Source organism: Papio anubis, chromosome 4 (genome assembly GCF_008728515.1).
Source record: "Papio anubis isolate 15944 chromosome 4, Panubis1.0, whole genome shotgun sequence".
In the NCBI taxonomy this organism is placed as follows: domain Eukaryota; kingdom Metazoa; phylum Chordata; class Mammalia; order Primates; family Cercopithecidae; genus Papio; species Papio anubis.
The window spans coordinates 139,856,665-139,993,567 of NC_044979.1; the positions used below are offsets into that span (position 1 = coordinate 139,856,665).

The 136,903-nt window shown below is 49.3% G+C and overlaps 9 protein-coding genes across 22 annotated transcripts; 3 read left to right on the forward strand and 6 right to left on the reverse strand.

Moving 5' to 3' along the window:
• Nucleotides 1-681: 681 nt before the first annotated feature.
• Nucleotides 682-2,462, reverse strand: MBLAC1 (metallo-beta-lactamase domain containing 1). The gene is made up of 2 exons (XM_003895779.5): nt 2,103-2,462; nt 682-1,803 (listed from the first exon to the last, which is right to left on the reverse strand). The coding sequence occupies exon 2, from the start codon at nt 1,773-1,775 to the stop codon at nt 939-941; it is 837 nt and encodes a 278-aa protein (XP_003895828.1). The 5' UTR covers nt 1,776-1,803; nt 2,103-2,462; the 3' UTR covers nt 682-938.
• A 902-nt stretch (nt 2,463-3,364) lies between these two features.
• CNPY4 (canopy FGF signaling regulator 4) lies at nt 3,365-8,949 on the reverse strand. The gene is made up of 6 exons (XM_003895778.4): nt 8,696-8,949; nt 6,485-6,611; nt 6,293-6,389; nt 5,959-6,081; nt 4,248-4,365; nt 3,365-4,154 (listed from the first exon to the last, which is right to left on the reverse strand). The coding sequence occupies exons 1-6, from the start codon at nt 8,808-8,810 to the stop codon at nt 3,991-3,993; spliced, it is 744 nt and encodes a 247-aa protein (XP_003895827.2). The 5' UTR covers nt 8,811-8,949; the 3' UTR covers nt 3,365-3,990.
• A 251-nt stretch (nt 8,950-9,200) lies between these two features.
• On the forward strand, nt 9,201-21,674 carry TAF6 (TATA-box binding protein associated factor 6). Its single transcript, XM_003895772.5, has 15 exons — nt 9,201-9,680; nt 14,509-14,720; nt 14,823-14,909; nt 15,036-15,189; nt 15,391-15,447; nt 15,872-15,991; nt 16,536-16,681; nt 16,790-16,867; nt 16,960-17,061; nt 17,468-17,650; nt 18,513-18,587; nt 18,714-18,839; nt 20,225-20,398; nt 20,628-20,825; nt 21,131-21,674. The coding sequence occupies exons 2-15, from the start codon at nt 14,565-14,567 to the stop codon at nt 21,509-21,511; spliced, it is 2,037 nt and encodes a 678-aa protein (XP_003895821.1). The 5' UTR covers nt 9,201-9,680; nt 14,509-14,564; the 3' UTR covers nt 21,512-21,674.
• AP4M1 (adaptor related protein complex 4 subunit mu 1) lies at nt 21,567-27,460 on the reverse strand. 4 transcript variants are annotated; one of them, XM_021935188.2, is made up of 15 exons: nt 27,233-27,460; nt 27,037-27,125; nt 26,235-26,341; nt 26,056-26,152; nt 25,509-25,619; nt 25,336-25,416; nt 24,591-24,653; nt 23,812-23,878; nt 23,653-23,706; nt 23,403-23,509; nt 23,209-23,303; nt 22,743-22,787; nt 22,453-22,503; nt 22,230-22,341; nt 21,567-22,089 (listed from the first exon to the last, which is right to left on the reverse strand). In XM_021935188.2, the coding sequence occupies exons 1-15, from the start codon at nt 27,288-27,290 to the stop codon at nt 21,865-21,867; spliced, it is 1,362 nt and encodes a 453-aa protein (XP_021790880.1). In that variant the 5' UTR covers nt 27,291-27,460; the 3' UTR covers nt 21,567-21,864. The 4 variants fall into 4 exon arrangements, with proteins under 4 accessions (XP_021790880.1, XP_021790879.1, XP_021790881.1 ...); XM_021935187.2 differs by having other exon boundaries at nt 21,591-22,089; nt 27,016-27,125; nt 27,233-27,355; XM_021935189.1 differs by lacking the exon at nt 22,453-22,503 and having other exon boundaries at nt 21,595-22,089; nt 27,016-27,125; nt 27,233-27,355.
• Nucleotides 27,461-27,574: 114 nt separating this feature from the next.
• On the forward strand, nt 27,575-35,930 carry MCM7 (minichromosome maintenance complex component 7). 2 transcript variants are annotated; one of them, XM_003895770.3, is made up of 15 exons: nt 27,575-27,741; nt 28,932-29,011; nt 29,273-29,437; nt 29,627-29,751; nt 29,827-30,007; nt 30,320-30,457; nt 30,738-30,887; nt 31,072-31,186; nt 31,272-31,403; nt 31,634-31,717; nt 32,518-32,911; nt 33,210-33,293; nt 34,381-34,549; nt 35,310-35,419; nt 35,578-35,930. In XM_003895770.3, the coding sequence occupies exons 1-15, from the start codon at nt 27,711-27,713 to the stop codon at nt 35,777-35,779; spliced, it is 2,160 nt and encodes a 719-aa protein (XP_003895819.1). In that variant the 5' UTR covers nt 27,575-27,710; the 3' UTR covers nt 35,780-35,930. The 2 variants fall into 2 exon arrangements, with proteins under 2 accessions (XP_003895819.1, XP_009200945.1); XM_009202681.3 differs by lacking the exon at nt 27,575-27,741 and adding an exon at nt 28,220-28,543.
• Nucleotides 35,931-37,105: 1,175 nt separating this feature from the next.
• Nucleotides 37,106-40,379, reverse strand: COPS6 (COP9 signalosome subunit 6). Its single transcript, XM_003895769.5, has 10 exons — nt 40,252-40,379; nt 39,903-40,028; nt 39,573-39,704; nt 38,551-38,639; nt 38,385-38,447; nt 38,084-38,131; nt 37,881-37,995; nt 37,703-37,795; nt 37,501-37,601; nt 37,106-37,370 (listed from the first exon to the last, which is right to left on the reverse strand). Exons 1-10 carry the CDS (start codon nt 40,319-40,321, stop codon nt 37,230-37,232), a joined length of 978 nt encoding a protein of 325 aa, XP_003895818.1. The 5' UTR covers nt 40,322-40,379; the 3' UTR covers nt 37,106-37,229.
• A 7,902-nt stretch (nt 40,380-48,281) lies between these two features.
• Nucleotides 48,282-59,665, forward strand: ZNF3 (zinc finger protein 3). Of its 9 annotated transcripts, none has more exons than XM_009202674.3 (6): nt 48,285-48,412; nt 50,410-50,530; nt 52,253-52,460; nt 54,050-54,138; nt 54,419-54,545; nt 57,489-59,665. In XM_009202674.3, the coding sequence occupies exons 4-6, from the start codon at nt 54,103-54,105 to the stop codon at nt 58,556-58,558; spliced, it is 1,233 nt and encodes a 410-aa protein (XP_009200938.1). In that variant the 5' UTR covers nt 48,285-48,412; nt 50,410-50,530; nt 52,253-52,460; nt 54,050-54,102; the 3' UTR covers nt 58,559-59,665. The 9 variants fall into 9 exon arrangements, with proteins under 9 accessions (XP_009200935.2, XP_009200938.1, XP_003895813.1 ...); XM_003895764.4 differs by having other exon boundaries at nt 52,253-52,383; XM_009202675.3 differs by having other exon boundaries at nt 50,410-50,526.
• A 5,597-nt stretch (nt 59,666-65,262) lies between these two features.
• ZSCAN21 (zinc finger and SCAN domain containing 21) lies at nt 65,263-81,591 on the reverse strand. The gene is made up of 4 exons (XM_017956211.3): nt 81,501-81,591; nt 73,647-74,141; nt 73,163-73,355; nt 65,263-66,512 (listed from the first exon to the last, which is right to left on the reverse strand). The coding sequence occupies exons 2-4, from the start codon at nt 74,043-74,045 to the stop codon at nt 65,683-65,685; spliced, it is 1,422 nt and encodes a 473-aa protein (XP_017811700.1). The 5' UTR covers nt 74,046-74,141; nt 81,501-81,591; the 3' UTR covers nt 65,263-65,682.
• Nucleotides 81,592-85,728: 4,137 nt separating this feature from the next.
• ZKSCAN1 (zinc finger with KRAB and SCAN domains 1) lies at nt 85,729-115,445 on the reverse strand. 2 transcript variants are annotated; one of them, XM_021935166.2, is made up of 6 exons: nt 115,291-115,445; nt 106,737-107,250; nt 106,365-106,518; nt 100,592-100,683; nt 100,169-100,295; nt 85,729-86,121 (listed from the first exon to the last, which is right to left on the reverse strand). In XM_021935166.2, exons 2-6 carry the CDS (start codon nt 107,160-107,162, stop codon nt 85,955-85,957), a joined length of 966 nt encoding a protein of 321 aa, XP_021790858.1. In that variant the 5' UTR covers nt 107,163-107,250; nt 115,291-115,445; the 3' UTR covers nt 85,729-85,954. The 2 variants fall into 2 exon arrangements, with proteins under 2 accessions (XP_021790858.1, XP_017811698.1); XM_017956209.3 differs by lacking the exon at nt 85,729-86,121 and adding an exon at nt 92,126-96,941.
• Between the last annotated feature and the right edge of the window lie 21,458 nt (nt 115,446-136,903).

Below are 136,903 nucleotides of genomic sequence, written 5' to 3' on the forward strand. Positions count from 1 at the left end.
CTAACATGGTGAAACCCCATCTCTACTAAAAATACAAAAAATTAGCTGGGCGTGGTGGCAGGCGCCTGTAGTCCCAGTGAGCCGAGATTGCGCCACTGCACTCCAGCCTGGGCGACAGAGCGAGACTCTGCCTCAAAAGAAAAAAAAGAAAGAAAGAAAGAAAAAAACAAAAAACAAAAAAATTAGCCAGGTATGGTGGCGGCCACCTGTAGTCCCAGCTACTCGGGAGGCTGAAGCAGGAGAATGGCGTGAACCCGGGAGGCGGGAGTGAGCCGAGATCTCAGAGTGAGCTGAGATCACACCACTGCACTCCAGCCTGGGCGACAGAGTGAGACTCCACCTCAAAAAAAAAAAAAAAAAAAAAAAAGTAGCAGGGCATAGTGGCACTTGCCTGTAGTCCCAGCCACTTGGGAGTCTGAGGCAGAAGGATGGCTTGAGCTGGAGGCTGCAGTGAGCTATGATTGTACCACTGCACTCCAGCCTGTGTGACAAAAAAATATGAACAGATACATTAAGTCAGGTGACTAAAGAGTCATCTCTGTGCCCTGCACCTTCTCTCAGCAACCTCCATCCTATAAGAAAGGGGCAACTGGCCAAAGTATGCCCCTGCTGCAGTTGCAGATTACCATGTTTGCACGATTATCACCGTCAATGCTTCACATTTACATTAGGGCACTATGATTTTCAATGCAGTTTCCATTTTTATTTTGGAGACCTCTCCCAGGAACCTTCCCCCATTTTACTGAGGCCTAGGGAGAATGCACAGGGAGCTGAGCCCGTCCTTTGATCTTAGTTTGGTGGCAGAGATAGGCAGTGATACTGACGATGTGATGGCAGTGTCAGGTGCACTCTGTCCTCACTGGAAAAGTAGCCTCCTGGAAGGGCTGGAAGCTCTCACCCTTGACTGCTCTGACTTTGTCTCCAGCAACTCCTGGCTGTTAGGGCTTACAAGAGTCCAGTCCCTCTCTGGGCTGATCAGTGCGGGGCGGGCTCCTCTCTCCGACCACCGGCTCCTGCTCGCTGTTCCCTCCACCCTCCGTCTCGGTCTGCGCGGCTTCCCTGAGCACTCGAAAGGGGGGCCCGTGACCAGGTACGACCACGTCGGCAACGACCAGGACTCTCTTCCGGCTCCGCTCCTGGGCTGCGGGGTCTTCACTCAGCGCCTGCCACGAATCCTCGTCCCCATCTCGCTCAAACACATCTCCCGCCACCACTACGGTACCCAGAGCCGTGCCGGCCACCACCACGCTCACGTCGCGCTGGCCCCCGTGGCCCGGCGTGGCCCACACCTCGAGCCCCGGGCCCAGGCGCAGGGGCTGCCCCTCACCCAGCCCGTGGGGCAGGTAGCGGCCTCCGGGGAGGCAGAAGTCGTGCGAGACCAGCAGAGCCGCGCCTGGGAACAGCCCCAAGTTCCCGATGTGATCTGAGTGCCCATGGGTCCCCACAACCAGCGTCACGTCTCCCGGGGCCACGCCCTGCCCCGCCAGCGCCCTCAGCAGCGCCTCCCGAGCCCAGGGGCCCCCGGTGTCCACCAGGATGGGGCCACAGGCCGCCTCCTCCAGGGCGGCCTCTGCGCCGCCACTCCCGCGCTGGGACTTTCGGTGGCTGGAGGCCGGGCCCCGGGTCTGGGGTAGGACCAGGGTTACGGAGCCGTCGGCGCGCACGGCGTCGCCCACCCCCTCGGGCTCCGCGTAGCCCTGCAGCAGAACCACCACGGAGTAGGGGTCGCCGGGCACCAGCAGAGGGGACGCCCCGCGCAATGGCTCGGTCCGCATGAGGCTGCTCCTGGCAGGGAGGGACGGGCTGGGGAGAAAGGGAATGGAGGAGTGGGCGACCGTCCTATCCCTCTGCGATCCCCCACCCGAGCCCGGCCCCGCCACTGCCCCTAAGCCTCGGTTCTCTGCCACCCGCCTCCCATTAAGTTGGTATCACCCTCCCTGCCCAAGATGGTATCGCCCAGCCTCCCCTCACACTTGGGCCCGCCCCTCCCTCGGCATCTTCGGCCCCCGCCCCGTTCCTGTAGCGGTACGTACGTCCTTGCCCGTCACCCTCCTAAGGCTATCCTTTGTATTCCCCTCTATCGAATCCTAGCCGCGCTCTACCTTGGGCCTCTGCTAAGTCTTGCCTCACTCGAGAAAAGCGCAGAAATCGAAAACGCGCGTGGGAGTTTGTCCTCTGCGAGTTCCCGTGCACCCAGATATGGCGGCCGAAACGGCGCCGCGGAGGTAGCTGTAGTTCCGGCGCCTTTACCGTCTGCCACAGGAGGCCGTTTGGACTCCAGCCTCCTGGCGGTTCTCCGCCTCGCGACCCCAGAAGCTTCCTTGGACTGCAGAATTATGAAGCGCCATTAGCTCTGAGGAAGGGTCATGCTCAGTTGTCCAGGCTGGAGTGCAGTGGCGCGATCAGACCTCACTGCAGCCTTGACCTCCTGGGCTCATGTGATCCTCCCGCCTCAGCCCCCCGAGTATTTGGACCACAGGCGCGCACCACCAGGCCCAGCTAAGATTTCTATTTTTTCTTTTTTTTTGTAGAGACAGGGTCTAGTTCTGTTGCCAGGACTGGTCTGGAACTCCTGGGCTCCAGCGATCCTCCAGGCTTGGTCTCCTAAAGTGCTAGGATTACAGGTGTGAGCCACCGCGCCTGATCTTTTTCTCTTTTGAGACAAAATCTCTCCCTGTCGCCCAGGCTAGAGTATAGGGACACCATCATAGCTCTCCCCAGCCTTGAACCCCTGGGTTCTAGCGATCCTCCTGCTTCGGCCTCCCGAAGTGCTGGGAATACAGGCGTGCACGCCCCTCTAAATTTTTTTTTTTTTTTTTTTTTTTTGAGACGGAGTCTTACCCTGTCACCCAGGCTGGAGTGCAGTGGCACGATCTCAGCTCACCACAACCTCCACCTCCTGGGTTCAAGCGATTCTCCTGTCTCAGCCTCCCGAGTAACTGGGATTACAGGCGCCCACCACCATGACCGGCCAATTTTTGTATTTTTAGTAGAGACGAGGTTTCTCTATTGTTGGCCAGGCTGCTCTCGAACTCCTAACCTCAGGTGATCCGCTTGCCTCGGCCTCCCAAAGTGCTGGGATTACAGGTGTGAATCACCTCGACCAGCCTCCAGGCTGGTCTTGGATCTTTTGGACTCAACTGATCCATCTCCACCTCTGTAGTAACTGGGACTACAGGCGCTGCACCACCAGCCTTGCAGTCTTCTTAATTTGTGTGTGTGTGTGTGTGTGTGTGTATAGAGGTGGGGTTTCACTATGTTGCTCAGCCTGCAGCTTCAGCTTAACAAGACAGCGGCCATTCTGCCTCATTGACCAGCTAGCTATGTGTGCCCTGCTGTTGTTTGAAACTTTGGGCCCAACTAGTTTTTAGAAAAAAAGAAAAAAGTTTAATAGCAATATAGAAAATTTAGCACCTATGAAACTATATGGTGGGCTCTCGGTGACACTGATCTGAAGTAGACCAAGTATCTACCCCACCGAATTTATCAGCAGCTCCAGGCCATGACCCAGTGTCCCATTCTCCTTCACGGTTTGCTGGTGTGTAGCCTTCTGGATGCAGGCAGTGTATATAGATCGCAGAGAATGTCCGTTCTGGCCTCTTCCTTGGAAGGGTCTAAAAGCACTTTAGCACTTAAAGAGCTAAGTGACTTTCCCAAAGCCCACAGCTCCAGTGCCACTGCTGACCTCTAGGTGGGGGTGGGGATCAGTTAAAGAGGAAAGCTTTCAGTACTGTCAGCACATACACCTGCCAATTAAGGAGCTGGATGGAGTTCATCTGTAGGAGCGGGACCTCCACCCCCACCCTCCACCCTGCAAGCCATGCCATGCTGTTTCACCAGGATCTTGCTTGAGGTTAGATGGGAGAGAACAGCTACAAGCTTGGGTGGAGTCACTCACAAACACACCCGGAAAGCTGTGGAGCAGGGAGAGTGCAGACTTCAGAGGGCTCTCTATGATCCCTTCCCCTCTTGGGGGCTCAAAGGCAAGGGTCAAAGATCTTCTCGGTCAAGTTTGGGGTGGCCCCCTGTCTTGGTCATCTTGTCTCCTCCCTCCTCTTCCTCCTCTTCCTCCTCCTCCTCCTGCTCTTCCTCCCCTTCTGTTTTCTCTTCCCCATCTGTGATCTCCTTTCCAGTCCAAGTTTCCTGTAGACATGCTAGATTGGATGACAGAAAACAATTCATATATTAGTCCTGGAAGCAGGGGAGGCTATGGCTTGGCAGGAGAGGAGTTCAGTCCCCAGGCTTACCAGTTTCAGCAGCTGGGAGCACATGACCTTCACAGAGAAAATTTTGTAGGGGCTGCTCCTGATGGTGGAAGTACCAGTCTCCCACAACGTCTTCAAACTCCTCCAGCATGGTCTCACACTGGTCAAGTAGAAGGGCCAGAAGAGTATCTGCTCTGGAGGAATTTGAGATCCCTCCTGTCTTCTCTCCCTCCTCAACCTGACTGATTTTGGAGAGGCAGGTAGCCAGGAAGCTAAGCTTGGTCTACTAGATGTGCGATCCTCATTCATTCAACAAACATTTACCAGCACCTACTCTGCCAAGTAGGTTATTAAACTCTTGAGTTTTAGCTCCTTGGCTGTAAAATATGTACGGTAATTGCACCTACCACATCAGGTTGTTGAGGGTAAAATGAGGCTGCAGATGCAAAGTATGTGATCCAGAGTCTGGGACACAGTAGGTGCTTGATAAGTGATGGTGGATATCATTAGCAACCTTTTTTTTTTTTTTTTTTTTTTTGAGATGGAGTCTTGCTCTGTCGTCCAGGCTGGACTGCAGTGGTGGGATCTCAGCTCACTGCAACCTCCACCTCCCAGGTTCAAGCGATTCTCCTGCCTCAGCCTCCAGAGTAGCTGGCACTACAGATGCACGCCACCACGCCCGGCTGATTTTTGTATTTTCAGTAGAGATGGGGTTTCACTACGTTGGCCCAGATGGTCTTCAACCCATGATGTTGTGATCCGCCTGCCTCGGCCTCCCAAAGTGCTGGAATTACGTATGTGAGCCATCGCACGCGGCCCATTATTACTTTTTAAAAATTTTCCTTAAGGCAGGGCCCAATGGCTCACGCCTGTAATCCCAGCACTTTGGGAGGCCAAGGCAGGCGAATCACCAGAGATCAGGAGTTCGAGACCAGCCTGGCCAACATGATGAAACCTCGTCTCTACTAAAATTACAAAAAATTAGCCGCGTGTAGTGGCAGGCGCCTGTAATCCCAGCTACTCAGGAGGCTGAAGCAGGAAAATTGCTTGAACCCGGGAGGCGGAAGTTGCGGTGAGCTGAGATGGTGCCATTGCACTCCAGCCTGGGCAATAAGAGCGAAACTCCGTCTCGGAAAAAAAAAAATTCTTTAAAATTATTATTATTTGTAGTGAAGGGTCTGTTATGTTGCACAAGCTGGTCTTGAACTCTGACCTGAAGCACTCCTTCTCCCTTGGACTCGCAAAGTGCTAGCATTACAGTTGTGAGCCACTTCACCCAGCTCATTATGATTTCTTCTTTTGTTTGTTTGTTTGTTTGTTTTGAGATGGAGTCTTGCTCCATCGCCCAGGCTGGAGTGCAATGGTGTGATCTCGGCTCACTGCAACCTCCACCTCCTGGGTTCAAGTAATTCTCCTGCTTCAGCCTCCCGAGTAGCTGGGATCACACCACCACATCCGGCTAATTTTTGTGTTTTTATTAAAAACGGGGTTTCAACACATTGGCCAGGCTGGTCTTGAACTTCTGATATCAGGTGATCCACCTGCCTCAGCCTCCTAAATTGCTGGGATTACAGGTGTGAGCCGAGCCACCGTGCCCCACTGGTCCTGGCCCTACTTTAATCAATGGCACAGTCCTCACTCTGCCCCATTCCCCATGCTTGGGGTAGACGCCCCCTACAGTCGAACCCTAGAACCTAGCTCCCCTCTCAGGTTCCCTTCTCACCTCCCTGGATGGTGCAGTATCTGATCCTACCTGCTTCTTGAGGTATGTGACCTCCACGCTGGGCTCATCCCACAGCTCCAGAGGGATCCCCAGATCCACCTTCACCCCCTTCTGCACTAGGCCTTTCAGTGTTGCCATGGTCTGACTCTGACCCTGAGAGATTAAGAATTTGGCATCAGCCCAGCCCACCACCCCACCCCTCCCCTCCCTTCCCCTTTCTGCCATTTCAGTTTTGTCAACTGCTGGAGATTCACAGGTGAGTCCCATGATGGTGAAATGATGGGCAGATAACCTCTGGAGGACCTCAGGGGATACAGATCTTTGTTTCTGAGAAGTGGGGTCCTGCCCTGGGGAAGGGTCTGACCTTGGCATATCTCAGTGAGCCCTTGCGCTCAGCGTGAACACTGTAGTCCAGGATCCGCTCACATAAATTCTCTAAGGCCTCTTCCAGCCTTGTCTCTCTGTGGAAAGAGAGGAAACACAGATTCCCTGGATGCTGTAGGAACTCCCAGAGCTCCCTTGGGGGTTGGAAAGGGGAGGAGCATGAAGGACTCACGAAACACTGTAAGGCACGTGTCTCTTCCTCTTGCCTGTGTCCAGCACCTGCCCCAGCTCCAGCACCTCTCGAGATCGACCGGTGCGACTCAGCTCCCCCTGTAGCTCTGTGCTCAGCAGCTTACACACTGGTGGGGAGGAGAAATGTCCAGGGGAGGTGAAAGACAGACAAACACACCAGTCATTCATTCTGCAGATGACCTGAGGCAGCAGAGCATACAAGTGCAGACTCTGGAGCCAGACTGGCTGGGTTGGAATCCTGGCTCAGCCATTTAGCAGCTGTGTGGCAATCTTCCTGCTTGCTGTGCCTCGGTTTCTTCATCTTTAAAATGGGATAATAGGCCAGGAGCGGTGGCTCACGCCTGTAATCCCAGCACTTTGGGAGGCTGAGATGGGCGGATCACTTGAGGAGTTTGAGACCAGCCTGGCCAACATGGTGAAACCCCATCTCTACTAAAACTACAAAAACTAGCCAGGTGTGGTGGTGCACACCTGTAATAGCTAGTCGGGAGGTTGAGGCAGGAGAATCACTTGAACCCAGGAGGTGGAGGTTGCAGTGAGCTGAGATCTCACCACTGCACTCCAGCCCAGGCAACAAAGGAAGACTCCATCTCAAAAAAAGTAAAATATATTAAAAAGAAATAGGCCAGTGCGGTGACTCATGCCTGTAATTCCAACACTTTGGGAGGCCGAGGCAGGTGGATCACGAGGCCAAGAGATTGAGACCATCCTGGCCAACATGGTGAAACCCTGTCTCTACTAAAACTACAAAAATTAGCTGGGCATGGTGGTGGGCGCCTGTAATCCCAGCTACTTGGGAGGCTGAGGCAGGAGAATCGCTTAAACCCAGGACGCGGAGGTTGCAGTGAGCTGAGATTGCACCACTGCACTCCAGCCTGGGTAACAGCATGAGACTCTGTCTCAAAAGAAAAAAAAAATATATATATATATGTGTGTGTGTGTGTGTGTGTGTGTGTGTGTGTGTGTATAATAAATACAATGGGATAATAGTATGTCCCTCATAGGAGTGTGATGAGGATTAAATCAACATATATAAAGGCTGGCACATAGTGAGTACTGTATAAGTATTCACTGTTATCCTGCAGTTATTTATTGAGCTCCTTCTGTATGCATACTAACAATATAATAGACAGCAATAAAACCTATTATCTTTATCTACAGGTCTCTGTCAGTGTAGTTGGGACAGATAAACCAAGGATGACAAGATATGGTGAAGCTGGGCCTGAACTCATGGGCTCAAGTGATCCTCCCACCTTGGCCTTCCCAAGTGCTGGGTTTACAGATGTGAGCCACTGTGCCCAGGCCTGTTGGCTGTATTCCGATAGAAGGCCTGCAGAGGTGTTAAAGCAAGGACTGATACAATTAGGTGATTAAGTCTGTTTAAAAAGATTGACAAGTCAGGGGAGAAGAGCGGGACACGGAGGTGAAAGGAGACAGAGATGAGGACTAAGTCATGAGACTATCATGACTGCCTCTCATGATACTGAAATACAGTTTTGTGGGGGTGAAGAGAAGAGAAAAAGAATCCAGGGAAGAAACGTAAAGTCAGGAGGGCAGCAAACTAGGGCATCAGGGCCAGTCCCCTTTCTCAAATGGGCCCCACACTAGTGCAGCTGTGGAAGGTGCTGCTTACTGAAAAATCCATATAGTACGCACCGTCTGCAAAGTCTCACCGGATGGGGAACCTCTCCTACTTGTACGGCCTCCTTTTGTTTATGAGCTTCAAAGGCTGAGTTACTCACCCTCAAACCCCCTCAGGGGGGCGTGGGGCCTGTAATTTGGGAGCGTCTATGCTAGGGTAGGGCAGCGGATGTCCACAAGGCCTGAGCCTCACACCCGGCTCCTGCAGTCTCTGCAGATTAAGGTCTGGTGACATGAGGGAAACACGCACTGAAGATGCTCTAAAAGTTGGCAGTCCAGGGCCGATGGTCCCTGAACTACAATTCCCACAATCCATTGGCGGGGGTGTCCAAGCCAGCCAAAAAAATGCAGGCTTCTCTCTGGATGCAGCTTTGAGGTGGCACTACACGTTCGCTTCCTTGACCCCATCCAAATTCAGCCAAGCTCCACCAGAACCTCCCTCAAGCCTTCAAGGAGGTCGGGTGACCCACCCAATACAGTCCAGGATGTCCGGCCTAGAAGAAGGAGGTGTGGCCGGGCGATGCCCACAGGGGCTACCCCCTTCAAATACCTTCGCATTTGCTGGGCAAGCGTTCTGCGTCATCGTCGTCCTCCTTCGGCATCCCAGCCCAAGCCCCGTGCACGGCCAAAAGGAAAACCAATATTCCCAGTCGCACAGGTCCCATGACAAAGCGCCGTCCACAACCAACCACCGCTTGCCTTCAAACCAACTTCGGAGAGGCAGTGTGGGTCCTTTAAATTCCCAGCGGCTGGCGGCAACCTTAAATCCAGCCTGGCAAGGTCGGCGCATGCGCAAGATCAGCCCAACAGGGGTGCGGCCTCGTTGCTCCGGGTTTCCCTGCCTCCGTTTTGTGGCGCCTCTTGAAGGTCCTGGCAGCCGGGTAGTGAAGGAATAAATTACACTAATTACATCAAGAGGGAGTGGTCCTTATATGTAGATGTAGAAACAAATTTTTAAAATATAATTTCATTCTGTAAGCCTAGAGGACTTATTCTGGCACGGGGAAGGGGCAGTGACTTGCTCTTCGGCTCTGCCAGGACCTGCTTCCAGGAGGGGGCGGGGCCAAGATGGCGCCGAGCGCCGGGTGAGCGGCGTCTCGGCTGCGGCTAGAGTTTTCTTGCTGCCCGTGCTCGGCTGGCCGGGGCGGGTCTGAGTGGTACCCGGGAGGAGACCCTTTGAAAGTCCCTTGTGGGGACTGGAAAGAGGACGGTTGGTTGTGTGTCTGTGCTCGTGGGGACCCCGTGTGTGTGCCTGCATAGGAGAGATGTTGCAGGAGATGGGGTGGACTCTCTGAGCCTCATTTCGCGCTGCCCGGGGATCTTCGACCTGCTTCTCTGCTGGGATCTCGCTCAAGTTAACCCTCCCCTGGGACGCCTTCCTGCCGCCTCCACTTGATCTGAGGAGATCCTGTGACTGTAGCGTGTTTTATGAGCCTTTACTGGCAGAGGGTACCGCCGGGTATTGAAGGATTCGTAGGAGTTCGCCAGGGAAGTGGGACACGACCGCCTCTTGTAAACCCGGCGCCAGGCACAGAGTATGTCTCGAATAATTGTGTTCCCTATAGATAAGACTTATAAAAGTGGGGAAGGAGATTAGGGATGGTTTGAAAAGAACTAATTTCTTTTTCGGCCTCCCTCTTCCCATCCTTCCAGCACGGCCCCACCCTACTTGTACTACTCCTGAACAGTATTGATGTTAATCTTCCTAATGTCCAGCTCCAAGTGTGCCACTTATTTTATTTATTTATTTATTTTTGAGGCAGGATTTCCGTCTGTTGCCCAGGCTGTTGTGCAGTGGCACCATCTTGGCTCACTGCAGCCTCCAACTCCTCAGTAGTTCAAGCGATCCTCCCGCCTCAGCCGCCTAAGTAGCTGGGATGACCGGTTCACCCCACCACGCCCGTCTAATTTTTTAATTTTTGCAGAAATGGGGGTCTCACATGTTGACCAGTCTGTCTCAAACTTCTGGCCTCAAACGATCCTCCCACCTCTGCCTCCCAAAGTGCTGGGATTACTGGGGTGAGCTACCTCTCTTGGCTCCAATTTGCTTTTTTTTTTTTTTTGAGACGGAATCTCCCTCTATCGCCCAGGCTGGAGTGCAGTGGCACGATCTCGGTTCACTGCAACCTCCACCTCCTGGGTTCAAGCGATTCTCCCACCTCAGCCTCTCAAGTAGCTGGAGTAGCTGGGACTACAGGCGCCCGCCACCATGTCTGGTTAATTTTTGTGTTTTTACAAAAAGACAAGGTTTCACCATGTTGGCCAGGGTGGTCTTGAACTCCTGACCCCAGGTGATCTTCCTGCCTTGGTCTCCCAAATTACAGGCGTGAGCCACTGCACCTGGCTCCACTTTGCTTTTAACTACAGTGTAGGCTCAAAGCTTGGGCCTATGACCTATTAATAACAGTGATACCAAGTATTTACTGAGCACCAACATCTCTAAGCCTTACAACTAATTCATTTACTTCACAAATATTTATGATGTCCCAGGGCTCCTGGAATACATCAGTGAACATAATAAAGAGCTCTGTTGGCCGGGCACAGTGACTCACGCCTGTAATCCCAGCACTTTGGGAGGCCAAGGTGGGCGGATCACCTGAGGTCAGGAGTTCAAGACCAGCCTGAGCAACATGGTGAAACCCTGTCTCTACTAAAAATACAAAAATTAGCCAGGTGTGGTGGTGCATGCCTGTAATCCCAGCTACTCGGGAGGCGGAGACAGGAGAATTGCTTGAACCTGGGAGGCGGAGGTTACAGCGAGCGAAGATCGCACCATTGCACTCCAGCCTGGACAACAAGAGTGAAATTCTATTTCCAAAAAAAAAAAAAGAAGAGCCCTGTTTACATGGTGGACAGAGACGTAGGCTCGCTCTGTTGCCAGGCTGGAGTGCAGTGGTGCAACCTCTGCTCACTGCAACCTCCGCCTCCCGGGTTCAAGCGGTTCTCCTGCCTCAGCCTCCCGAGTGTCTGGGACTACAGGCGCATGCCACCATGCCCGGCTAATTTTTGTATTTTCACTAGAGACAGGGTTTAACCATGTTGGCCAGGATGGTCTTGATCTCTTGATCTCATGATCTGCCTACCTCGGCCTCCCAAAGTGTTGGGATTACAGGCGTGAGCCACCGCGCCAGGCTCAGAAGATGTTAAATGCTACGGAAAAGAAGAAGTGGGCTGCCCCCACTCTGAGGGCAGAGTGCAGAGTTAAATAGGGTGGTCAGAGTAGGCAGCCAATTAGACATTTGGGAAGAACATTCCAGGCAGAGGGAATGGAGCAAAAGCTATTAAGCAAGTGCATGCCTGGCAAGTTTAAGGAGCAGCCAGAAGACATATGTGTCTGGATCAAAGTGGAAGAAGGAAGGAAGAGTGATCAGAGATATAATGGGGAGAAGGCAAATTTTGAAGGGCTTTGTGGGACATTATAAGGATTTTGTCTTTTTTTTTTTTTTGAGAAGGAGTCTTGCTTTGTCGCCCAGGCTGAAGTGCAGTGACACATATCTTTGCTCACTTCAACCTCCGCCTCCTGGGTTCGAGTGATTCTCCTGCCTCAGCCTCCTGACTAGCTGCAATTACAGGTGCCCGCCCATCTAATTTTTGTATTTTTAGTAGAGATAGGGTTTCACCAGGTTGGCCAGGCTGGTCTTGAACTCCTGACCTCAAGTGGTCCGCCTGCCTTGGTCTCCCAAAATGCTAGGATTACAGGCGTGAGCCACTGTGCCCGGCCTGAGACAGGGTTTTGTTATGTTGCCCAGGCTGGTCAGGAATTTCTAAGCCTAAGCAGTCTTCCCACCTCACCCTCCCAAAGTGCAGAGATTACAGGCATCAGCTGAACCACTGCACCTGGCCATGATAAGGATTTCGGATTTTACTCTATGGCAAGTGGAGCGCCACTGTGAGGGTTTGAGCAAAGAAATGACAATCTGCTTTACAGTTTGACGGAAGCATTTTGGCTGCAACATTAGGAACAGATGTAGAGAGAGGCAAGGATAGACACCGGGAGACATTGTTAGGAGGCTTTTTTTACCCAGTGGATAGATGGTGGTGACCTGGGCCAAGCAGTGGGAGCAGGGGAGTCAGGTTGGACTACCTGGTGGATTGATTGATTGATTGATTTTTTTTTTTTTTTTTTTTTTGAGACGGAGTCTCGCTCTGTCGCCCAGGCTGGAGTGCAGTGGCGCCATCTCCGCTCACTGCAAGCTCCGCCTCCCGGGTTCACAGCATTCTCCTGCCTCAGCCTCCCGAGTAACTGGGACTACAGGCGCCGCCACCACGCCCGGCTAATTTTTTGTGTTTTCGGTAGAGACGGGGTTTCACCGTGTTAGCCAGCATGGTCTCGATCTCCTGACCTTGTGATCTGCCCACGTCGGCCTCCCAAAGTGCTGGGATTACAAGCGTGAGTCACCGCGCCCAGCCTGACTGATTGATTTTTGAGACAGAGTCTCACTCTGTCGCCAGGCTGGAGTGCAGTGGCACCATCTTGGCTCACTGCAACCTCCGCTTCCTAGGTTCAAGCGATTCTCCTGCCTCAGCCTCCCGAGTAGCTGGTACTACAGGCGCGTGCCACCATGCCCCACTAATTTTTTGTATTTTTAGTAGAGATAGGATTTCACCATGTTGGCCAGGATGGTCTCGATCTCTTAACCTCATGATCCACCCACCTTGGCCTCTCAAAGTGCTGGGATTACAGGCGTGAGCCACCGTGCCCAGTTGGATTTATTTTTTTATCTTTTTTTTTTTTTTGAGATGGAGTCTCTCTGTCGCCAAGGCTGGAGTGCAGCTGCACAATCTCAACTCACTGCAACCTCTACCCTCCAGGTTCAAGTGATTCTCCTGCCTCAACCTCCCAAGTAGCTGGGATTACAGGCACGCGCCACCATGCCCAGCTAATTTTTGTATTTTTAGTAGAGACAGGGTTTTACCATGTTGCTCAGGCTGGTCTCGAACTCTTGACCTCAAGTGGTCCAGCCATCTTGGCCTCCCAAAGTGCTGGGATTACAGGCGTGAGCCACCACGCCTGGCCTACCTGGTGGATTTGTTGTGAAGGCTCAGATAAAGAACAAGTGTCTGGACGGATGGCATTACTGTGAAGATAAGGAAAGCTGAGCCTGGGCCAGGCAGTTCGACTCACGCCTTTAATTCCAACACTTTGGGAGGCCAACGCTGGAGGATTGCTTGAGCCCAAGACTTCAAAGTGCTGGGATTGAAGCCCTGAGGTGTAACAGAAAAAGACAGAAATCTGGGCTGGGCCTGCTGGCTCAGGCCTGTAATTCCAACACTTTGGGAGGGCGAAGCAGGAGGATTGCGTGAACCCAGCAATTCAAGACCAGACTGGGCAACATAGTGAGACTCTGTCTCTGCCCCCCCCCCCGAAAAATTGGCTGTGCACAGTGGTACACACCTATAGTCACAGCTACTTGGGAGGCTGAGGTGTGAGGATTGCTTGAGCCTGGGAGTTCCTGGGCTCTATCAGTCTTCCTACCTCTGCCTCCTAAGTAGCTAGAACTATAGCCGTGTGCCTGTATACCCAACTAATTTTTGTATTTTTTGTACAGATGGGGTCTCGCTGTGTTGTCCAGGCTGGTTGTGAACTACTGGGCTCAAGTGATCCTTCTACCTCGGGCTCCCAAAGTGTTGGAATTACAGGCATGAGCCACTAGGCCTAGTCCAGAGTTGTTTTTTTTTTTGAGACGGAGTCACCCTGGCTGGAGTGCAGTGGCATGATCTTGGTTCACTGCAACCTCTGCCCTCTGGGTTCAAGTGATTCTCCTGCCTTAGCCTCTCTAGCAGCTAGGATTACAGGTGTGCACTACCACGCCCTGCTAATTTTTGTATTTTTAGTAGCGATGGGGTTTCTCCATGTTGGCCAGGCTGGTCTTGAATTCCTGATCTCAAGTGATCCGCCCGCCTTGGCCTCCCAAAGTGCTGGTGGGATTACAGGTGTGAGCCACGGCACCTGGCACCAGCCCAGATTTCTATCTTTCTCTGTTACACCTCAGGGCTAACTCATGTGGGGATGGACAGAAGGCACCCCGAGTTCCTCCCCTCTCCCCACTGTCCTCCCTTTATTGGCCCCGTCCCCGTGTCTCACATTTCTTTTTTTTTTTTTTTTGAGACGGAGTCTCGCTCTGTCACCCAGGCTGGAGTGCAGTGGCCGGATCTGGGACTACAGGTGCCCGCCACCACACTTGGCTAATTTTTTATTATTTTTAGTAGTGACGGGGTTTCACCATGTTAGCTGGATGGTCTTGATCTCCTGACCTCGTGATCCGCCCATCTTGGCCTCCCAGAGTGCTGGGATTACAGGCTTGAGCCACCGCGCCTGGCCTCACATTTCTTTTTCTTCTGCCTGCCCCATTCCTCTGCCAGGGTCTCCATCTCTCCACCGGGGGCTTCATCCTTCCAGGGAGAAGAGGGACTCCAGAATGGCTGAGGAGAAGAAGCTGAAGCTTAGCAACACCGTGCTGCCCTCGGAGTCCATGAAGGTGGTGGCTGAATCCATGGGCATCGCCCAGATTCAGGAGGAGACCTGCCAGCTGCTGACGGATGAGGTCAGCTACCGCATCAAAGAGATTGCACAGGTGACCCAGCCCTTCTGTCCAGCTCCACGTTGGGTCCAGGATGTCGCCCGGGGCCCCGTCCTTAGGATTTTGGGCTGATGTCTATTCTGTCACCCACCCCAGGATGCCTTGAAGTTCATGCACATGGGGAAGCGGCAGAAGCTCACCACCAGTGACATTGACTATGCCTTGAAGCTAAAGAATGTCGAGGTGATTTGGGGAGACAGGCAGGGGGTGGGTGATGGGGACAGGGCGATGGGGTTGGGGTGAGGCGCCATCCTTCAGCCAGGTCTCCTCCGGCTCCCTTCTCACCTGTGCCCCTCTCTCCTGCCACAGCCACTCTATGGCTTCCACGCCCAGGAGTTCATTCCTTTCCGCTTCGCCTCTGGTGGGGGCCGGGAGCTTTACTTCTACGAGGAGAAGGAGGTTGATCTGAGCGACATCATCAATACCCCTCTGCCCCGGGTGCCCCTGGACGTCTGCCTCAAAGGTTGGGGGAGGGGAGAGCAGGGTGGCAGGGAGGAGGGAAAAGAGGACAGATGCGTGTGGGTGTGAGTAGCCTCACAATAGAAGAAAAGCTCAGCGTGAGATCCCTGGTGAGTTGCAAGGGGAGCAGGAGTGGAAACATGCATGGAACAACTCCCCAGTGTCCATGCGCGGCAATTCACCTTGACACCTGCCTTCCTTGCAGCTCATTGGCTGAGTATCGAGGGCTGCCAGCCAGCTATCCCCGAGAACCCACCCCCAGGTAACCTCTATGCCCCACCCTCTGGGTCTCTGGGTCCCTTTCCCCCTCCTTCCACCTTTTTTTTTGATGGAGTCTCACTCTGTTGCCTGTGCTGGAGTACAGGAGTGCTGGACTGCAGTGGCACAATCTCGGCTCACTGCAACCTCTGCCTCCTGGGTTCACGCGATTGTTGTGCTTCAGCCTCCTGAGTAGCTGGAGCTACAGGCACACACCACCACGCCCAGCTAATTTTTTGTAATTTTAGTAGAGATGAGGTTTCACCATGTTGGCCAGGCTGGTCTCGAACTTCTGACCTGAGGTGATCCACCCGCCCTGGCCTCCCAAAGTGCTGGGATTACAGGCGTGAGCCACCGCATCCAGCCTCCTCCCTTTACTTTTCCTGCTACTCTCGTCACGCCTCCCACTGTGCCTGCTTTCCCACCAGCTCCCAAAGAGCAACAGAAGGCCGAAGCCACAGAACCCCTGAAGTCAGCCAAGCCAGGCCAAGAGGAAGATGGACCCCTGAAGGGCAAAGGTCAAGGGGCCACCGCAGCCGACGGCAAAGGTCAGTCCTCCTAGGCCAGGCCTCTCTGGACTCTTGCCCAAAGCCACGTGGCCATTTGTTTTGTATCCTTTTTTTGTTTTTGAGACAGAGTTTCACTCTGTCACCCAGGCCAGAGTGTAGTGGCACAATCTCAGCTCACTGCAGCCTCCACCTCCTGGGTTCAAGTGATTCTCCTGCCTCAGCCTCCTGAGTAGCTGGGATTACAGGTGCCCACCACCACGCCCAGCTAATTTTTGTAGTTTTTTTTAGTAGAGATAGGGTTTTGCTATGTAGGCCAGGCTGGTCTCAAACTCACCCTCATGTGATCCACCTGCCTTGGACTCCCAAAGTGCTGGGATTACAGGTGTGAGCCACCATGCCAAGCCTCCATGTGGCCATTGGTGAAGTGGCTGAGGTCAGGGCCAGAGAGCCCCAGAAAGGATGGGGAAGCCTAAGAAGAAGCCGGGTCTCCTGAGTCTCAGGGGAAGTGGAGGGTTAAGGTTCTTCTGTTACTGAGGTTTCTTCTGGAGCTTTCTTTGTCAGACCCACCTCTCCAATCACACAGGGAAAGAGAAGAAGGCACCGCCCTTGCTGGAGGGGGCCCCCTTGCGACTGAAGCCCCGGAGCATCCATGAGTTGTCTGTGGAGCAGCAGCTCTACTACAAGGAGATCACCGAGGCCTGTGTGGGCTCCTGCGAGGCCAAGAGGGCGGTGAGGGCCCCACCAGCCTGCCCTGGCCCTGAGACTCCTCCTCCTGGGGGTCCTATGAATTGCTCCCCACATCCTACCCCCACCTGACTGGCTTCCCTCCTCCCACAGGAAGCCCTGCAAAGCATTGCCACGGACCCCGGGCTGTATCAGATGCTGCCACGGTTCAGTACCTTCATCTCGGAGGGGGTGAGAGCATGAGGTTCCACTGTGCAGGGACGGCAGCGGAAGCTCCTGTGAGGGTCTCCCTGCCCCATACCCAGCACTCCTCCCTCCCGCAGGTCCGTGTGAATGTGGTTCAGAACAACCTGGCCCTACTCATCTACCTGATGCGTATGGTGAAGGCGCTGATGGACAACCCCACGCTCTATCTAGAAAAATACGTGAGTGGTCCTGCCCACCTTCCCTTCCAGGGACCAGGGACCCTGCTGCCACCAACAGGAAGTCAGTGGTCAGCGGTGGCTCACACTTGAAATCCCAGCAACTTTGGGAGGCCGAGGTGGGAGGATCGCTTGAGCTCAGCAGTTTGAGGACAACCTGAGGATAGTAGTAGGACTACTGTCTCTACAAAAAAAGATAACAAAAACAAAATTAGCCAGGCATGGTGGTGCACGCCTGTGGTCCCAGCTACCTGGGAAGCTGAGATGGGAGGATTGCTTGAGCCTGGATGATTGAGGTTGCAGCGAGCCATGATTGTGCCCCTGCACACCAGCCTGGGTGACAGAGTGAGACTTTGTTTCAAACAAACAAACAAAACCAGAATCAGCTGCCCCGCCCTTTCTCCCTTAGGTCCATGAGCTGATTCCGGCTGTGATGACCTGCATCGTGAGCAGACAGCTGTGCCTGCGACCAGATGTGGACAATCACTGGGCACTCCGAGACTTTGCTGCCCGCCTGGTGGCCCAGATCTGCAAGCATTTTAGCACAACCACTAACAACATCCAGTCCCGAATCACCAAGACCTTCACCAAGGTGAGCCAGGGAAACTTGAGCACCATTGGTTTCATCACTGGCCACCTCTGGTTGGGGGAAGTCACACTGGAAACAAGGGCAGAGGGAAGAGGGACTGGAACTTTTGGGGGTCTAAGAGCCTTGAGGCTTGTCTGTAATGCCTTTTTTTTTTTTTTTGAGATGGAGTCTCACTCTTGCCCAGGCTGAAGTGCAGTGGTGCGATCTCTGCTCACTGCACCCTCTGCCTCCTGGGTTCAAGCAATTCTCCTGCCTCAGCCTCCTGAGTACTTGGGATTACAGGTGCCTGCAGCCATAACTGGCTAATTTATTTATTTATTTATTTTTTGAGACGGAGTTTTGCTCTTGTTGTCCAGGCTGGAGTGCAATGATGCGATCTCGGCCCACTGCAACCTCCGCCTCCTGGGTTCCAACGATTCTCTTGCCTCAGCCTCCTGAGTAGCTGGGATTACAGGCATGTGCCACCACACCCAGCTAATTTTGTATTTTTAGTAGAGACGGGGTTTCTCCATGTTGGTCAGGCTGGTCTAGAACTCCCGACCTCAGGTGATCTGCCTGCCTCGGCCTCCCAAAGTGCCAGGATTACAGGTGTGAGCCACTGTGCCTGGCCACAACTGGCTAATTTTTGTGTTTTTAGTAGAGACAGGGTTTCACCATGTTAACTAGGCTGGTCTCGAACTCCTGACCTCAGGTGATCTGCCTGCCTCAGCTTCCCAAAGTGCTGGGATTACAGGCATGAGCCACCGCGCCTGGCCTCACTGTCATGTCTTAATGATTTACAAGGAAAGTGTCTATGAAAGACGTGGGTCCCTATCAATCATCCTTTCAGACCCCTTCATCTTAGTTTATTTCCTTCCCCTTACAGAGCTGGGTGGACGAGAAGACGCCCTGGACGACTCGTTATGGCTCCATCGCAGGCTTGGCTGAGCTGGGACACGATGTTAGGCCTCTGGGAGGAAGAAATGGGGGAGGGGACGCAGTCATGAGGTTATAGAGGGCACTGTGCCCCCACCTGGGAGACCCTGGTGACCCTCCGGCTTTGGTTTCTTCCTTTCCCTTCCAACAGGTTATCAAGACTCTGATTCTGCCCCGGCTACAGCAGGAAGGGGAGCGGATCCGCAGTGTGCTGGACGGCCCTGTGTTGAGCAACATTGACCGGATTGGAGCAGACCATGTGCAGAGCCTTCTGCTGGTAACCAAAGCCCCTGTCCCTGCACCTGCGCCCCCGACCCCCCGAGAGACAGCCGGCGTTTAGCAAGCATATGGCGTATTTTATTCACCTACTCCCATCTTTGCCTCCTGTTTTCAGAACGTACTGCAAAGTCTGATACTATTTTACAGATGGAAAGACTGAGACTCAAGCTGAGTAAAAAATAAGGGGGCTGGCTGGGCGCGGTGGCTCACGCCTGTAATCCCAGCACTCTGGGAGCCTAGGAGGCCAGCCTGGGCAATGTAGCGAGACCTCGCCTACGAAAAACAAAAAGCTGGGAGTGGTGACATGTGCCTGTGGTCCCAGCTGCTAGGGAGGCCAAGGTGGGAAGACTGCTTGAACCTAGGAGTTCAAGGCTGCAGTGAGCTATCATTGTGCCACTGCACTCCAGCCTGGGTTACAGAGGGAGACCACCACTCCTCCAAAAAGAAAGAAGGGCTCACATGCTCAGCCTTTGGCATTTGGACCATCCTTCCCCAATGCTCCTGTGTTACTGTGTGGTCTCTGTACAAAGAAAATGCCCTCTTAACTGTCCTGCCACAGTATTTAGCAAGTTCATTCACATGTTAGTGCCCATGTTTTCATTTTTTTTCTCTCTCTCTTTTTTGAGATGGGAGTCTCACCCTGTAACCCAGGCTGGAGTGCAGTGGCATGATCTCAGGCTCACTGCAACCTCTGCCTCTCAGGTTCAAGCGATTCTTGTGCCTCAGCCTCCCGAGTAGCTGGCACCACAGGCATGTGCCACCATGCCTGGCTAATTTTTTGTATTTTTAGTAGAGACAGGGTTTCACCATGTTGGCCAGGCTGGTCTCGAACTCCTGACTTCAGGTGGTCTGCCAGCCTCAGCCTCCCAAAGTGCTGGAATTACAGGCATGAACTACCACGCCCAGCCATTCTTTTTTTTTTTTTTCTGAGTCTCACTCCGTCACCCAAGCTGGAGTGCAGTGATGCAACCTCTGCTCACTTCAACCTCCACCACCTGGGTTCAAGCATTCTAGTACCTCAGCCTCCCTGGTAGCTAGGACTATAGGTACGTGCCACCATGCCTGGCTAGTTTTTGTATTTTTAGTGGAGACAAGGTTTCTCCATTTGGGCCAGGCTAGTCTCACACTCTTGACCGCAAGTGATCTGCCCGCCTCAGCCTCCCAAGTGCTGGGATACAGGCGTGAGATGCCGCACCTGGCCCCGTGCCCATCTTTTGTTTTGAGCAAGCCCGCAGTGTTCTGTACACACACTAACAGCTCAGCATGGTTTGGCCTCCATCAGGGTCACTGAGATGATAAGGAATGTCCTTTTTTATTGCATCCCCAAGGCTCTTCTCAGAGTGTCACCAGCCCTCCCTCTACCTGGCTTTTTTTTGTCTGCAGAAACACTGTGCCCCTGTTCTGGCAAAGCTGCGCCCACCGCCTGACAATCAGGATGCCTACCGGGCAGAATTTGGGTCCCTTGGGCCCCTCCTCTGCTCCCATGTGGTCAAGGCTCGGGCCCAGGCTGCTCTGCAGGCTCAGCAGGTCAACAGGACCACTCTGACCATCACGCAGGTCCGTGGCCGGGTGGGAAGGAGGAATAGGAAGTGGAGGAGGACCCCAGTGTGGGACGGGCATTCACACAGCCACGTGGGCCCCAAGTCAGCAGTCTCAGGGCAACCAGGCCCTGAGTGAGGATGCCCAGCCCCAGTGAGAGCCACTAAGAGCAAGGGGAGCCCAGGCCTCTCCCTTCAGACTCTTCTTAGTAGATGCTGCCACGTCCCCTTTCCTCTTCTCCCCACAGCCCCGGCCCACGCTGACCCTCTCGCAGGCCCCGCAGCCTGGCCCTCGCACCCCTGGCTTGCTGAAGGTTCCTGGCTCCATCGCACTTCCTGTCCAGACACTGGTGTCTGCGCGAGCAGCTGCCCCACCACAGCCTTCCCCTCCTCCAACCAAGTTTATTGTAATGTCGTCGTCCTCCAGCGCCCCATCCACCCAGCAGGTATGCAGAGCTGTGTGGGACAGGGAGCATCTGGAGGGCCCAGGTTGCCTCAGAGCACCCTGGGGAGGCACAGGAGTAGAGCACAGTCCCCTCTGGGCCCAAAGTCAGGAGCTGAAAGAGGCACCCACCATGGTCCTGCAGGGCCGTAGCTGCCCTGCATGAGCAAGGTCTCCAGCCACAGCTGTCTATGGGGTCAACTACAGGAATAACTTGTTCAGGCAGGGAGCAAGTGAAGTGTCCCCGCCAGGCCTCTGAGGGGCAGGGAGGGCACAGGGCAAGCGGACCCACTTTTCCTTTCTATCCAGGTCCTGTCCCTCAGCACCTCGGCCCCTGGCTCAGGTTCCACCACCACCTCACCTGTCACCACCACCGTCCCCAGCGTGCAGCCCATCGTCAAGCTGGTCTCCACCGCCACCACCGCACCCCCCAGCACTGCTCCCTCTGGTCCCGGGAGTGTCCAGAAGTATATTGTGGTCTCACTTCCCCCAACAGGGGAGGGCAAAGGAGGCCCCGTTTCCCATCCTTCTCCAGTTCCTCCACCGGCATCGTCCCCCTCTCCACTCAGCAGCAGTGCCCTCTGCGGGGGGAAGCAGGAAGCTGGGGACAGTCCCCCTCCAGCTCCAGGGACTCCAAAAGCGAATGGCTCCCAGCCCCCCAACTCTGGCTCCCCTCAGCCTGCTTCATGATGCTCCACCTGCCAGCCCCCGGATTCCCACACATGCAGACATGTACACACGTGCATGCATACTAAGCGGAAGGAAGTTGTAGATTGCTTCCTTTCATGTCACTTTCTTTTTAGATATTGTACAGTCAGTTCCTCAGAATAAAAGTTTGGTTTGTAAGTTCCGATCCACTGCAGTCCTTCCTGCATCAGATACCACAGAGAGGCTGGGCCCATTGCCCCCTCCTGGTCTCTCGGGACTGAGGACTCTTCCTGCCCAGATTGAGAGTCCCAAGACCAGGAGGCTGGAAAAGAAAAAGACTGTCCTTCCGTGGGACAAACTGCCGCCTTGGCTGCCGTGTCCTCATTTGGGGAGCCTCAGATCCGAATGACGTAGGCATCGCTGTGGCTTAGGTGTCGCACCCACTTGTGGGGGTTGGCATTGCCGCACGGCCTGAAGGCCAGCCTGAGGAATCGAACCTGGAGGCCGGAGCACGTGTGCCGGGGAAGCTCAAAGGAGAGACTGGCCGGGCCCAGACCCAGAGGAGGGGCCGAGGTGGAGAGCCCATGGCTGGGAGGTCCTGGGGACCCTGGGACGTCCATCTGTGAGGGGCAGAGGCAGGGGGAGGAAAGAGGGCAGGAAGCTGACCACGCTGGGGGGACCAGGCAGCACTGCTTCGGGAGGGTAGGGGGGCTGTTAAGTGATGGTGGGAGGAGAGGGGCCGGGGGTCCACAGCGAATACCTGGAAAAGGCCCGAGAGTTGAGAGCCTCCTTGCACCCGAGGCAGGTCCCAGCGAAGGGCTCCCTCCGCCAGCTCGGCCTTCTGCTCTGGGCTGCTCAGCTCCTGAGACAGGCTGGAGTTTGGAAAGGGAAGGTGCTGGGCTTGGCGCCTTCTTGGGGCAGGCCCGTCGTGCTGAGCTCACTCTCTCCCCAGGAATCTCCCCGTGGTGGGTGCACACACTCACCTGACCACCCCTCGAGGCAGGGGAAGGTGCAGCCTGACATTGAGGGCTTGGCTACAGAGGAGACAGGAACAAAGTCAGCCCCAGGAAGGCACGGTCCCTTGTCCTGTTCCTCTTCAATGTCACAACAGGATTTCAGCACAGGTGTCCCCCACCTTCCCAAATGCTACAGCCTCTACCTTAACTGGATTCTGAGGCTGGCAGCTGCATCTGAAGGGAGAAGTAGCAGGTGCCCTGGCCCTGTCTCCTGTCCCACAGAGCTGAACTCGGCCAGGCGCCGGCCTCACTCTTACCTCTTCGAGGGCAGGTCGCATCGCAACTTCAGATAAACCTGGAGCCTGGATGAGAGGGTAAAACACCATGACTCAGGCCATCTCTTACTGGCATCTCACCATTCCTCACCAGGGGCCTCCATGCGGGGCTGTGTGGGTATGGGCTGTACCCCCAAGAGAGAAAAGGGCTGAAGTCCAGCCCAACTCCATTAGCCAAAGCTTTTTCCTTTTTTTTTTTTTTTCAGAGTGACAAGGTCTCGCTATGTTGCCCAGGCTGGTCTGGAACTCCTGGGCTCAAGTGATCCTCCCATCTCAGCCTCCCAAAGTGCTAGGATTACAGGTGTGAGCCACCACGCCCAGCCCAAGCCTTTTTCCAATTTGCACTTCATCACCACTACCACCACCCCTACTCTGCAGTGAGTCTTGGGAACATACAGGTCTCGGCTTGGGTTCCAAGGTAGTTCTAGAACCCAGGAAATGGTCTCACCGGCCTGAGCCTCGGTCCCACTGCACAGAGGGGAAGAGTCGGAAGGGAAGCAGTGACGGGAGGTCATCGGAGAGTTGGTACCGCATCACAGTCAGCTGAGAGACCAGAGAGCAACAAGGTTAGTTTGGTCTCATGCCCCCACTGCCCCCCTTCCCCATGGTGGATGGAATTTATGAGGCCACCCCAACCCTGACCTCGCCCTGAGGTGGTTGCAAGCGGAGGATTCGATGAGACTCAAACTCATCCAGATTCACAGAGCTGTGAAACGAGACTTCATCGACCCGGATTCCTGGCCCATAACCTGGAAAGAGAGAGAGAGACTTCTCTCCTGACCCATGTTTTGGGAGAGGAGCAAGAAGTGGGGAGGCTCCATCTCTGACTTCCCTCCATGAACTCTCCAGCAATGACCTACTCCAAGGGGAGAAAAACCCACTTTTTCCTCACCTCTTAGTTCTGACTTTCCCACACAAAACTCTTCCGTCAAGCCAATGCGCATCTCTGTTGGAGGAGAGAACATCAGGGGAGCTCAGCAAACTCCACGGTTTAACACACCAAGGAACCTGCCCTAACCCCAACCCTGGGTCCCGCCTGCAGAGGCCTCACCAGAGCCGCTGGGAAGGAAACTCTTGAGCCGAATCTCTCCCTGCACATCCACCTTCAGCAGGGAGCCCTGAGAGGCAGGAGGATCAAGGTTAGAGTCTTTTTTTTTTTTTTTTTTTTAAAGACAGTCTCGCTCTGTCGCCCAGGCTGGCAGCGGCGTGATCTCGGCTCACTGCAAGCTCCACCTCCCAGGGTCAAGAGAGTCTCCTGCCTCAGCCTCACAAGTAGCTGGGATTACAGATGTCTGCCACCATGCGTGGCTAATTTTTATATTTTTAGTAGAGATAGAGTTTCACCGTGTTGGCCAGGCTGGTCTCAAACTCCTAACCTTAAGTGATCCACCCACCTCGGCCTCCCAAAGTGCTGGGATTACAGGTATGAGCCACCGTGCCCCGCCTTTTTTTTTTTTTTTTAAGAGATAGGGTCTTGCTCTGTCACCCAGACTAGAGTGCAGTGGCTCAATCTCGGCTCACTGCAGCCTCAACCTCCTAGGCTGAAATGATCCTCCTGCCTCAGCCTCCCAAGTAGCTGGGACAGCAGGTGTACACCACCATGCCTGGGTAACTTGTTTATTTGTATTTTTTGTAGAGACGGGGTCTGGCTATGTTGCCCAGGCTGGTTTCAAACTCCTGGCCCCAAATAATTCTTCTACTTTGGCCTCCGAAAGCACTGGGATTACAAGCATGAGCCACTGTGTGGCCATTGCTGGGAGTCTTAACCACCCCACCATGTTTCTCAAGTCCCATTTGTCCTCAGCTCCAGGTTTGGGAGCTCAGACTTACATTAGATGCTATCAGTACAGACAATCTCTCGACCACATCCAAAAAAACTTCATTCTTTTGGCTCTGAGAAAGAGAGAGGGTTTGGATGGTTGGAAGCAGAATAGCCTATGTTCTGAAATGGACAGACAGGGAGAAAGGACAGGACAGTCAAAGCTACAGCTCTAGGGTGGGGACATGGGTGATGGAAGGGATACCCACATCTAGGGGAGGTGGGAGAGGTGTCAAGATCTTTTTTTTTTTTTGAGATGGAGTCTCGCTCTGTCGCCCGGGCTGGAGTGCAGTGGCCCGATCTCAGCTCACTGCAAGTTCCGCCTCCCGGGTTTACGCCATTCTCCTGCCTCACCCTCCTGAGTAGCTAGGACTACAGGTGCCCGCCACCTCGCCCGGCTAGCTTTTTGTATTTTTTAGTAGAGATGGGGTTTCACCGTGTTAGCCAGGATGGTCTCGATCTCCTGACCTCATGATCCGCCCGTCTCGGCCTCCCAAATTGCTGGGATTACAGGCTTGAGCCACCGCGCCTGGCCAATCTTTTCCTTTTTCTTTTTTTTTGCATTTTTAGTAGAGACGGGGTTTTACCATGTTGGCCAGGCTGCTCTCGAACTCCTGGCATCAGGTGATCCGCCCACCTCGACCTCCTAAAGTGCTGGGATTACAGGCATGAACCACTGCGCCCCAACGTAAGATCTTGGACTCTGCAGTCCCAGAGCAAAACCAGAGGGTCTGACCCCATGGATTCCTCCCTCACCTGGTCAGAGCGACTGGACAGGACAGGGCGGCTGGCTGCACTGCTGGGAGCCACTTTGCTCTGTTGTGTCTCAGCCCCAAACTGTAAAGCATCCAAAGCAATCAATCATCAGGTCTGACAACCCCAGCCAACCCCTCTTCTCCTTCCTCACCCTCCTCTTTCCCTCTGCTGACCAAGCCAACGCTGCTGAGGTCAAAGAGGCTGAAGGGCTTGCTGACCACAGCTTCCGTCTGGATGAAATTCCTCAGCATCTCTGTGGATGTGGTCTGTACATAGCCATAGTCCTAGTGGTAAAGGAAGGACAGTCCAAGTGGTCAGTGGAGGGAAGGGGTAAAAAGGGGGAGTGGGGCCAGGCATGGTGGCTCACTCTTGTACTCCCAGGTCTTTGGAAGGCCGAGACATAGGAGAATGGTTTGAGACCACAAGTTCAAGACCAGCCTGGGCAACAGAGCGAGACTCCCGTCTCTACAAAAAATAAACAATGAGCTGGACACAGGGGAGGAGGCTGAGGCAGGAGGATAGCTTGAGCCCAGGAGTTCCAGGCTGCAGTGAGCTATAATTGCACCACTGCACTCCAGCCTGGGCAACAGAGCAAGACCCTCTCTAAAAGGAAAAAAAAAAAAGACTTGGCCTCCTAACCACAGCATCCCACAGTAGAAGAGCAGATGTATCTCCAGGGGAATTAGGTGGGGGCCACAGAAGGGGATCATTGATTCTCACCAGCACTTCATCCAGGAGTTCGTAGACCAGAGCCACATTGCGGGAGATGGTCCCCTCGCCCAGGGAGCCACAGTAATCGCCCAGAAGAGTGGCCAACCTGAGGAAACACTTGGAGCGTGTATTTCCTCCTCCTCTCAGACCCCTGCCAGCTAGCAGGTGCCCAGCCCAACCCTCCTCACCTGGAGAGCAGTTCTAGGAGGCTGAAGGGAGAAACGTTTTCTGAAGTTGTGACCACCAAATACAGGCTGCTGTGTCTGATGTGAATGAAATGACGGCCATCGTGATGCTGAAACACAGGCAGGGAGAAGAGGGGTTAGGAAAAGGGAGGTGGAGTGATCAGAACCCAGGAGACCTGAGCTGGGATCCCGATGCCTCTTACTAGTCACAACAGCAGTGACTTTGGGAGATACATGACAGATCCCTGAGCCCAGCTTCCCATGTGGAAACGGGGTTAATTATAGTAACTACCCCAAGTTGCTGATAATGGAGTCACGCAGGGAGCTGGGCCTGGTGTGTTGCTGGCGCCCAATGGACGTTTTTTTTTTTCCCCCATCCCCATTACCCCGAGACGGAGTCTCGCTCTGTCACCCAGGCTGGGTGCGGTGTCCGGATCTCGGCTCACTGCAACCTCCGCCTCCTCGGTTCAAGCGATTCTCCTGCCTCAGCTTCCCGAGTAGATGGGATTACAGGCGCCCGCCACCACGCCCAGCTAATTTTTTTTTCGTATTTTTAGAAGATGCGGAGTTTCAGCATGTTGGTCAGAATGGTTTCGAACTCCTGACCTCAGGTGATCCGCCCTCCTCGGCCTCCCAAAGTGCTGGGATTACAGGCGTGAGCCACCGCGCCGGGCCTCTTGTTAGTTTTACTTGGAGAAATACAACCCCCAAGTGGAAGCTACCATGGAACCAGTCCTGGGAGGGAGACGGCGCCCACCCGGCCCGCCCGGGCCCAGCTCCTCACCCGCCTCCCGCCAGTGGTTACCATGACAACCGGGGACTCGTCTCCTGGCAGTCCCATCAGCTTCCGGTAGAAGAGCTCGGCCACATCCCGGCCGCCACTGTCCCCGCGGACTGGCCGGTGGAAGGACTCAGTGAAGGATCCTGCGACACGGGCTGGCCCTGGGCGCCCCTCCCGCCCGGTCCCTCCGTCCCTTCCCAGCCCCGAGGGTCTAGGATACAGTCTTTGTAGATGAGCGGGTCCCCCTTGGAGGACAGAATGAAGAACTGGGAAATCATGGCCGTCCTGGAGAGCAGACAAGAAGACGGCGAAAGTTGGGCCTGCCCCGCCCTGAGGCCCCGGAACAAAAGAACGCGCGTGCGCTGGCCCTTTAAGAGCGATTCTCCTCCGCCCGCGCCAGCTTGGACCGCGGGAAACCCGGCGCCCGCCCCACCCCGCCCGGAGATTCCCTTCCGACTCCTGCACCGCCTCCCCGTCACTCATTCGAGGCCCGCCCGGCGATTGGCTTGCGGCTAGCGGGAGGGAGAAAGGGCCGGCTTTTCCGATTGGCCAGCACGCAGTGGCGCTCGTCACGTGGGGGGCGACGTTTCGCGCCAATTTCGGTTGGCCGGCCACAGTCCACCGCGCGGACGTTCTCAGCTTCCCCAGAAGCAAGACCTCTGAGCCCGCCAAGAGCTGCCGCACGGGCCTCGGCAGCGATGGCACTGAAGGACTACGCGCTAGAGAAAGGTACGGGTCTACAAGCCTGGGAGGGCGTCCTGCGCGGGGAGCCTCCCGGGGAACACCTGTTGATGTGAGCTGGGGTCTTCGAGGACCGGGGTCAGCGGGTTCTGGGGCGCGCGACGCCAGAGGCAGGGTCGGGTTGCGGCCTGGCTTAGGCCCACGGGGCCTGGAAGGCGCGCGAGGGGCATCGACGTTGAAGAAAAGGTAGTAATCCCACTTGGGAAAGGTGTTACAGAGTCGTGGGGTTGGGGGGCTTGGGGGGCGCTACCCGGCTGGGGGCTGCACAAGGAAGAGTCGCGCCGAGGACCTCAGGAGACTCTTTAAGGGCTCTGGACCCCGGACCCGCTTCCCTCCGCGCTTTTGGGCATTCCCAGGTTCCCGCCGCCTCCCCGAGGCGCGCGGAGGCCCCGGGGGCGGGCAAGCCGGGGCCGCTGCGTGCCGGGATTGGCCGTTTGAGGCCGCCCTCCGAGCGGAAGTGGAGCCGGGCGGAAGTGGCGCGACGCGGTGGAGGGAGTGTCGTGTAAACAGTGTCCTTCCGCGCGGCGGCCTCGGAGAGAGCTGCGACCCGGGGGGGCGTGCCTGGGATCCGGGAGCTTCGCTCGGGCCCGGGAAAGGCGGCAGTGGGCTGGGATCGCAGTGGCCCTGGGCGTGCTGGCCAATGGCTGAACTGGCTCCCGCCTCGGGCGGAGGAATCCCGGGCTGTGAAGCGGCTGGAATCCGGGCCCATGTGCTTCTTTGTTTACTAAGAGCGGAAGCGCTGGCGGGAGCGGTGGTGGGGTGCGGGACCTGCCTGGTGGCGGAGGTCCCGGTGAGATAAGGGGCTCGGGGGACCCAAAGAAGGCAGGGGATCATGGGGGTGGAAAGAAAGCTGAGAACCTTGAGGCCGGAGTGTGGGAGGCCAATGGGGAACGGCGCTAGGATTTTAAACTAAAGTAGGGACAGGAATTCCCCTGGGGAATAGATGTTGGATCGCCCTGTGCACTGCCCCGGGCTCTTTATTCTTCGCTGGTTAAAACAGACTGTGCAAAAGAGTTATGCCCACTTTGGGGAGAATTCGGTAGTTTATTTAAATGTTCATATTATTAGTTCATAGGCTGTGTTTTAAGCGAAAATAGGTATCTTAGATTTCTATCAGAGGGATGGGCAGTGATGTGTCTTAAAGTTTATGTTTTATGATTTTACATTTCACGTTACAGAAAAGGTTAAGAAGTTTTTACAAGAGTTCTACCAGGATGATGAACTTGGGAAGAAGCAGTTCAAGTATGGGAACCAGTTGGTAAGTATAAGATTGGGTAAAGGGAATGGGGAAGTGGGGTGCATAAGGAGCCATAAGCAGTAGCTTGGCTGGTTTTATTAAAGAGGTAATAATTAGAGGGTTTGGGGGCTGAGAAGCGAGTATCTCTCTAAGTGGTGCTGTGTTCTCCCCTGTGGATGCCCAGAGCCTGTGCTGAGTTCTCAGTAATGTATCTTCACATATGAACACTGGTGCACAAGGTGAATGTGGCTCTGAGGTGTTTCTGTCTCTTCCTCACCTGAGGTTCGGCTGGCTCATCGGGAACAAGTGGCTCTGTATGTGGACCTGGACGACGTAGCCGAGGATGACCCCGAGTTGGTGGACTCAATTTGTGAGAATGCCAGGCGCTACGCAAAGCTCTTTGCCGATTCCGTACAAGAGCTGCTGCCTCAGTACAAGGAGAGGGAAGTGAGTGGCTAGAGAACAATGGCAAACAAAGGGGAAGGCATTTAGGCTTCTGTAGAGAGGCTGCTCAGATACTGATGTTTTCTGAGCAGGCAGAAAGAAGGGGCACTTCAGTCTGGTGTTCTCTGCGCTCTCCTTTCCCCATCCTGTTGCTCGTTTATTTATTTATTTGTTTATTTTGTCCTCCTTTAGGTGGTAAATAAGGATGTCCTGGACGTTTACATTGAGCATCGGCTGATGATGGAGCAGCGGAGTCGGGACCCTGGAACAGCCCGAAGCCCCCAGAACCAGTACCCTGCTGAACTCATGCGCAGATTGTGAGTGGTCTCTGTTGGGAAGTATGTAGGGATTGGTTCTCCAGGATCTTGTTTGTGACTGTTTTCTCCCCTCAGTGAGCTGTATTTTCAAGGCCCAAGTAGCAACAAGCCTCGTGTGATCCGGGAAGTGCGGGCTGACTCTGTGGGGAAATTGGTGACTGTGCGTGGAATTGTCACTCGTGTCTCTGAAGTCAAACCCAAGATGGTGGTGGCCACTTACACTTGTGACCAGTGTGGGGCAGAGACCTACCAGCCGGTACGTGTGGAGCAAGGAGCAGGAAAGCCCTTACCCATTAGTCGTTTTGTAGAGATTAATTTGATTCCGTGATGCCTATCATTTTCTTTGCTTGTAAAAGTTGCCTGTGTGTTTGCCTTTCATTGTTGGGTATGTAATGGTCTTTCTACCTATTTCTTGGGTGTTTGTTGTTGACCCAGAGTTAAGTTCAAAGGGTTCTTGACACTTCCAAGATGTCTGCCATGAAGAGAAATGTGATTCAAGGAACCGACCGACCCAATGGGGCTCTTTTGCTTCTGACTTCCTTTTGGTGCTTCTGTTCTCACATCCTAGATCCAGTCTCCAACTTTCATGCCTCTGATCATGTGCCCAAGCCAGGAGTGCCAAACCAACCGCTCAGGAGGGCGGCTGTATCTGCAGACACGGGGCTCCAAATTCATCAAATTCCAGGAGATGAAGATGCAAGAACATGTGAGTTTGGGGTACGTGGCCCTGGGCAGGTGGATTGGGAGTCCACTTGAATCCTGTAGTCACTTGTGGAGTGGCAGGAAGAAAGAAGAACGAAAGAGGGAAGTGCAGGAGGGAGGTGGAACTAGAATTTCTGAGAGCCTTGGGAAGGGGAAACTCAGTAGCCCTCCTGTGGGCTTGTCTGTGACTAGGCAGCCTGGGAGCCTTTGAGTGGGATGCCTAGGGAGGGAAGGTTGGGTCCTCGTCCATTTCTCCTGGCCTTATGTGCCTTTCCCTCCCCTAGAGTGATCAAGTGCCCGTGGGAAACATCCCTCGTAGTATCACGGTGCTGGTAGAAGGAGAGAACACGAGAATTGCCCAGCCTGGAGACCACGTCAGCGTCACTGGTATCTTCTTGCCAATCCTGCGCACTGGGTTCCGACAGGTGGTACAGGTAAGGAAGAGTTTGACATGAGGATCGTCCCCTTTTCTCTCACCTACTCATTCTACTCGCACAGAGAAAAGTGGGCAGCAGAACCCCAAACAGAACCCAGGGATTTGTCAAGAAATCGTTAGGGAATCCAGTGATGGGCAAGTTGAAGGGATTGCATCTGTATCCTGGCGTTTTCCTGCCCAAGGGTTTACTCTCAGAAACCTACCTGGAAGCCCATCGGATTGTGAAGATGAACAAGAGTGAGGATGATGAGTCTGGGGCTGGAGAGCTCAGCAGGGAGGAGCTGAGGCAGATTGCAGGTGAGGGGCAGGGGAGATAGAGGAAATTCCATTTACATCCTAGCCCCCTTTTCCCCCAAAAAATACAACCTTAACTTCTCTACAGAAGAGGATTTCTACGAAAAGCTGGCAGCTTCAATCGCCCCAGAAATATATGGGCACGAAGATGTGAAGAAGGCACTGCTGCTTCTGCTAGTGGGGGGTGTGGACCAGTCTCCTCGAGGCATGAAGATCCGGGGTAAGAAGGAAAAAGGGAGAGGCTCGGGGGGATGAAGTCATTTAGGAGGAAAAAAGGATGACAAGTGTCTCTGTAGGTCAGAGTATAAGAGTGGACATCTTGCCTTCGTGGACACAGGGAGGGCTTAGAAGGAATGCTGGGTGTTAGAGGGAGGCAGAACTCAAAATTGCTCTGTTGTTGTCTAAGCATTGGGAGAAGAGTCATTCCAGGGCTGCCTTCCCTTTCTCCAGGCAACATAAACATCTGTCTGATGGGGGATCCTGGTGTGGCCAAGTCTCAACTCCTGTCGTACATTGATCGGCTGGCCCCCCGCAGTAAGTAGTTGGGCCTTGGGAGAGGTGAACATAGTGACAGATAGGGCCACAGTGTTTATTCAAAAAATGGGGGTGCATGGTGGCTCACACTTGTAACCCCAATGCTCTGAGAGGCTGAGGCGGAAGAATCGTTTGAGACCAGGCTGGTCTACTAAAAAGTTTGTTTGTTTGGGTATTTTTTTTGTTTGTTTCCTTTTTTTGAGACGGAGTCTCAGTCACCCAGGCTGGAGTGCAATGGCGTGGTTTCGGCTCACTGCAACCTCTGCCTCCCAGGTTCAAGCGATTCTCCCTTCTCAGCCTCCTGAGTAGCTGGGACTACAGACACGTGCCACCACACTTGGCTAATTTTTGTACTTTTAGTAGAGATGGGGCTTTACTATGTTGGGCAGGCTGGTCTCGAACTCCTGACCTCATGATCTGCCTGCCTTGGCCTCTACCAAAGTGCTGGGATTACAGGTGTGAGCCACTGCGCCTGGCCTCTACTAAAAAGTTTTAAAAATTAGTTGGGTGTGGTAGTGAGTGCCTATAGTCTCAGCTACTTGGGAGGCTGAGGTTGGAGGATGGCTTGAGCCCAGGAGCCAAGGTGTCAGTGAGCCACAGTTGTGCTCTGAAGAGAACCGGTGGGAGGGGAAGGGGAACGTTGCCAGCGCCCCACAGATCCTCAGGCGTCTCAAGAAGGCCTGGGGGAGGCAGTGGAATGATCCCAGCACAGGCCTTGCCTCCCTGGCCCATTTATTGTCCTTTGTTTGTTCCCCTTCTTGTTCTTTCTCCCTTATGGTTCCTTATTTCTTCTCTTCCAGGCCAGTACACAACAGGCCGGGGCTCCTCGGGAGTGGGGCTTACGGCAGCTGTGCTGAGAGACTCCGTGAGTGGAGAACTGACTTTAGAGGGTGGGGCTCTGGTGCTGGCTGACCAGGGCGTGTGCTGCATTGATGAGTTCGACAAAATGGCCGAGGCCGACCGCACAGCCATCCACGAGGTCATGGAGCAGCAGACCATCTCCATTGCCAAGGCCGGCATCCTCACTACACTCAATGCCCGCTGCTCCATCCTGGCTGCCGCCAACCCTGCCTATGGGCGCTACAACCCCCGCCGCAGCCTGGAGCAGAACATACAGCTGCCTGCCGCGCTGCTCTCCCGGTTTGACCTCCTCTGGCTGATTCAGGACCGGCCTGACCGAGACAATGACCTACGGTGAATGGAGCTCAACACCCAAAGAGAGGTCCCCTGTAATGATCTATAGGGAGGAGGGGAGGTGAATCAAAACAAATTCCGCGCTCCTGGAAACCCCAGAGCCTCCCCCTTGCATCAGGGGCTGGTCCACGGTTCTCGGGGAAATGGTGGGTTGGGGCTGAAATGCTGATGAGGATTTTCAGGAAAGCGTGTCCCTTCTATACTGTAAGGAAGTGGTGGAGTCAAGGGAGGGACACCTAAGAGGACATGGGTGTGTAGCCCTAAAAAGGATGTTCCTCCTGGCCTCCCCTCTATCCAGGTTGGCCCAGCACATCACCTATGTGCACCAGCACAGCCGGCAGCCCCCCTCCCAGTTCGAACCTCTGGACATGAAGCTCATGAGGTAGGAGAGCTGGGTGCAGACGGGCAAACGTTGAGTGGGCCATGCGAGCCTCCTGAAAAAGTGCTTAATCTTAGCATGTGTTTTTCACACCACCACTTCCCGCTTCGGACATGACCAAAGCCTGAGATCAGCTTTTAAGTGGAAAATTCCACACTTTATACAATAGGGACATGGGAAACTTTCCTACACAATTTTTTTTTTTTTTTTTTTTGAGACAAAGTCTTGTTCTGTCGCCAGGCTGGAGTGTAGTGGCGCGATCTCAGCTCACTGCAACCTCTCCCTCCCAGGTTCAAGCGATTCCCCTGCCTCAGCCTCCTGAATAGCTGGGATTACAGGCGCGCGCCATCACGCCCAGCTAATTTTTTGTGTTTTAGTAGAGAGCGGTTTCACCATGTTGGCCAGGATGGTCTTAATCTCCTGACCTAGTGATCTGCCCGCCTCTGCCTCCCAAAGTGCTGGGATTACAGGTATGAGCCACTGTGCCTGGCCTACAAAAATGTTTTTAATAAAATTGTCTTCAGGTTATATGTGTCGGTTGTATATGAAATACAGGTGAATTCCATGTTTAGACTGGAGTCCTATCCCCAAGCTATCCCATTATGTATGTGCAAATACTCCAAAATCTGAAGTCTAAAACACCTGCTCCCAGGCATTCTGGATACTCAACCTCTATCGCTATTTTTCCACGAGCCTCCAGTGTTCCCTCAGGTTTTTACTCCCTTTTAAATATTCTGTAAACTATTCTCTTTAAATATATCTGTTTTGCCATGTCATGCGCTCAGAGGAGGGGTCTGGATCATCTATTAATGACAGATGGATTTGTCTTACCCTTACAAAGGCCATTTCCCCCCGCCCCCCCCCCCAAAAAAAGGAAATACCTTGGGAGGGTCCTCGGGGGCTATATGTTTGGTGAAATCCATCAGTGATATTCAAGCCAAGCAAATACCCACTAATTTGTTTTTTCCACTTAAAGTTCCTGGAGGGGACCATGTTAAATGGGGAGCCCTGGTGCAGAAAACAACATGGGCTCATATTCACTCCCTTCCCCATCTCCCTCTTCTGCTTCCCCATGAACCTTCCCCCACAGGCGTTACATAGCCATGTGCCGCGAGAAGCAGCCCACAGTGCCAGAGTCTCTGGCTGACTACATCACGGCAGCGTATGTGGAGATGAGGCGAGAGGCTTGGGCTAGTAAGGATGCCACCTACACTTCCGCTCGGACCCTGCTGGCTATCCTGCGCCTTTCCACTGCTCTGGTAAGTGCCCAAACTGCTGGAGGACCATCTGTTTTGACCCTTAAAGTGGCAGCTCCTTACCATGCTCTCATCGCCGAGTCCCTCCCGCTCCAGCCCTGCCGGGGCTAAAGTGCTGACAGTGCAGATAGTGGTCCTCTCCGTGCTACCGCACTGTGGGTACTTGCTGCTCCAGCAGGGCACGCACAGCGTCCGTGGAGGGAAAGGCCTTTTCCCCACTTGTTAACCTTCACTGAGCGGGTGGTTGGGATCTGTTTCACTCCGTGTCCTAGATCCTGTGCTACAGACCTTCCTTTCTGTCCTCCCGTCTTGGACCTCAGTCCTGGGGGCTCCAAAGTGCTGTTCGTGCAGGTAGTGTGATTAACCGACCTACTGCTGAGCTAGCACTTCCCGAGCCCCCAGGACACGTTCTCTCTGCCAGTTGTCTTGGCTGAGCTCCCCAAGCTCCATCTGTCATGCTGGGGAGCCCAGTGGAGTTCAAAAGGGTCTGGTCTCCCTCACAGGACAGCTGAACTCCGGGACTGGCCAGTGTTGAGAGGCGGAGACTTGGGCAATTGCTGGACGCTGCCCTGGGCATTGCACTTGTCTCGGTCTGACAGTGCCGGCCCAACACTGCGGATGCTGGGGGGGTGGGGGGCTCCTCTCCTGTTTTGTGAGTAGGCGACCCATGGGCTGCCCAACCTTAAAGCCAGAACAAGGGTGTTCCCTGACCTTGTTCCACTGCCCTCCTCCCGTTCCCATCTGTCCCCTACCTTCCCCTTAGGCGCGTCTGCGAATGGTGGACGTGGTGGAGAAGGAAGATGTGAATGAAGCCATCAGGCTAATGGAGATGTCAAAGGACTCTCTTCTGGGAGACAAGGGGCAGACAGCTAGGTGAGTGGTTTAGTGAAGGACAAAGCTGAGTCACTTTGGCTTTTGTGTCTATGTGTCTGAGGCTGGCCTCAATTCTAACACTGACCATCATTGTTCTCTGTTGATGTCGAGCATTCCTGTTTGTCCCCTGACCTTACACACCTACTCATTTCCTTCAGGACTCAGAGACCAGCAGATGTGGTATTTGCCACCATCCGTGAACTGGTCTCAGGGGGCCGAAGCGTCCGGTTCTCTGAGGCAGAGCAGCGCTGCATATCTCGCGGCTTTACACCCGCCCAGTTCCAGGTGGCTCTGGATGAATATGAGGAGCTCAACGTCTGGCAGGTCAATGCTTCCCGGACACGGATCACTTTTGTCTGATTCCAGCGTGCTTGCAAGCCTGGGGTCCTCTTGTTCCCTGCTGGCCCGCCCCTTGGGAAGGGGCAGTGATGCCCTTGAGGGGAAGGAGGAGGCCTTCTTTCTCCTATGCTGCACTTATTCCTTCTGCTAATAAAGTGTTTGTAGATTGCCACCTTCTAGCCTGGGCCTTTCATTAAAACAGGGTATTGTGTGTTTTTTAGATTCCTACCTGTTCCTTTTTTATGCTATTTCATCCACTCAGTAAATTGTCTGAGTAAGCTGCATCTCCCTGCCAGGCCCCAGTGTAGATGCTGGAGATGTGGCAAAGACTAAGTGGTCCCTGCTGTTTGGAGATACTTGAGCTGGGGCTCCACTTTTTGCGCCCCCCGACTCCCTTATTTAGTCTTACACTGCCTGTGTGCCAGTCAGGCTCTGGGGATACGGCGCCAGTATGAAATGCAGGGTCTCTTGGTTTTTCCCCTTTTCTAGCAGACAGGTCATTACTTAACCACTTAGTTCCCAACTCCCACTCTAAAGCTCTGGTTAGCGGGTGATGAAAATCGGCACAAGTGATCACATACAGCAATCCTGACCTTTAGACCACTTCCTAGCTGCCTCTCCAAAATATGTAGTAAACGGTCATTGAGAAACTCCCTCCTGGTAATTCACAATGCCCACAGGATCAAGGCTTGGACTTGTTTCTTTTTTTTTTTTTTTTTGAGACGGAGTCTCGCGCTGTGTCACCCAGGCTGGAGTGCAGTGGCGTGATCTCGGCTCACTGCAAGCTCCGCCTCCCAGGTTCAGGCCATTCTCCTGCCTCAGCCTCCGAGTAGCTGGGACTACAGGCGCCCGCCACCACGCCCGGCTAGTTTTTTGTATTTTTAGTAGAGACGGGGTTTCACCATGTTAGCCAGGATGGTCTCGATCTCCTGACCTCGTGATCCGCCCGCCTCGGCCTCCCAAAGTGCTGGGATTACAGGCTTGAGCCACCGCGCCCGGCCGGACTTGTTTCTAATAAAAATCTGCTTACTATCTCTTGTTTTTTGTGTGTGTGAAAAGTTAATTTCGCTCGGGAAAGTAGTCAATTGTCACGTTTATAGGGCTGGGCTATGTAAGATGTCGTCAAGGGTGACATTAAAGTGTAGAACAGAGACCGCTTAGGTGGAAGCAGGCAGCCTTGAATGCTAACGACAGTCCATGTGACTGACACGGGGTCACTTGAAATGGCAGTGCCTCCCTCATGGAAAAGCATCAGAAGGGCTTGTGAGCAAGGCTCACGATGAACCTCGATGAACATCCAAGTTGACAAACCAGTGTGGTGCCTAACAGAGAGGACAGAGCCACCAGCAGGGGTGCTCAGGGGCTGCTCCCCTTTATTATTAATGACAGCGGTTTCTCTCAATGAAGTGTAGCCCACTCCCCTTTGGGACAGTTGCCTGACCCCTGTCCATCAGCCCTTCAAGTACCCTCCTCAGAAGAAGAGCCCGCGCATTCGCCTGCCGATGCCTTGTCGATCATAGAGGACGTTGAACTTGTTCACAAACTGGTTCATGGTGTTGCACGTTTTCGTGATGGTGCCGAGGTAGGCCATGAGCCCCACGTCGTTGCATTGCTGGGAGGGAACAGAAAGGACAAGTTCCTCAGGGGATCCCTCGTAGCATGCCCAGGGAACAACAGTCCCCGGTCCTCCACGTGAAAGTGACAGCATGAGCCCCACCTCCCCATCCAGGTTTTAAACTCACATCATAAAAATCTGTCTTGAACTTGTCTGTGCTGAGCACTGGGAGGCAGTGACACAAAGCATAGGCCTCCCGCAGGATCTCATGATTAAAGGGGACCTCTCCTAAAGGCACAAAAAGAGGCTGCATTAGTTTGGATGCTGTCACTTCCCCAGGAGGGAGAGGAAGAATGCCAGGGAAGTGCCCAAGGAAGCCCCTGTCCTACCCGCTTCAGAGGCCTTGACGTACTCCAAGATGAGCTTGACGCGGCTGTGCAGCATCTTGATGGCGCTGTGCTGTGCTATCAGGTGTTCAGCCACTGCAAAGGGACGAGGACAGGAGGAGGTTGAGACGGGATGTGGCCACACCTTCCAACCCCACTTCCAAGTCATCCCCTCCATTACCAGTGGAGTTCTCTCCACTGCCTGTTGCTGTCATTCGGGCTACGTGGTCTACACCAATGCGTTCCGCTTCCTCTGTGGCCAGAGTGTAGGTCAGCTCAGCAAACAGCATTGTGGCCTACAAGGCAAGGTAACCCACAAAGGGAGAATCAAAAGCAGGAAAGAGGCCAAGAGCAGGATCTGAGGGTTGAAGGGTAGGGTATTACCTCTCCATTGATTATATCGATGACAGACTCAAAAACGCTGACAGGAAGCTGTGAAGGAGATGGAGAAACCTGAACACTATATGCCAACATTTGGACGAGCTGCTTTCACCCATTTCCTCTCATCTCACCTTCCCAAGAAACCAGTGAAGTAGGGATTACCTCCCTTCACAGTTTGGAGATGAAATGACTAAGACAGAGTTACAGCTGGTAAGTGGCACCTGGCATTCCCCAATAGAAGAGTATCACACAGTAAAAGGCAACAGTGACAATCACGACAGAGTAGGCATGGGGTATTACTCACATCTGTGTGCTTGGTCATAGGGTTCAACTTCAGAAAGAGGGGGCTCTCAATGATCTCACACACCTGGAAGAGAGGGACAATGCACAGAAGTCAGTGACCCCCACCTTTCTCCTTCCCCTCATTCTCCATTCTCTGCCCCAGCATGCACAGGTGTGAGCATGTATACCTGCTTATGGACGTGGATGTCCGAGGGGTCAGGTGGCCCCCCTGTGGTATACCAACCCAGAAACTCCAGCTCCTTGAACACCTGTTTAACTGGAGGGGAAGGGGCCAGAACACACAGTAATTCTTTTTTTTTTTTTTTTTGAGACGGAGTCTTGCTCTGTTGCCTAGGCTAGAGTGCAGTGGCACGATCTTGGCTCACCACAACCTCTGCCTCCCAGGTTCAAGCAATTCTTTTTTTTTTTTTTTTTTGAGACGGAGTCTTGCTCTGTCGCCCAGGCTGGAGTGCAGTGGCCGGATCTCAGCTCACTACAAGCTCCGCCTCCCGGGTTGACGCCATTCTCCTGCCTCAGCCTCTCGAGTAGCTGGGACTACAGGCGCCGCCACCTCGCCCGGCTAGTTTTTTGTATTTTTAGTAGAGACGGGGTTTCACTGTGTTAGCCAGGATGGTCTTGATCTCCTGACCTCGTGATCCGCCCGTCTCGGCCTCCCAAAGTGCTGAGATTACAGGCTTGAGCCACCGCGCCCGGCCAGGTTCAAGCAATTCTGCCTCAGCCTCCCAAGTAGCTGGGACTTCAGGCACGCACCACCATGCCACGCTAATTTTTGTATTTTCAGTAGAGATGGGGTTTCACTATGTTTGCCAGGCTGGTCTGTAACTCCTGACCTCATGATCCACCCGCCTCGGCCTCCCAAAGTGCTGGGATTATAGGCCTGATTCACTGCGTCCGGCCTAACATAGTAACTCTTTAAACCATCCTTCCTCAATGTGAAACTCCTGGTGTATTTTCACCAGCTTCTCCTCCCTCCTCAAATCCTGGCTCAGTTTAGAATAATTACTCCCTTCTATCCTGTCTTCTCTCATCCTTTACTTTCTTTTTCTGAGATCTCTCCAGCTACTCTCTTCACTTTTTCTCCTCTGTTCTTGGCGTCCTCTCGGGTTTCTTTCCAACCCTCTCCATCTTCCCCACCTTGCACATTTTTTTTAACTCCCACTCCTCTTCCCCACATCTATTCCACTCTCACACTGCTCCTCCTTGGTGTAATAATATTCCTTGTCAATTATAATCTTCTCTTCCACGGTGTGGGACAGCAGCTCAAAGGAGTTCATCACCTCGATATTTCGGCCCTCCTGCTTGCCAATCAAAGCCCCAATCACTGGGAAAGAGAATGACATGGAAAAGGTGACGTTAAAGAGACTTCTATGACCTGAGGGTCTGAGATGAGTGGGAACCAATTATTGGGGAAACGATGATTTGGGGGAGGGGAATTGGATCCAGTAAAGGAAGGGGAAAAGACCACTGTCTGGGGGAGGTGAGCAAGGAGAGGAGACTGGAGTCTATGCCCAACACTCACCCTGTACAGGCCGCCCCTCCTGGGAGCGCATGCGGATCCAGTGGTCGGAGATGTTGAGAATGACAAGGGGATGGAGAGCGACGGAAACACTCCCAGTCACTCCGGAGGCCATCACGCTGGGAACTACTAAGGGTGGAGGGAAAGAGAGAGGGTGAGAGTCCGGGCCCCACGTTCTTCCCTGCAGATAGCAGTGGGGGACGACGGAGCCCGGGCCACACTTTTCCTCCCGCAACTTATCCCAGAGAAAGATGTTGCTGCTCCGCCCTCCTCCCTTCTCCTGGGAGCACAGCGAGGCCTCAACGCACCCCTGAAGGAGGTCTCCAGAAGCCGCCCGCGCACGGCCCGTTACCTGCTGCATCCACCTCCATCCCACTGCTCCCTCCGGTCCCGTTTGTAGCTGCAGCCGCCGCCGCCGCCATTTTCCCCGCGCCCGCCAGCCTCGGCCCCGCCCCCTTCCTTCCCGGCTTCCGTAAGGCGAGCAGCGCATGTTCTGTGTCTCCGCGGCAAGCTGCGGGCCTGGCGTCCGGGGAGCAGGCCGTTCCCGGGTCGCGGCGGGCGGCACTCGGTGCGGGGAAGCCCGACGCCCTCTGGGCTTCGGTGCCTGCCGGTTTTCCCAGACCCTGTCCCCGCCTGTCGCCTGCGGGTGACCTTTGACAAATTAGTTAACGACTTGATTGATCGTCCTCGTCTGTAAAATTGGGATAAGAACTCCCTAGTTCTTAAGGCTGTTGCAGAATGAATGACATGTCGTGTTATTTCCCTCACAATAAAATCCAGACAACTAACCACAGCCTGCAAGGCCCTGCCTAATCTGGCCCCGATCTGGCCTCTACTTTTCTAGCCCTTGATCTTCAGGCTACAGCTGCACTGGCCCTCATGTCTGGTGGTGGTGGTTTGTTTTGTTTTGTTTGAGACAGGGTCTCGCTCTGTCTCCCAGGCTGAAGTGCAGTGGCCTGATATCAGCTCACTGCACCCTCAAACTCTCGGGCTCAAGTGATCCTCCCATTTCAGCCTCCCGAGTAGCTGGGACTACAGGTGCACCCCACCACACCCAGCTAATTTTATTATTATTTTTTTATTTTGATAGAGACAGGAGTCTCACTAGGTTGTCCAGGCTGGTCTCCAACTCCCTGACAGAAGCGATCCTCCATCCTTGGCCTCCCAAAACACTGGGATTACAGACATGAGCCACCACACCCAGCTCTCCGTGTCTGCTTTCCACATGCCTCACTCTCGCATTCAGGAGCCTGTGGTTCCTTCTCTTGTTCATCGTGGTATCCCTTGTGACCAACACGGTACCTAACACATTGGTGCCTAGATACTTTTTGAGTGAATGAAGGAATAATTTGGGATGGAATCTGGTGTTGAGTTGCTCCATCTTGTGAAAGTTGCAGATACCAGGACAAAAATCACATTGTCAAGTCCAAACAAATTGGAGTCATGAGAACACCAAGCAGAAGGGCTCATGCTTGCATGTCTGATATAGGGACTGTCTCAAGGACTTTCGAAAATAACCCCACAAGGCCAGGCATGGTGGCTCACACCTGTAATCCAAGCACTTTGGGAGGCCGAGGCTGGCCAATCACTTGAGGTCAGGAGTTTGAGACCAGCCTGGCCAACATGGTGAAACCCTGTCTCTACTGAAAATACAAAAATTAGCCGGACGTGGTGGCATGTGCCTGTAGTCCCAGCCACTCGGGAGACTGAGGCAGAAGAATTGCTTGAACCCGGGAGGCAGAGGCTGCAGTGAGCTGAGATCGCACCACTGCACTCCAGCCTGGGCGAGACAGAGTGAGACTCCGTCTCAAAAATAAAAAATAAATAAATAAATAAATAAATAAAATAACTCCACAAGGCCAGGCATGGTGACTCACACCTGTAATCCCAGCACGTTGGGAGGCCAAGGTGGGAGGATCACTTGAACCCAGGAGTTTGAGACCGGCCTTGGCAACATGGTGAGACCTTGTTTCTACAAAAAATGAAAACAAAATTAGCTGGGTATGGTGGGGGCATGCTGAAGAAATTTATGTTTGGGAACTGAGGCAAAACTCCCTTCCTTTTTGTTCCCAGATATCTGTAATTCCACAACCCTGTGTCATAGCCTCATACATAAGCCAGGTTCCTACAATGGCAAAGGGCATATACCTCCCTAGATGGTCTCCCTCACAAATTGCTTGCCAGGAATTAGCCTCTAAATCTTTAGCCTCTAATCTTTCAGCATAAACACTCCCCCTGTAAACCAGCCCTAATCCGAGTTCTGTGAAATCTCATACTGACAATGTTGATTACAAGCTCATCTTCCCAATTACAGAACAAGGAAGAGACCAGGAATCATCCCTCCACCTATCATGAGACAGATGCATAATTGACTTTTTCCTCCACTCCCTCTTTTCAAATGTTTATTGTATCTTACATAAAATGTAGATTTACCAAACACTAATGAGAACCTCACAAAAAAAGTAACCATTTGCAGCAGGGTGCGGTGGCTCATGCCTGTAATCCCAGCACTTTGGGAGGCGAGTGCATCACTTGAGGCCAGGAGTTCAAGACCAGCCTGGCCAACATGGTGAAACCCCATCTCTACTAAAAATACAAAAATTAGCCGGGTGTGGTGGTGCCCACCTGTAATCTCAGCTACTCAGGAGACTGAGGTGGGAGAATCGCTTGAGCCTGGGAGGTGGAGATTGCAGTGAGCTGAGATGGACCCACTGGACTCCAGCCTGGGCAACACAGTGAGACTCTATTTCAAAAAATAAAGTAAAATAACCATTTGCTGGACTGGGCTCAGTGGCTCATGCCTGTAATCTCAGCACTTTGGGAGGCCGAAGTGGACAGATCACGAGATCAGGAGATCGAGACTGTCCTGGCTAACACGGTGAAACTCTGTCTCTACCGAAAATACAAAATATTAGCTGAGAGTGGTGGCACGCACCTGTAGTACCAGCTACTTGGGAGGCTGAGGCACGAGAATCGCTTGAACCTGGGAGGCAGAGGTTGCAGTGAGCTGAGATCGCGCCACTGCACTCCAGCCTGGCGACAGAGCGAGACCCTGTCTCAAGAAAAACAAAACAAAACAAAACCAAAAACATTTGCCTCACTGCCTCTCCTTCTGCTTTATTTTCCTCTTGCATGCTTTCTTCCCTTAAATACTGAGTTCCTGGCCAGGCGCAGTGGCTCATGCCTGTAATCTCAGCACTTTGGGAGGCCAAGGTGGGTGAATCATCTGAAGTCAGGAGTTCAAGACCAGCCTGGTTTCGACCAGTAGAGATGGTGAAACCCTGTCTCTACTAAAAATGCAAAAATTAGCCAGGCACAGTGGTGCATGCCTGTAATCCCAGCTACTGGAGAGGCTGAGGCAGGAGAATCACTTGAACCTGCTAGGCAGAGGTTGCAGTGAGCTGAGATCGCGCCACCACACTCCAGCCTGGGTGACAGAGCAAGATGCTCTCTCATAAAAAACCCCAAAATTCACATCTGGCAAGCCTAGGCTGCTCCACCCCCTCCTTACCCCTAAGCCTAAGCAAGTTGCACACAGTGCTCCTCCTGCCTTCCCTACAAAAAGGGGTACAGACATGTAGAAAGAGCCAGACAGACTCTGGCTCTAGATGTCTGTATCCCCACCCACAGTGTAAGCTCCTAGAAAGCAGGTGGAGAACTGTGTTATGACCCTGAACAGCCCCGTATGGTGACAGTTGTAACCTTTTTTTTTTTTTTTTTGACGGAGTCTTGCTCTGTCGCCCGGGCTGGAGTGCAGTGGCCGGATCTCAGCTCAGTGCAAGCTCCGCCTCTCGGGTTTACGCCATTCTCCTGCCTCAGCCTCCCGAGTAGCTGGGACTACAGGCGCCCGCCACCTCACCCGGCTAGTTTTTTGTATTTTTTAGTAGAGACGGGGTTTCACCGTGTTAGCCAGGATGGTCTCGATCTCCTGACCTCGTGATCCACCCGTCTCGGCCTCCCAAAGTGCTGGGATTACAGGCTTGAGCCACCGCGCCTGGCTGATAGTTGTAATTTACAGGGGAATTATGCAATCTCTCCATTTAGGAGCCTGGATGAAGGAAAGTTGAAGGGGCCGGCAACCCTCAGTGGAACAGACTTGAGAAATCCTGCAGGAAGAGGGGTCTTCTGGCCAAAGGGAAGTTAAAAAAGAATTTATCTTATTCTAGTCCCCAGCGATAAACCAACCAGGTCTGGACAAACTGAGAGGGTTGTCAAAGAAAAGTACATAAGGCCTTGTTTCTGTTTGGAAAAAGGAGGTCAGAAAAATGTATCTCTTTCGGGAGATGTTGGCTCACTGCAACCTCCACCTCCTGGGTTCAAGCGATGATTCTCGTGCCTCAGCCTCCCAAGTAGCTGAGATATCAGGCTTGCGCCACCACACTGGGCCAATTTTTGTATTTTTAGTAGAGACCGGTTTTCAGCATGTTGGCTAGTCTGTTCTCAGACTCCTGGCCTCAACTGATCTGCCTGCCTGGGCCTCCTAAAGTGCTAGGATTACAGGCGTGAGCCACCATGCCTGGCCAAAAAAATGTATCTCTTTTAAAGAACGCTAGGCGGCTTCCAAGGAGCATAGTGCTTCTCGGCTAGATTAAAGGTTAAAATAAAAACAAGATGAGAATTATTCTAGGGTTAGTAAAGTTGATAGTTTGCACTGCTCTCCTTTGCCTTGTTGTTTCTACTGCTTTTGAAACATTGTTCAGATAATTATACAGCTCATAAAACAGCCATTATTGTGGAATTTAAAGATGACTCTGACATCGAATCAGTTGATTGTGTGCGTTTCAGAACTAAGTTCGCTAAACGTTTCTTTTTTTCGTTTTTGTTTTGTTTTGTGTTTGTTATTGTTGTTTTTGAGACAGAGTCTTGCTGCACCCAGGCTGGAGTGCAGTGTTACAATCACAGTTCAGTGCAGCCTCAACCTCCTGAACTCAAGTGACTGTCCCATCTCAGCCTCCCGAGTAGTTGGGACTACAAATGCGTGCCACCACTCCAGGCTAAATTTTGTATTTTTTGTAGAGACAGAGTTTCGCCATGTTTGTTTGTGTCAAAACAAACAAACAAACCAAAAAAAATTCCCCACCCCAAAACGAAAAACGAACAAAAAGCAAGTGCCCCTTTTTGGTATGGGTCAGTGGTTATCTATCCACCTATCAGTCATTAATTTAACAAATATTTGGGAGTGCCTACCAGGCAGCAGGTACATCACTGAACAAAACAAAGTCCTGACCTCATGGAGCTTATACTCTAGTTGTGGGAAACAGGCCATAAACATACTTATATATATGTGTGTGTGTGTGTGTGTGTATATATATATAGAGAGAGAGAGAGAGAGAAAGAGAGAGAGATGGAGTATCGCTTTGTTGCTCCCAGGCTGGAGTGCAGTGGTGCAATCTCAGCTCACTGCAACCTCCACCTCCCGGGTTCAAGCTATTTTGCCACCTCAGTCTCCCAAGTAGCTGGGATTACAGGTGCCCACCGCCACTCCCAGCTAATTTTTGTTTTTGTATTTTTAATAGAGGCGGGGTTTCACCATGTTGGCCAGGCTGGTCTCAAACTCCTGACCTCTGGTGACCCATCTGCCTCAGCCTCCCAAAGTGCTGGGATTACAGGCATGAGGCACTGCGCCCGGCCAACAAATTGAATTTTAAAGATTGAGTTGGCTTTATTAGGGATTCATGAACTGGCAGCACCCAGTCTACAAAACAGAAAGGAAGCCAGGTGTGATGGTGCGTGCCTGTGGTCCCAGCTACTCTGGAGGCTGAGAAGGGAGGATCGCTTGAGTCCAGGAGGTTGAAGCTGTAGTGAGGTAGGATCATGTCACTGCACTTCAGCCTGGGTGACAGAGTGAGACCCTGTCTCTAAAAAAAAAAACAAAAAAACAAAAAAACACGGCCGGGCGCGGTGGCTCAAGCCTGTAATCCCAGCACTTTGGGAGGCCGAGACGGGCGGATCACAAGGTCAGGAGATCGAGACCATCCTGGCTAACACGGTGAAACCCCGTCTCTACAAAAAAAATACAAAAATCTAGCCGGGCGAGGTGGCGGGCGCCTGTAGTCCCAGCTACTCGGGAGGCTGAGGCAGGAGAATAGCGTAAACCCGGGAGGCGGAGCTTGCAGTGAGCTGAGATCCGGCCTCTGCACTCCAGCTCGGGCAACAGAGCGAGACTCCGTCTCAAAAAAAACAAACAAAACAAAACAAAACAAAAAAAACACAAAACTTCATATGTTGAAGAAGGCAGAGGAAAGCATGAACAGGAAAGCATGAACATGATGAGGTGCTTTCCTTCTATTGACAGCTGTTGTGATACCTCAGTTCTTATCTTCTTAGTTTAAAATAATTTAAGGCCAGGTGCACTGGCTCACACCTGTAATCCTAACACTTTAGGAGGCTGAGGTGGGCAGATCCCTTGAGCTCAGGAGTTTGAGACCAATCTGGGCAACATGGTGAAACCCTGTCTCTACAAAAAAGTAGCCGGGCATGGTGGCGTGCATCTGGGGTTCCAGCTACTCAGGAGGCTGAGGTGGAGGGATTGCTTGACCCTGTGAGGTGGAGGTTGCAGTGAGCCAAAATCACAATACTGCACTCCAGCCTGGGTGACAGAGTAAGACCCCCATCTCAAAAGAAAATAAAACATTGAAAGAAACACACAGGAGGCTGGGCGCGGTGGCTCACACCTGTAACCCCAGCACTTTGGGAGGCTGAGGCGGGCAGATCATTTGAGGTCAGGAGTGCGAGACAAGCCTGACAAACACGGTGAAACCTTGTCTCTACTAAAAATACAAACAAATTAGCTGGATGTGGTGTCACACGCCTCTAGTCCCAGCTACTTGGGAGGCTGAGGCATGAGAATCGCTTGAACCCAGGAGGCGGAGGTTGCAGTGAGCCAAGATCACGCCACTCCACTCCAGCCTGGGTGACAAGAGCGAGACTCTGTCTCAACAACAACAACAACAACAACAAAAAAAAAAAAAAAAAAAGAAAGAAAGAAAGAAAAAGAAAAAAAGAAACATGTCAAAGGAAATCCAGCATAATTTATTGCAAAAGAAAAATAATATCTTGAAAGTTAAGTGCAGAGTAGACAGTACACCCTGAGAGAGAGAGAGAGTTCAGGGAAGGCTGCTCCTAAGGATGAAACAGCAAAGGCTGGCTCTAGAGAGACCCCCTTTGTAGGGGGGGGGTCTTACACAATTATTCATAAGGGGGTGGGAGAGGTGTTACTAGTAACCATGTTCTGGGTGGTCCTCTAGGTGCACATGCGCAGTGGCTGTACAGGCTTGTTGATACATTGCATGTTTCATTAGCATCTTAAATCTCCACCAGGGGCATGTTTTTTACTATGATAATGAGCAAAGGGACAGGTGAAATCAAAATGCGCATGCTCCCTACAGGCGACAGTCCCTACTGGAGAGAGCTCTGCTTGAATGAGTTCAATTACAATGCAAATGCTGGGGCTTACTGTGTTGACTGTGTGGTCACCACGGTTGCCGCATCTCCAGGACATGGTCACTTCCTTGACTACCTATCCTGCCTCGCTTCCACCTGTAGCTTCCTTTTTTTTTTTTGGACACAGTCTCACTCTGTGGCCCAGGCTGGAGTGCAGTGGTTGGATGTCGACTCACTGCAACCTCCGCCTCCTGGGTTCAAGCGATTCTCCTGTCTCAGCCTCCAGAGTAGCTGCGATTACAGGCGCCCGCCACCACGCCCGGGTAATTTTTTTGTATTTTTAGTAGAGACGGGGTTTCGCCATGTTGGCCAGGCTGGTCTCGAACTCCTGACCTCAGGTGATCCCCCCGCCTCGGCCTCCTAAACTGCTTGGATTACAGGCGTGAGCCTCCGCGCCCGGCCGGTAGCTTCCTCTTCTCTGCTCTCATCATCTGTACACGGGTTTTTTCCTCATGTCAACTCTGTGATGGGCTGGAATGTTTTCTTCAGATGTGGGTAATTTAAAGGGGGCATTTTTGCAAGACACCAACAAAAAATCGGTTTGTTCAGAGGCAAGTTTTAAATCAGGGTCCATTTTTTAATATTGATGAATCCTTCAAGAATTGTATATTTACTGCTGCCCTTCGTGAGCAAGCCTGAGAAGCGCGGGCTCGACATCTCCGCGCGCCCCAGCTGCTGGCCACCAAGGCAGGCGACGCCGGAGCACATGTCCTGAGGCCCAGGACCGTGGTCGGCCGCTTTCGCACGTGCGTGGCCAGCAGAGGGCGCAGCCGGCCAGCCCCGCAGCGAAAGATCCCCGAGTGCCGCGTCAGCGATCGGGCTCCTTGCCCTCGCCGCCTGCCAGCTGCTCTGAGTCAGCAAACCACAGAGAGGCGAGGACCTCCCATTTTCCTAGACAGAACAAGTGGGCGTTGGGGGGCACGGGTGAGTGTCAAGAACAACCGACCCGGAAGCGAAACGAGGGGGAACTTCCGTTCTTTGTTCTGTCCCCGGTGTGTGGGTCTGTGACAGGGTCCAACAGGGCCTGGTCCGTGTCCGGTCCCCCAAATCTGTCGTCCCTGTCCCCTAGGGTGAGTCCACGCGTCCCCGGGTCTCGCGGTGAGACGGAGGCTGTGGTCGCCGGGGAAGGGGGTGGTGTCTGTGCCGCTGCGGCCCTTAGGGTTCCCCGGCCGGTCCCGAGCAGGGTGCGGGGAGGCGCCCCTCCGTCCCTTGCAGCCCGTCCTCTACTCCGCTTCCCCAGGGATCCCCCTAGCCTAGCGGGAGCCTGCGTAGGGGTTAGTAATGGGGCTCCGGTTCTGGTTTTATGACTTAAACGGCGCCCCAGCTGGAGCGTTTAAAAGTTTCAGCAGAGTGGTAGGGGCGCCTCTCTCTTGAAAGCAGCTAATGACAGCGACCCTAACTTGGTACTTCTCCCAGACGTTTTTATTTGATGTTAACACAGTAATTCGCGCCCGTGACAGGAGAGGAAGTTTATTTTTACAGAGCTGGGTCCAAGGATCAGAGAAGTTCTGCGAAGCTTACGCAGTTAGCACGAGGACTGGGAGTGGGTGCAGACTCCGGTCCCAGGGGTAATCCTGCTGGAGCCCAGTGCATCGAGTGATACACCCGGCTCAGGCTCCGTTTTCAGTTGTATTAGATTCCTGGTTTGATCCTCTCTCTGGAAGTGGGATTGAATCCACGTTGGTGTTTACACTTTGAAGGGCTTGTGTAAACTCCAGGAGAGGATAGCAGAGTGATGAACCTGAAACCGATGGACTAATTAGAGGAACTAAGCGTATTATTTTCTCCAGAAAAGACATCTGTGGAGAATGGGCATCATTTGATTATACGTGTTTGATGGACAGTCAGGTGGAAGAAGAAGATCCTGTTGTTGAAGCTCTTTTGTTTTTAAAAAAAATTTTATTTATTTATTTTTGAGACAGTCTCTCTCTGGAGTGCAGTGGCGCGATCGCGGCTCACTGCAATCTCCGCTTCCCAGTTCAAGCGCTTCTCCTGCTTCAGCCTCCGGAGTGGTTGGGACTACAGGCGCCCGCCACCACACCCGGCGAATTTTTTTGTATTTTTAGTAGAGACGGGGTTCCGCCCTTTTGGCCAGGTTGGTCTCCAACTCCTGGCCTCAAGTGATCCCAACCTTGAGATCCCACTCGCCTCGGCCTCCCAAAGTGTTGGGATTACAGGCGTTAGCCACCACTCCCGGCACTTTTTTTTTCCCTTTTAAAATTTTTGTGCGTATTAAGGTCTTGCTCTGTTGCCCCCGGTTGGAGTGCAGTGGTGCCATCATGGGTCACTGTAGCCTGGAACTCCTCCCACCTCAGCCTCCTAAAGTGCTGGGGTTACAGGCGTGAGCCACTGCATGTGGCCAGTCATTGAATTTCTGTGATGCAGTAGGTCTCTGTGAGGTGAAGGTCCAAGGAGATAGATTTTCAGCGAATCACCTGAAAACTTCTAATGGCTCAGCTGTACAGTGTGGATCCCCTGCTGAAGTAGTTGGGAGGACAGTATCTAGCAAGTTAGCTGACAGAACGTTAGAACTTTCTTACCCTGGGTGGAGGTGGACCTGAGAACCTACCATTCCCTTTCATCTCTCCACGGGTGCAACACAAATACTACTAGTTGTGGTGGTGGTCTTAATTGGTATTTATTAGCATATAATAAGTATTCTCTCTTTTTTTCCTTTTCTCTAAATATCTTGATTAGAAATGAAGTTTAGGGTGGACTCGGTGGCTCACACCTGTAATCCCAGCGCTTTGGGAGGCTGAGGCGAGAGGATCACTTGAGGCCAGGAGATTGAGACCAGCCTGAGCAACATAGTGAGGCTGCATTTCTACAAAAAAAATTTTAAAAAACTCAGCTAGATGTGGCAGTGCACACCTTCAGTCCCAGCTCCTTGGGAGGCTGAGCTGGGAGGATCACTTGAACTCAGGAGTTTGAGGCTGGAGTGAGCTTAAACTCACTGCACCCCAGCCTGAGCAGCAAAGTCAGACCCTGTCTCACATGGGAAAAAAAAAAAAAAAACAGACATTCGCATGAATATTTTAAATTCCTTTTTTTCCCCTTAATCACACAGCATTGGCATCGACAAAAGTCAGAATTCCCGGGAACTTGAAGAGAGGCTGCTAAATTCCCAGTAATTGTTCCTTTGGCCTTCTAGGGACCGACTTCAAAGAAGGAAGGAAATAATCAGGCAGGTAAAGCTTTCCGTGTCTCGTTCTCACTGCCAGACCATCTATCTCGGTCCCCAGGGGCAGCACCAGGGAGTGAGGCTGGCAACAGAGCAGGGGAAGGGCCCCGCCTGGACCTGAAGCCATGGGGGCACAATGGAGAGTTTTCTTTCTGTGAGAAACACTGTTTACTGCTCCAGACACTGGGTGCTTGTTCTCAACAATATGCCTTTGAGTTCCAGCTTTGCTTAACCCAGCTGTGAGAGGGAGCATTGCCTTTTTCTCTGGAGTCAGACCTTTGACCTGCCTTTCTAGGAGTTTGTACTGAAAGCTGACTTGTTAAGGGTGTCAGCTCATAAATAGCCCTGGAGATTGTAAAGGTGGTTGATAAGAGGATATGATGGTTGGCTCTGAGACACTGTTGAAGGGACCCTGCTGGGAGGGCGATAAGGTGTGTCACCTTGATTGCCAGTGGCCTGGCTTGTGCCTGAGTCAGTGCTTTCCACTGTGTAAGGGCACTGGTATTGGACATTCTGTATCCCATGCTACCCGAAGACCAGAGTTGTCCAAACTTGTAATTGACTTTCAAACAGGACTCCTCTTCCTTTGTTCTTTTTTTTTCTTTTATTCTCTCAAACATTCTTTTATCTAACCCTCTTCCTTTGATGCCTTATGTGAGTGTAACAGTCTAATTATGAAGCACATACTTTTTGCATTCCTGATTTTTTTTTACTGCTTGCAGTTGTGAGTTGCAATAGAGTTAGCACTCAGCAAACATTTGGTATGTGAGCAAATGAGTAAAGAGATAATGATGAGAAGTGGATAAAATCCAGGGTTCTTTTTTTTTTTTTTTTGAGACAGAGTCTCGCTCTATTGCCCAGGCTGGAGTGCAGTGGCGTGATCTCAGCTCACTGCAACCTCTGCCTCCTGGGTTCAAGTGATTTTCCTGCCTCAGCTTCCCGAGTAGCTGGGATTATAGGTGTGCACCACCATGCCCAGCTAATTTTTTGGATTTTTAGTAGAGACAGGGTTTCATCATGCTGGCCAGGCTGGTCTTGAACTCCTGACCTCATGATTTGCCCGCCTTGGCCTCCCAAAGTGCTGGGATTACAGGCATGAGCCACCACGCCCAGCCTGGGAGTAGTCTTTTTATGCCAGTAAATGTATATACCCACTCCTGCATTTTGTTATAAATATTACTCAAAGTGGTGGGGGCAGCCAACGGTGGGATATTGTTGAGGAACTTGGGCCCTTTTTGTGGTCCTTGTGGTAGTCTCATTTCAGGGATTGTATTTACCAGGATCTAAAAGACTAGTCCCAGGCTGGGCGTGGTGGCTCACGCCTGTAATCGTAGCACTTGGGGAGGCTGGGGTGGGTGGATCACCTGAGGTCAGGAGTTTGAGACCACCCTGGCCAACATGGTGAAATCCCGTCTCTACAAAAAATACAAAAATTAGCCAGACATGGTGGCGCGAGCCTGTAATCCCAGCTACTTGGGAGGCTGAGGCAGGAGAATCAGTTGAACCCGGGAGGCAGAGGTGGCAGTGAGCCAAGATTGCGCCATTGCACTCCAGCCTGGGTGACAAGAGTGAAACTCTATTTAAAAAAATAAATAAATAAAAGACTAGTCCCAGTTGCCGCATTTCTTCTCACTGTTCCTGGGTAGTCACTGAAATGCTAGCTCCCATCTTTCTGTATCCAGGAGGTTTTTTTGAATTATCTTTGAACCTTGAACTTTTGCTTCTGCAGTGCTTCCTCATTCTCCTTCAAAACCTGCTTCCCACTGAGTCTGCACATAGGAGGCCAGAGAGCACCTTGCCCTTCCATGGAAACTCAGGCCGATCTCGTATCTCAGGAACCTCAGGCCCTGCTTGAGAGTGGTGAGGAATAAGGACTTATTCATTCTATTACTCAGTCATTCAGCAGCAGTCATCCATTGAAATCGCTCATTCACCAGGTACTAGGCTAACTACTAGAATCCAGACGTGAATAAGACACACTCTTCATCATTCAGTAACTCACAGCCTAGTGGGGAAGCTGACCAAACAGTAATCAATGACAGCTTGATAGGTTTGATAATTGAGGCAGATTTTTTTTTTTTTGAGACGGAGTCTTGCTTGTTGCTCAGGCCAGAGTGCAGTGGCACAGTCTTGGCTTACTGCAACCTCTGCCTCCTGGGTTCAAGTGATTCTCCTGCCTCAGCCTCCCATGTAGCTGGGACTACAGGCACCCACTACCACGCCCAGCTAATTTTTGTAGAGACGGGGTTTTTGCCATGTTGGTCTGGCTGGTCTTGAACTCCTGAGCTCAGTGCCCACCTTGGCCTCCCAAAGTGTTGAAATTACAGGTGTGAGCCATCGCACCTGGCCACTGAGGCAGTTTTGAAGGGTTGTGAGTACCTCACGCGAGACTAAGGAAACCGTGTCAGTCATTCCATTTTTTGGGCATTCTATGTGGCTGACTTCATAGGCATAGTTTGTGCTTTTTAGGAGCATGCTTTTAGAGGAAGTGCTTGGGAATCATTTTGTGGGTCACAGGCAAAAAGATAAGAGTGAATAGGAAGCCACTAAAATATATTTTGCAGCCAGGCGTGGTGGCTCACTCCTGTAATCCCAGCACTTTAGGAGGCTAGGGTGGGCAGATCACAAGGTCAGGAAATCAAGACCATCCTGGCCAACACAGTGGCCATCTCTACTAAAAATACAAAAAATTAGCTGGGCACGGTGGCATACGCTTGTAGTCCCAGCTACTCCAGAGGCTGAGGCAGGAGAATTGCTTGAATCCAGGAGGCGGAGGTTGCAGCGAGCCAAGATCGTGCCACTGCACTCCAGCCTGGGCAACAGAGCGAGATGCCGTCTCAAAAAAAAAAAAAAAAAAAAAAAAAGAATTGCAGAAAAAGATAAGAGATCCAACATAGAAACAGGAAACATTTCTAGTGTACAGATTTGATCTGGGGTGGAGAGAAAGGAGCTGTGGGCATTGTGTTTCCAGTTAGGGCTGGGGTGGAGCTGCTGGTTTTTCTCTGGTCTAAGAACTTCATGCTGGGTGCAGTGGTGCACGCCTGTAATCCCTAATCCCAGCTACTTGGGAGGCTGAGGCGGGAGGATCACTTGAGCCCAGCAGTTTGAGACCAGCCTGGGCAGCATAGCAAAACCCACCTCAAAAAAAAAAAATAGACCATGCAAGAGCAGGATCGTATGTTTCTGGCCAAACTTGGGTGAATGGACAAGAATGCAGTCATCACTAAGATAGGACTGGGCGGCTTCATTGAGAGAAGAGTGGAGAGAGAAGAGGGGGCCTGGGGCAGACTGGAGGCCTAGAATGACTAGGCCTGTGGCCATCTGCTCAGGCAGGATGGACCCGCTCTGAGTGTGCCTTTGTTGGACACCCTTGAGCTAGCTGCAGAGGAAGCAAACTTAGAAATGTGAGAGAGAGGGTCCTGTGTTGTCCCAGGACCCCGGGAGCTTTCTGTGGGTTGGGAAGTCAGCAGGTTGGGAGGTCACAGAGCAGATGGACTCATTCCTGGGCCCTTTTATTGCCCTTCAGCTCTTCCTTCAAAAGTTCCTGCCTTTTCCGACAAGGACAGCCTGGGGGATGAGATGTTGGCAGCTGCACTCCTAAAGGCCAAGTCCCAGGTAAGCTGTGGTTCCCTTCATCCTTTTCCTTTCCATTTTCTGTGCAATGACATCCCATTCAGAGCTTTAAACCCTGATTGCCTCCATCAGGCCCATGGTTCTGTCCTGCTGAATCATGGACTCTCACCTTCCATCTTGGACTCTTGTCTCTCTTCTTCCACCCTGCCCTCCTTTCCTCCCTTCCCAAATGTGCATTTTTCACCCCATCCTCAGTTATTTTTTTGGTGCTGCCATTCACATTCCTCACCCTGAAATTGCATGCCAGCACGTGTTGTTTCAGGAGCTGGTAACCTTTGAGGATGTAGCTGTGTACTTCATCCGGAAGGAGTGGAAGCGTTTGGAACCTGCTCAGAGGGACCTCTATAGAGATGTAATGCTGGAGAATTACGGGAATGTGTTCTCACTGGGTAAGGAGTTGTGCCTTCTCTACAAAACTCACTGGTGTTTCTTTGCTTGTTTGTTTGTTAGTAACAATCTAGTCACTGAAAAGAGCTGACTGTTTCAGCAGATTTTTTTTTTTTGAGGTGCAATGGCACCACCTTTGCTCAGTGCAACATCCACTTCCCAGGTTCAAACGTTCTCAGGTTCTCACCTCTGCCTCCCAAGTAGGTGGGACTATAGGCACGCACCACACCGGGCTACATTTTGCATTTTTTTGTTTTGTTTTGTTTTGTTTTAGTAGAGACGGGGTTTCACCATGTTGGCCAGGTTGGTCTCAAACTCCTGACCTCAAGTGATCCACCTGCCTTGGCCTCCCAAAGTGCTGGGATTACAGGCATGAGCCACCGTGCCCGGCCTGGCTAAGGATTGACTTAGTCTTGGAAAATTGTAAGAACAATAATCTTAACTCATTTATACAGTAGTTTGCAACTTATAAAGCATTCTCATATATATTCTTTCATTTAATCTTCACAGTAACATATTAATTGAGGCAGCTAGTATTATTCCTCATTTTACAGGTAAGGAAAGTGATAGCCACCTCACCTGGTGAGGTGGCTCACACCTGTAATCCCAACACTCTGAGAGGCCGAGGCAGGAGGATCACTTGAGGTCAAGAGTTCAAGACCAGCCTGGGCAACATGGCGAGAGCCTGTCTCTACCAAGTATCCAAAAAATTAGCCAGGCATGGTGGCACATTCCTGTAGTCCCAGCTACTTGGGAGGCTGAGGTTGGAGGATCACTTGAGCCTGGGAAGCTGAGGTTGCAGTGAGCTGAGATGGCACCACTGCACTCCAGCCTGGATGACAGAGAGACCCTGTCTCAAAAAATAAATAAGTAAATAAAGTGGAGGTGAGGGTAGAGGTCTCAATGCTTTGTGCATGCATGGTCATCGATTGTGCTGATGAGTGGTAAAACTTGGGGCCTAGTCTTTAACTCCAAATCTGGTACCTTTTTTTTTTTTTTTTTTTTTGAGATGGAGTTTCGCTCTTGTTGCCAGGCTGGAGTGCAATGGCGTGATCTTGGCTCACCGCAACCTCCGCCTCCTGCTTTCAAGCAATTCTCCTGCCACAGCCTCCTGAGTAGCTGGGATGATAGGCATGTGTCACCACGCCTGGCTAATTTTGTATTTTTAGTAGAGACAGAGTTTCTCCATGTTGGTCAGGCTGGTCTTGAACTCCCGACCTCTGGTGATCTGCTTGCCTCGGCCTCCCAAAGTGCTGGGATTACAGGTGTGAGCCAGCGCGCCTGGCCAAATCTGGTACTTTTTCCATGTTATTCTCAGGACTTAATATATAATCCAGAGACTTTTCTGAAGGATTATTGTGTTGTGATCCCCGAACACATGAGGTGCTGCTCTGTGCCCATGTCTCTGTCCTCCCCCCTTCTCTGCTTCTCTACTCCCCTTCTGTAACCTCTAGGGACCTGTTGCTTTGTTCAGGACCTAGTGCCCCTGCTGCTCTGTAGAAACTTAGAAAGGTTAAGAAATTAGGCCAGGCGCGGTGGCTCATGCCTGTAATCCCAGCACTTTGGGAGACTGAGGCGGGCAGATACTGAGGTCAGGAGTTTGAGACCAGCCTGGCCAACATGTTGAAATGCCGTCTCTACTAAAAATACAACAAAATTAGCTGCGGGTGGTGGCATATGCCTGTAATCCCAGCTACTCGGGAGGCTGAGGTAGGAGAACTGCTTGAACCTGGGAGTGGAGGTTGCAGTAAGCCAAGAACACGCCACTACACTCCAACCTGGGTGACAGAGTGAGACCCTGTCTCAAAAACAAACAAAAAAAAACAAGAAAAATTAAGAAATTAGTTTCTTAACCTTTAGGATGTAGAATTCCTTGTCTCTCACACCACTCTTAGTGGGCATTTTCCCGAACAGAGCCAGGAGACGTTCCTGAGTCTCATTTGAGACCTCCCTGTACATTTACCTTCTCTCCCTGGCAGATCCGGGGTGTGGAATTGAGCTCTGGGACTCTCAGGGTGAGCAGATAAACTCTTCCCATGAGCAGAATTCCCATTTCTGAATCCTGCCACCATCTCTCTGCTAGAGTGAGAGGAAGAGTCAAGGGGCCTGGGTTTAAAGGGAACTGAGAGCAGAGAGGTCCTAAAGAGGTACCTGTTCAGGTGAAGGAGAAACAGCTGTTCCTGTCCCTAACACACATTACCCTGTCTTTACTTTTTAAAATACCAACTAAGCTAAAAATGCAAACTCTCTGGACCCTTTACATTTATCCTCTGTGCGCAGAGTTGCCTTTAGAAACTCCAAAGGAGTGAAGAGACGTCACACACTGAGATTCTTTGCACAGCCTCACGTGCGAGCATAGCCTTTTATGCATAGGGCCCAGAGGTGGACTCAGCTGTCTTGCCGTTTCCATGGGCTTGGCATTTGTGGCGTGACGAGTGCCATGATTGCTTTTCTTATGGGGCCATGTTGGCCGCTAGCATCCTCCCCCTTGCTCCTTCCTGTGCTGCTGCTGTCTCTCCTCACCCTTCCCCCTTTTTCTCACCAACTGTACTGTACTTGCTTTCCCTTCTTGCAGTCACTGTGTCCCCAGTTATATCCACTGCCCTGATCTCTCTAAAGGCTTTGTCACTTCATGAAGCAATATGACCTTCCTCTTCTAATATTGGTTCCCTACCTCTCTGCCTGATCCGTCCTCCCCTCCACACACACTCAGCTGTCTCTCCACTTCCAGCTCTGTTCTCCTTGGTTTTGCTCTCTGCCCTACCCCTTCCCTGTCTCCTTAGCCTGGTTGTCTCATTTTGCCTTAGCTGCACACATATGGGGCAGGCCTTTTTGCAGGCATGTGCTCTTGGCACTGTAAGTATTCATTATGATGATCCTGTCCTGTGATTTTCACTCTTTCTTTCCCAAGGAACAAGTGACATTTGCATTTTTTATTGTGTCAGATCGTGAGACCAGAACTGAAAATGATCAAGAAATTTCTGAAGACACAAGATCACATGGGGTCCTACTGGGAAGATTTCAGAAGGATATTTCTCAGGGTCTCAAGTTTAAAGAAGCCTATGAACGAGAAGTCAGTCTAAAGAGGCCACTGGGGAACTCCCCTGGAGAAAGATTGACCAGGAAAATGCAAGATTTTGGTCAAGTGACAGTTGAGGAGAAGATAACCCCCATGGGAGAGAGAAGTGAGAAATATAATGACTTTGGGAACAGCTTCACTGTGAATTCCAACCTTATCTCACATCAGAGACTCCCCGTGGGAGACAGACCCCATAAGTGTGATGAATGTAGCAAGAGCTTTAATCGAACTTCAGACCTTATTCAACATCAGAGAATCCACACCGGGGAAAAGCCCTATGAATGTAATGAGTGTGGGAAGGCCTTCAGCCAGAGCTCACACCTTATTCAGCATCAGAGAATCCACACTGGGGAGAAACCTTATGAATGTAGTGATTGTGGGAAAACCTTCAGCTGTAGTTCTGCCCTCATTCTGCATCGGAGGATCCACACGGGGGAGAAACCCTATGAATGTAATGAGTGTGGGAAGACCTTCAGCTGGAGCTCCACCCTCACCCACCATCAGAGAATCCACACTGGTGAGAAACCCTACGCCTGCAATGAATGTGGGAAGGCCTTCAGCAGGAGCTCCACCCTTATTCACCATCAGAGAATCCACACTGGAGAAAAACCCTATGAATGTAATGAGTGTGGGAAGGCCTTCAGCCAGAGCTCACACCTCTATCAGCACCAGAGAATCCACACTGGAGAGAAGCCCTACGAATGTATGGAATGTGGAGGAAAGTTTACCTATAGTTCAGGCCTTATTCAGCATCAAAGAATCCACACCGGGGAGAACCCCTATGAATGTAGTGAGTGTGGGAAAGCCTTCAGGTACAGCTCGGCTCTTGTTCGCCATCAGAGAATTCACACTGGAGAGAAGCCTTTGAATGGGATGGGCATGAGCAAAAACTCCCTCAGAGTTACAACTGAGTTAAATATCAGAGAGTCCACGTGAAAGAGCCACACACCCATTTTCCTCACTTCCCCTGAGTCTCAAGAGCTCTTGCCTTACTCTATAAATCTCAACAGCTTAGGATGTGTCCCTTCCAACTCAGACCTTTCATTTTAGAGAATAGGGCAGATTGGGCAAATCAGTGAATTTTACCAGAAATCGCACCAGCCTTGGAAAGCGACAAGGCAAGCGGATGGTGTGCTGGGAACAGAAAGCAGCTGTGGGACCAGTCACCCCATTTAGGAAAGGAGTTTGCACTAAACCGTTTTTCTCACAGCAGAGGAACCTTTCCAAGGTGGGGACGGAAGCACAGTCGGGACAGAATTTGATGGATTCCTTTAGTTGGAGTCCACGTAGTCAGCACAGACAGCAGTGGAAAGGACGCTCTGGGTCTTGTTATTTGCTAGGGAGGGGAAACGGAGACTATTTCAAAGTTACTGTTCCTAGTCCAGCTTTAAGTTTCGATAAGGAACATGCTGTTTTGTTTCATGATTTTATTAATTATGGAAATTTGGCATTGAGGGATTATTTTATTGAGGGTGAAAGAGATTCCAGAAACATCTTCTGTGACGATGATGTCCTTTAGGGCTCTTGGAGCAGCCAGACCATGTTTCCAAGAGAAACCCGGTGATACTGCCGGCAGACCCCCGCCCTCCCCAGTTGTCCTGGGGCTGAATGGGCAAATCTATCCAAACAGCTAGTAACCGGCTGTGAGGGAGAGGGTCAGAAGCACTTAGCGTTGGCCTCTGATTCCTGTCCTCTCATCCTCTTCCCACTCCAGTGATGAAAATGATTTTTCTCTAAATGCCTGGGTAAGGATGCTTTCAAGGAGCTCACTCAGCCTGCCTACCCTGCCCTCTCACCTCTGACTCTTCAGCAGCTGAAGATTAATGCAGATAAAGAGCAAAGCCCAAAAGGAGGGGGAAAAAAAGCGAAGCCCAGAGAAGGCAGGCTGTGCCTGAGCCTGGTGGCAGAGCTCGTTGCTGGGTGAGGATGGCGTTCTCCAAGTATTCCCAACCGACGGGATGACCTTCCATTGTGTTTTCCTAACCCTGCTCATCCTGTAGCATAAATGAAGTGCACTATTAAACAGAATAGTTTTTCAGAAGAGATTGAGTGTGGTTTTGTGCAGTTTGGACCATACATTTCAGTTAAAACAAGACATGTTGGCTTGGGTATGGTGGCTCACACCTGTAATGCCAGCCAGCACTTTGGGAGGCCAAGGCTGGCAGATCACCCGAGGTCAGGAGTTCTAGACCATACTGACCAACATGGAGAAACCCCGTCTCTACTAAAAACAAAATTAGCTGGGTGTGGTGGCACATGCCTGTAATCCCAGCTACTCGGGAGGCTAAGCCAGGAGAATTGCTTGAACCCAAGAGTTAGTTGCAGGTTGCAGTGAGCTGAGATCGCGCCACTGAACTCCAGCCTGGGCAACAAAAGGGAAACTCCATCTCAAAAAAAAAAAAAAAAAAAAAGACAAGACATGTTGGTGACTATAAATGGAATCTGAAAGTTGACTTAAATTTTTCTTTTTTTGTTTGAGGCAGTGTCTCGCTCTGTTGCCCAGGCTAGAATACAGTGGCACCATCTTGGCTCACTGCTGTCTCTGCCTCCCGGGTTCAAGCAATTCTTGTGCCTCAGTCTCCAGAGTAGCTGGGACTACAGGTGTGCGCCACCGTGCCCCAGCTAATTTTTGTATTTTTAGTAGAGACGGGGTTTCACCATGTTGCCCAGGCTGGTCTTAAACTGAGCTCTAGCAATCTGCCGGCCTCAGCCTCCCAAAGTGCTGGGATTATAGGCGTGAGCCACTGTGCCCAACACTAAAATTTATAGGCTAGGTGCAGTGGCTCATGCTTATAATCCCAATACTTTGGGAGGCCAAGGCAGTAGAATCTCTTCAGACCAGCCTAGGCAATGTGGCAAGACCCTATCTCTACAACAAAATTTAAAAAAAATTAGGGCTGGGTGCCGTGGCTCACGCTTGTAATCCTAGCACTTTGGGAGGCTAAGGTGGGCAGGTCACAAGGTCAGGAGTTTGAGACCAGCCTGACCAACATGGTGAAACCCTGTCTCCTAAAAGCAAACAAACAAAAAATCAGTTGGGTGTGGTGGTGCGTGCCTGTAATCCCAGCTGCTCAGGAGACTGAGGGAGGAGAATCACTTACACACGAGATCGCACCATTGTACTCCAGTCTGGGCGTTAGGGTAGGGCTCAGATCTCAAAAGAGTAGCTGGATGTGGTGGTGCACTTGCGAAGAGTCCCAGCTACTCAGGCTAAAGGTTAAAGAGGAGTTGCTTGAGGCCCAGCAGAGTTTTGAGGGCTGCAGTGAGCCCCTGTGATTGCATGCAGTGATGACAGAGCAAAGGCAGGTCTCAAAATAAAATAAGTACTTTATAGATTATGGTTGTTTTTTTTTTTTTAGGAGCAGAGTCTAGCTCTTGCCAGGCTTCGTCTGACTCGGCACAATCTTATTACTGCAACCTCAGCCTCTAGCTGAGATTGTAAACCCACCCTGCAGCCCAAGCCCAATTTTTGTATTTTTATTGAGTACAGGGTTTTCACCATGTTGGCCAGGCTGGTCTCAAACTCAGGCCATGATCCTCAGCCTCCCAAGTACAGGATTCTGAAACATCTCATGCAGCCTATAAATAGTTTTAAATCACTGTTCTCAGGCTGTAATTCCAGCACTTTGGGAGACCAAGGTGGGTGGATCATGAGGTCAGGAGTTCGAGACCAGCCTGGCCAACATGGTGAAACCGTCTCTACTAAAAATACAAAAATTAGCCAGGCTTGGTGGCATGTGCCTGTACTCCCAGCTACTCGGGATGCTGAGGCAGGAGAATCACTTGAACTCAGGAGGTGGAGGCTGCAGGGAGCTGAGATCAGGCCACTGCACTCCAGCCTGGGCAACAGAGCGAGACTGTGTCTCAAAGAAGAAAAAAAATCTGCCCATGTTGTCCTGATGGCTCTCCCAAGCCTCAGTTGTGGGTCTCCAGTGGACTGCAGAGCAGTTACAACTGGACTTTCTACAGTTTCATAGTATGTTTCAAACCAGATCCCACTTTCCCATTTATTGCCCTCTCTTAAAATTTCTGTAAACCTGTCAGGGTCAAAATTTTATAAGTTTTCTTTGATTATACTCCTCATCCTTCTCCATCTAACCAGCATCAAGCCCTGGGCAGGTTCAGTAAAGCTGGAGTGGAAAGATACTGTTTTCAGAGGTTTTCAGAGTTGAGGTTATAGAGGAGATGGGATTTGCAAGTGATGGTAGCAGCAGCTGATACATGGCATATACTCTGTGTCAGCATTGCCTGGCTCTTTTCCAAGTGGTTTTCATGTATTAAATCATCAGCTGGGTGCAGTGGCTCACGCCTGTAGTGTCAACACTCTGGGAGGCTGAGGTAAGAGAACTGCTTGAACTCAGGAGTTCCAGACCACCCTGGCAACACAGTGAGACCCAGTCTCTACAAAAAAAAATTAGCTGGGCGTGGTGGCACACATCTGTAGTTTCAGCTACTCAAGAAGCTGAGATGGGAGGACTGCTTGAGCCCAGGAGTTCAGAACTAGGCTAGGCAATATAATGAGACTCCGTCTATGAAAAGGAAAAAAAAACACAATCCAATACTTGGTGAGGAATGATGGCCTACAGTAGATGAGGTAGAGTTGCTGAAATGATGAGCAGAGAAAGGGTGTCAGCAGACTCAGTGTGTGTTAAAATGAATTTCTTACATGAGTCCTGAGAACCAAACACCTATGTTATCTCAGAGGGCCTAAATAGCTTCCCGTTCACTCAGACAATAAAGGATGAACTGAGGGCAACACCGGGATTGTTCAGTGACAGCTGCCTCAGCAGGGTTAACAGTAGGAGATTCTGCCACAGAACAGAGTTCCCTGTTGTTAATGGGATGACTGGTCAGCAGAGGCCAGGCAGTGACACTGAGCTCTCACAGGTAAAGTGGACGCAATTACCATGATGGGCAACAAGGCCAGAGTGGCAACTAGGGTGATTTTTTTTTGAGATGGAGTTTCGCTTTGTCACCCAGGCTGGAGTGCGACGGCGCAGTCTCGGCTCACTGCAACCTCTGCCTCCTGGGTTCAAGCAATTCTCCTGCCTCAGCCTCCTGAGCAGCTGGGACTACAGGCGCATGCCACCACACCCGGCTAATTTTTGTATTTTTTTTTCTTTTTGAGACGGAGTCTTGCTCTGTCGTCCAGGCTGGAGTGCAGTGGCACAATCTCAGCTCACTGCAAGCTCCGCCTCCTGGGTTCATGCTATTCTCCTGCCTCAGCCTCCCAAGAAGATGGGACTACAGGCACCCGCCACCACGCCCGGCTGATTTTTTGTATTTTTAGTAGAGACAAGGTTTCACCATGTTGGCCAGGCTGGTCTTGAACTCCTGACTTCAGGTGATCCACCTGCCTCAGCCTCCCAAAGTGCTGGGATTACAGGTGTGAGCCACCACACCTGGCCATTATTTATTTATTTTATTTATTTATTATTTTTTTTTTTGAGGCGGAGTTTGGCTCTGTGTAGGCTGGAGTGCAGTGGCGGGATCTCAGCTTCACTGGCGCTCCGCCTCCGGGTTCCGCGCCATTCTCCTGCCTCAGCCTCGAGTAGCTGGGACTACAGGCTTCGCCACCTCGCCCGGCTTGTTATTTATTTTTTGAGACGGAGTCTTGCTCTGTCACCCAGGCTGGAGTGCAGCGGTGCGATCTCGGCTTACTGCAAGCTCCACCTCGCAGGTTCATGCCATGCTCCTGCCTCAGCCTCCTGAGTAGCTGAGACTACAGGCACCCACCACCACGCCTGGCTAATTTTTTTTTTTTTTGTATTTTAAGTAAAGACGGGGTTTCACTGAGCCAGGATGGTCTCGATCTCCTGACCTCGTCATCTGCCTGCCTTGGCCTCCCAAAGTGCTGGGATTAGAGGCGTAAGCCACCACACCCGGCCTTATTTTTGTTTAAATATGAATTTAAAAAAAACAATAGAGATGGGATCTCACTATGTTGCCCAGGCTGGTCTCGAACTCCCGGGCTCAAACAATCCTTCTGCATCAGCCTCCCAAAATGCTGGGATTACAGGCAGGAGCCACTCCTGGCCCACTAGGGTGTCTTGACCCACAGGAATCTGTGGCATTGACTAATAACCCTTGGTGTTCTTAGCAAAAACTTTCAGCCAACAGGGTGAGGCTTTGATTTGTATAAGCAAAAAAATCCCAAGAGTGGATGAGAAGGCTGATACCAGCTGTTAACAATGGGAAATCGCAGTCCTTCTGCTACTTTCCAGATCTGAGCCAGTTCTGAGATTCGGAATCCATCAACTCAAGGGGAGTTTGGGTTTTTTTGAAGACCTTCCAACTGTACCACAAGTATATACAATAAATATTTCTCCAAAGGACCTGTGGCTGTTCACTAATGTATTAGGAAAACAGAATGCCCAGGCCTTTTGAGGCTTTTTGATATAGGATCTAAGATGACACAAATCTAAAACTTACCATTGCCCTCCAGACAGAGGTCAGCTGATAAATGGAGTCCTGGCCCAAATCCATTTCAGTGGGCCCAGTGGGGACAGACTCACCCTATGGCCATGTCCCCGAGAAAATAATTGGGATATGTTTAGCAGGGGGATAGATGCCCAGCACATTGGTTACTTAACCTGTAGCACAGGTAGGTCATAGGAAAAAGGGTCAAGTGGAAACTCCCGCACACCCTGCCCTTCCCCAGCCAATCAAAGTGGCAAGAAAGAAGTACCACACCCTGGCCAGGTGCGGTGGCTCACGCCTGTAATCCCAGCACTCAGAGGCTGAGGCAAGTGGATCAGCTGAGGTCGGGAGTTCGAGACCAGCCTGACCAACATGGAGAAACCCCGTCTCTACTAAAAATACAAAATTAGCTGGGCAGAAACCCCGTCTCTACTAAAAATACAAAATTAGCTGGGCATGGTGGCACATGCCTGTAATCCCAGCTATTAGGAAGGCTGAGGCAGGAGAATCACTTGAACCCGGGAGGCAGAGGTTGCGGTGAGCCAAGATCACGCCATTGCACTCCAGCCTGGACAACAAGAGTGAAGCTCCATCTCAAAAAAAAAAAAAGAAACAATACCACACCCTGAATGGAACTGAAGTGATTATTACTGCCCTCAAAGATGCAAAAGACACTCCTTCTGTATGGCTTCTGTAAAAAACAGATGAGTTGTGGCTGTTAATGGTTGTCTGCCACAAACCCATCCACAACAGCTGTGCTGGGACAGTTCAACATGGCCCCTGGCTCTTGGTATGCAGTTATTATCTAGTGAAAGCATTCACTTTACTTTTTTTTTTTTTGAGACGGAGTCTCGCTCTGTCACCCAGGCTGGAGTGCAGTGGCGCAATGTTGGCTCACTGCGACCTCTGCCTCCCGGGTTCAAGCGACTCTCCCACCTCAGCCTCCCAAGTAGCTTGGACTACAGGCACCTGCCATCATGCCCAGCTAATTGTATCTTTAGTGGAGACAGTGTTTTGCCATTTTGGCCAGGCTGGTCTCGAACTCCTGACCTCAGGTGATCCGACCGCCTCAGCCTTCCAAAGTGCTGGGATTACAGGCATGAGTCACTGTGCCTGACCCCAAATCCAAATTTTCTAAAAGCGAAATCAGCAGGAACAGTTTTCTCCATCTGTAAGTATTCAATAACCAACACATCATTTGTTATAACAGTCCTGAGGCATTACAAGATGTTATAAGTTTATTCTGAATCTCTTCAATTGTGTTCAATGTGGCTTAATTCTTTACAAATTAAAATTCTTGAATATATGTTAAAAATTAAAGTCTTAATGTTTCTTCCTTAACTAGACTGGATACACATCAGTTTAACTATGCAAAAGGTAATGCTGGCATGGTTTACTGGGACCCTAAGTGTGGGGAAGGACTCTGGCTCCAGAGAACTGGCGAGCGTGGAACCTCCTGACACCTTCTGAGGACCTCCTGCCTGTCGTGTTGCTGTGGAGCTCTCACTCCTCAGGCATCCCGATGTTGAGTGACACAAACTCTATCACCGGAATCAATGCTGCTGCAACGACAAGACTTCTTCCTGGTGTTCAGATGCTAAAGTTTAAAACAACCACGACAACACGAGCGCACGTGGCAGTTACAGTGCTTCTCCCTCTCCAGTGTGGACTCGCTGATGTTTGGAAAGATTGGACTTGCTACAGAAGGTCTTTCCACAGTGATGACACCAGTAGGGCTTTTCCCCAGTGTGGATTCTGTGGTGTTTATTGAAGTTGGAGCTGTGGTTGAAGGCTTTCCCACACTCCTTACACTTATATGGCTTCTCTCCAGTGTGGAGTCTCTGGTGGGAGCTGAGGCCTGCGTGCTGACTGAAGCTCTTCCCACATTCGTTACACTGATAAGGCTTCTCCCCAGTGTGGATCCGATAGTGACGAATGAGGCTGCCTTTCCCACTGAAAGCCTTGCCACAATCTTTGCACTGATACGGCGCCTCCTCGGTGTGCATTCTCTGATGTTTAAGAAGGTCTGAGCTCTGCCCAAACGCTTTTCCACACTTACAGTCGTAGGGCCGGTCCACCAAGTGTGTTCTGTAGTGGAGGGTGAGGTTTGAGCTGTGGCTGAAAGCTTTCCCACACTTGGTGCACACGTAAGGTTTCTCCCCAGTGTGTGTTCTCCGGTGTTTGGTGAGATTTGAGCTATTACTAAAGGCTTTGCCACACTCAGCACATATATAACGTCTCTCTCCTGGGGTAGGTTTAGTAGGAACTGATTCTCTACCTTTCTTGGAGCCTGACTCTTGAAGAGGGGGTTTTGCTCCTTTTTCATTTTCAAGTTTTACGCACTGCCTCTCTAACCTGGCCTCAGGTTTATTGGCGATAATCACAGAAATTATATCCCCTTTGAGCCCATCTGCTTCAGAACCTTTCTGCTCATCTGCTGATTCCTCATGCTGGGTACTCAATCTGCAATCTGAAACAATAAGCAGATTAAGGATACTTCAGTTGTTTCTTGTTCTGAGGAAGAAACTGTTTACCAGAGAAATAGAACCATCAGGTGAGACTGACAGATACTGAAGGGTGACTAAATAGAGCTCATGATAGCACACAGATACAAGTAAATCAGCATCCAATCTAGTTTACAACGCTGCACTTCTTTGAGACGGAGTCTCGCTGTCAGCAGGCCGGAATGCAGGCGACCTCGGCTCACTGCAACCTCCAACTCCCTGATTCAAGCGATTCTCCTGCCTCAGCCTCCAGAGTAGCTGGAATTACAGGCACATGCCACCACACCCACTATTTTTTGTATTTTTTTTTTTAGTATAGATGGGGTTTCGACATGTTGGCCAGGATGGTCTTGATCTCCTGACCTTGTGATCCGCCCACCTCAGCCTCCCAAAGTGCTGGGATTACAGGCGTCAGCCACCAGGCCCGGCTTCCATACCACACTTTCACACAAGCCCCCACCTGAAGCATTAGGATGTAAAGAGAACATGGCTTTTTCTGCCAGAAAAACAACTTCACATACAGAAGGCAAAATGCAGGACATAGGAGAGTGGTAGCCGGGCACAGGAGCTTACGCCTGTAATCCCAGCACTTTGGGAGCTGAGGTGGGAAGATGGCTTGAATCTGGGAGTTCAAGACCAGCTGGGGCAACATAAGGAGACCCTATTTCCACAAAAAGTAAAAATAAAAAAATTAGGCAGGCATGGTGTGCCCCTGTGGTTCCAGCTACTTGGGATACTAAGGTGAGAAGATCACTTAAGCCTGGAAAGTCAAGGTTGCAGTGGGTCAAGGCGGCAGTGAGCCATGATTGTGCCAGCCTGGGCAACAGAGTGAGACCCTATCTTTTAAAAAATATTTATTTTATTTATTTATTTCTGTTGCCCAGGCTGGAGTGCAGTGGTGTTATGTTGGCTCACCGCAGCCTCCATGCCTGGGTTCAAGTGATTCTCCTGACTCAGCCTCCTGAATAGCTGGGACCAGAAGCACCTAGCACCAAAAATTAGCCCAGCTAATTTTTGTATTTTTAACAGAGATGGGGTTCACCATGTTGGCCAGGCTGGTGTCAAACTCCTGACATCAGGTGATCCACCTGCTGGATTACAGACGTGAGCCACCGCGCCCAGCTTTTTTTTTTTGTTTTGTTTTGTTTTGAGACGGAGTTTTGCTCCTGTTGTCCAGGCTGAGTGCAATGGTGCAATCTTGGCTCACCACAACCTCCACCTCCCAGGTTCAAGTGACTCTCCTGCCTCAGCCTCCTGAGTAGCTGGGAGTATAGGCATGTGCCACCACGCCTGGCTTATTTTGTATTTTTAGTAGAGACAGGGTTTCTCCATGTTCTAGACCATAGTCAGGCTGGTCTAGAACTCCTGACCTCAGGGGATCCACCCGCCTCGGCCTCCCAAAGTGCTGGAATTACAGGCATGAGCCACCACGCCCGGCCTTTTTTAATTAAAAAAAAAAAAAAAAAAAAAGAACAGCTGAGCCTCACGCAGATAAAAACAAGGGAGAATGATTGCTGCAGGGCCAGAGTTAAGGAAAATGACAAGGACAATTAAGGAAGAGGCTGAGTGGCAAACTCACAAAAACCCATGTTCCCACAGCAATTGAACATAAAAGCAATCAGGACGTTCTGACCATTTACAATCATTCCAGCCCCAGATCCGTATCAATCGGAACGAAAGATCTCCAGGAGCGCTTAACCTCATCATTTCACTCACACTGGCTACGTCTTGTAATTTAGTTATAAAATGACACTCACTGTTGAAACCAGATGGAACCAGTTTATCTTTTTAGAACGCCTCACCAGGCAGTCACACCTCTTCAAAGTTCACCTGGTCATCCACATCAGGGAAAAGGGGAGTAAGAGAAATTCCCTCTGAAAAATGGGCCCCCCTTGAGAACTGTTAGTCCTTGGAGGGTACGGAAGCCTGTCAGCAAGCTACCTTCCTCCAAAGCCCTTTCCCTTCCCTAGGAACTGCCCTGACAGCTTCTCTCTCTCTGCCCAGCTGTCTGTCTCCTTCCTTTGCTGACAGTGACTATCAGCTGCTTCCAGGCTCACTCTCTCCTCCCCATCTGCTGGGGGTCAGAGCTTCAGCAGCTAAAGTCCTTTTCACTCTCCATAATTAGCAATCGCTTGCCTACACGCAGACTTCTCTTCGAGTCACTGCACAACCATGGACTACATGTGTGGGAAAGAAGTAACTTCATAAAACTTTATTTTTGTTTTGTTTTGAGACAGGGTCTGGCTCTGTTGCCCAGGTGGGAGTACAGTGGCATGATCTTAGCTCACTGCAACCTCCACCTCCCAGGCTCAAATGATCCTCCTGCCTCAGCCTCCCAAGTAGCTGGGACCCCAGGCACTAGTCACCACACCTGGCTAATTTTTGTATTTTTTGTACAGATGGGGTTTTACCATGTTGCTCAGGCTGGCATCGAACTCCTGGCCTCAAGTGATCCATCTGCCTTGGCCTCCCAAAGTGCAGGGATTACAGGTGTGAGCCACCATGCCCAGCCAAAAGTTAACATTTTAAAAAACAGCTGAATGAGGCAAAAATTAAAAAAGAATTTACCAGGACTATTTATGTCATTGTCTTCCAGGCTGCACTGTTACTGCTGGGTAGTTTGCAATTAGTCTAATCAGCATTCCTTTGAGGTGGTAATCTGTCTTTTATGTCTTGGTTACTTTTGAGACGGGGTCTCACTCTGTCGCCCAGGCTGGAGTGCAGTGGCGCAATCTTGGGTCACTGCCTCCACCACAACCTCCACCTCCTGGGTTCAGGTGATTTTCCTGCCTCAGCCTCCCAAGTAGCTGGGACTACAGGCGTGCGCCAACACGCTCAACTAATTTTTGTATTTTTAGTAGGGATGTTTTTTTTTCTTTTTCTTTTCGATGGAGTCTTACTCTGTCGCACCAGGCTAGAGTGCAGTGACGCGATCTTGACTTACTGCAACCTCCGCCTCCCAGGTTCAAGCAATTCCCCCCGCCTCAGCCTCCAGAGTAGCTGGGACTACAGGCGCATGCCACCATGCCCAGCTGATATGGGGTTTCTCTATGTTGGCCAGGCTGGTCTCGAACTCCTGACCTCAGGTGATCCTCCTGCATCAGTCTCCGAAAGTGTTGGGATTACAGGTGTGAGCCACCATGTCCAGCCAGTCTGGGTTATTGGTTTTTTTTTTTTTTTTTTGAGATGGAGCCTCGCTCTGTCACCAGGCTGGAGTGCAATGGCACGATCTCGGCTCACTGCAACCTCCGCCTCCTGGCTTCAAGTGATTCTCCTGCCTCAGCCTCCCGAGTAGCTGGGACTACAGGTGCATGCCACCATGACCAGCTAATTTTTGTATTTTTAGTAGAGACGGGGTTTCACCATGTTGGCCAGGATGATCTTGATCTCCTGACCTCGTGAACCGCCCACCTCGGCCTCCCAAAGTGTTGGGATTACAGGCGTGAGCCACTGCGCCCAGCCTACTTTTAAGACATTCTATAAATTTAGACATTCTGCAGTTTTACTCATTATCTATATTTTATTTATCTTACTTGGGATTGTTTCCTGAATCTTAGGATTTATATATTTCATCACTCTGGACAACTTAGCATTTTCTCTTGGTCACTAGTCTCTCTCCCTGACTCTTTTTTTTTTTTTTTTTTTTTTGAGACAGGGTCTAGCTCTGTTGCCCAGGCTGGAATGCAGTGGCATGATCTCCGCTCACTGCAACCTCTGCCTCCCAGGTTTAAGTGATTCTCATGTCTCAGCCTCCTGAATAGCTGGGATTCCAGGCAAGTGCCACCATGCCCAGTCAATTTTTTTATTTTTAGTAGAGGCAGGGTTTCACTATGTTGGCCAGTCTGGTCTTGAACTCCTGGCCCCAAGAGATCTGCCAGCCTAGGCCTTCCAAAGTGCTGGGATGACTGGTGTGAGCCACCATGTCTGTCCCCTCCAACTCTGTCCTCCTCCTCTGGAACAGCTATTAAACATACGCTGGACATCCTCATCTGATCCCATACTGATGTCCAATGCCTGCCACCTTCATCTTTCTGAGCAGTATTTCAGATGACTTCCTCACATCTACCTCTGTTTGCTAATCATGTCCTTGATTATTTAAAACAGCCACTGCATTCTTAATTTCAATGACTACAGTTTTCACTTTTAGAAATTCTATTTTGTTTTTATCAAAGGTGCCTGTTTGTGTTTTTATTAACAATTTCTTGGTTGGGCGCGGTAGCTCATGCCTGTAATCCCAGCACTTTGGGAGACCGAGAAGGGCGGATCATGAGGTCAGGAGTTCGAGACCAGTCTGGCCAATGTGAAACCCATCTCTACTAAAAATACAAAAATTCGCTGAGCATGGTGGCGGGCGCCTGTAATCCCAGCTACTCAGGAGGCTGAGGCAGGAGAATCACTTGAAACCAGAAGGTGGAGGTTGCAGTGGGCCAAGATGGCGCCACCGTATTCCAGCCTGGGCAACAAGAGCGAAACTCTGTTTAAAAAAAAAAAAAAAAAGACTGGGCGCGGTGGCTCAAGCCTGTAATCCCAGCACTTTGGGAGGCCGAGACAGGTGGATCACAAGGTCAGGAGATCGAGACCATACTGGCTAACACACTGAAAACCCGGCTCTCTACTTTAAAAATACAAAAAGTGGTAGCTGGACAGGTGGCAGGGGGGCCCGTAGTCCCAGCTACTGGGAGGCTGAGGCAGAAGAATGGCAGAACCTGGCAGAAGTGGAGCTTGCAGTGAGCTTGGAGATCCGCCATCAGACTCCAGCCCAAGCATGACAGAGCTGGAGACTGGCCTGGGGTGCAAGAGCTTGGGCACTGCGGTGGCATCGGCTCAGGCCCAGCTACCTCGGGGGCTTTAGAGGCAGAACTCTTTGAACTGTGGAGGCAGAGGTTGCACTGAGCTGAGATTGCATCACTGCACTCCAGCCTGGAGACAGAGGCAGACTCCATCTCAAAAAAAAAAAATAAAGACTTTATGCTTTCTAAAGCTTTCAGAGTCAACTTCCTTTTCCTTAGGAGGGCCCAGCAGCTTTGTCTTCTGTCCCATCTGGGTACTAAAACCCAAGCCTGTTCCTGGCTCTGATAATCCTTCCACTCCACCCTCTTCTTTGTGTAATACTGCCAAGGGGCTACACCAAGAGATATGGAAAATAAAACTGACCAGATAGGTCTCTGGCTATTTTTATCTCTAATTACTGTGGCAACTCTGGGGAGACCCCAATTGCCTGGAGAGGTCTACTGTGTTTACCATAAACTGTGAAGAATTTAGTTAAGAGTTTAATTTTTTACTTTTCCTAGAAAATGTGATTTTTAACTCGGCTCAAAACTCTATTTCCACGAGGGAGTTTCACGTTTCAGACACAGCAAGCACGGAGGGAGATTTCTGAGGGCCATGGACTCTTGTCATGAAATCACACCACACACATAAATAGTGGCCTACACCACCAACACGTAAGCGAAGTCCTGGTTTGAAACTATTAGGATTTGGAATAACATGCCATATTTTTGCAAACATATAATTAAACATTAACTCTGTTTCAAAAATTTAGTTCTAATCCTTCAGGTAAATGAAGGTACTTAAGAGTAGAAACCATAAAATAACAAAATAACATAGGGCCAGCCTGGGCAACATAGTGAGACCCTGTCTCTACAAAAAAAAAAAATAAAGTTAGCCAGACACGGTGGTCCCAGCTACTTGGGAGGCTGAGGCGGGAGGATCACTCGAGCCCCAGAGATTGAGGCTGCCGTCCAGCCTGGGTGACAGATGGAATCCCTGTCTCAGAAAAACACACAAAAACACCCCGACAGGGGATGACCATTTATGGCCTGAGATTATTCTATAAACCATAATATATGGAGATTTGAGCTCAGGAGTAGTCACCTAATGTATCTTTGACGTGTGAAAAACGCCCCATCTCTTTCCATAGCTTCAGAAAGGAAGCTGCCAATTATTTTCCATTTGCCCTTCCCAGATCCATTCTCTGCCCCCGCCTGTGCCCCAGTAAGCTGACCCTAAGGGCCACACTGTCTTGTCTTTCCTGCCCTCTGGCTGCCAACTGGGTTTGCCATTGGGGAACAAAAGCAGGAGATTTAAGGGCAGGAGGAGGGTGCAGTTGGGGTATTTATTCCGTTTTCTCCTCACCCCACGGCAGGGCCTGCAGCCACAACTTCTATCGAGTGACCCCCTCCTCCAAGACTATAGGTCTTACCTGGTTCTGGTAACAGGGCCCCGCCTCTGCCCGTCCCTTTAGGCTCACAGGGAGTAACAGCTTTTCACTGTTGTCGGGTGCAACACTATTCCTTACTGGTTCATTCGAACTGTCTACACCTCTGTTAACAGTTTCTTTATTAAACTCACTTCAATCGACCCTTTAAAAAAAAATTATTTGTAATACCGAAACTTCAAAGAGAAACTGATCCTTTAAGAGTGACCTATCCCCATGCTAGGGCCCAGGCGAAGACAGGCTTACTTGGGGGAGGAAAGGGGACTATGTCCACCCAGTCAGCCCAACCAATCAAGTCAATCTATGAAATCACCTCACAACAAAGAATTACAAATTATTCTGCTTCTCCAACCACAGAGGCCCGGGGCACTGAACAGGAGTCTAACGGCTGGTCCTCACCTCGGGTCTTTCTCGGATCTTGAGTGAACTCCTGCTCCTCACCAGTCTCTTGGATGTATAGGGGCCCCCACGACTCGTATTTGTGACTGGTCTCCAAGGGCTGTGGCTGCACGCTGCTCAGGGATTCCTTTGCGGTTCCCGAGGAGGATATCTTCTCCCATACCGGCTTCTGTTCATTTGGAGGAGTTGAGACCTAAAGACAATTAGGAATGGCTGGGTTTGTGCATGGCTCACTTTAAGAACAAGAATGAAAATCCCAGGAGAGCTATACAGAACCTCTAGGAAAGAGAAAAGGAAAACACCCATCCTATTCCATTCCCAAGGCTAAAAGTTAGTTTTGGAAGACAGAGAAATATAGGAGGAAACAAGGTCTAATTCAGTAGAAATTTCCATTCAGCGAAGCTTACTGTATGGACAAACCCTTGTTCCTGCCTAGAATGTTTGGCTCCCAATCTCCTAGAATAACAAAGGTCTTCCCGCCTACCTGGTGTCCTGGCTCATCCAGTTCCCGCTCCAGATCTTCGAGGAGAGTGACAGCCTCTTCAGCGCTCTCCGGGCAGTGTTCCTGCACCCATGCCTGGAGCTCCTGGGGCAGGATGGTCAGGAACTGCTCCAGCACCAGTAGCTCCAGAATCTGCTCCTTGGTGTGGATCTCGGGCCTCAGCCACTCACAGCAGAGCACCCGGAGCTGGCTCAGGGCCTCTCGGGGCCCGGGGGTGTCATGGTACCCAAACTGCCTGAACCGCTGGCGGAACATCTCCAGGCTAGGAAGGCACTTGCCTTTCTCTTCTTTCTCCTCGACTTTTACCATCAGAGGCCCCACCTGCTCCTGTGGAGGCCTAGGGCCCAGAACTGGGGCCATGCCTAGTACCTTGGTCATCATATAAACTCCAGAAACAGCCTCACTAAAGATGGGACTCTGTGGGGCAGGAATATTGGTTCCTTTGGGTTTCCAGTTCTTTAGGGTCACACGTTAAACCTAAGAAAATATAGTTACCATAAAATAATCAAACTGAAGTGTTTTTGGGTCTTTACAGCCATACCTTTAGCACAATAAATTGTGGAAATTATGTCCACCATAAAACTACCATATAAAAACAACTGCTCAAAATCTTTCTGGAATGAGCTGGGTACAGTGGCTCATGCCTATAATTCTAGCACTCTGGGAGGCCGAGGCGGGTGGATCACCTGAGGTCAGGTGTTTGAGACCAGCCTGGCCAACATGGTGAACCCTGTCTCTACTAAAAATACAAAATTAGCCAGGCGTGGTGGTGGACGCCTGTAATCCCAGCTACTTGGGAGGCTGAGACAGGAGAATTGCTTGAACCCTGGAGGCGGAGTTTGCAGTGAGCAGAGATCGTGCCACTGCATTCCAGCCTGGGCAACAGAGTGAGATTCCATCTCTAAAAAAAAAAAGTCTTTCTGCAATCGGTTCAGGATATCCTACTTTGATTTCAGTGGTCTCCACTCTCCTAAAAAGTGCAACGTGGCACAATTTTAAAATTAACTTTGCTCCAAAACTAGTTCAGAACTTCACCATTATAGATATTATAGTTTCTGGGATTTTATCAAGCTATCTACTGGCTAGATGCCATCTGTTTAAACCTAAGACATTCAGCTTGAGCAATGAAAATTCACTAGTCAAGGCCAGGTACGGTGGCTCACCCCTGTAATCCCAGCACTTCCGGAGGCTGAGGCAGGGGGATCATGAAGTCAAGAGATCGACACCATCTGGGCTAACATGGTGAAACCCCATCTCTACTAAAAATACAAAAAATTAGCCAGGCGTGGTGGTGAGCGCCTGTAGTCCCAGCTACTCGGGAGGCTGAGGCAAGAGAATGCGTGAACCCTGGAAGCGGAGCTTGCAGTGAGCGGAGATTGTGCCACTGCACTCTAGCCTGGGCAACAAGAGTGAAACTCCGTCTCAAAAAAAAAAAGGAAAACTCACTAGTCAAATGACTGGGCCTGTCAGTATGACCTGGGTCATGCTCGAAGGGTGTAATTAACTAGTACATTAAAAATAACTGAGGTCGGGCGCAGTGGCTCATGCCTGTAATCTCAGCACTCTGGGAGTCCGAGGCGGGCCTGGACTCGAGACCACCCTGGCCAACATGGTGAAATCCTGTCTCTACTAAATACAAAAATTGGCCAGGCATGGTGGCACACACCTGTAATCCCAGCTATTTGGGAGGCTGAGGTATGAGAATTGCTTGAACATGAGAGGCAGAGGTTGCAATGAGCCGAGATCTTGCCACTGCACTCCAGCCTGGGTGACAGAGCAAGACTCTGTCTCAAAAAATAAAAACAAAACAAACCGAGTGCCAGGTGCAGTGGCTCACATCTGTAATCCCAGAACTTTGAGAGGCTGAGGCGGGTGGATCACTTGAGGTCAGGAGTTTGAGACCAGCCTGGCCAACACGGTGAAACCCCGTCTCCACAAAAAATACAAAGATTAGCCAGGTGTGGTGGCACGAACCTGTGGTCCCAGCTACTCAGGAGGCTGAGGTGGGAGGATCACTTAAGCTCAGGAGGTTGAGGCTGCAGTGACCTGCAGCTGTGACTGCACTATTGAACTCCAGCCTGGGTGACAGAGCAAGACTCTGCCTCAAAAAACAAAAACAAAATCAAAGAACAAAAAAACAAAACAAACAAACCACCCCAAAACAACCAATTATGCTAATTTCAAACACATGACAATCTCCATGGATCTGGCTTGACAGCACTTTAAAAATATTAAAAGTCGGCTGAGGCCAGGCGCGGTGGCTCACGCCTGTAATGCCAGCACTTTGGGAGGCCAAGGCGGGCGGATCACGAAGTCAGGAGATCGAGACCATCCTGGCGAACACGGCGAAACTCTGTCTCTACTGAAATACAAAAAAATTAGCCGGGCGTGGTGGCGCGCGCCTGTAGTCCCAGCTTCTAGGGAGGCTGAGGCAGGAGAATGGCATTAACCCAGGTGGCAGCGGAGCTTGCAGTGAGCGGAGATCGCGCCACTGCACTCCAGCCTGGGTGACAGAGCGAGACTCCGTCTCAAAAAAAAAAAAAAAAAGCCCAGCACGGTGGCTCACGCCTATAATCCCAGCACTTTGGGAGGCTGAGGCAGGTGGATCACGAGGTCAGGAGATCGAGACCATCCTGGCTAACACGGATGTGTTAACTTTAGTGCTAACATTCTGTAAAGACGGTTCATATTTATGAAATTAAGGCTTTGATTAGTCTTTAAAAAATTAAAATAAAAAAAACCATTGTTGGTGGAGTATTTAGCAGTGGAATTAAGACATCAGGAAGCAACCCAAAGCATGAAAAGGGAAACTGTAAGGCACGGAAAAAAATGCATCAGAATTATTTCCCAAAATGTGTTCAAAAGCACTATAACTAAGGCCGGGCGTGGTGACTCACGCCTGTAATCCCAGCACTTTGGAAGGCCGAGGCGGGTGGCTCACCTGAAGTCAGGAGTTCAAGACCAACCTGACCAACATGGTGAAACCCCGTCTCTACTAAAAATACAAAAATTAGCTGGGCGCAGTGGCGGGCGCCTGTGATCCCAGCTACTCGGGAGGCTGAGACATGAGAATAGTGTGAACCCCGGAGGCAGAGGTTGCAGTGAGCTGAGATGGCGCCACTGCACTCCAGCCTGGGCAACAGAGTGAGACTCCGTCTCAAAAACAAAACAAAACAAAACAAAAAACAACAACAAAAGTATTATAACCAATAACTTGAATAAAGGATTCTTTGGTCAAATAAGTCTGTATGTAGCCAGCATATACCACTGGAGTGCCCAAATTTAGAAATACTTAAAAATTGAGCCATGGGAGGTGCAACGCCATCTCACCTCCTAAAACAAAGGCCCGAGCACCAAAGGCTAAAATAAACAAGAAATAATGAGGTAGCTGCGCTGGAGAGCATTCTTTAGAATATTTAAAAGGAGTGGCCAGGTGTGGTGGCTAACGGCCTTAATCCCAGCACTTCCGGAGACCAAGGCAAGCAGATCACTTGAGGCCAGGAGTTGAGACTAGCCTGGCCAACATGGTGAACTGGGGCCATGCATAGTACCTTGGTCATCACATAAACTCCAGAAACAGCCTTACTAAAGATGGGACTCTGTGGGGTAGGAATATTGGTTCCTTTCGGTTTCTGGTTCCTTAGGGCCACATGTTAAACCTAAGAAAATATAGTTACCAGGCCGGGCGCGGTGGCTCACGCCTGTAATCCCAGCACTTTGGGAGGCCGAGGCAGGCAGATCACCTGAGGTCGGCAGTTCAAGACCAGCCTGACCAACGTGGAGAAACCCCGTCTCTCCTAAAAATACAAAATTAGCCAGGCATGGTGGTTCATGCCTGTAATCTCAGCTAATTGGCAGGCTGACGCAGGAGATTCGCTTGAACCTGGGAGGCGGAGGTTGCTGTGAGCCGAGATCGCATCATTGCATTTCAGCCTGGGCAACAAGAGTGAAACTCCGTCTCAAAAAAAAGAAAAAAAGAAGAAAATACAGTTACTATAAAATTACAAGTTACTGTCTCTACTAAAAATACAAAAATTAGTTGGGAGTGGTGGTGGGCACCTGTAATCCCAGCTACTTGGGAGGCTGAGGCAGGGAATCACTTTAACCTGGGAGGTGGAGGTTGTAGTGAGCCAAGATCGTGTCACTACACTCCAAACTGGGCAACAGAGGAGATCTCCTCAGTGGTAGATTAACTTTACATAACTGTTAGAAAATTTCATACTCTATCCAGAGGAGGGCACCCTAAGACCAGGAAAGAAACCGGTGTTTGGGCTGTTCAGCTTCTGTGATCTGGCCTGTGAAACATGGCAAGTCAGCAGGGAGTCATGCAGCACCTGCTGGCATCACACAGGGAGCGTCATGTGGTAACGTAGCATTCATGTGGGATACACTCTGAAAACTCGGTGAATCCAAATTCACAGATGCCACTGGATCACATGACTGCCTCTGCAAATTACAGAAAAAAAAGTTTCCTTGGACATTGCTGCTGGGCAGTTGGCTGGGTAAGCTCATTAGCTAAGCGATCTATTCTAGGCTCATCAATTTTGTGGTTTTATTTTTTTTTTGAGATGGAGTCTTGCTCCGTCACCCAGGCTGGAGTGCAGTGGCATGATCTCAGCTCACTGCAACCTCTGCCTCCCGAGTTCAAGCGATTCTCATGCCTCAGCCTGCTGAGTAACTGGGATTACAGGTGCGTGCCACCACGCCCGGCTAATTTTTGTATTTTTAGTAGAGATGGGGTTTCACCATGTTCACCAGGCTGGTCTTGAACTCCTGACCTCAAGTGATCTGCCCACCTCAGTCTCCCAAAGTGCTGGGATTACACGTGTGAGCTACCACACCCAGTGGCACATCAGTTTTGCGGTGCACACAACTCAAATGCACAACGCATAAAGACTACAAATGAGTAGAGAGCCAGGTGCCCTTCCTCCTTCCTGCACTCTCTCCTTGGTGATTTCACTAGTTGCATGGTTGTAATTACCAATTATATACTCACAACTGCCCAAACTGTACCTCCAACTTAGATATCCCTTCTGACCTCCAGACTCATACAACCAACTATCCACTTGCCATTACCATCTGGATGTCCAGTAAGACATCTCAAGCTTAACATGTCCAAAACCGAATTCCCATCTCTCCCTCAAAAGCTGCTCATCTCAGATAATGGCAACTCTCATTGTTCTTTTTACTCAGACCGAAAAACCTGGGGTCATCCCTTGACTCCTTTCACATTTTTTAAAAATTTAAAATATTTCTTTTTTAGAGACAGTGTCTTGGTCTGTTGCCTAGACTGGAGTGCAGTGGTGCAAACACAGCTCATGGACGTCTCGAACTCCTGGTCTCAAGCCATCTTCCTGCCTTGGTCTCCCAAAGTTCTGGGTTTACAGGTGTGAACCACTTCACTGGGTCTTTATTTTATTGTTTTTAAATTACAGAGGCAGGGTCTTGCTTTGTTGCCCAGGTTGGAGTGTAGTGGTGCCATGATAGCTCACTGCAGCCTTGAACACCTGGCCTCAAGCAATCCTCTCGCCTCAGCCTCCGAAGTAGCCAGGACTACAGGTGTGTGTCACCACATCCGGCTAATTAAAAATATTTATTTATTTATTTGTAGAAATGAAGTCTTGCTTTGTTGCCCAGGCTGAGGTATAACTTGAGCTCAAGAGTTCGGGGCTGCAGGGTTGTGACACTGTGCTCCAGCCTGGGTGACAAAGGAATACCTTGTCTCTTAAAAAATAAAGCATGAGGCTAGAAATCAGACGCTTCATTACTAACTCACATTGTCTACAATCACAGTGACTTTTTAAAAGCTATCTAGACTGTTTATCTCAAGAAGCCCATCAAGCAAAATTTCATGGTCTATCATAAACAGAAGGCCCTTGTTCTGTGTCCATTTTCCCTCCTCCTTTACACCAATCTCCCAAAGCTTATATGCCCTTATGAAAGGGCCCCAAGTCCATTCTGTAACAAGATGAGGCGTTAAAAAAAAATCAAATTACCATAGATTCTAAAAGCAGAACAGCACTTACAACTTGTGCTAAAATGTTTCACACTCAGCCCGTACCTGAAAATCCCTAGGCGGCCGGGCACGGTGGCTCATGCCTGTAATCCCAGCACTTTGGGAGGCTGAGGCGGGTGGATCACGAGGTCAGGAGATCGAGACCATCCTGGCTAACATGGTGAAACCCCGTCTCTACTAAAAAATACAAAAAATTAGCCGGGCGTTGTGGCAGGGGCCTGTAGTCCCAGCTACTTGGGAGGCTGAGGGATGAGGGAGGAGAACGGCGTGAACCCGGGAGGCGGAGCTTGCAGTGAGCAGAGATGGCGCCACTGCACTCCAGCCTGGGAGACAGAGCGAGGCTCCATCTCAAAAAAAAAAAAAACAAAACCAAAAACAAAGAAAATCCCTAGGCAGGCAAATTAGATAATTCTTGAGCCACAGAATTCCACTAATTGTTACAAGTTCTTCTTCTTTTTTTTTTTTGAGACGGAGTTTCACTCTTGTTGCCCAGGCTGGAGCTCAATGGCGCGATCTCGGCTCACCGCAACCTCTGCCTCCCAGGTTCAAGCGATTCTCCTGCCTCAGCCTCCCTAATAGCTGGGATTACAGGCATGTGCCACCACGCCCGGCTAATTATGTATTTTTGGTAGACGGGGTTTCTCCATGTTGGTCAGGCTGGTCTCGAACTCCCGACCTCAGGTGATCCGCCTGCCTCAGCCTCCCAAAGTGCTGGGATTACAGGCATGAGTCACCGTGCCCGGCCACACGAGTTCTTCTTTAACCTGAATCATATTCTGCATCATTTCAAAAATCCTAGGTTGGTCCAAAACCAATACTCACTTTCTCCATAGCAGCCTTCCAATACTTGAAAACAACTGTCTTGCCTCTTAACTCTTTTCCTTGCCACAGCTCAACTGTTCCTTAGATTTCGTGGGTTTCCAAGTACCTCACCCACCAAATCAACTTTCCTTTTTTTTTGGGGGGGGGGGGACCAAGTGTCGCTCTGTCGCCCAGGCCGGAGTGCAGTGGCATGATCTCGGCTCACTGCAACCTCCGCCTACTGGGTTCAAACGATTCTCCTGCCTTAGCCTCCTGAGTAGCTGGAATTACAGGTGCGCGCCACCACACACAGCCAATTTTTGTATTTTTAGTGGGGACGGGGTTTGGCCAGGCTGGTCTCGAACTCCTGACCTCAAGTGATCCGCCAGCCTCGGCCTCCCAAAGTGCTGGGATTACAGGCGTGAGCCACCGCGCCCGGCCCAAATCAACTTTGTGTTGATACTCTTATTTATACATGGTTCTTTAAGAATGTTTTTCTAAATCTGAGCAGATCCGTATTCTGTGTGTGCGTTCTAGCCCGAACAAAGCCCGAGGGGACTATTTCTTCCCTTGGACTGGATTCTACCCAAGACTTCTAATGACGCTCGGCTTCCCACAGGTTTCCAACCCCTTGGGCGTATTCCCATCAATGAGCCTTGCGTTCCGACCTCCAGTGCACAGAAAGGGAAAAAAGGCAGCCACGGTCAGACTGATAGACTGCTTGGCTTGGGGAGCGCACAAAAAAACTATTCTGGAACGCGAAAGAACTTCCAGAACATCTGTTCTTCCAGCTTTCATTTGTTAAAGCCCCAAGTGGAAGAAAGGCTTTCCAGGGAGCCAGCGCCTCCACCAGCTGGGGCTGGGCGGGGACGGGGAGCTCCTCCCCACAGCTCTGCTAGGACCGGTCTAGGTGAGGTCCTCGGAAGCCACAGCTGCTAAATCCACTTCTCCCTCCCCAAACCACTCAGCCAACGCTCCCTTTCTTGTCCGCCTAGCTACCCCGCGACCAGCAGGCTCACCATGAATCAGAGCCGCTCCGGACACCGGGAAACCGCACCGCACACCTCCGGACCGCGCAGCCGGAAGTGCGTCATAGCCCCTCCCCACGGAAAAGTCGTGCGGGGCCGTAGCGGTCCCTCTAGAAATTCGGGAGGTCCTCTCTGTGTCTCTGGCCCTTGAGACATCAGGGAGGCCCTGAGTCGACCCCCAAAATGAAAAGCCACGGACTCTTTCTGTTTTTACCAAAGACGGTCAGACCAGATGAAGGCTTCGGCGGTTCTCCCACCCAACCCCGACTCCCCGGGGCAGGGAGGGCATGGGCTGAGGCAGCCACCTCGGTCACCCTCGTGGACTTCAGAGCCCAAGGTCCCTGAGTATCCTTGGGACAAGCACAGAGTTCCTTGTCCATCAACCTGGACCGAGGTCACTGGGTACCCTTGGGCCCAGCACCTCGGTCCAGGTTTATGGACATGGAACTCCGTGCTTGGCCCGTGAAGTCAGAGATTGAGTAATACTTCATTGATGAAAATAGTCAAACTGTAAAATATTTGAAGACATTTATTTTGAGCCAAATATGAGTGACCAATGGCCCGAGGCACAGTCTCAAGAGGTCCTAAGAACACGTGCCTATGATGGTTGGGCTACAGCTTGGGTTTATACAATTTAGGGAGACATAAGACACCAATCAATACATGTGAGATGAACATTGGTTCTGTGGGAAAGGCAGGACAATTCCAGGCGGGGATGTTCCAAGTCATAGGTGGACTCAATGATTTTCTAATTGGTAACTGGCTGAAAGTTATTGTCTAAAGACCTATAATCAATAGAAAGGAATGTCTGGGTTACCTAAGGCAGGGGTCCCCAATCCTTGGGGCACAGACAGGTACCAGTCCATGGCCTGTTAGGAACTGGGCCCTACTGCAGGAGATGAGCTGCAGGAGCCAAGCTTCACCTGTATCTACAGCCACTCCCCATTGCTCTAATTACCCCTGAGCTCCGCCTGCTGTCAGATCAGCCATAGCATTAGATTCTCACAGGAGCACAAACCCCTATTGCGGACAGTGCATGAGAGGAATCTAGGTTGTGCACTCTTTTTTTTTTTTCTTTTTTTTTTTTTTTTTGAGACGGAGTCTCACTCTGTCACCCAGGCTGGAGTGCAGTGGCTGGATCTTGGCTCACTGCAAGTTCTGCCTCCCAGGTTCACACCACTCTCCCCTCAGCCTCCGGAATAGCTGGGACTATAGGCGCCCGCCACTACACCCGGGTAATGTTTTTGGTATTTTTAGTAGAGACGGGGTTTCACCGTGTTAGCCAGGATGGTCTCTATCTCCTGACCTCGTGATCCGCCCGTCTCGGCCTCCCAAAGTGCTGGGATTACAGGCTTGAGCCACCGCGCCCGGCCTGGTTGTGCACTCTTTATGAGAACCTAATACCTGATGATCTGTCGCTGTCTCACGTAATTCCTCAATGGGACCCTCTAATTACAGGAAAACAAACTCAGGGCTCCCACTAATTCTACATGATGATGAGTTGTATAATTATTTCACTATATATTACAACGTAATAATAGAAATAAAGTGCACAATAAATGTAATGCACTTGAATCATCCTGAAACCGTGAAACCATCCGTGGAAAAAATTGTCTTCCACAAAACTGGTTCCTGGTGTCAAAAAAGGTTGGGGACCACTGAACTAAGGGGTTGTGGAGACCAGGATTCTCATTATGCAGACGGAGCCTCCAGGCAGCAGGCTTCAAAGAGAACAGACTGCAAATATTTCTTAACAGACTTTTAAAAGTGCCAATTGCCCAGTTGATTCTCTCTTGGATCAGGAAAAAGGCTGGCTGGAGAGGGAAAGGGATTCTCTACCGAGTGTAGATTTTCCCCACAAGAGACAGCTTTGCAGGGCTATTTCAAGATATGGCAAAAAAACATATTTGGGGTGGAAATATTTTGGTTTCCTTCTTTATCTGCCATGTGATGTTACGCCAGAGCCTGGTTGGAAAGTCAGCCAGGTTATGTAAGGTTAAATAAAACCCATCTGATGAGGCTTTATGGTTTGAAGGGGGTGACTCTCCAGGATCCTTAGATAGGAATTTGGACAAAAGAAGAAAACGGTCAGAGTTTAGTCCTCAACTTTGTAGACCAGAGTCACGGTGACATCAATCAGAAGTAGCCTTGCCCTTCTGTGGGTCCTAAACTTCCGGAGCAGAAGACCTAGGGGCTGAACTCCTTCCGATGCTGCAGGACTTGATGAAGATGTCTTTGCCCGCCTTTTCCTCCCGCTGCTCCGGCTCAGCTGCAGGTTTCTGGACTGAAGATTCTGTATTTTCAACCTCAGCACGACTCCATCTGGCCCCCAGTGAGCTGACTTTTGTCTGGTCCTGCAAAACTCACATGTGTTGAGTAACACCAACATGGCTGCCTGCACGTGGAATTCCCTGTCCAAACGAGTCATGAATTCATAGATACTCAACATAATTTTTCCCTGATGTTTTCCAGGATAATTTAAAAATTTGTTATGTTTAAAGACATGCAAAATTAGAGAAAATGAGCCTCCATGTACATTCTTTTGTTTCTTTTTCTTTTTTTCTTTTTTTTTTTTTTTTGAGGAGTCTTGCTCTGTCACCAGGCTGGAGTGCAGTGGCGCAATCTCGGCTCACTGCAACCTCTGCCTCCCGGGTTCAAGCGATTCCCTTGCCTCAGCATCCCGAGTAGCTGGGACTACAGGTGCATGCCACCACGCCCGGCTAATTTTTGTTTTTTGTTTTTTGTATTTTAGTAGACATGGGGTTTCACCATGTTGGCCAGGATGGTCTTGATCTCCTGACCTTATGATCTGCCTGCCTCGGCCTCCCAAAGTGCTGGGATTACAGGTGTGAGCCACCGCACCAGGCTGTTTCTTTACTTTCTCTAACAAAACTTGCTTTCTCTTAAAAAGAAGAAGAAAAAAAAAGAGCCTTGGCAGGGCACAGTGGCTCACGCCTGTAATCCCAGCACTTTAGGAGGTTGAGGCAGGCAGATCACAAGGTCAAGAGATCAAGACCATCCTGAAAACCCCGTGTCTACTAAAAATACAAAAATTAGCTGGGTGTGGTGGCACGCACCTGTAATCCCAGCTACTCGGGTGGCTGAGGTAGAAGAATTGCTTGAACCTGGGAGGCAGAGGTTGCAGTGAGCTGAGATTGCACCACTGCACTCCAGCCTGGCAACAGAGCGAGACTCTGTCTCACAAAAAAACAAAAACAGCCTCTATGTACCCATTGGCCAGCTTTAACAATTATCACATGGTTAGTCCTTTTAATTCATTCCCCTATGGTCTTGAACTCCTGACCTCAAGTGATCTGCCTGCCTCAGCTTCCCAAAGTGCTGGGAGCCACTGTGAGCCACTGTGCCTGGCCCTAAAATCTCCATTTTATAGACCAGGAAACAGGCTCAGAAAAGTCACTTTTCCAATATCACACAATTGATAGGTGGGAGCGTCAGAAGTGAAACTTGGCCTCCTTTCTCCAAAGCCTGTGCTCTACTGCCTGTCAGTTAGACGGGGAAGAAAGAGATGGGAAATGGAAACAGGATCACCAGGACAGAGGGAAGAGCCAGGAAACCTGCACACATTCCAAGAGCCACACCTGTGTTGATGCTTTGGCAGGGCTCCATCCAGCCTCTTGGTCAATGGGTCTTTGTCTAGTTATGAAACCATTAAGTGGTTATGTTGGGGCTTGAAGAAAGTCCGTCTATTTCCAAACCCATTGTCCTTTCCAGAGCTGAGATGCTCCTTGAGCAAAGGGGCTGAGCTGCTGTAAAATATTAATGTCAAAAGAGACCTTAAGGACAATCTGGTTAAACTCTTGTTTTCAGATGAAGAAACCAGTGCCTGAAGAAGTCAGATCCAAGGTACACTAGTTAGCTAATTAGTATAAAAGCTGAGAGCACAAGCCAGATTCTCCAATCCTGTGTGCCTGCTATGTCTCAAGAGATTTTTTATTTTTATTTATTTATTTGAGGCAGGGCCTCACTCTGTTGCCCAGGCTGGAGTGCAGTGGTGTGATCATAGCTCACTGTAGCCTCCAACTCCTGGACTCAAGTGATCTTCCCACCTCAGCCTCCCAAGTAGGCACATGCTACCCTGCCTGGCTATTTTTTTTTTTTTTTTGAGACAGAGTCTCGCTCTGTCGCCCAGGCGGGAGTGCAGTGGCCGGATCTCAGCTCACTGCAAGCTCCGCCTCCCGGGTTTATGCCATTCTCCCGCCTCAGCCTCCCAAGTAGCTGGGATCAGATGCACACCACCATGCCTGGCAGATTATTGGTTTGACAAAAGAAAAATAATTCCAGTGCCCTTTACAGCATAAATCCAGGAGAGGAAAAGATTCCAGTGTTTAGTGTTGTCTCTGGAACCTCCCTTCCATTTCCAGTAAGGTGTTCATGGTTCTCTCCAAAAAGGCGCCTTTCTGGATCTTCCTCACTCATTCTCATCATCACCTGTTTTTGCTGCCATCAGCTGGCCAGTAGAGGGTAACCAAACCTTGACTTCCGTTAGAGCAGGCTGGGCAAGCCTCTGGCCCATGACAACTCTGAACATGTCCTTTTTTTTCCAGGAAGCAGAAGACATGTACAGCATGTTGGAAAGCTGCGAAGACATTTGCTAAAGAAATTGAAAGAAAAAAGGAATGAAAGTGGAATGGTGGAGTTAAACGTAATGAAAAAAAAATTATTCAACGCTACTTGTTAAAGCATGGTAAGGAAGACTTTATTCAGGACCATCCTAATAAACACAGAAACCACTGCAGTAGGGTCTTGCAGTGAGGGGAGAGAGATTGGGCTCAGCTCTGAACACAGCATGGGCAGGTGGCAATGTATAGCCAAGGAGTAGGATGGGAGTCAGTGGATGGAAAATGACCAAGAGGAAACATCAGATGGAAGGGGTATTCTTGCTGAAGACAGGCCAGGCTGATCAGACATCACCTGGGGGATGGTGGAGGACAAGGAACCCGATCAGATAAATATCAAGAGTAATTAGATATGGGCTGGGAGCAGTGGCTCACGCCTGTCACCCCAGCACTCTGGCAGGCTGAGGCAGGTGGATCACTTGAGGTCAGGAGTTCGAGACCAGCCTGGCCAACGTAGTGAAACCCCGACTCTAAAAAAAATACAAAAATTAGCTGGGGGTGGTGGTGTGCGCCTGTAGTCCCAGCTACTCGGGAGGCTGAGTCAGGAGACTCGCTTGAACCCAGGAGGTGGAGGTTGCAGTGAGCCGAGACCGTGCTCTCCAGCTTGGGCAACAGAGATTGTCTTAAAAAAAAAAATCAAGAAAGAAAAGAAAAAGAAAAAAGAGTAATTAGATATGGAGGGTGGGAGGTTTTTGCTAAACTAACTTAGCAGGGTTCTTGCTAAAACTGGATTTTAGGCCCTTGCATGGTGGCTCATGACTGTAATCCCAGCACTTCAGGAAGTTGAGGTGGTAGGATTGCTTGAGGCCCAGGAATTTGAGACCAGTTTGGGCAACATAGCAAGACCCTGTCTCTGCAAAAAATTAAAAAAAAAAAAAAATTCTAGGCGTAGTGGTGCATGCCTGTAGTCCCAGCTGAGGCTGAGACAGGAGGATTGCTTGAGTCTAGGAGGTTGAGGCTGCAGTGAGCCATGATCATGCCACTGCGCTCCAGACTGAGCAACAGAACGAGACCCTGTCTTACAAAAATAAAGAAAAATAAATCCAGTTCTGGGTCGGACACTGGCTCATGCCTGTAATCCCAGCACTTTGGGAGGCCAAGGTGGGAGGATTGCTTGAGGACAGGAGTTTGAGACCAGCCTGGGCAACACAGAGGGACCCCATCTCTATAAAAGAAAATAATTACAAAAAAAAAAAAAAAAATAGGGCTGGGTGTGGTGGCTCACACCTGTGAGGCCAAGTCAGGCAGATCACTTGAGCCCAAGAGTTCAAGACCAGCCTGGGAAATAGCCAGACAGTCTCTACAAAAAATACACACAAAAAATACACACAAAAAAGTAGCTGTGGTCCCAGCTACTCAGGAGGCTGAGGCAGCAGGATTGCTTGAATCCAGGAGTTCAGGCTGAAGTGAGCTATGATCACACCACTGCACTCCAGCCTGGGTGACAGTAAGATCCTATCTCAAAAAATGTGTGTGTGTGTAGCTGGGGTCTGCACCAGCCATAGGTAGTGTCAGAATTGAACTGAATCATAGGGCACCCAGTTGGTGTCCAGAGAGATAGATAATTGGTAGGTGTATCAAAAAAATCACATATTGTGTCAGAAGTGCAAGTAAAAACAGTTCACAGATGTGTTTGGATGCCTCCTGGGCACAATCTCACATCCTCCTAGTTCACCCTTTTTCTTTGAAGTCTCACTCTGTTGCCCAAGCTGGAGTGCAGTGGCATGATCTCGGCTCACTGCACCTCCACCTCCTGGGTTCAAACAATTCTCCGGGCTCAGCCTTCCGAGCAGCTGGGACTACAGGCGCCTGCCACCACGCCCAGCTAATTTTTGTATTTTTAGTAGAGAGGGGGTTTCACCATGTTGGCCCGGCTGGTCTGGAACTCCTGACCTCAGGTGATCTGCCCGCCTCAGCCTCCCAAAGTGCTGGGATTGCAGGTGTGAGCCACCATGCCCGGCCATGTCTATCAGTCTTAGGGTCTGTTGTACCAGTAATTCCGTAAGAGGAGAGGGTATAATGAGGCATGTCTGGCTTCCCCTTCCCATCATGGCCTGAACTAGTTTTTCAGGTTAACTTTGGAATGCCTTTGGCTGAGAGGAGAGGTCCATTCAGGTGACTGGGAGGCCTTTGAAATTTAATTTTGGTTTATAAAGTAAACAAATAGTTTTGCATGAGAATTTTGTCTGTGGGTTGCAGCTCCAGTCTTTTAACTTTGAAATACTTTTTTTCTTCGCCCCCAATGTGTATTTATGCAACCAAGGATGACAAAAACAAAAAACAAACCAGCACAAGCACTGCCACCTAGAGAAGATAATTTATTGTTTTACCATGACTCAGAAGAGAAACAACGTAAAGAGATTACAAATCCCCACAATTTCCTTCCCCAACCTCACTAACATTTCTTTATCAGACACCACTGGCCTCCTAAAATGGACCACTATGCATGTGTACATATTTCATTATGCTGCCATTTCTCTTACGATTAAAACTTTAGCCCTCAATCGAGGTTTCCAATGGTTACTTTTAGTGGAGGAGTTTCCTAGCTTTTAAAAAATCACTTTTCCTCTAAGATTCCATTATTTATTGAAAGAAGTCTTTCTAGAAATGTTAAGGAGGATTTTAAATGAACAAACTCAATTAAAAAAAATCACATATTGAACATCTAACCAAGCATCTGGACTCTTCGGAACCTAGTAAAGTAAAAAATCCAGTTTTAACAACAGTAACTTCATTCTGCGGTTATACAGAGACAAGTACGTTTCTTCTTTTGGTCTAATTTATTCTAAACGAAGAAGCTGGGAACTGACAAAACAGGACAGGTTGTTTTTAATTCAGTCTACAAATAAACAAGACAATGCCTGAGTTAGCTCTCTATATAGATGTAGGCTTATGCTGACCTCGTTGTAAAATCTGTATTTAACTAAAAGTTAATAAAAATACATATGCTCATTTTAAAATACCGATTTTGCTTGGCTATCCCACCCCTTACCCCCAAACTCATATATTTTTAGGACAAGATTTTCCTGCATAACCACAACCTGTCTCCTCCCACCCCACCCCCCTCATATATGTTCTCAAATAAGAACCCCTGCAATCAGCAGAAGCATCTCTAATCTAACATGCTTTGTCCTTGCGAGGGCAGACTAAAAACTTTAAAAAGCAGCCAGATGCTCTTCCCTGGTTGAGGTGAGGGGAAGGTGCTCGGGTATCAACCCCGGCACGCTCCAACAGCCTTTCCTCGGCCCCTCTTCAGGTCTCCTAATTACTCTTTCTCAGCACAGAGTACGGGGCTGTTACCGTCCTCGTCCCCCTTCTCCTTCCGCACCGCACTTAACCTTGCTGGAAGACTAAATGATGGTGATTTAGGGCAACTGTGGCTGCCTGGACCCTTCCCCAGACCAAAGGAACTTAAAACTCAAAACCTGACACTGGAATGAAATCCAAGTTTTAAAATATCACCCTTCAATCACTCACAGATCTTTCTATCTTAAAATACTCAGTCTCACTCCTTAATGAGTGGTTGCTGAAGGGAGACAATTCCATTTTAAAGACGTATTCACTTTACTGATTACTGTGCAGTTTGATTACTGTGCAGTTTGAGTTAAGTCATGATTCTTTAGTAAATGGAGGTGAGAATCTCAGATTCAAGTCGTCGGAGACCATGATTTAGAAGTCTACCAAACACCCAGTTTCCTCCCACTGTTTTAGGGTAACAGGAAAACATGAGATCGGGGTGGTGTCTGCTATTAGATGGAACCACACATCGTGAAATTCAAATCTCGTGTTAAGACATTCTGGATTGTGGGATGTCAAAAGTATTTTCCAAACTTTTATTTGACCTGCAGACTTGGAGATGGCTTACCTCCCTATAACTTCAAGTTTGTTTCACAAAACTTTGAAAAGTAAAACAGATAATCTCATTTTCAGATAATAAAAAATTAATCTGAATAGCAAAATAACTGCTTTTAAATGTACAGTAGTGTGTCCATTCTAAAAAAAAAAAAAAAAATCCCTAAATCTATGTTAGAAAAACTTTTCAAACAATAATGCTTTTTATTAAATTCTCCAGTAGTAGTTGAAATAAAAATCTACCCTAATGTCTACGAAATGATCTATTTCTATCACTGACTTTTCTTTTTCTCTGATACTATATTTAACAATCTGCAGACTTTCACCCGATTTCCCAGATGGGAAAACCTCAGCCCCCTCGTATTTCTGAGAAGTTGCTCAGAGTAGCATACAGAGAAATATACCCTCCCCGAGAAGTATTGCTGGCACTGTTTGAGTGTATTTCAGCACTGTTATTCCAATTCATACACAGAGTCTTCCATGAGGATGACAGGCCCCCCCGGGAAGTACTGCTGGCACTGTTTGAGTGTATTTCAGTACGGTTATTCCAATTCATACACAGAGTCTTCCATGAGGATGGTAGGATGAACCTGGTTAGCTGGTTTTGGATAAGTAGGTCAGCATGACCACCTGGAATAAAAGTGACTGACTCTAGGACAAAAATTTAAAAAAAGATGCTTTCACAGCAACGAGTCTTCACAAAACCTCTCTCCTAATAATCACAGACCAGGGGAAGAAAAGTGGGAGCAGGGAACACAGGAACACAAAGGGAATATTGCAAAATGCTTCCCAAGCTTCATCAGACAGACTTCCTGCAATGCCGCGACTGGATGCATCTGCACACAATTCCGGGGAAAGCCCACCTTGCTGCTCTCCTATCCCCAATTGTCTTTCCTTTTCTCTGTTTTTTTTTTTTTTTTTTTTTTTTTGAGACAGAGAGTCTCACTCTGTCACCCAGGCTGGAGTGCAGTGGTGCAATCTTGGCTCACTGCAAACTCTGCCTCCCAGATTCAGGTGATTCTCCTGCCTCAGCCTCCCGAGTAGCTGGGACTACAGGTGCCCGCGACCATTCCCGGCTAATTTTTGTATTTTTAGTAGAGATGGGCTTTCACCACGTTGGCCAGGCTGGTCTCAAACTCCTGACCTCAAGTGATCCACCCGCCTCGGCCTCCTAAAGTGCTGAAATTACAGGAGTGAGCCACCATGCCCGGCCAGTTCTATACCTTTTTTTTTTTTTTTTGAGATGGAGTCTCTCTCTGTCGCCCAGGCTGGAGTGCAGTGGCACCGTCTTGGCTCACTGCAGCCTCCATCTCCTGGGTTCAAGCGATTCTCCTGCCTCAGCCTCCCAAGTAGATGGGACTACAGGTGCCTGCCACCACGCCCGGCTAATTTTTTGTACTTTTAGTAGAGACGAAGTTTCACCATGTTAGCCACGATAGTCCGATCTCGTGACCTCGTGATCCACCCACTTCAGCCTCCAAAGTGCTGGGATTACAGGCCTGAGCCACTGTGCCCACCTTTTCCCCAATTTTCTAAGCATAAGGATTTAAGAGTGAGTTAGTGGGAAAGCATGACTACGGTTTAGAGAACCTGGTCAGCTGAAGCAGTCCCAATTGGTGATTCCAGTACACTTCCTGCTCTCGCTTCATGCAGAAGACCCTCTACTGACAAGAGAATCCATCCCCTTTGCACACAATGGTCACCTGACAGCTCAGAGGTCAACTTCTTGGTTTTGAGGAAAAACTCAAAAGGCTGCACATGTTTAAAGGAGTTGTTCCATTTCAGTGCCCCATTAGCCTGTCTTTCCTCAGAAATTTACCAATCTCTTGATGTGATAAGCACCGAACTATGAAGCTTTTCCCTTCATCTCCCTGCTGCTCTGTTCTGTGAACCGACATTTTGTCTACAACCACACTTGATTTCTTCACTGTTTGCTCCGAAACTTCACTTTTTCTGAGTGATGTGTTCTGTCAAGTAGGCTAAAATAAAATACAGAATCTGCTTACAGGTAATACACAGAACAATAACAGACTGAAGGTACAAAACACACATGGACATTATGGTCATATAAAATATAAAGAAGTATCTAACATTAACAATTTTTCTAAGAAGTTGCACATTTTGTTATTTTTTTTAAAGCATTTCCCCACATTTTTTTTTTCATCTGTAGATTCTCTGCAGTTAAGATTGAGCTCCCTTTTTTTTTTTTTTTGATACGGAGTCTCGCTCTGTCACCCAGGCTGGAGCACAGTGGCGCGATCTCGGCTCACTGCAACCTCTGCCTCCCAGGTTCAAGTAATTCTCCTGTCTCAGCCTCCCGAGTAGCTGGGACTACAGGCGCGCACCACCACGCCCAGCTAATTTTTTTTGTATTTTTAGTAGAGACAGGGTTTCACCATGTTGACCAGGCTGGTCTCGAACTACTGACTTCATGATCCGCACGCCTCGGCCTCCCAAAGTGCTGGGATTACAGGGGTGAGCCACCGCGCCCGGCCAAGATTGAGCTCCCTCTTGCAATGTTTCTCAAATTCATCACATGATTATTGGAACATACTGACGGAATTTTCTGTCTGAAGCAATGAGTGCTATACATGAAAATTTTCCTCACATATAATATTCATCGTTTATTTACAGTGTAAGCTTTCTGATGCTAAGGGCTGAGATGTGATTAAAGGCTTTGCCATATTCATCACATTCAGGAGGTTCCTTTCTGGAATAAATTCTCTGATGTCTATGTGAACTGTCCCACGTACCACATGTCAATCTCTCTACACATATTTAGTAGTTTGACTTTTATGCCTTTAATAATAAGTGCTTTACATATCAAGATGTCTCATACATCGATATTCTAAGGTTTTAGCCTTGCCTGCCAGGCTGGAGTAGAAACAAATACCCAACAACCTGAGGATTTGACTTCTCTTCCTGGCAAAGGTAGGTTATATACTGAAAAACTCTTCAAAAATTTCCATTAGGACAACTAGCATGCTAATGGTTAGCTGCAGAATGTTTCAACTGTTATTAGACTTCAGTGGGCCAAGAACTTTTGAATGACTATCTTGAATGCCAATTAGATGTTGCAAGCGTTTTTGACCATGACCCAATTACACTTTGCACTGAGCATCTGATAAACAAATGCACTGCAAGTGGTTTTAATCAACAGTTGTAGCCTGTTTTCCTCAGAAAACACATCTTCAAATAGCTGCTTCAAGGAGAGCATGTGCTGAAGATCCAAAGCAACCCTAGTGGCAGCTATCCAACAAAGTCAGGAAGATGTCCCCATGAAACGGAATTAAATGTGAGGGCACAGGTCACATTTAACCTTCATTTAAAAACAAAACTAAAAAATGATGGCTGATTTATATCAGCATGTAGTTGTGGCTGAAGGAAAAAAAAAAAAAAAAAGGCCAATGTAAACATGACCAAAGTCCTTTCTCTCTTAAAAAATAAGTGCTTGGGTCATTGCCCAGAGTTCCACACCTCACTTCCAGTTTCTTTCCTTTTTTTCTGAGACGGAGTTTTGCTCGTCACCCATGCTGGAATGCAGTGGCGAAATCTTGGCTCACTGCAACCTCTGCCTCCTGGGTTCAAGTGATTCTCCCGCCTCAGCCTCCCAAGTAGCTGGGATTACAGGCGCCCGCCACCACGCCCAGCTAATTTTTGTATTTTTAGTAGAGACGGGCTTTCACCACGTTGGCCAGGCTGGTCTCAAAACTCCTGACCTCAGGTGATCCACACGCCTCAGCCTCCCAAAGTGCTGGGATTACAGGCGTGAGCCACCACGCCTGGCCTCAGTTGCTTTCTAGAGGGCAAAAGTCCTTGCTCAAAAGCACCAGCAGTTTTCTACATAACCACTGCTGTGGCTTATTCTTTGAAGAAAATCCTTAAGATATTTTCTGCCTCCATTTTACTATAAAAAGTTACTTAGATATACTTTTCTGGAGTAACAGGTTTTTCTTCCATTGCATGGGTAGAAATATCCTGGTGACTGGTTGACTTGCAACAACGTTTTCCCAAGTAATGCTGACGAAACTGCCTAGAAGCTATGGGGAAGTTGTGGTTGGTTTAAGTCATAAAGCCAAGGAGAGGCCAAAGAATGACCACTGTGCAGAGTTTTAGCTCCCACTTCGTTGGTTCCATATAAAACCATTTGGTCTCACGGACTTTAGCTGCTGATCAGTGAATGATTGATGAGTAATAGTTTTAGTATAAATTTCTCAAGGGAAAGTCTCAAACTATAAATGGTGTTCTCTTGTTATGGGAAGGTCACACTGATAGTCTGGAGGTTTGTTCTCAGTCTACGTTTCTGTTTCCGCAGGGCTGTCCTAGCCTTGGGTAGGACCCTTGTCCTACTCGAGGGGCGATGACTACCTACACAGCTCACAATCTCCTGTGTGTGAAACAGTCTCCTGCCATCAGCTTCTAGGTAGCCAGCTGCACCCTGCGCACAGACGATGGGACCAGTGAAAGTCTCATAACCTCACCTCAGTCTTTAGTGACAAGAAACAGAAAAGTCACTGTGCACTATGACGGTGACACAACCAGCCACATCTCAGTACACTGCTGAGTTTCTCAGAGCAACAATGTATATTTAGTAATTGCCAGTAAACAACTAATGCTTTTGCAAAGTTACTGGAAAAGCGTGGGAAAAAACACTCCCTACCATGTTCCTTTTTCTGAAAAGCAACAAAAATCACATCTTCTGAACTCCAGTATCTAAGTTACAAATGATTCAGAAAATCCCCAAGTCATCATCCTGTTCAGCGGCTAACTGAAAAGAATTCTAAGAGCTTTGCCACAGAAAGATGTAAAAAAAAAAAAAAAAAAAGACCTTCATCAGTGTTCATATTTTTCTTCAAGATGACGATGATAAAGTCATTTCTGACATTCCATGGTATTTACTCACTGATCTGTTTAGAAAGTCTATGCAGGCGGCTGACTAGTGCCTTTCGTTTATATTTGGAACAAAAATAGCATCAGACCCTAGAGGTTTAGCATGCCTTGTGGCTATGAAGGTCCTCTTGAGAAGCTGGGCCAGGCTACCATATTTCAGGAACTCATGATTCACAGACCTTTATCACAGACGTAGAGGTCCTGTAGAAGTCAGTCTGAATGAGTGCCTCTTAGGTGTTCAGCACTCACTGTGTCCAGCACTGTGCTGGCAGGGATAGAAATATATCCCTTGACAACTTAATCTTTTTTGGGGGTGGGGGGGTGGTTAAAAACTTCATACATGAAACAACGAAGGATTAAAAGGCAGTATACAATCAAGTGCTAACTTGTGGAGAAACGCATTTAGGAGTGCGACAGTGCTTTAGGGATTTCAAGAAGGGAGAGGTGTATTTTGAGTTGTTGTTGCCATTTCAATCGAACTGATCTCAGGGATGAGGATAGAACCATCTACATTTGTTGCAGTCCTTTGGAACTGTAGACTGGTGCACATACCCTCTCTTTCGGGAAGAGATAGAAATCTTTGGTTTGATACTGATTAGCACAGTCCTAGATTTCTACAGCTTTGGTAGGCTACCAGTGATCATATATATAACATATTGTATATATAACTAGCTTGAGCAGCATGTCCCAATGTTGTTTTTGTTTTCACTGTCCTTCTTTTTTGAGGAATAAGCAGGATGTTGGCCAAAGTAGGGTTTGTCTGCAGCAAGTAGCATCCTAACCTCCGTATCACATTCGTGGAGCCAATCTTGATCTTTGAACTATTATGTTGTGGTTGCCGAGAGTCCAAGAGTGCCTTAAAGGTATCCTCATTACTGAAAAGCTGGACATTTCACTCTGCATGTGCTTTTATCTTGTGTGGAAATCTCACGTGGATTATCCGTAAGATAAGCTTCTCCCTGCAGGGGCTGTGTAGAGGGATTATATGCCAAACTACTACATAAAGGCAGAACACTGCTGCTGTGACTCGAAGGATCCTTAAGTGTGATTTTTCTTTTTTAATCCGTGGAGGCTGTATTTCTTTTTCCCTCCAAGGGCACACATCTCTGAAATAATTTTAGAAACAAAAGGGGGAAATGGCTCGATGACAAATTCTTCCTTTACACACAACTTTTCAGGAATGCGCCAAATGCATCAAGGGAGGCTGGGCTGTACTCAGAGGCTCGCTCTCTGGCATGGATTCTGTGATGCAGAGTGAGGGTGGAGCTGCGGGTGAAGGCCTTGCCACACTTAGTGCACTTGTAGGGCTTTTCTCGAGTGTGAATTCTCCGATGCAAAATCAGGTACGAGTTTCGGTTGAAAGCTTTTCCACATTCACTACATTCATAGGGTTTCTCCCCTGTGTGGATTCTCTGATGCTTGGTGAGGTCTGAGCTCTGGCTGAAGGCCTTCCCGCACTCATTACATTCATAAGGTTTCTCTCCAGAGTGGATGCGCTGATGGAGGATGAGATTGGAACTGTGGCTGAAGGCCTTGCCACACTCGTTACATTCATGAGGTTTCTCTCCTGTGTGGATCCTCTGATGCAGGACAAGGTTGGAGTTAAGACTGAAGGCTTTCCCACACTCACTACATTCATAGGGCTTTTCTCCAGTGTGGATGATTTTATGGCGGATAAGGCTTGAACTTCGCGTGAAGCATTTACCACATTCATCGCATCTGTGAGACTTTGTTCCTGTGGGAACTTCTTCAGGGGTGGTGAAGTTGGAGCTCAGACTGAAGCTTCTTCCCAATCCTTTCCCCTTCTCCCTTGGACCTCTCTCTCCTGGGGTGGTTTTTTTGTCCTTTCCTGTAGCTGGCCCTGAATCTCTCTTCTCTTTCCCGGTTTTCTCCTCAGGGATTTTCTGCTGTCTTTCTCCTGTTTTGCCCTCCTGGTCACGTTTCTCTCCAAACTCTTTCTGGAATCTTCCTGCTGTCTCCCCACGTGATGCCGAATCTTCTGTGGTTTCAGCCTTTGAGGTTGACTCCTCGTTCTCATTCCTGTTTTCACCACCTGACACAATACATAGAAAATTCAAATCGCACCTTTTTCTTTTCAATATACAGGTGGATCAAGTGACAGTTTCCTGGGAAGCTTCTACACGGCTGCAAAATGATTTTGCAATATTTTTATTTTTACTTCTTTTGAGACAGAGTCTCGCTCTGTCACCCAGGCTGGAGAGCAGTGGCGCAATCTCGGTTCACTGCAACCTCCGCCTCCCGGGTTCAAGCGATTCTCCTGCCTCAGCCTCCCAAGCAGCTGGGACTGCAGGTGCATGCTACCACGCCCAGGTAACTTTTGTATTTTTTCAGTAGACACGGGGTTTCACCATGTTGGCCAGGCTGCTCTCAAACTGCTGACCTCAGGTGATCCGCCTGCTTTGGCTTCCCAAAGTGATGGGATTACAGGCGTGAGCCACTGCACCCGGCCTGACTTCACAATATTAATTGGAGTAAAATAGGAGAAAAACAAGGGGAAAAACTGGGACAACAGGAAGATCTGTTGTTCTAATTTTGGAACAACAAAAATCTGGAAAATGAGAGTGCAGGTAAAGAGTGGAGAGTAAGGGGAAATGACAACAGAGGGAACATGGGGAGAGGACGGGAAGAAACAGACACAAGGGGAATGAGTAGAGGGAAGAGAACAAGTCATGGCAGGAGGGAAGGGAAGAGAAGCAGGAGCCTTCAGAGGTCACAGGTCTACCACTGGATCACCTGATAATTAACTGGAAGGTTTATGTATACATTTAAAACATCATGTTCCATTTCTAACAAGTATTCATAAGTTCAAAAAAAGAACAGGTCTTTCATAGAAAATGATTAGTGGTATTAGCAGAAAGGAATACAGTTTAAAAAGGAAAAGTAAATATTTCTCCAGTTCTGTGAGTTTTCTATCAACAAGCTGATGATTAACAGGCAAACAAGAAACTTTGTTTTTTTTTTTTTTGAGACGGAGTCTCGCTCTGTCGCCCAGGCTGGAGTGCAGTGGCCAGATCTCAGCTCACTGCAAGCTCCGCCTCCCGGGTTTACGCCATTCTCCTGCCTCAGCCTCCCGAGTAGCTGGGACTACAGGCGCCCGCCACCACGCCTGGCTAGTTTTTTTGTATTTTTTTAATAGAGACGGGGTTTCACCGTGTTAGCCAGGATGGTCTCGGCCTCCCAAAGTGCTGGGATTACAGGCTTGAGCCACCGTGCCTGGTCAAGAAACTTTGTTTTGTTTTTTTTTTTGTTTTTCAGACAGGGTCTTGTTCTATCACCCAGGCTGGAGTACAGTGGCATGAGCACAGCTCACTGCAGCCTCAATCTCCTGGGCTCAAGTGATCCTCCTGCCTCAGACTCCCAAGCAGCTGGCACTACAGGCCTGCACCACCCTGCCTGGCTAATTTTTAAAATTTTTTGTAGAGACAGTGGTCTTGCTATATTGCCCATGCTGGTCCTGAACTCCTGGCTTCAAGCAATCCTCCTGCCACAGCCTCCTCAAGTATTGGGATTACAGGTGTGAGCCGGTGTGCCTGGCCAAGGAACTTGTTTTGAACCTGGCAGGCTACAGGAACCGTCAGACACATGGAATAGTTTCTCTCCACCAGGGAGAGGAGCACAGAGCTGACAGTGCTCAAGTAACAGAGGAGTAGGTGAAAAAGGTGGTTACAACATTAGTATAAATAACTAAACCCTTCACTGACTGACACAGAATAACTAAGAATGAAAAAGAAACAGAAAACAATGCTGGAGACCAGGTGCAGTGGCTTGATCCTGTTAAATCCCAGAACTCCGGGAAGCGGAGACAGGTGGATCGCTTTAGCCCAAGGGTTTCAGACCAGCCTAGGCAACATGGCGAAACCTCTTCTCTACAAAAAAGGCAAAAATTAGCTGGGCATGGTGATGCATGCCTGTAGTCCCAGCTACTTGGGAAGATGAGGTGGGAGGATTGCTTGACCCTGGGAGGTCAAGGCTGCAGCAAGCTGTGATCGCAGCACTGCATGCCAGCCTGGGAAACAGCAAGACCCTGTCTCAAAAAAAAAAAAAAAAAAATTCATCCAGCACAAAGAGCAAGTACCAAGAGAAATTATAAGCCCCATGTATGCCTGATCAAAAACAGAACTTGATGTTTCATTAGTAACATCCTTCATGTTCACGCTGTATTCACACTCCCTTTGCCCTCTCCAGGTAGAAGCTTGCTGCGGACCTCCCTATTACTGTACTCACGTGAGGGCTTCCTTGCAGCACTGTCCTGAGGGGTTAAGATCCAGCAGAGACAAATGGAAATGTCTGCCAACAGTGTCACCTTGTCTTATCTGGCTGATGCCCCTTGAACTTCCTTGTTCTTACTACACATCCAGGACCCAGAGCTCTTCATAGAAAATCACCATTAAGTTTGGAAGCTGGGAATCCTCATCACAAGGACAGTCCAGGTGCAAGTTCGTGGAATTATACAAAGCAGTGTATTGGAATCACACTAATCACACAGGATGGAAGAAGCCAGAAAGCCAACAGAAGGATGCTTGGTAGTTTCGGGAATGTGGTACCAGGACAATGGATTGGGATTAGACGGATGATCAGTTCGCCTGGTCATCTCTGCTAGGAAAGAGATATTCCCCCGACAGAGACACCTAAACTGTAATCCATGGGAACGGAGCAGAACTGCCTTCCAGGCAACTGAGTGGCTGAAGAGGTGAGGACTTGGAATGCAATTATTTCTGATTCTAAAGAGCGAAAACTACCTAGCGATAAAAAACCCACCTGGAATCAGGGTCACAGTACCATGCTTTTGGAGTTAAATGAACACAAACATTCTCACTCTCCATCTGGTCTAAAAAAGGGGGTAGGGGCCGGGCATGGTGGCTCAAGCCTGTAATCCCAGCACTTTGGGAGGCCGAGACGGGCAGATCACGAGGTCAGGAGATCGAGACCATCCTGGCTAACAAGGTGAAACCCCGTCTCTACTAAAAATACAAAAAACTAGCCGGGTGAGGTGGCGGGCGCCTGTAGTCCCAGCTACTCGGGAGGCTGAGGCAGGAGAATGGCGTAAACCCAGGAGGCGGAGCTTGCAGTGAGTTGAGATCTGGCCACTGCACTCCAGCCTGGGCGGCAGAGTGAGACTCCATCTCAAAAAAAAAAAAAGCGGCGGGGTAGGTAGTCTCTAACTCCTCACCAACACCCAGTTGAACACATCAGAGATTCCACAGCTAACACACAGAGACAAAACCATCTTACCAGACAGTAAGCCTGCATCCGTCTTACCCTGGGGAAATGTGCTCCCATAATTCTCCTGCCTGTGGTCCCTGCTGAGATTCCTCCGAGCCAGATTCTGACATCCCCATTCCTCCAGAATGAGGGACACAGCCATGTCCTCAATCTTCACCATTGCCTGAAATAACAGGAGACAAACAGTCATTTCCCCCCAAACTCAGGGACAATCCCATTGCTCAAACCTGGAGTCAGGAACAGAGGTGGCTGCAAAGCTACAGGATGCTGGGAAGAAAAGGGTGGCCAGAACCTGGGCGTGGGGGGAAGTTTGTGGTAGAAAGATGCTAAAAGGAGGGGACAGGGTTCGGGCTTCTTTGAGAGCAGGGGCATCCAGAGTGGCCTGTGGAGACCACCAAGAGAGCTCAGGAACAGAGGCAGATGCTGGGGACTCAGGAGAGCAGAGGGGCCACAACTCACCTGGGAATCCGCTGTGAATAGTGCAGATGCCATCCCTTGGTCTCTGGGACTACCCTCATGAGGGGGAGCAGGAACATGGGCAGCAGGAAGAGCTGGGGGAGGAAAAAGGGGCTGTGAGTAAATCAGCTCTGCTCTGAGCCTTGCTCAAGGAAGGGCTCGGGGCACATTCCTTCCTGCACCAGCCACTGTTCAATGTTTAGGTCCCAAACAGAGAATTCCAGACAACACAAATGAGAGAACACGGGGCCTCAGTTTTCCCAAGACCTCTACTCCTGACCAGGAGTCATAAAAAGGTCCTAATCACCTGGTCCAACCCTTTTATTTTAAAGAAGGGGAAACTGAGTCTTTGAGAGTGCAAATGACTTCCCTAATGTCATATTCCCAGTGGCAGAGCCAGGATGGGAACCCAGGTTCCTATTCTCAGCTATGAAAGTGGGTACCTTCAGCCCATGACTCAAGTCTGGCTCCTAATTTCCTCCAGTCCAAGGAACGATACCAGGATATGAGCATCCCATTTATGTCTACACTTGTAGAAAACACAACACAGCTTTAAAATCTTCAGTAGCTGCTGAGGCGGGAGGATCGCTTGAGTCCAAGGGGTCGAGGCTGCAGTGAGCTATGATCACGCACTCCAGCCTGGATGACAGAGTGAGACCCCGTCTCAATGACTCAATGAAAACCCCCTGCCAAAAAAAAACACTTTAGTAGCAATATCCAGAAAGGGAGGGAAGTAAGGAGGTCTCCTTAGCTCTAGGTTTCTTTTTTTTTTTGAGACAGACTTTTGTCCTTGTTGCCCAGGCTGGAGTGCAATTATGCGATCTCAGCTCACTGCAACCTTCGGCTCCCGGGTTCAAGAGATTCTCCTGCCTCAGCCTCCAGAGTAGCTGGGACTACAGGCATGCGCCACCATGCCTGGCTAATTTTGTATTTTTAGTAGGGGCGGGGTTCCTCCATGTTGGTCAGGCTGGTCTCAAACTCCTGACCTTAGGTGATCTGCCCACCTCGGCCTCCCAAAGTGCTGGGATTACAAGTGTTAGCCACTGCGTCCGGCCACCTCTGGCTAAGTTTTTGCCACTTTTTGTCCCTCTACTTTTCTCCCTCACTTGGCCACAATAAATACTGGTTTTTTTTGTTTGTTTGTTTTGTTTTTTGATAAGATGTATGCATGGTTCAAATGCTAAGAGACAAAAGTTTAACATTAGCATATGATCACAATAACTGTGATGCGTAAGAATTAGGAAAATTTTAAATTGTAACCCCCTCCCCACCTCTTGCCAAGTACTATTAGATTTGGAAATATTACTGGTAGACAGATGATGTTAGTGAGATACAAGTATATTTGAGAAATGAATTTGAAACGGAATGACCAAACTTTGTACCTATTTCAAACCATACAATAATAAAATGGGCTGTCACCCAGGTTGGAATGCAGTGCTCAAACATGTCTCACTGCAGCCTTGACCTCCTGGGCTCAAGTGATCCTCCCACCTTGGTCTCCCAAAATGCTGAGATTACAGATGTAAGCCATCGCACCCAACCAAGTATGGTTTTTTTTTTTTTTTTTTTGAGACGGAGTTTCATTCTATCACCCAGGCTGGCATGCAGTGGTGCGATCTTGGCTCACTGCAACCTCCACCTCCTGAGTTCAAGCGATTCTCCTGCCTCAGCCTCCCGAGTAGCTGGGACTACAGGCATCTGCCACCATGCTCAGATAATTTTTGTATTTTTAGTAGAGATGGGGTTTCACCATGTTGGCCAGGATGGTCTCCATCTCTTGACCTTATGATCTGCCCGCCTCAGCCTCCCAAAGTGCTGGGACTACAGGCATGAGTCACTGTGCCTGGTCCCAAGTACTTAATTTTTTAACCTTCTGAGAGTTAGGAAACACTCTGAAAAACAAGACAAAGAGGAAATTGAGAATAAATGTACATGTCTCAGTTCATTTAAGAACTATTTACTAAAGAGTAACTGTGTGTGCCAGGGTCTTTGAAATTGTTACTCTGGCAACCTAAACTCTATAATCAAGTGCTTAAGACCATGAATATCCTCTCCAGTTTCCTGAGGTCACCCCCCTGTGACTTCTGCTTGTGGAGTGTGGAGAAAACTTATAAGGACATCAACAGTGGTGGAGTTAAACATCATGGTGCGTGTTTTTTTGTTTTGTTTTGTTTTTGAGACGGAGTCTCACTCTGTCGCCCAGGCTGGAGTGCAGTGATGCAATCTCGGCTCACTGCAAGCTCTGCCTCCCGGGTTCAAGCGTTCTTGTGCCTCAGCCTCTTGAGTAGCTGTGATTATAGGTGTATGCCACCAAAACCAGCTAATTTTTGTATTTTTAGTAGAGACAGAGTTTCGCCATGTTGGCCAGGCTAGTCTCGAACTCCTAACCTCAAGTGATTCGCCTACCTTGGCCTCCCAAAGTGCTGGGATTAGAGGCATGAGCCACTGCGCCTGGCCTTTTTTTTTTTTTCTTTTTTGAGATGGACTTTTGCTCTGTTTCCCAGATTGGAGTGTGTATGAATTTTTAACAAAAAAGTTTAAAAAGTATAAAATAAAATTTTTTTAACTAGAAAAACCCTTGTAGGAGAATAAAAAATGTTTTTGTACAGCTGTGCAACATGTTTGTGTTTTGAGTTATGTGTTATTACAACAGTCAAAAAGTTAAAAAAAAACCCAAAAAGTTCATAAAGTAAAAAAGTTACAGTAAGCTAATTTTTATTTATTTATTTATTTATTTTTCTGAGACAGAGTCTCACTCTGTCACCCAGGCTGCAGTGCAGTGGTGCAATCTCGGCTCACCGCAACCTCTGCCTACCACGTTCAAGTGATTCTTGTGCCTCAGTCTCCTGAGTAACTGGAATTACAGGCGTGCACCACCACGCCTGGCTAATTTTTTGTATTTTGTAGAGATGGAGTTTCACTATGTTGGCCAGACCAGTCTCAGACTCCTGGTCTCAACTGATCCGTCCGCCTTGGCCTCCCAAAGTGCTGGATTAAGCCATGAGCCACCATACCTGGCTGATTTTCATATTTTTAGAAATTGAAGAAACAAAAATTTTTGAGATAAATTCAGTGTAGCCTAAGTGTACAGTGTTTCTAGAGTCTACGGTAGTGTAATGTCCTAGGCTTTCACATTCACTCACCACTCACTGACTCATCCAGAGCAACTTCCGGTCCTGCAAGCTCTGTTCACAGATAAATGTTCCATACAGGTGTGTGTATATATATATATATATATTTTTTTTTTTTGAGACTAGTTTCGCTCTTGTTGCTCAGGCTAGAGTTCGATGGCGTGATGATGGCGCGATCTCAGCTCACTGCAACCTCTGCTGCCCGGGTTCAAGTGATTCTCCTGCCTCAGCCTCCCAAGTAGCTGGGATTACAGGCATCTGCCATCATGCCTGGCTAATTTTGTATTTTTAGTAAAGACGGGGTTTCTCCATGTTGGTCAGGCTGGTCTCGAACTCTTGACCTCAAGTGATCCACCTGCCTTGGCCTCCCAAAGCGCTGGGATTATAGGTGTGAGCCACTGTGCTCAGCCAATTTTTGTATTTTCAGTAGAGACCGGGTTTTACCCTGTTGGCCAGGCTGGTCACAAACTCCTAACCTCAAGTGATCCACCCACCTCGGCCTCCCAAAGTGCTGGGATTACAAGCGTAAGCCACCGTGCCAGGACTAAAAATCTTTTATACTCGGTTTTTACTTTTTCTATGTTTAGATACACAAATACTTACCACTGTGTTAAATTCCCTACAGTGTTTAGTACAGTAACATACTGTACAGGTCTGTAGCCTAGGTGTGCAGTAGGCTAGACCATCCAGGTTTGTGTAAGTATACTTTATGATGTTCGCATAACAAAATCACTTCACATTGCACTTACCATAACATATCCCTGCCATTAAGTGATAAATGACTGTACTTTTAGCATTTCCTTGTTTTTACAGACATTCTATGCACACACTTTGATTTTAAAATTAGATAAAGATATTACATTTTTCCATCAAAGGGAAAAAACAACATGACTTTTTATTTATAAGACTGTGGGCCGGGCGCGGTGGCTCAAGCCTGTAATCCCAGCACTTTGGGAGGCCGAGGCAGGCGGATCACGAGGTCAGGAGATCGAGACCATCCTGGCTAACACAGTGAAACCCCGTCTCTACGAAAAAATACAAAAAGCTAGCCAGGCGAGGTGGCGGGCGCCTGTAGTCCCAGCTACTCGGGAGGCTGAGGCAGGAGAATGGCGTAAACCCGGGAGGCGGAGCTTGTAGTGAGCTGAGATGGTGCCACTGCACTCCAGCCCGGGTGACAGAGCGAGACTCCGTCTCAAAAAAAAAAAAAAAAAAGACTGTGAAATGATCTTTTTTCGTGCTCCTCAACTCCCCTCAAAAGTTTTTTCATTCTTTCCCATTGTTTGAAATTTCTGAAAATAACCTAGAAAAGACTGACGCTATAGTTTTGTTTTTTTTTTTTTTTTTGAGACAGAATCTCACTCTGTCACCCAGGCTGGAGTGCAGTGATTATTTTTATATATTTTAAATAAAATAGATCTTTAAACAAGATTTATGATCCTTTTGAAGATAATTTATGACATACTAGAGTGCTTTAAAACCTAGGCTGGAAATAATGACATCTGTTCCCAAAACTTTCCTATTAAAAATGTGCTGGACACCTGGAATGCTGATAATTCAATAAATAATGCCTACTAGGTTCATTATGCATAGTTCATTTGCCTTCGTAGTAACTTAACTCCTGAGATTGGTCTGTAAGTTGCATTTTCCCCAATATTTGGGAATAATGACAACAATATAGAATAACTAACAACAAAAAACAAGCATGTAGCTTTTTTCATTTTAAAAAAATTTTTAATTAATTAATTAATTTATAAGACAGAGTCTCACTCTATCACCCAGGCTAGAGCTCAGTGGTGTGTTCTCGGTTCACTGCAACTTCTACCTCCTGGGTTCAAGTGATTCTCCTGCCTTAGCCTCCGAGTAGCTGGGATTATAGGCATGCACCAACATGCCTGGCTAATTTTCATATTTTTAGTAGAGACAGGGTTTCACCATGTTGGTCAGGCTGGTCTCAAACTCTTAACCTCAAGTGATCTGCCCGCCTCAGCCTCCCAAAGTGCTAGGATTACAGGTGTGAGCTACCATGCCCAGGCTAATTCTTTTCTGTAAGTAGCTTTTGAGACAGGGTCCTTGCTCTGTTGCCCAGGTTGGAGTACAGTGGCGTGATTACAGCTCACTGCAGCCTCAACCTCCTGGGCTCAAGCAATCCTCCCACCTCAGCCTCCTGAGTAGCTGGAATCACAGGTGTGTGTCACCATACCCGGCTAATTTTTCTATTTTTTTTTTTTGAGAGACAGAGTCTCACTCTGTCACCCAGGCTGGAGTGCAGTGGTGCGATCTCGGCTCATTGCAAGTTCCACCTCCAGATTCACGCCATGCTCCTGCCTCAGCCTCCTGAGGATTACAGGCGTCCGCCACCACGCCCGGCTAATTTTTTGTATTTTTAGTAGAGACGGGGTTTCCCCATGTTGGCCAGGATGGTCTCGATCTCTTGACCTTGTGATCCGCCCACCTTGGCCTCTCAAAGTGCTGAGACTACAGGCATGAGCCACTGCACCTGGCCGATTTTTCTATTTTTTGTAGAGATAGGGTCTCGCTATGTTGCCCAGGCCTAACGTGCTTCTTCATCACAGGCACTCAGCAGCACAAAGAAGACTCTCGTCCTGAATCATTTCCCTTCCCCCAAATGAAACCTTGCTTCTTACCTCGTGACTGTAAGAGGCGGGGTTTCCGAGATGAATGTTTGAAGTGGGACTGGGTGGCCTCGTGATGAAGGTCAAAGCTCGAGGACTCCTGAACTGGATCCAGAGGCACCATCCCCCTTGCGAGCATCTCAGGTCCATGAACTTGACCTGGGACCTGAAGACAGACAGGTTGGGCTTGTGGGTAAATCACTCTGTAAATGTGAACTACAATATTTAAAAACAGACCATGAGTATGCCAGTGGATGCAGGGAGAAAGACAGAACATTTTTTAGACAGAGTAACCACCTAATGACCTAAAGACTGCCAATATTTTTGGCTCCACTTTCAATGTCTGTGCCCTGCTCACACATAACAGGTTTCACCTCTTTTTACCTGTTGTCCTGATAAATCAAGCTCCAAGTCTTCTAGAAGGGTCACAGCCTCCTCTCCACTATCGGGGCGGTATTCCTGCAGCCAGACCTGGAGCTCCTTGGGCAGGATGGAAAGAAACTGCTCCAGCACCAGCAGCTCCAGGATCTGCTCCTTGGTATTGATTTCTGGCCGCAGCCACTGATGACAAAGTTCCTTCAGTCGACTGAGAGCCTCTCGGGGTCCAAAAGTGTTCTGGTAACAGAAGCGCCTGAAGCGTTGACGGAATATCTCCGGGTCTGGAGGAGGCGTGTCCTGTAGGCTAGAATCCTGCCCCCACACGTGGTCTTCCTCATCTTCCTCTTCCACCTTCACTATTACGATACCATCCTTCTCCTGTGCAGCCTGTGGGGATAGACCCGTGGCTTCCCGTGATTCAGCAGTCATCATTCAGGCTCCAGGAACTGACTTGATCCAAACAGGGTCTGTGCTCACCTTTATGTCCTGGGAGGTTTTATGATGTGTTTCTGTACTATTCCTGAAGTATAAACAAAAAAAGTCATTAGTACGTACCTTTACAAAAAGTGATCTGTGCTGCTAACACTTCATAGGAGGCAGCACATTGAAGCACTATCAGAACACTCCTGAGGCCAGGGGTGGTGGCTCACGCCTGTAATCCCAGCACTCTGGGAGGCCGAGGCAGGCGGATCACCTGAGGTCAGGAGTTCGAGACCAGCCTGGCCAACATGGTGAAACTCCATCTCTACTAAAAATACAAAACTTAGCCGGGTGTGGTGGCGGGTGCCTGTAATCCCAGCTACTCGGGAAGCTGAGGCAGGAGAATTGCTTGAACCCAGGAGGCAGAGGTTGTAGTGAGCCGAGATTATGCCACTGTATTCCCTGCCTGGGAGACAAGAAGTTAAACTCTGTCAAAAAAAAAAAAAAAAATCCTAAAAAATAGAGGAAAAAACTACAGTCTCCATTGTCACTTCATATATCAAGAATTGCAAACAGAAACCTCCAACAGGCCAACTCCACCCTCAGGGTGTTTGCCTGGAGTCAGAGTGATTTACCTGCAGGTGGACAGCAGGTTATGAAACAGAGCATTGACAGTGCCCAGCCCAGAGAGCTGAATGTTAACAGAGTGCCAGGTGCCAGGCTTAAAGCAGTACATGCACCATCTTCTTTTGTCCCCACAACAGCCCTAGCAGGTCGGCCAAACTGTTAAGTGCCATTTTACAGATGACATAACTGGGGTTAGGTTTGCTCAGTAGCAGGTGGCTGCCTACTACTGGAGTCAATATTCAACCAAATTTGAAGCCCTGGGACCTACTTTTGTACCATCCAGCTACTTTTACTATTTTTATGGGTGCCTTGGGCAGTCTAAATTGTGGTTTCCAAAATACAAGATGATCTGCAAGGGATACAGAAAGAAAATAATCAGAATGTCTGTATCTTAAAAGTGAGAGAAATTAAGCCATATTTAACATAGAAATTGACACTAATACTCTTACTTAGTCTGTGCTGACCTGTCACAGGTGTTGTTCATTTTAGACACTGTGATGTAGCCCGGTTTATCTGAGACCAGTTATGTGAAATAATGGATTTCTAAATCTAGCTTTGGCCAGGCGCGGTGGCTCACGCCTGTTAATCCCAGCACTTTGGGAGCCCAAGGCGGGTGGATCACAAGGTCAGGAGATTGAGACCATCCTGGTGAACATGGTGAAACCCTGTCTCTACTAAAAATACAAAAATTAGCTGGGCATGGTGGCGCACACCTGTAGTCCCAGCTACTTGGGAGGCTGAGGAAGGATAATCACTTGAACCCCGGAGGCTGAGGTTGCAGTGAGCCAAGATCGTGCCACTGCACTCCGTCCTGGCCACAGAGCGAGACTCTGTCTCAAAACAAGAAAAAAGAAAAAAAAAATCCACCTTTAACTAATCTTACTCTCATAAAAGAGACAAGCAGCTTTAAAGATTCTTGTGGCCAGATGTGGTGGCTCATGCCTATAATTCCAGCCCTTTGGGAGGATGAGGCAGGAGGATGCTTGAGGCCAGGAGTTTGAGACCAGCCTGGGCAACACAGCAAGACCCTGTCTCTGTGAAAAAGAAAACAAATTAGCTGGGCATGGGGACCGTGTCTGCAGTCACAGCTACTCAGGAGGCTAAGATGGGAGGATTGCGTGAGACCAGAAGTTTGAGATTGCAGTCAGCTAAGATGACGCCACTGCATTCCAGCCTGGGTGACAGAGCAAGGCCCTATTAGGAAAAGAAAAAAAAAAAAAAAAAGATTCTTGTAGAGAAACCGCAATTGCAGGACATACTAGTAATATAAACAGACGTGAACAACAAGAAAATGGCATAGATGAAGCTTCTATCTAGAGCAACGTTTTGGCCACATTAGGAGGTAAAAACCAATGTCAATCTAAATCAAAGAAAAAGTCACCAATGAGTTAGAAAGTAGCTTCTTTAAAAAAAAAGTGTGAAGAAAGAGCAATTACAAGAACAGCTGTATGAAATGGTTCCATTGTTATGTAATTTAACTGCCAAAAATGATATCAAGTATCCAGGAAAAACCCATCTATGTTCACATTTTAGGAACTTGGGACTGGGTGAAGTGGCTCATGCCTATAATCCCAGCACTTTGGGAGGCTGAGGCAGGGGAGTGGGGGTCACCTGCGGTCAGGAGTTCAAGACCAGCCTGGCCATCATCGTGAAACCTCGTCTCTACTAAAAATACAAAAAATTAACTGGGCATGGTGGCAGGTGCCTGTAACCCCAGCTATTTGAGAGGCTGAGGCAGGAGAATCACTTGAACCCAGGAGGTCGAGGTTGCAGTAAGCTGAGATCGTGCCACTGCACTCCAGCCTGGGCAACATAGTGAGACTAGGAAATATTTTCTAACCTGTTTAAAAATCTTTCAAATGAAGAATTTCAGGTGGGTCTTAAGCCTATTTGTTAAAAATATAAAATGCCACCGCCTGATTAGTTTGTAAGAATATACTCTTTGAATTTCAACAACAAAAATTTAGCATGTTTGATGGGTTGGATCAATCACAAGTTACTAAGCAGAACTGACACTGATTCTTCCATCTGAAGCTACAAATCTTTCTGAATTTATCTTTTTCACCTCTACAGCCATCAAAACTAAGCATCAAATTGAAGTTTCAGAAACAGACAATTCGACTGCTTTATCATGATGAGTTAAACCAAGAGTTTTAAACTAGCAAAAGCATTTTTAGTTATATGGCTCTCACTAACCATATTCTTAATTTTGGTGAAAAGGGGATTGTGTACATATAACAGCACAAAAATAATCTTCTTTTTTTTTTTTTTTTTTTAACGGAGTCTTGCTTTATCGCCCAGGCTGGAGTGCAATGGCATGATTTCAGCTCACCGCAACCTCCACCTCTTGGGTTCAAGTGATTCTCCTGCCTCAGCCTCCCGAGTAGCTGGGATTACATGCACTAACCACCATGCCCGGCTAATTTTTGTACTTTTAGTAGAGACAGGGTTTCATCATGTTGGCCAGGCTGGTCTCAAATTCCTGGCCTCAAGTGATCCACCTGCCTCGGCCTCCCAAAGTGCTGGGATTACAGGCCATACTTATTTTTTTTTTATCTAGTTCCATGAAGTCCAGCTTCCTTTCTTTGGCTCCCTGCCTTCATTTTCTCCCTTCTCTACCACGATCCACCTCTCAGATTATTCTTTCTAAAACTCTATGGCCTTGTAGTCAATATTCTCCAGTGCCCGGTCCCAACTTCCCCTCAAGCTTCTTTTCCCATCAATCCCCCCATAAACCTTCGCTATGCAACAAAAGCACTCTCATCAGTATTTCCTACATATGCCTTGTAGGAAGTATTTCCTACATATGCCATCCTTTCCTCACATCACACTCCACGCCTGGGACTTCCCACCGAGTCCTCTCTGCCTTTTCAAATCCTATTTATCCTTTAAAGCTAAGCTAAAACACCACTTGCCTCTCCTCACTGTTCAACAACCCTCTCATAAGTATAACAGTAAGAGCTAACGTTTCCTGAGTGCTTTCTAGGTACCAGATATTTAAGCATTTTCACTTGACCACATAACAATCTTAGGAGGTAGCTACACTTATCTCACTATGTAAAGAACTGAGAGGCTCAACGCAGTGGCTCATGCCTGTCATCCCAGCACTTTGGGAGGCCAAGGCAGGTAGATAACCTGAGGTCAGGAGTTCACGACCAGCCTGAATAACATAAAGAAACCCTGTCTTTACTAAAAATACAAAAATTAGCCAGGTGTGGTGGTGCACGCCTGTAGTCCCAGCTACTTGGGAGGCTGAGGCAGGAGAGTCACTTGAACCTGGGAGGCAGAGGCTGCACTGAGTCGAGATTGCACCATTGCACTCCAGCCTGGTCAACAGAGCGAGACTCCATCTCAAAAAAAAATAATAATAATAAAAATAAATGAGATATACTGCCATTAAATAACCTACCCAAGGTCACCCAGCAAGTACATAGTAGAGGCAGAATTTGAAATAAAAGTGACTCCCCAATTTAAACTCTTTAACCATGATACAAAATTTATCTTGTACCTAACATGTGGGGTATACAGATCCTAAAATGAAGGCCTATGAAGCTGACAATGAAGAATCAATCAGGGCCAGGTGCGGTGGCTCACGCCTGTAATCCCAGCACTTTGGGAGGCCCAGGAGAGTGGATCACCTGGGCTCAGGAGCTTGAGGCCAGCCTGGCCAACATGGAGAAACCCCGTCTCTACTAAAAATAGAAAAAATAGCTGGGTGCGTGGCACATGCCTGTTAAGCTCAGCTACTCGGGAGGCTGAGGCAGGAGAATCACTTGAACCTGGGAGATGGAGGCTGCAGTGAACCGAGATCGTGCCACTGCACTCCAGCCTGGATGACAGAGCGAGACTCTTTCTTGAAGAAAAAAAATAAAAAATCACTCAGGAACGGGGCTCATCTACCACCCAGTTTTCACTGGAGGGTCACTATGTGACTGAAGCCCTTCCTGGGAAAGGGAGGAGACACAGCCGAAGATTCAAGTGGGGACTGTGTACAACATAACCAGGTGGGATCTTCAAACATGGTAACTGAGCAGAACTAGTGTGACAGCGAGTCCAGCCACCAGAAATCCCTACTTCTGTGCAAGTTTTATCCTGCCTCAGCTATTGAGTAGAACATTTCTTGGGTCAGTGGGAATCAACAGGACACAACTCTAAGGAGGATATGAGTCCGGGGGAAATAGACACGGATATTGGCACATTCCCTCTGCCCCCAACTGGGATAGGTCGTCATCCTCACCCTCAGTATCTCTCTGCTCCTACTCTGGGGTCCAGGGAAGACCCATCACAGCAGTGGAAAGGCTGGGTTTTATCTTACGTTTGCCAGATGATCTGAGAACAGAGTCTTCTCTACTGTCTCTAAAATGCCCTAATACTCTTCACCAAACATTTGCTAGGTAATTTCTCACGGTGTTTCTTTCTCTCTAATTTTTCTTACCTTCTTCCTCAACTAGATTATCAAGAGCATGCCTCTTTGTACTTCTTAGACCACTTAGCATGATTCCTTGCAAGCCTGTTTTAAAAATACCCTTGACTGAATTGACAATGTTACTTTTTTTTTTTTTTGAGATGGAGTCTTGCTCTGTTACCCAGGCTGGAGTGCAGTGGCCTGATCTCGGCTCACTGTAAGCTCCACCTTCCAGGTTCATGCCATTCTCCTGCCTCAGCCTCCTGAGTAGCTGGGACTACAGGCGCCCACCACCATGCCCAGCTAATTTTTTTGTATTTTTAGTAGAGACGAGGTTTTACCATGTTAGCCAGGATGGTCTCGATCTTCTGACCTCGTGCCTCCCAAAGTGCTGGGATTACAGGTGTGAGCCACTGCGCCCGGCCAATTTTTTTTTTTTTTTTGTATTTTTAGTAGGGATGGGGTTTCACCATATTAGCCAGGATGGTCTCGATCTCCTGACCTCATGATCCGCCCGCCTCAGTCTCCCAAAGTGCTGTGATTACAGGCTTGAGCCACCGTGCCTGGCCCAATGTTACTATTTTTTAAAAGCCCGTTCATTCTACATTCAATGTTGCCCTCAAATTTGTTCCATGGGCTAGCTGGATGAGTTTCAGGTTAGCATTAAAGCTGCTCCACCCCTTACTAGTTGACGACCTTAGGCAAGTCAACAAGTTAACCTCTCTATGCGTCAGTTTCCTCATCTGTATAATGGGAGTAAAAATCAGCATTTGTCCCATAGAGTTGCTGTGAGGATTAAATGAGGTAATAGATATAAAGCACTTAAAATAGTGCCTGGCATTTACTAGGCACTACAGAAATGTCTTAATTTTTTTCAATAAGCTTAAAAGATGTAACTGTACATTCCAATTTTCAGCCTGCACATTCCAATTTTCAGATTAAGCAATGGGACAACTTCGGTAATAGTGAAAGCTGCACAGGCGTCAATAACTGAATTCTAGTCTCCCACAATAAGTGGCACATCCCTGAGTGAGGTATTTAACTTCTCTGGCATTTTGTATCCTTATCAGTCAAATGGGGGTAGGGTGGGGGTTCCAGATAGTAGGAAACTACCTCTGGGTCAATATGGGCTGAAAACCATACTGACATACCATCCACTTTAAATAAAATTACCCCCAGCAGCTAAGGATACCCCAGTTCTCACCTAGGATAAACAGAAATGATTTTCTTAAACAAGGGCTTGAAGTTACAGGCTCAAAGGCTGTTTTCTAAACAGCCCAGTATTTTTCCAGGGCATAGTGTTGAAAGTGTAAATAAAGGCTGGGCACACGGTGGGTCACGCCTGTAATCCCAGCACTTTGGGAAGCCAAGGTGGGCAGATTGCCTGAGATCAGGAGTTCGAGACCAGCCTGGCCAACATGGCTAAACTCTGTCTCTACTAAAAACACAAAAATCAGCCAGGCCTTGTGGCACATGCCTGTAGTCCCAGCTATTCGGGAGGCTGAGGCAGGAGGATTGCTTGAATTCGGGAGGCAGAGGTTGCAGTGAGCCGAGATTGCACCACTGCACTCTAGCCTGGGGGACAGAGCAAGACTCTGTCTCAAAAAAAAAAAAAAAAAGAAAAAAAAAAGTTTAAATAAATTGCCCTTTGCCCTTTACACTCATTTTTTTTAAAGAGCTATCAAATGTTTTAATATGAAAAAGTTACCTTAAAAGACATGTAGTTATTCAAAGAATATTGATACTCCCACAGAATGAAAATGTTAGATTTATCTGTATTTTAAATGCTTTTAAATCGAGAATGAGCAAAAGACTAAGTAGCTAGCTTCCCTGTTAGTATTTTAAGAGTGGTGAAAACTGCCTGAAATAAACAAGAATCTTATATGGTAATTTAGAGAAGATACAAACCTGGATACACATTCTGGGGCAAATCACCATGGTTACCTATGTAACACAGCGATTTCCCCACATTTGTTCAGCATATATACTAACAGTGCTTTGTTGATGTGGTTACAATGAATTCTCCACAATTCAATTCAACAAGTATTTATTGACCGCCTCCAATCCGCCTAGCACTGGCCCGTACAATAAATGCTTTCTTTGGTCGCAGGCCATGGAACAGCCACTCTCTATAATGAAAGTATCTTATTGTGTACCGGGGGCACTGCAGGAAAGGGAGGGGAGGGACGGAGGAGTGTCAAGCTAAACTGTAGTTAATTTTTCAATTACATTGACCAAATCATTTCGAAGTCGGAAGGGCCTTTCGAGAAAATCCAGTTAGTTTTATTGACGGCGAAATTAAGACTTAGTGTGTCTCGTCTTATCCAAGGTCACTCAGCTAATCAGTCTCCTAGTGACACAGTGCAATTTCCACAAATTCCCTCCACTTCTCATCCCACTCCATGTCAAACAGAGCAACTATCCAGAATTGAAAAATCCACCCAACGTCCCGGACAGATCTTTTCCAAAGCCTTCAAAGCATTCCATCAAGCTGAAAGAGTGGGGTGTATATAATCTCTACTAGATCCCAATCACTTCTTTATCCACTATGACTAGGCTTCAAATACTGTTTAATCACCGCTCAGTGATGAGGGCAGGAGGAGGAAAGGCAGGTCTGGAAACGTATGCGGCACCTCAAAATGTGTCCATCTCTCATCCTTCCGCTCATTTCACCTCAAGGTCCCGAAGGAACCAAGGGGGAAAAAAACACCTCACCGGAATCAAAGCAAATGGCGACGAAAGGAGAGCAGAAAAATCAAGACCGGGGTCGGTTCGCTCGCGACCCGCTTTGCAGAAATGTCAAAGGGCGATGACGACACTGCGGGAGAGGGTCCCGCAGACGGCTTCTCCCCACGTCTCCGGGCACCCTCGGCCACTGAAACCCTCGCCCCCTCCCAGCCTGGTCCCGGAGGTGGGGTGGAGACGTCTCCCAAGGACAGCGATGCTTCCTACGGCCGGGCCCGGCCAGGAGGCAGGGGCATGGACTCTCTTCTCACAACACCGGGGCCGCCTGGAGGGGGTCCCAGGGCCGCAGCTGCGGAGCCCACCCTCGCGCACACACCCTTGCGGCCCCGCCCGCCCACCCCAGAGGCCGGCCCCAAGTCTCACCGTGAGCCCCGGGAGCGGCCTGGGGGCGCTGGGCGAGAAAGGGGAGCTGACTCTGGGGCTCAGGCCGGCCGAAGGGCACCGCACTCGGATTTAGGCCCTCCCGACGCCTCGACACAGACACAATGAGTCACAAAGGCCGGAAGTGTGTCAGCACCTCGTCTTCCGGGACCGCGCCGCGCTTCCGGGTCCTCTCTAGGAGCGCGGGAGGACTTTGCATCTCGGTTTCCGAATCGCTGGACAAGGCGCTTGACCTTGAGTTTTCAAGCTTCCAGCTTGGAGGGTCTGGTCCTTGTTCGCCCCCAGTTAATGCGGGGACCAACGGGAGCGGGTGGGGGGGGGGGTTTGAGGCTTTCCCTGACTCAAACTCAAACAGTCTCCCCAGCTCAGACACGAGTCCATGTGAAAGTTCGATTTCACCTGTCTTTTTCATCTCAGGCAGTCCTTGTAGTAATTATAGTTATTATCAAGCAATAATAGTAGCTGGTAATTGAACGTCTGTGGCAGAGGAAATGAAACAAGGGTGTAGACAGAGGAAGATCAAAGTGAAGCCAAGGGTGGCTGGTTTCCCAAAGCTGCCATGGTAGCTTCTCTCAGGGCCCTGGAGCTGTATGGAGTGGTAGTTTCAAATACTTGGTCTGTGGACAAGGGATGTCTTTCCACAAGCAAGCATAGTTATAAGGTTCTGTGCTTTGTTCATGTGGCATATGCTATTATAGCCGTTTAAAAGCAGTTTTCGAAGTATCAACAGACACTTTTACCTTCAAAGTGCTTTCACAACCTACCACAATTACAGCCTTGCAGGGTAAGGCATGCATAAGAGGGGGCCACCTTGTGCAAGGGTGGGGGGGGCTACAGGCTTTAATGGTTGTGACTTCCACTACGTTCCGAGACAAGTTCGTGGGAGAAACTGAACTCAGTAGCTTGGTTGCATGACTCTTACTGCTTGGAGAGATTTACTTTTATTTTTTAGATGGAGTCTCGCTCTGTGACCCAGGCTGGAGTGCAGTGGTAAGATCTTGGCTCACTGCAACCTCCACCTCCCAGGTTCAAGCGATTCTCCTGCCTCAGCCTCCTGAGTAGCTGGGACTACAGGCGCACACCACCATGCCCGGCTAATTTTTGTATTTTTAGTAGAGAACAGGGTTCCACCATATTTGCCAGGATGGTCTTGATCTCCTGACCTCGTGATCCACCCACCTCAGCCTCCCAAAATGCTGGGATTACAGGTGTGAGCCACCGTGCCCGACCAGATTTACCTTTTAAAAAATGTTTGAAAACTAAAAAGGAATGACAGGGCCAGACATGATGACTCAAGCCTGTAATCTTAGCACTTGGGGAGGCTGGGACGGGAGGATTCTTGAGCCCAAGAGTTGGAGACCAGCCTAAGCAATGTAATGAGACCCTGTCTCTACAAAAAATACTAAAATTAGCTGGGTGCATGATGGCGTGTGCCAGTGGTCCCAGCTGCTTGGTAGGCTGAGGTAGAAGGACAGATTGAGCCCAGGAATTTGAGGCTGCAGTGAGCTATGATTGTGCCGTTGCACCCAAGTCTGGGCCACAGAGCGAGATGCCATCTCAAAAAAGAAAAAAAGGGCCGGGCACGGTGGCTCATGACTGTAATCCCAGCAGTTTATGAGACCAAGGTGGGTGGATCATAAAGTCAAGAGATTGAGATCATCCTGGCCAATATGGTAAAGCCCTGTCTCTACTAAACATACCAAAATTAGCTGGGCATGGTGGCACACGTCTATAGTCCCAGCTACTTGTGAGGCTGAGGCAGGAAAATCACTTGAACCCCAGAAGCGGAGGTTGCAGTGAGCCGAGATCGCGCCACTGCTCTCCAGCCTGGGGACAGAGCTAGACTCCGTATCCAAAAAAAAAAAAAAAAAAAAGCAACGACAGTATCATTAAAGGAAATTTGCAAAATGGAGAAAAATAATTACCTGTAATCCCTCTACCCTAACACAACCCCCATGGCTTTAGTTTACCTTTTTCCTGTTTTCATATACAAATAAATATTTATTGATATTATTTTAAACACTGTTCAAAGCCATAGTTGTAGTTGTATTGAAGAGGAGGTTGGTATCTTGGAAGTATCTGCTACATTGATATTATGTGAACACTGTTTTTTAAGGAAGAGAAAATATATTTACTATTCATTAAGTGGAAATAGATCATCATCAAGGTCTTCATCCTCACCATCTTCACATTGAGTAAGCTGAGGAGGAAGAGGAAGGGTTGTTCGTGCTGTCTCAGGGGTGGCAGAGGCGGCAAGTGATCTGCCAGCCTCAGCCTCCCAAAGTGCTAGGATTACAGGTGTAAGCCACTGCACCTGGCCTCTTTTCTTTCTTTTTTTTTTTTTGAGAGAGAGTTTCCCTCAGTTGCCATGTTGGAGTGCAATGGTGTGATCTCGGCTCACTGCAACTTCCATTTTCTGGGCTCAAGCGATTCCCATGCCTCAGCCTCCCAAGTAGCTGGGATTACAGGTGTGCACTCACCATGCCTGGCTAATTTTTGTATTTTTAGTAGAGATGGGGTTTTATCATGTTGGCCGCGCTGGTCTCGAACTCTTGGCCTCAAGTGATCCGCCTACCTTGGCCTTTCAAAGTGCTGGGATTACAGGTGTGAGCCTCCGCGCCTGGCCTCAACATCTTTGATTACTTCCTAAGGATGGATTCCAAGAAATGAGGTTATTGGTCCCACAGATAGTCAGAGGGAATGTAGGCAATAACATTGGTAACCCCAAGGTTCTAGACCTGTCAGCAAACAAGCTCAGCTGACAAGATCAAGTGGTATCCACCCAAGAATTTCGAAAGAACTCAAAGACGAAAGTGTTGAAAGAATCATGAAACATAATGATTTATGATTACAAAGAGACACTGCGCTTAAAAATTGGCTGGCTGCCCTGAACGAATAAAAGTTCCTGAAGGGCACCCTAAGTTTGACCTCCGTGTTGTGAAAGCTGGTGGAGTCACTGCTGAAGGGGAGCCCGGGTTTGCAGCTGTGACTGGGTTGCTGCAGCTACTCCTGGGAGGGAGGGTCTCCTGTCCCTCCAACTTGGAAGGAGTGGGGGCGCCATGTGTTCCCAGCTCCCTCCAGCTCCATGGAGTGCTGCGGTCCCAGCTGTGGCTCCCCCATTGCAGCCAGCATCATGGCAGTGGCCACTCCAGGTGGGGTGCTGCTGCTATCACTTCCAGTTGGGAGGTCACAGAAGGCTTGGAAAGGGATAGAGCAGGCTCTGCTCATCCTAGAGAGTTATTTCCGCATGCAATTTCCTCCTTGCCACAGTCTGATAATGAAAGAGAAATGTCCAAAATATGTATTTGAAAAAGTCTCACAGGAAGAGACAAGGGCCCTTTGTAGGAAACTAAGGAATATGTTCCATTTATCCTCAAAAGACAATAGCTTGTAATTTTCATTCCCATTGGTGAACCATCTTCATGGACATTTCAGTGTTGCCTAATAAGAATTTAAAAATATATTGCCGGGCGCGGTGGCTCATGCCTGTAATCCCTGCACTTTGGGAGGCCGAGGTGGGCAGACCACGAGGTCAGGAGATCGAGACCATCCTGGCTAACACGGTGAAACCCCGTCTCTACTAAAAATACAAAATATATATATATAAATATATATATAAATAAATATATATATATAAAAGCTGGGCGTGGTGGCGGGTGCCTGTAGTCCCAGCTACTCAGGAGGCTGAGGCAGGAGAATGGCGTGAACCTGAGAGGCGGAGCTTGCAGTGAGCCAAGATTGCGCCACTGCTCTCCAGCCTGGGTGACAGAGCAAGACTCCGTCTCAAAAAAAAAAAAAAAAAAAAAAAAAATTAAAATATCAATAAGAGAGAAGATTCAGATTGGATGTGGTGGCTCACGTCTATAATCCCAGCACTTTGGGAGGCCGAGGTCGGGAGGTCACCTGAGTTCAAGAGGTCAAGACCAGCCTGGCCAACATACTGAAGTTCCATCTCTACTACAAATACAAAAAATTAGCTGGGCATGGTGGTGTGCACCTGTAACCCCAGGTACTCGAGAGACTGAGACAGGAGAATCACTTGAACCCAGGAGGTGGAGGCTGCAGTGAGCTGAGATTATGCCACTGTACTCCAGTCTGGGTAACAGAGCAGGACTCTGTCTTAAAAAAAAAAAAAATAGAGAGAAGATCCAGGAAAGAAGGGATATTGACTCTCTCTCTCTCTCCAGATATATATATATATATTTGAGACAGGGTCTTATTCTGTCTCCCAGGCTGGAGTGCAGTGGTCACAGCTCACTGCAGCCTTGAACTTTTGGACTCAAGTGATCCTTCTGCCTCAGCCTCCTGAGTAGCAGGGACTACAGCCATGCGCCACTACACTTGGCTAATTTTAAAATTTTCTGTAGATACGGGGTCTCGCTATGTTGCCCAGGCTAATCTTGAACTCCTAGGCTCAAGCAATCCTCCCATCTCAACCTCCCAATGTGCTGAGATTATAGGTGTGAGGCACTGTGCCTGGCTGACAATCTCTGAATGTACATAGCTTGGAGATCCAGGTGAACAGAGAACACAAACTCCCACTCCTTCAGCCAGATCTTATGTAATCTACCTTTTGAAATAAACATTCCCACTGCCCCTAAGCATGGTGCCCATACTTAGTTGTTGGGTAGGAATAAATCTGATTACATGACAAATATAATCACTTTATTGGGCAGTCTCAATTCAGAGATGCTCATACATGAAATAGTTTTTTTATTTTTCACCCATGATTGCTCATGATTGCTCATTTTCACCCATGAGCCATTGAGCCCCGCCAGGTAATGGATTTTTAAATGACACCTGGAGAACATTCCATATTTCCTAGCTACTATTAGTTAAGATTCTGCCCAGTTTCAAACCCAAGTCTTAGGCCAGGCATGGTGGCTCACACCTATAATCCCAGCACTTTGGGAGGCTGAGGCGGGCGGATCACCTGAGGTCAGGAGTTCAGGACCAGCCTGACCAACAAGGAGAAATCCCATCTCTACTAAAAATACAAAATTAGCCGGGCGTGGTGGCGCATGCCTGTAATCCCAGCTACTCAGGAGGCTGTAGTAGGATAATCACTTGAACCCGGGAGGTGGAGGTTGCAGTGAGCCAAGATTGCACCATTGCACTCCAGCCTGGGCAATAAGAGCGAAACTCTGTCTAAAAATAAAAAAATAAAAAAATAAAACCCAAGTCTTATATCTGATTCCCAAGGTCCCATTTTGCTGAGTTTTCTTCTTCTTCTTCTTCTTTTTTTTTTTTTTTTTTTTTTGAGACAGAGTTTTTGCTTTTGTTGCCTAGGCTGGAATGCAATGGCGTGATCTCGGCTCACTGCAACCTCTGCCTTCCAGGTTCAAGTGATTCTCCTGCCTCAGCCTCCCAAGTAGCTGGGATTACAGGTGTGTGCCACCACGCCTGGCTAGTTTTTGTAATTTTAGTAGAGACGGGATTTCGCCATGTTAGCCAGGCTGGTGTCGAACTCCTGACCTCCAGTGATCCACCCGCCTCGGACTCCCAAAGTGCTGGGATTACAGACATGAGTCACCATGCCCGGCCTGAGTTTTCTTCTTTACTGTCGGCTAGGGCTGTGCTGGCGAACCTGCTGTGGGAAGGGTACTGTGATCTGTGCTTTTCCTCCTCTCCTTCCCTCTCCCTGTGGTGGCAGGAGTGAGTGATCTGACTCTCGGAGACACTTTCCCCCTCTATTTTCCTGTTGGAAGCTGTGGCTTCTCTGTTGTGTTGAGCAAAGTGGACGGACAGGGAAAGGGTCAAAAATCTCTTACTTATCTGGCTGTAAGTCTGTTCTCTCTGTTGGTTGTTATTCTTCCCTCGGTAACACAGTGTTCCAGCTACTTAAGCTGCAAAACAAATTATTCAACAATTTTGTGGGTGAAAGCAATGAAAACATTGTTTATTTTGCTCCTAAATCTTCCATTTGGCGAAGGGATCTGCATGGATGGCTCATCTATGCTCCACCCGGCTCCTCTGGGGGGCCTCGAGAGAGGAGAAAGGGAAGGAAGGAAAGAAGGAAGGAAGGAAGGAAGGAAGGAAGAGGGAGGGAGGAAGGAAAGGGAGGAAGGAAGGCAGAGAGGGAGGGAGGGAGGGAGGAAAGGAAGGAAGGGAGGGAGGGAGGGAAAGAAGAAAAGAAAGGGAGGGAGGGAGTGAAGGAAGGAAGGATAGGAGAGGGAAGGGAATGGAAGGGAGGGAAGGAAGGAGGTAAGGGAAGGAAGGAAGTGGAGTGGGAGACAGAGAGAGACAGAGGGGACAGGTGAATGAAGGCCACATCTCCTTTATAACCTAATTTTAGAAGCACCCAGCATCTCTTGCACTGTATTCAATTCCTTGAGGCAGTCATAAAGTCACACCTAGTTTCAAGGGAAGGGAAAATAGGTTCCCCCCACACCTTTTTTTTCTTTTCTTTATGACACAGGGTCTCACTCTGTCACCCAGACTGGAGTATAGTCATGGTTCACTGCAGCCTCGACCTCCTGGGCTTAAGTGATCCTCCAACCTCATCTTCCTATGTAGCTGGGACTACAGGCATGAGCAACTATGCCCCATTAATTTAAAAAAAATTTTTTTTTTTTTTGTAGAGATGGGGGTTTCACTGTGTCGCCCAGGCTGGCCTCAAACTCCTGTGTTCAAGCAATCCTTCTACCTCAGCCTCCTGAGTAGCTGGGAGTACAGGTGCATGCCACCACACCCATATAATTTTATTTTATCTTTTGGTAGAGATGGGGTCTCACTATGTTGCCTAGGCTGGTCTTAAAGTCCTGGGCTAAAGTGATACTCCTGCCTTGGCCTCCCAAAGTGCTGGTTTTACAGGCACCATGCCTGGCGATGCCCCCTTTTTTTTTTTTTTTGAGACAGAGTCTCACTTTTGTCGCCCAGGCTGGAGTGCAGTAATGCGATCTCGGCTCACTGCAACCTCTGCCTCCCAGGTTCAAGCAATTCTCCTGCCTCAGCCTCCTGAGAAGCCGGAATTACAGGTGCCTGCCACCATACCCGGCTAATTTTTGTATTTTTAGTAGAGACAGCCATGTTGGCCAGGTTGGTCTCGAACTCCTGACCTCAGGTGATTCACCCACCTTGGCCTCCCTAAAGTGCTAGGATTACAGGCATGAGCCACGGTGCCCGGCCAGATGCCACCTTTTGATGGGAAGTGGTGTGGTTCTGGAATTGCATGTGAGATCAAAAACACTGCCATGGTCACTTTTGGAAAACACAGTCTTACTGCTACTGTGTGTCAGCCACACAAACGTTGGCTTGTGGAGTTCAGGGATGAAACCCTCAGGGGGCCTTGGGGGCCTGCTTACTACTCAGTCCCCTGTCCCGGTCGATCTGCCTTCTGCCCCTAGCAGGGCACTGCACAACCTCCTTTTGTGGGGATTCTTGGGTGGGGGCACCAGTTGGACCGCTCAAGCCCAGTTCCCTGCTTCTGGGTCCATTTGATCTGTGAGAAACTCAGGCACCTTTGGCCACTCAAATGGCTGGAACGTGGACCTCCTCCGGTGCCACTGCCCCTCCCTGGCCACCTTCCCCTCTGAGTGGATTGTTGAATCACCCACCACCTGCCTAGGCGGGAGAGTCTCCTATTTTAAAAAATGCTCAACTAGAGGTTGAGTTTATTTATTTATTTCATTTTTTCCGGAGTCTCGCCCTGTCGCCAGGCTGGAGTGCAATGGCGTGATCTCGGCTCACTGCAATCTCCGCCTCCCGGGTTCAAGTGATTCTCTTGCTTCAGCCTCCTGAGTAGCTGGGACTACAGGTGCGTGCCACCACACCTAGCTGATTTTTGTATTTTTAGTAGAGATAGGGTTTCACCATGTTGGCCAGGATGGTCTTGATCTCCTGAACTTGTGATTTGCCTGCCTCGGCCTCCCAAAGTTCTGGGATTACAGGTGTGAGCCACTGTGCCCGGTCAAGGATGAGGTTTTTTGTAGATATGGGGTCTTCCCAGTGGCTGGGACTCCTGCCCACCTTGCCCCAGGTCTTTTTTTTTTTTTTTTTAAGATGGAGTCTCCCTCTGTTGTGCAGGCTGGAGTGCAGTAGTGCAATCTCAGCTCACTCCAACCTCTGCTTCCCGGTTCAAACGATTCTCCTGCCTCAGCCTCCCTAGTAGCTGGGATTACAGGTGCCCACCACCACGCCCAGCTAATTTTTTGTATTTTCAGTAGATATGGGGTTTCACCATGTTGGCCAGGCTGGTCTTGAACTCCTGGCCTCAAGTGGTCTGCCCACCTTGGCCTCCCAAAGTGCTGGGATTACAGACGAGAGCCACCGCACCCAGCCTCTGTCCCTAGGTTTTGAAGACATTCTCATTTGTCTTCATGGTGAGGGGTGAGGGAACCAGTCATGGAGGAGGAGAGGGAAGCCCCCACCAATAGGCAGAAGGCATTTGACTTCTACAAAGTCCTGTCTCTCCTTCTTGCTGCTTTCATCCAGACTTAAGGAGCAGAGAAACTGGCTGAGCAAGCAAAGCACGCAAGCGTTTCTGCCTGTCACGTAGGTGGCATCTGGGATCTTTGATGTGCCGTGCTGTGGGCCGGGAGTGTCCTCCTGAAGTTTTTCCTTCTTTGTTCTCAGCTTTGGACTCCAGCCATGGACAACAGAGTCCTAGCCCATGTCCAGTCACACGACTGCAAAAGCACCTGCATCTGAATAAGGATGTTTATGAGAACCTTCATGCCTAATCAAATAAAATCAAAAGAAACCACCCTCCCGCCCTCAGCCTTGTGGCCTCATTCCCAAGTCAGCCCAAGCCATATCCTTCCTAGCTATGGTGTATAGTAGAGGGGTGCAGGACTCAGATGGCCTTGGTTCTCATCTTGTCTGTACCATGTACTCTTGGTCTAGTTACTTGAACTTTTGGAGCCTCAGTTTCGCTGTGTGTAAAATGAGGATTCAAACAACACCTACCTCATTGGGTTGTCATGAGGCTTGCATGATGGAGTTGATTCAGTTGATTCATGTGAATCAGCAGTCACAGAACCTGACATTGGACACAGATGAGTTTAGGGCTTTGGGCTGTTGACTGACCCTTGGGCTTGAGTGGCATGTGTGGCTCCATCCTGAAGCTCTTTTCCGGCAGTGCTGAGGTGGGAGGAGGGACTTGACTCTGCAGGTGGGGCTTGGACGCTGGACCAAATTGAGGATTAGCTAAAATGGGGCCAGGGTAGAAGTGGCTTTCCATAAGACATGCCCACCAGTGTGCCATGTCAGTTTACCATTGCAGTGGCAACACCCGGGGGTTACCACCCCTTTCCATGACAATGAGCTGACAACCTAGAAGTTCCTACCCCTTCCCTAGTAATTTCTGCACTAACTGCTCCTTAATCTACGTGTAATTAAAAGTAGGTAGGCCAGGTGTGGTGGCTCCCACCTGTAATCCCAGCACTTTGGGAGGCCAAGATAGGTGGATCAGTTGAGGTCAGGAGTTTGAGACCAGCCTGGCCAACATGGCAAAAGCTCGTCTCTACTAAAAAAATACAAAAACTTAGATGGGTGTAATGGTGTGCACCTGTAATCCCAGCTACTAGTGGGGCTGAGGCAGGAAAATTGCTTGAACCTGGGAGGCGGAGGTTGCAGTGAGTGGAGATGGTGCCGCTGCACTCCAGCCTGGGCGACAGAGTGACAGTCTCAAAAACAAAAACAAAAGTAGGTATAAATATGACTGCAAAACTGTCCTGAGATACTATTCCCTGCTCTGCAGGAGCAGTCACGGAGCTATAACACCCCCGACGCTGTAACACTGCCTCTTCCATAAAGCAATTTTCTTCCCCCTCTGGCTTGCCCTTGGATTTTTTTCCTGGGCAAAGCCAAGAAACCTTGTGGGCTAAGCCCCATTTTGGGACTCGCCTACTTTTCATCAGGGCCAATAAGAGGGCATCCTCTGTCTACAGTACACAAAGTGTAAATGCATCAGATCAATCTGATTAGACTTTTATGTAACAAAATTGTGATTTGTTTTTCAGTTGCCACGGATCCCTAGGTGAAAGTTAGGTAACCTGAGCATGTCCAGATGAATCAAGCATGCAACCACAGGGCGGAACCTAAGTGCTCGAACTGAAGAGGGGACTGAATTAAGAAGTGGACATCACATGGCAGGATCCAGGATCCAATCAGATTGAGTGCTGGCATCATCCCAAGACAGGACACAGTCAGATCACACCTCCTGGCATCACCTCATTTCAAGAGCCAATCACTCTCATTACCCTATGCTTATAAACCTGACTTATGAGGCTGGGCACGGTGGCTCATGCTTGTAATCCCAGCACCTTGGGAGGCTGAGGCGGGCGGATCACGAGGTCAGGAGATAGAGACCGTCCTGGCTAACATGGTGAAACCCCGTCTCTACTAAATATAAAAAAAATTAGCACGGTGTGGTGGCATGCACCTGTAGTCCCAGCTACCCAGAAGGCTGAGGCAGGAGAACCTGGGAGGTGGAGGTTGCAGTGAGCTGAGATAGCACCACTGCACTCCAGCCTGGGCAACAAGAGCAAAAACTCTCTCTCAAAAAAAAAAAAAAAAAAAAGCCACACTCTATACATTTTGCATGACTCTCTGAAATCCTGGGATTCCATTTAGGATGCAATGCTCAAGCTTCTCTGATCCCTGGGGTTTCCATCACATGCAAACTGGGTCATTTCTAGCAGGGCCTCCCCAGTTTTGCCATTGGTACAGGACAAATGTAAGAGGACAGAGAACACACAGGTGGGGACACATCTCAGAGTTGGGCTGGAATCTGGACAGCAGTTGGATCAACTTGAAACTTCCTCTAAACATCTGAATAGTTTATAAAGGAAAAGAACTGTCATTGCTCCAAGGGGCATATGGCATAAGGCAGCGCAGGGTGGATGTGCAAACATATCCAGGCAGCCCAGGGCGGAGGCCAGGAAGTAAGCTGTCATTTACCTGCAACATGATTCTTCCAGCATCTGGTTCCAGGAGTCACGGTCTGATTTTAATGATCTATGGTGGACCAGGTGCGTGGCTCATGCCTGTCATCCCAGCACTTTGGGAGGTTGAGGCAGGTTGATCACTTGAGGCCAGGAGTTTGAGACCAGCCTGGCCAACATGGTGAAACCCCATCTCTACTAAAAATACAAAAATCAGCCGGGTGTGGTGGTGCACGCCTTTATTCCCAGCCACTCCAGAGGCGGAGGAATGAGAATCGGTAAAGCCCAGGAGGCAGATGTTGCAGTGAGCCAAGATCGTGCCACTGTACACCGTACTCCAGCCTGGGCAACAGAGAGAGACTCTGTCTCAAAAAAAACCCAAAACAACCCCCCCCCCCAAAAAAAAGGCAAAAACCAATCCGTGGTGGTACTGAATGTAGAGAGATGTGGTTGTTCATGTCTATAATCCGAGCTACTCGGGAGGCCGAGATGGGAGGATGGCTTAAGCCCAGGAGTTTGAGACCAGCTTGGGCAACACAGTGAGACTCCATCTCAAAAACAAACAAACAAACAAACAAAAACAAAAACAAAAAAGCAATGACTGTAGAGAGAGAATAAAGAAGGATATGGGGCCGGGCGCAGTGGCTCAAGCCTGTAATCCCAGCACTTCCGGAGGCCCAGGCCAGTGGATCACAAGGTCAGGAGATCGAGACCATCCTGGCTAACACGGTGAAACCCTGTCTGTACTAAAAAAACAAAAAAAATTAGCCGGGCAAGGTGGCGGGCGCCTGTAGTCCCAGCTACTCTGGAGACTGAGGCAGGAGAATGGTGTGAACCCGGGAGGCGGAGCTTGTGAGCTCACTGGAGTGCAGTGAGCCGAGATCGGGCCACTGCACTCGGCCTGGGCGACAGAGCAAGACTCCGTCTCAAAAAAAAAAAAAAAAAAAGAGAGAGAGAGAATAAAGAAGGATAAAGGAGAGGGCTACTTAAAATGTTTTGGTGGGGGGAAGAGAAGTTAGGGCTTCAAAGTAGAAAGAATACTGAAAACTTACAAATAACACTTTATCAGGAAGGTAATGAAAGGTCTGAATGTAGGTTGGTTAAAAGCATGATAGCAGGAAGAATCCAGGCACATTGAAGATGAAGACGGAAAAAACAAAACAGTCCCATTTAGCGGTTAAGGCAGGAAATGAACACAGATCCTATGGGAAGGCGAAGTTAACTTGTAAACGAGACTCTGTATGAAGGTACCTCTATATACATGTGTGTAAAACTATTTTAAAAGCTGCAAAACACAAGCACACAGTTGTTACAGAAAGGTCATCACTAAAGAATAAATTGGGCTTGGGGCCGGGCATGGTGGCTCACACCTGTGATCCCAGCATTTTGAGAGGCTGAGGCAGGTGGATCGCTTGAGTTCAGGAGTTCGAGACTGGCCTGGCCAACATGGCGAAACCCCGTCTCTGTCTCCACTAAAATACAAAAAAAAAAAAAAAAAAAAAAGCCAGGTGTGTTGGTACATGCCTGTAATTTCAGCTACTTGGGAGTCTGAGGCACAAGAATCACTTGAACCAGGGAGCAGGAGAGATTGTGCCACTGCACTTTAGCCTGGGTGACAGAGTGAGACTCTGTCTCAAAATAAATAAATAAATACAGGCTGGGCGCAGTGTCCCACGCCTGTAATCCCAGACTTTGGGAGGCTGAGGTGGGCGGATCACTTGAGGTCAGGAGTTTGAGACCAGGCTGGTTAACATGATGAAACTCCATCTCTATTAATCACATTTTAAAAATTAGCCAGCTGTGGTGGCACGGGCCTGTAGTCCCAGTTACTTGGGAGGCTGAGGCAGAAGGGTCACTTGAACCCAGGAGGTGGAGGTTGCTCCAGCTTGGGCAACAAGAGCAAAAACTCTGTCTAAAAAAAAAAAAAAAAAAAACCAAGCACGGTGGCTCATGCCTGTAATCCCAGCACTTTGAGAAGCTAGGGCAGGGGGCAGATTATGAGGTGAAGAGATTGAGATCATCCTGGCCAACATGGTGAAACCCTGTCTCTACTAAAAATACAAAAATTAGCAGGGCACGGTGGTGCGTGCCTGTAGTCCCAGCTACTCGGGAGGCTGAGGCAGGAGAATCACTTGAATCTGGGAGGCAGAGGTTGCAGTGAGCTGAGATTGTGCCACTGCACTCCAGCCTGGCGACAGAATGAGGCTCTGTCTCAAAAAAAAAAAAAAAAATATATATATATATATATACACACACACACACACACACATATATGTGTGTATATATATAATAAATACATAAATTGAGGAGAAGGCAGGGAAACCCGGATTTGACAGTGACAAGAAAGAAAAGCCCAGGAGGACCTGGTGGCTGAGCCAGATGCTGGGGCTAGACTAAGGGTGATGGGAGCAGAGCTGGGAACTTTGGGTGGCAGAGAAGTTCTAATCAGTGAAACTGAGCAAAGCTATATGGATGGTGCAGTAGAGTTGGGGTTAAGAGACAGAGACAGGCCGGGTGTGGTGGCTCACACCTGTAATCCCAGCACTTTGGGAGGCCAGTGTGAGAGGATCATTGAGACCAGGAGTTCGAGACCAGCCTGGGTAACATACTGAGGCCTTGTCTCTACGAAAAATTTAAAAAATTAGCCAGGTGTGGTGGTGCGTGCCTGTGGTCCTAGCTACTCAGGAGGCTGAGGTGGGAGGATCGCTTGAGCCCAGTAGATTGAGGCTGTAGTGAGACATGATCGTGCCACTGCGCTCCAGCCTGGGCCACAGAGTGAGACCCTGTCTCAAAACAAAACAAAACAAAACAACAACCAAAAAGGCAGAGACAAAGGTGGCAAAGAAGATGGAATGATGATGCCTTTCAGGTAGGTTTGGTGTTTTGGGTTGTAAAAGGGAGGATAAAGAACGGGGAGAAAGTAGATGGAGCACTAACTGGGACTCAGGTAATGGCTTCAGGTAAATTGTGCAGGTTTGAATGTGGGGAGACAAAGCCCAAGAGGAGACAAGAGGAAACAAACTTGGAGGAAATTTTCTGTGATTCTAAACATGTTCCCTTTCTTGTCTCCATGATTTCAGCTAGTGGTTGGATGCTCTGTGTATGTTTCATGTAGTTTCACACAGTTAGAGGTTCAATCTCTCCATGTAAAGTTTTTTTTTTTTTGAGACAGAGTCTCGCTCTGTCGCCCAGGCTGGAGTGCAGTGGCGTGATCTCCGCTCACTGCAAGCTCTGCCTCCCGGGTTCAAGCGATTCTCCTGCCTCAGCCTCCCGAGTAGCTGGGACTACAGGCGCCCACCACCAAGCCTAGCTAAGTTTTTGTATTTTTAGTAGAAATGGGGTTTCACTGTGTTAGCCAGGGTGGTCTTGATTTCCTGACCTTGTGATCCACCCTCCTCGGCCTCCCAAAGTGCTGGGATTACAGGCGTGAGCCACCGTGCCCAGCCCATGTAAGGCTTTTTATTTATTTTCTTGTGGTTTTTTTTTTTTTTTTTTTTTTTTTTTTTGAGACGGAGTTTCATTCTTGTCACCCAGGCTGGTGTGCAATGGGGCAATCTCAGCTCACTGCAACATCCGCCCCTCAGGTTCAAGTGATTCTCCTGCTCAGCCTCCTGAGTAGCTGGGATTACAGGTGCCTGCCACCACACTTGGCTAATTTTTATATTTTTAATAGAGACGGGGTTTCGCCATGTTGGCCAGACTGCTCTTGAACTCCTGACCTCAGGTGATCCACCCGCCTCAGCCTCCCTAAAGTGCTGGGATTACAGGTATGCGCCACCGCGCCTGGCCTCTCTATGTAAGGCTTTGAGTGGCGTGCAGAGAATGCCCCGCTGGTGGTGTCCTTGGGTGGACCGCAGGGCCCTCAACAGTGCCCCCTGAGGCTGACCACTTTGGCTTCCAGCATGTCTGAGATGAGATGTGACACTCTCTCCTGGGGGCCACCTGCAAGGCGATTATGTATTGGAACAAGCTCTCTTCTCGCCTTCTTTTACAGCCCAGTGGAGAGGAAGGTGTCAGAGTAGAAGGGGCGTAAAATCTGGAGTCACTCTCTAGCCTCTGCTTCTTGTCGAGAGTGTGGTTTGTGCAAATGACCTGACCTAAGTCTCGACTCCCTCATCTGTAAAATAGGGATGATTTTGGCAATAGCTACCCACTTAGCTACTCTGAGGATGGTATGACATTGTGGAGGTGGCAATGCTTTGTAAACTGCAGAGGACTTTTAGGTGCCAGCCATCGGCATGTTTTAAACGCGGAGAACCGCATTGCTCACCACCTTGCAAAATAAAACTTCACAGTTTATTTGGGCTGGGTGTAATTACTGGGCGAAAAATGTAAAAATAACAATGTTTTAGAAATTTCCCCAAAGAAGAAACAGTATTTGCTGGGGCTGCCTTCCCAGGGGCCCTGGAACCCTGAGGGTGCCTGACCTGCAAATGCCCAGCGCTTAGCAGGAGAACAGCCAGATGGCCCTGCTAGCTCCCTCCCTGTGCAAACATCTCACCCAGCCGAGTCAACAATCCTCCCTGGGTCAAGAGGTTCCTCCATGCTGCTTCTGTGTGGTGTAGCCTAGAAACTGGGCAGCTGGGGCAGAGGGCTCTGGACTTTGGTTATGTGTTTAATCTAGGGCCCTGAGCTACAGGGTCATCTGTTTCAGCTCCTTCTCTGCTTATGTAAACAGGGCTGGTGGGCCCATCAGTACAGCCAGGCCCCGCTCTCACCCCCTCCTCCTGTAAACACATTACAAAGAATCTTTGTAACTGCCCAGGCAGAGCAGCTCTTCTGCTCAGGCGAAGACAGCCTGCATCCGGAGGGGGTGAGACTGGGGGTGGAGATGGATGGGGAAAGAGTGGGGAGGAGGGGTGAAGGTGGAGCAGGAGTGGTGCTTGCCAATACCTCCTGTACTATGTGGTACAGAAAAGCCACCTTTGCCCAAAGTCTGGCCGTGATAGGAGGGGGCCTGTTGTGTACAGCAGAAACCAAGGTGGTAGGGAGGGTGGTGTTGGAAAAGGGGAGAACTGGTGTGGGGCATGGTGGCTCACACCTGTAATCCCAGCAATCTGGGAGGCTGAGGCAGGTGGATCACCTGAGGTCAGGTGAGACCAGCCTGGCCAACATGGTGAGACCTTGTCGCTGCTAAAAATACAAAAATTAGCCAGGCATGCTGGTGTGCACCTGTAATCCCAGCTACTCGGGAGGCTGAGGCAGGAGAATGCTTGAACCCTGGAGGTGGAGTTTGCAGTGAGCCGAGATGGTGCCATTGCACTCTAGCCTGGGCGACAACAGCAAAACTCCGTCTCAAATAAAAAAATAAATAAATAAAATAAAAAGAACTAAAGCCTCCTCTTCAAGTAGTACAGGGTAGAAGTAAGAATACTAGCTGGAGAGTCAAGAAAACAAATTGTATTCCTGCTGCTACCCCTAATGAGCTGTGTGTCCTTTGGATGATGCCTTAATGTCTCGGAGTTTCTTTGTCTAGATAAATCAGAATGATAATATCTGCCATTTTTTGAACACCCTTGATGTGACAGGAACTTTTTATGGGTTATTTTATTAATCTACACAAATACCCAATGAGGTAGGGTGGATTATCCCCATTTTAGAGATAAAGACATTAAGGCTTAGCTAGGAGAACTGACTTGCTCAAAAATATGCATGTGTAAGTAGCAGGAACTACAGCTCTTTTGTATTCCAAATCCCCATTCTGCCCCGGCAACTAAGAAAGGTGGGGGCAGCGTGGTGGCTTAAGCCTGTAATCCCAGCATTTTGGGAGGTCGAGGTGGGAGGATTGCTTGAGCCAGGAGTTCAAGACCAGCCTGGGCAACAAAGCAAGACCCTGCTTTTTCTTTTTCTTTTTTTTTTTTTTTTTTTTTTTGAGGCAGAGTTTTGCTCGCAGGCTGGAGTGCAATCACATAATTTTGGCTCACTGGAGCCTTACCTCCTGGGTTCAGGCGATTCTCCTGCCTCAGTCTCCTAAGTAGCTGGGATTGCAGGCATGTACCACCATGCCCGGCTAATTTTTTTATTTTTTAGTAGAGATGAGGTTTCGCCATGTTGGTCAGGCTGGTCTTGAACTCCTGACCTCAGGTGATCCACCCGCTTCGGCCTCCCAAAGTTCTGGGTTTACAGGCATGAGCCACTGCACCCGGCCAGCAAGACCCTGTTTCTACAAAATATAAGATATCAGCCGGGTGTGGTAGCATGCACCTGTAGTCCCAGCTACTTTGGAGGCTGAGGCAGGAGGATCACTTGAACTCAAAGGCGAAAAAAAAAAAAAAGAAAAGGAAAACAAAAAACTATTTTTTATTGCTCAGGGACAAAGTTTCTGACTTTGATAAGGTCAAGATCAGCTGGGCGCGGTGGCTCATGCCTGTAATCTCAGCACATTGGGAGGCTGAGGCAGGCAGATCACTTGAGGTCAGGAGTTTGAGACCAGCGTAACCAACATAGTAAAACCCCATCTCTACTAAAAATACAAAAATTAGCTGGGAGTGGTGGTGTGCGCCTGTAATCCCAGCTACTTGGGAAGCTGAGGCAGGAGAATCGCTTGAACCGGGGAGGCGGAGGTTGCAGTGAGCCGAGATCGTGCCACTGCACTCCAGCCTGGGAGACAGAGTGAGACTTTGTCTCAAAAAAAAAAAAAAAAAAAAAAGAAAAAAAGAAGAAAAAGAAAAAAATAAGCTCAAGGTCTGGAGTCAAAGCCTCTACCTCTCCCAGATACCTCCTCCCACTGTATTTATTTATCACCTTGGTTAAAATCCAGGGAAAGGAAGAATCAGCAACTTGTTCCACTCGGGGCAGAGCTTGGCAGGAACTCTCGGAGCTGCTGTTACTACGTTTTCCATGGCAAGGCAATTCATAAATGTCTAAATTTCCATAGTACATCTTGGAGGCTGCCTGAGGGAGATAGAGCCAGCGACCCTTACACCTACAGACAAAAATTAGTTGTCTTTTTTTTTTTTTTTTGAGATGGGGTCTTGCTCTGTCACCCGGGGTAGAGGGCAGTGGCATGATCTCGGCTCACTGCAACCTCTGCCTCCTGGGTTCAAGTGATCCTCCTACCTCAGCCTCCTGGGTAGCTGGAATTACAGGTGTGTGCCACAATGCCAGGTTAATTTTTATATTTTTATTTTTTGAGACGGAGTCTTGCTTGTTGCCCAGGCTGGTGTGTGGTGACACAGTCTTGGCTCACTGCAACCTCTGCCTCTCAGGTTCAAGTGAGTCTCCTGCTTCAGCCTCCTGAATAGCTGAAATTACAGGCGCCCACCACCACACCCGACTAATTGTTGCATTTTTGCTAGAGATGGGTTTTCACTTTATCAGCTAGGCTGGTCTCAAGCTCTCCTGACCTCAGGTGATCCACCCACCTTGGCCTCCCAAAGTGCTGGGATTACAGGAGTGAGCCACTGTGCCCTGCCAGAATTTTACGTCTTTAAATATTGAAAAAAATTTAAAAGAATAATTGTTTATGACATGAAAATTATATGATATTCAAATGTCAGCGTCCATAAATAAAGTTTTTTGGAACACAGCTACACTTGTTCATTTACATATTGTCTATGGTTGCTTCTGCACTTACAATAGCAGAATTGAGTGGCTGCAACATTGGCCATGTGGCCCAAGAGGCCTAAGTCATTATATCTGGCCTTTTTTTATTTGAGATGGAGTCTCACTCTGTCGCCAGGCTGGAGTGCAGTGGTGCGATCTTGGCTCACTGCAACCTCTGCCCTCCGGGTTCAAGCGATTCTCCTGCCTCAGTCTGCTGAGTAGCTGGGATTACAGGTGCATGCCACCAGGCCCGGCTAATTTTTTGTAATTTTAGTAGAGATGGAGTTTCACCATGTTGGCCAGGATGGTCTCGATCTCTTGACCTCGTGATCCACCTGCCTTGGCCTCCCAAAGTACTGGGATTACAGGCGTGAGACACTGCGCCTGGCCTATCTGGCCCTTTACAGAAAAAAGTTTGCCATCTCCTGTTCTAGATAAAAGTAGCCACCTGAGCAAGGATCGGGGAGGGTCTCACCATTCAGGAGGTAAATATCTATTTAATCCTCTTGTTTTCTCTGTAGCATCCACATCCTTAACTGTGTCTGGTATTCCTCAGGTCAGTGGGGTCTGATTGCTGGCCTGAGGGGTGTGGGATCTCAGACCCACCGTGGATGGGCAGCCTTAGCCTTCCTCCTCCCACATCCAGTGGTTAAGTCCTTACTTCTGTTGGTACAGAGTGGTGGCTGGGCTTGGACTTTTCAGGAAGGAGACGGAAGGGTGTTCCTCTGGAGAAAATGACCCAGGGGTAAGAGCTACAGATACTGACTGGGTGTGGTGACTCATGCCTGAAATCACAGGACTCTGGGAGGCCAAGGCGGGTGGATCACCTGAGGTCAGGAGTTTGAGACCAGCCTGGCCAACATGGTGAAACCCTGTCTCTAATAAAAATACAAAAATCAGCCGGGTGTGGTGGCAGGCGCCTGTAATCCCAGCTCCTCGGGAGGCTGAAGCAGGAGAATGGCTTCAATCTGGGAGGCAAAGGTTGCAGTGAGCTGAGATCGCAACACTGCACTCCAGCCTGGGTGACAAAGCAAGACTCCGTCTCAAAAAAAAAAAAAAAAAAAAAAAAAAAGTCACTTTATACCACACTTTGCTCTTGTTAATCAGATTCTGCAAATGGCAAGTGACTGAACCCTGGGATTCAGTTACAACACAGACAACACAGACATGTGAATGGACAGAGAAGATGTTTGAGGAAAGCTCCTACTTTTTTTTTTTTTTCCCCAAGACCGAGTCTTCCTCTGTTGCCCAGGCTGGAGTGCAGTGGTGTGGTCACAGTTCACTGCAGCCTCAAACTCCAGGCCTCAAGCAAACCTCCCATCTCAGCCTCCTGAGTAGCTGGGACTACAGGCATGTGCCACTATGCCCAGCAAATTTTTGTATATTTTCTTGGTAGGGACGAAGTTTTGCCATGTTGCCCAGGCTGGTCTGGAACTCTTGGGCTCAAGCCATCCTCCTGCCCTGGTCTACCAAAGTGTTAGGACTACAGGCGTGAGCCACAACACCTGGCCAGTGCTAACATCTTTAATAAGGGTTGTTACTGCTTTTTCTTGAAGTTTTGATTGCAAATATATATAATTTTGAGTAGTTTGCCCAACTCTATTAGCTTTGGTCTTGTTTTGAGTGCCAGGCAGGGGCTTTCAAACAGAAAAATACAGTTCATAAAGAACAGAGGTTTAATAATTGCTCAGAGGAAAAAAGACCTAACTGGTCCCCTCTCCACAAAGATAAATCTAAAGACACAAAAGAAAGGGAGAGCTGGGCATGGTGGCTCACACCTGTAATCCCAGCACTTTGGGAGACCAAGACTTGAGCCCAGGAGGTCGAGGCTGCAGTCAGCCGAGACCATCACGCCACTGCACTGCAGCCTGGGCAAAAGAGCCAGGCTCTGTCTCAAAAAAAAAAAAAAAAAAAAAAAGTGATTTGCAAAGTATAATTATTTTTTAAAATATACATTATCATGCTTGCTTTCACTCAGATAAAAATGCTACAAGATATTTTATGGGTATAATAAGAGAGAGTATGAAGCCCCATTGAAATTTTGTGAGAACTGAATAGGTTACTATCATTTCTGCATACATCTTTTTAACACTTTCTGGAATTTACTCCTTCTCTTCCTCTTTCCACATTGCTTACTGTACAGAGGAGGCTCCATAATGGGAAGGGATACTATCACATTTTTAATGATTATTAATACTAAAAACAATGATAAACCTCCGAAGTATTAGTACTACCTGCCATACACACTGTGGTGGGTGCTTTATACAAATTAACCTCATCCATTCCTCTCTATTACAGATAATATTGCTACCCCCCTAGAAACAAGGGATTTGAAAGTCAGAAAGGTTAAATAAACTGGTCAGTAAGTAGCAGTCAGTCCTGCTATACTATTTCTAGAAAACAAACCCAGAGGTTTTAACCTTTATTTTTAATTATTTATTTATTTTTTGAGACGGAGTCTCGTTCAGTCGCCCAGGCTGAAGTGCAGTGGCTCGATCCTGGCTCGCTGCAAGCTCCGCCTCGCGGGTTCACGCCATTCTCCTGCCTCAACCTTCTGAGTAGTTGGGACTACAGGCGCCCACCACACCCGGCTAAATTTTTATATTTTTTAGTAGAGGAGGGGTTTCACCGTGTTAGCCAGGATGGTCTGGATCACCTGACCTCGTGATCCGCCCGCCTTGGCCTTAACTTTTATTTTTTAAGGGGCTTGGCTATTTTTAGCAGAAGGAATCTGTGGTCACACAGATCTTAATCACCACTCCCTGGCAGAGAATAAACATGTATCAGGATGAGGCCCGGCACCATGACTCACGCCTGTAACCCCAGCAATTTGGGAGGCCGAGGTGGGAGGATCACTGAGGTCAGGAGTTCGAGACCAGCCTGGCCAAAATGGCGAAACCCTGTCTCTACTAAAAATACAAAAATTGGCTGGGTATGGTGGCAGGCGCCTGTAATTCCAGCTACTCGGGAGGCTGAGGCAGGAAAATCGCTTGAACCCGGGAGGCAGAGGTTGCAATGAGCCGAGATCCTGCCACTGCACTCCAGCCTGGGCAACAGAGCGACACCGTCCCCACTCCCCCAAAACAAAAAACAAACAACAATTTATCTGGATGGTGTCGAAATATTTACCACTTCCCCTGCACTTCTGACTTTTCGAACTTTGT

Excerpts from the sequence above, each read along its gene's own strand:
- ZKSCAN1 (XM_017956209.3), bottom strand. The coding sequence starts at position 107,162 with ATGATGACTGCTGAATCACGGGAAGCCACGGGTCTATCCCCACAGGCT. Across the intron at positions 106,519-106,736 it reads TTGATTTATCAGGACAACAG|GTCCCAGGTCAAGTTCATGG; the intron begins GTAAAAAGAGGT and ends GTCTGTCTTCAG. Across the intron at positions 100,296-100,591 it reads TATTCACAGCGGATTCCCAG|GCAATGGTGAAGATTGAGGA; the intron begins GTGAGTTGTGGC and ends CTGTTATTTCAG.
- AP4M1 (XM_021935187.2), bottom strand. The coding sequence starts at position 27,290 with ATGATTTCCCAGTTCTTCATTCTGTCCTCCAAGGGGGACCCGCTCATC. Across the intron at positions 26,342-27,015 it reads TAACCACTGGCGGGAGGCGG|CATCACGATGGCCGTCATTT; the intron begins GTGAGGAGCTGG and ends CCTGTGTTTCAG. Across the intron at positions 23,707-23,811 it reads TTTCCTTCCCAGCGGCTCTG|AGATGCGCATTGGCTTGACG; the intron begins GTGAGGCCTCTG and ends CTCCTCCAACAG.
- ZNF3 (XM_009202671.4), top strand. The coding sequence starts at position 54,254 with ATGGACTCTCACCTTCCATCTTGGACTCTTGTCTCTCTTCTTCCACCC. Across the intron at positions 54,546-57,488 it reads CGGGAATGTGTTCTCACTGG|ATCGTGAGACCAGAACTGAA; the intron begins GTAAGGAGTTGT and ends TTATTGTGTCAG.
- CNPY4 (XM_003895778.4), bottom strand. The coding sequence starts at position 8,810 with ATGGGACCTGTGCGACTGGGAATATTGGTTTTCCTTTTGGCCGTGCAC. Across the intron at positions 6,612-8,695 it reads CTTGCCCAGCAAATGCGAAG|TGTGTAAGCTGCTGAGCACA; the intron begins GTATTTGAAGGG and ends CCTCCCCACCAG. Across the intron at positions 6,082-6,292 it reads GCTCACTGAGATATGCCAAG|GGTCAGAGTCAGACCATGGC; the intron begins GTCAGACCCTTC and ends TTAATCTCTCAG.
- TAF6 (XM_003895772.5), top strand. The coding sequence starts at position 14,565 with ATGGCTGAGGAGAAGAAGCTGAAGCTTAGCAACACCGTGCTGCCCTCG. Across the intron at positions 15,190-15,390 it reads CCTGGACGTCTGCCTCAAAG|CTCATTGGCTGAGTATCGAG; the intron begins GTTGGGGGAGGG and ends CCTTCCTTGCAG. Across the intron at positions 17,062-17,467 it reads CGCTCTATCTAGAAAAATAC|GTCCATGAGCTGATTCCGGC; the intron begins GTGAGTGGTCCT and ends TTTCTCCCTTAG.
- COPS6 (XM_003895769.5), bottom strand. The coding sequence starts at position 40,321 with ATGGCGGCGGCGGCGGCTGCAGCTACAAACGGGACCGGAGGGAGCAGT. Across the intron at positions 40,029-40,251 it reads GATGGAGGTGGATGCAGCAG|TAGTTCCCAGCGTGATGGCC; the intron begins GTAACGGGCCGT and ends CTCCACCCTTAG. Across the intron at positions 38,640-39,572 it reads TTACACCAAGGAGGAGCAGT|TTAAACAGGTGTTCAAGGAG; the intron begins GTGAGAGTGGAA and ends CTTCCCCTCCAG.
- MCM7 (XM_003895770.3), top strand. The coding sequence starts at position 27,711 with ATGGCACTGAAGGACTACGCGCTAGAGAAAG. Across the intron at positions 31,187-31,271 it reads GGAGCTGAGGCAGATTGCAG|AAGAGGATTTCTACGAAAAG; the intron begins GTGAGGGGCAGG and ends ACTTCTCTACAG. Across the intron at positions 31,404-31,633 it reads TCGAGGCATGAAGATCCGGG|GCAACATAAACATCTGTCTG; the intron begins GTAAGAAGGAAA and ends CCCTTTCTCCAG.
- MBLAC1 (XM_003895779.5), bottom strand. The coding sequence starts at position 1,775 with ATGCGGACCGAGCCATTGCGCGGGGCGTCCCCTCTGCTGGTGCCCGGC.
- ZSCAN21 (XM_017956211.3), bottom strand. The coding sequence starts at position 74,045 with ATGATGACCAAGGTACTAGGCATGGCCCCAGTTCTGGGCCCTAGGCCT. Across the intron at positions 73,356-73,646 it reads TGGATGAGCCAGGACACCAG|GTCTCAACTCCTCCAAATGA; the intron begins GTAGGCGGGAAG and ends AATTGTCTTTAG. Across the intron at positions 66,513-73,162 it reads AGATCCGAGAAAGACCCGAG|ATTGCAGATTGAGTACCCAG; the intron begins GTGAGGACCAGC and ends TTATTGTTTCAG.